Here is a 144,179-nt window from a genome sequence, read left to right on the forward strand (position 1 = left end):
AACTAAGGCAAAGAGCTGAGGATGGTGTGAAAAAAGGTTTAGTTTAAAAGCTAAGCTTGCATACTCTCTGATTGGTTGAAAATCAGTCATCAAAGGCTCAATTGTTATTTAACAAATGTTTAAAAATCTGAAGATAAACTGAAACCTAGGGTAGAAGCAATGATTGTAATGCTTCCAGAACATAGCCTCCTTAAATGCTGGGACATTTTTGCTTATTAAATCCTTTCTTGGCTAGCTTTCCTGCTGTGTACGACTCACTATGAAAAGCAGGCACTAGCAAAGCACAGCTGGAGACCAAGTATAACAGGATTTCAGAACCCAAAACATTCTAAAATTTCCTATCATCTCCCCACATGCTTACTTAAGAATGCTAAGGCTTCCATTGCTAACCTTTTTATATGTCTGTGGTTTCTGATTAATTACACTACTTAAAATGCTGCTTGAAAAACATAAGTCATAATAATGATAATATCTGGAAGGTATAAAATTTTTATCTGCAGAGTTTAAAGTGTGGTGGTTGGTTCTTGTTCTAAAGGTAAAACTGGAGTATATATATCTGTTACTGTTTGGAGGTGTATTAGTTCATTGTCACCAGAAGTAATTTAATGAATTAGAAGATATTACAGATCATACTCAACAGATTGACATTTTTATGAGTTCAAGTTACTTATTTACCTAAGAAGATGGTTGGATTAGATTGTTTTTGAGTCACTTTATTTATAATGTTTTTAATTGTAAAAAGAAATATTTAACATTCTCAATCATAAATAGCAAACATTCAAGTCTCATTGAAAACTTTTTTTCAGATCCTTCTGTCTTTCTTTCTCTGTCTCTTTTTCTTTTTCTCTGTGGTTGCAGAAAGTTGCTGGAGGCAAGTACAAAAGTTTTTGTAGGACATTAATATATATAAAATGTACTGTGAGTCTTTAGAGTAATACAAGTCCTTTGTACAATACTAATAATTGGAAGTTCATACATTAAAGTATAGGGATAGAATGCCTGGTTTCAGATCTAACAGATAAAGAGCTTGGAAGTCATCACTCTCATCCTTACAAGATAAATATGGGAAAATTGAATAACTTTTCTTGGAATCTATGGAAAACTAAAGTCCTAAAGCAAACAGCTGTCTGAATATCTGGAGGGAAAGGCACATGCAGAGAGACACAAAAACCAAAATTTGCTTATCTAGAGCAGAAGCTGTTGGAGATAAAAATTGGTAAGGACAACTAATGGTAAATTTGATGAACTGCTTGAAGCTGAGAGTGGATTAACAAGAGAGAAAATCCTGGAGGTCACAGTCTTAAGGGAGCTCCAACTTTTCCTTGGCTTTCTTATGGGTATCTCATCAAGTATTTATAGTGAGGATCCAAGAATCCAAGGAAACTTGGGACTCATGAGAAAGATGAGGAAAAATGATAAGTCCACTATTTTACTTGTGTACTTCACCACCCCTTTGTCAGTAATGGATAGAGCAAGTAGGCAGAAAAGTCAGTGAAGATACATTAGACCTGAATAGCACTATTGCTCAACCTAATTTAAGTGGTATTTATAGACTGAATCCAACAACAGAAAAATTCACATTCTTGCCAAGCCCACAGTGAACATTTTCCAAGAGAGGCAATGTTCTGTACCACGAAATACAGCTTAACAAAAGTAAAAGACCAAAAATCACATGAACTATATTCTCAGACCAAAATGGAATTAAACTGAAAATTAATAATAGAAAGCTGAAAAATCCCCAAATAGGCCTTAGATGACATATTTCTGAATGAGCATGGTTCAAAAAAGTCTGAAGGGAAAATTTAAATATCATGACTTAATATGAAAATAGAACTTACCCAGGTTTTTCTGAAAGGGGTATTTAAAGCACTAAATTAATGTTATAAAATAAAGAAGGTCTAAAATTTTTAACCTAAGCATGCACCTTAAGAAAATATAAAAAGAAAAAAAAAAGAAAAAAAGAAAATATAAAAAGAAGAGAAATATAAACTTAATGCAAGAATGAAAGAAAATTATAAAATCAAAGTATATATCAACAAAGTTGAAAAGAAGAAAACAGCAGAGAAAGAAACTTGAACCCAAAATTGGTACTCTGAAAAGTTCAGAGAAATTGATAAACTTCTATTCAGGCTAATCAAGTAAGAAGAAGACATAGATCACCAATGATGGTAATAAAAAAGGGGTCCTCTAGGATACCCGAGAGGTTCAGATGGTTAAGTGTCTGCCTTCAGCTCAAGTCATGATCCCAGGGTGCTGGGATCGAGTCCCACATCAGGCTCCTTGCTCCACAGGGAGCCTGCTACTCCCTCTGCCTGTCACTCCCCCTGCTTGTGCTGGCTGTCTCTCTTTGACAAATAAATAAATAAAATCTTAAAAAAAAAAAAAAAGAAAAAAAGAGAAGGGGACTATCATTACTGATTCCATAGACATTATAAAGATAATAAGGGAACAATGCAAATAACTCTAACCCTACGCATTTGATAGTTTTTTTTCACTTGATAATTTAGATGAAATGGACCAATTCTTTGAAAGATATAAACCACCCAAACTGATACAAAGAGAAAAGGTAACCTGAATAGTCTTAGATGTATTGAAGACATTGAATCAATAATTAATAATCTTTTTAAATAGATTTTATTTATTTATTTATGACAGACACAGAGAGAGAGGCAGAGGGAGAAGCAGCCTCCCAGCAAGGAGCCTGATGTGGGACTCGATCCCAACCCCAGGATCACGCCCTGAGCCAAAGGCAGACACTCAACTGCTGAGCCATCCAGATGCCCCAGTAATTATTAATCTTTTAAACAACAAAACGTCAAGCTCAGATTGTTTATTAATGAATTCAAACAAAATTTTAAGGATGAAATGATAACAATTCTCTGAAATATTTCCAGATAATAGAAATATATGGAACCATCTGACTAATTTCATGAGGCCAAAATTACCCAAATATGAAAAACACATAAAGACTTTAGAAGAAAACTATGGACTAATATTTCCTATGACCCTAAGTATAAAAATACTTAGCAAATAAATGCAGCAATATATAAAAAGGAAAACACATGATGACCAATTGGGGTTCATACAAGGAGTGCAAGACTGTCTCGACATTCAAAATCAGCCAATGCCTTTCATCACATTAATAGAATAAACAAGAAAAACCATATCTTCATATCAATAGAAGTGGGGAAGGGAATTAGGAAGATTGAAAAACCTAATTGTCCTTTACTAGAGTGTGGAAAGGAAAGGAGAGCAATTTAAATGAAAAAGATCTATAAACAGTGCTTTGAATGGACTACTTCTTTGTGTGTATTTTTTGAGTAGCTGATTTTTTTTTAAGTTTTAACTTATTTGTTTGAGAGACAGAAGACATGAGCAGTGGGAGGAGCAGGGGGCGAAGCACAGGGAGATGAAGAAGCACTCCTAGCTGAGCAGGGAATCCCACTTAGGCTTAACCCCAGGGCTCTGGGATCATGACCCAAGCAAAAAGCAGACACTTAACCAACTGAGCCACCCAGGCACCCCAATAGTTGTTTTTAAAATGCCAATATAACTCTGATTTTTTAAATAAGGCATTTTTCTTCCCATTATTTTCATTATTCAGTAACCACTCTGTAAGAATTTGATCTAGGTAATATGATACAGTAATAAAAAATACACAGTATTTAGTCACTGCCACCCAGGAGTTTTAATCTGCTGTGAGAAAAAGAAACACCATTTAATGCATGCATATATGTTTTTATTTTAGCAAAACATTGCTTATGTGTCTAATAAGCATTGTGCTGAATGCTAGGAATTAAAAAAATGAAGTACGCATTTATTCATCTATTTACTAAACAAAAAAATTCCTCTGATGTATCTCATGTTGCTTTAGGTACTACTAAATCTACAGTCAACAAGATTGACACATTTACTGATTGTGAAGAGATTATGTTCTGAAGCATAAACAAGAACACAAACAAATTATAGGATTATGTTAAATCATTATAAGGGAAACTAGAAGAAAAATAAACAAGGAAAAGTTGACGAATAAGTTCAGGGAAATATTTGTCTTGTTTGAGAAAGATGGGAGTGGATCTGGGGCACGGATTCTCCATAGATTATATATAACTCAGGTTTTTACTTATTTTTTTTTATTTGGCAGGCATTTATTACATTCCTAAAATTGCTAAGTGAATTATTAAAAGGGGCATTCGTGGACCTTTGATGAGAATGATGTGCCATTGTAAACCAAGAATATTGGCTGATCCAATTTGGACTTTATCTGCAGTCCACAAAGAAAGGAGAATAAGAAAATGAGAGTGAGAGATCTTTTCTATGCTCTTTTCCTTCTTTTATCCTTCTTTTAGATTGGCCGATTCCTTCTTATCCATTTCGGTTGAGATGCTGGTAAATTTATTTAACCATAGACATTTTTTTTTAAATTTTTATTTATTTATGATAGTCACAGAGAGAGAGAGAGAGAGGCAGAGACATAGGCAGAGGGAGAAGCAGGCTCCATGCACCGGGAGCCCGATGTGGGATTCGATCCCGGGTCTCCAGGATCGCGCCCTGGGCCAAAGGCAGGCGCCAAACCGCTGCGCCACCCAGGGATCCCAAACCATAGACATTTTTTAAAACAAAGGTTTATTGATACTTTTATTCTCCTCCTTCCACAGAAAAGGGAAGGGAAGACAAATTCTTATTACCCAAACTCATAAACTATTATTCACATATATTTTGGTTCTCATTCATTTTTCTTTAATCCCCCCAAATATTTTACTATTATTTTATTGACTTGCTTGTTTAAATCCACCTATATATGTACCTCTTTTCTTTCTCTTCATTTCTTCTCCTATCCCAAACCTTCCATCTGAAATCCTTTTTCTTCTAAAAGAAAAACATTTAGGAAATTTCTCTATTGAAGTTTCTCTATTCCCTAAATGAAGAAAAACATTTAGGAAATTTCTCTGTTAATTTTAGACTTCTTCCCTTCTTATCCGTTTGCTTGCCTGTCTTTGCCAATCCCAAGGTTCACTTTAATACATACGAAATTATGATTATGTTGCATGCAGATTATAACTCAGTAGGTCTGGGTTGTCCAAATTTTACACACTTCAAAGAAAAGTTTGGTTCCTGCTCATCTCCTGAGAGCTAACCTCTAAGACCTTATCCTGTCTGTACAGAATGTATTTGTTTATCTGATTCTGTACGCCACACCACAGAATTTATACTAAACAAGTGATTTATGGTGAAAGCCTTGGTCGTGTGGAATCAGCCCACCCCTGGAGGGGATGAAAACGAAGGTTAGCCATGCAGTTGGTCAGCCATTCCTACACGACCAAAATAGATAAGATTAGCAAGTAACTTCATAAAGAGGGGACGCGTTTAGGTTGTAAAACATCTATACTCCAGATATACTCTAGATAATGCGATATTTTTTATATCTAGATATAAAAATCTAGATATTTATATATATATAAATTTTAATATATATGTTTTTATACTCTGGATAATGTGATATTTTCCAGGCATCTATGCCTCACAAACCACAGATTTTAAGTTCATTTACTCAAGTACATCCTCCTAAGACCATTCCAGAAATAAGGACCGTTTCTAGAAAATATCATTGATTTATTTAAGAGAAAGAAGAAAGTCTTAGTCACCTGTTTTCTTCTCCCCTTCCCCCTCACCTCGCCTAAATAAACATAGGACAACTACTTCATATCCTACCTCCCCAAAATAAGTTATGAGCGAACTACAATGACATTTAGCTCAGGACTGTAATTTAAATAATCTAAAAATGAGTCTAGATGTTTGCGGATTTTATAAAATGTGGATGATACTCTGCATTGGTTTTGGGAAAATCTCAATTATTATCTTTTATAACTGTGCCCCACCTCTTCTTCTGAAACTCTAATTAGATTTTCTCACTTTATCCTCCCTTTTACCTTTCATTGAAAAGACATGACTTTGCCTCTTCTAGATAATTTCTTTTCAGTCTGTCTTCTTTTTCTTAGTTCTCTCTATGGGAGTAAATAATATTTTGTTAAAAGGAATCCAGGAAGTTAAATCACCACAGTTGTATTTTTATTTCTAGTAGTTTTGCGTGGTTCTTCTTTCACATAGTTTTTCTTTTTTCATATTTAAGCCTCTTTTTATTTTTTGAAATATATTATTTTTTACACTGTATAGTTGATCGTTCTAGTGTTTGAATTCTTAGATTTTGCTTTTTTGATCCTCTGCTGGTTCTTGCTCATGGTGTTGCAATTTTTATATGTTTACTAATGTAGGTAAACAGTTTTTGCTGGCTGAAAATTACTAGTATTCAACAAAATGTCTTATTTTCTAATAAGAAGTACACAGATTTAAGTGTGACAACTGACAGTAGACTTAACATTATTCAAAAGTGAAAAATAATTGGTATTATTTGCTGCTTTTAGTATTTCAAGTGAGAAATTAGGGCTACCAGAATCAGTATTAACAGAAGATCTAACACAGGTGGTTAGAGACAAGAAGTTATAAAGGAAAGCACATGAGCTTTGAAATCAGGCAGATTGGGTAAATTCCCAGCTCTAATACTTACTGTGCATGATAATCTGAATTCATCTCAGTTTACTCAGATAAAATGAGATAAAATTAGGATGATGATAGTTATCTCATGGAGTTATTATGGACATTAAAGAGATAATGTATGGGATGTGCCTAGAACCTGTTTTTGCATAATATACAATGAAGAGCTGTGGTTATGTTATTATCAATATGAATTATTAAGCCCAAAATATCCATCATTATATATACCACATAAAGGTATTTTAGGATCTCACAAATTGTTTTTAGTGGATTTTCTTTCTAGAATTTTTAGAGCAACAACATATTATAAAGCACAGATATATTAATATCAGTCTCCATCTTACCAACATTGAATTTTTTATAAATTTAGTACCGGAGTTTAGTGCACAGATAGTGAGGCCTGACCATCTAGACAGAATCCCAGTTCTAATTCTCATGACTTGGGCAAGTTACTTATTTTCTCTGTGATCCATTTTTCATTTTTAAAATATTAATAAAAAATAAAATAAAATATTAATAATAGTGCTGATATCATAGAGTTGGTATGAGGATCTAGTATTATTAATATGCTTGAAGGATTGACAGGCTCATACAAAGTTCTGTGTGAACCCTTATTAAAGTTTTTAAAACAAATGTTATTACGTAGGCTTATTTAAAGTGGGTTTTAGGAAAATAATTCTAAATATAAGAGAAATCTCTAACCTGCAAAAACCATTTCTCTAACTGGGTTCTCATTGAAGCACCATTTTCATTCTAGTATCTTTCCTGTTTGAATTAAATCAACTAGGGGAGCACCTGCAACTAAGCTTAGCAGATCTGGAAGGTGCGAGAGAGAGAGAGAGAGAGAGAGAGAGAGTGTTTAGGTGCTGGTGAGAGTAGGAGCCAGTGAAAAGAAGGCGTGCAAATTCCTGTTCTACATGCTGGAAATGACTTAGCTGATTACTCTTTCACTTACCTCTCTTTGATTTTTTTTTTTTTTAATTTTCCTAAACAGCATGGTGCATCCAAAGGGAAAGATGACTACCTAACCCTTCTCTTCCTTGAGGCAATAGAATCAGAGACATCCTGATGGAATAATCTCACTCTGCTAATCTGTTCTTTAAAAAAAAAGATTTTATTTATTTACTCATGAGAGACACAGAGAGAGAGAGGCAGAGACACAGGCAGAGGGAGAAGCAGGACCCATGCAGGGAGCCCGATACGGGAATCAATCCCAGGACCCCAGGATCACGCCCAGACGCTCAACCCCTAAACCCCCCAGGGGCCCCTGATAATCTGTTCTTATAAGAATTAATGGAAAGAATGTGATATGAATGAAATCATACAGTGTATAACCATTTGGCACTAATTTACTTCACCTACCAGAGATTTTGCCAAATTGTTGCAAAAATCTATAGTTCATTACTTTTTATTGCTAAGCAATAAGCTCATTGTAGTTTTGATTTTTATTTCCCTGATGATGAGTGATGTTGAGCATCTTTTCATGTGTCTGTTGGCCATATGGATGTCTTCTTTGGAGAATTGTCTGTTCATGTCTTCTGCTCATTTCTTAACTGGATTATTTGGGTTTGGGGTGTTGAGTTGGATAAGTTCTTTATAGATTTTGAATATTAACCCTTTATAATATATCATTTACAAATCTCTTCTCCCGTTCTATAGGCTGCCTTTTAGTTTTGCTGGCTGTTTCCTTTGCTGTGCAGAAGCTTTTTATCTTGGTGAAGTCCTAATAGTTCATTCTTGGTTTTGTTTCCTTTACTTCAAGAGACATATCTAGTAAGAAGTTGCTGTGGCTAATGTCAAAGACGTTGCTGCCTATGTTCTCCTCTAGGATTTTGATGGTTTCCTGTCTGACATTTAGGTCTTTCATCCATTTTGAATTTATTTTTGTGTACAGTGGAAGAAAGGGGTCCAGTTTCATTCTTTTGCATGTGGGTGTCCAGTTTTCCCAACACCATTTGTTGAAGAGACATTTTTCCATTGGATATTCTTTCCTGATTTGTCGATGATTAGTTGACCATACTTGTATGTTCATTTCTTGGTTTTCTCTTCTGTTCCACTGATTATGTGTCTATTTTCATGCCAGTATCGTAACATCTTGATCACTGCAGTTCTTTTTGTGAAGTCTTTGTCTGGTTTTGGAATCACAGTACTGCTGGCCTCATAAAATGAGTTTGGAAGTTTTCCTTTGATTTCTATTTTTTGAAAGAGTTTGAGAAGAATAGGCATTAACTCTTCTTTAAATGTTTGGCAGATTTCCCCTGGGAAGCTCTCTGGCCTTGGACTTTTGTTTATTGCAAGATATGTGATTACTGATTCAATTTCCTCGCTGGTTATGAGTCTGTTTCATTGTTTTACTTTTTCCTATTTCAGTTTTGGTAGTTTATATATTTTTAGGAATTTATCCATTTCTTCTGGATTGCCCTATTTGTTGACATACAATTTTTCCTAATATTCTCTATAATTGTATCTCCATGGTGTTGGCTGTTATTTCTCCTCTCATTTCTGATTTCATTTATTTGGATCCTTTGTCTTTCCTTTTTGAGAAGTTTGGCTAGGGGTTTATCAAATTTATTCATTTTTTTTCAAAGAACCAGTTCCTGGTTTCATTGATCTGTTCTACTGTTTTCTTTTGCTGCTGCTATTGTTGTTTATAACATTTATTACTACTCTAATCATTATCATTCTCAATTTAGGGCTTCACTTGTTCTTTTTCTAGCTCCTTTAGGTGTAAGCTTATATTGTGTATTTGAGTTTTCTTCTTCTTGAGATATGCCTGTATTGTGATATATTTCCCTCTAATGATTGTTTTTGCTGTGTCCCAAAAGTTTTGGACCATTGTGTTCATTTTCATTTGTTTCCATGTATTTTTTATTTCTTCTTTAATTTCCTGATTGACTCATTCACTCTTTAGTAGGATATTCTTTAACCTCCATGTTTTGGCAGTCTTTTCAAATTTTTTTCTTATGGTTGACTTCAAGTTTCAAAGCATTGTGGTCAGAAAAGCTCATGGTGTGATCTCAGTCTTTTTGTACTTGCTGAAGTCTGATTTGTGACCCAGTGTGTGATCTATTCTGGAGAATGTCCTGTGTGCACTTGAAAGGATGTGTATTCTCCTGCATTAAGATGAAATGTTCTGAATCTATCTGTGAAGTCCATCTGGTCATCCAAAGCCCTTGTTTTCTTGTTGATTTTCTGCTTAATGATCTGTCTGTTGCTGTGAGCGGGGTGTTAAAATCTCCGATTATTGTTGTATTATTATCAATTAGTTCCTTTATGTTTGTGATTAATTGTTCTATATATGTGGGTGATCCCATGTTGGCAGCATAAATATTTATAATTATTAGATCTTCTTGTTGGACAAAACCCTTTATTATGATATAATGCCCTTCTTCATTTCTTGTTACAGTCTTTGACTTAAAATCTAGTTTGTCTGGTGTATGTATGGCTACTCTAGTTTTTTTTTGACATCCTTTTGAATGATAAATGGTTCTCTGTCCCCTCAGTTTCAATCTGCAGGTGGCTTTAGCTCTAAAATGAGTCTCTTGTAGGCAGCTCTTTTTTGTTTGTTTGTTTGTTTGTTTGTTTGTTTGTTTTTTATAGATGGGTCTCGTTTTTTTATCCAGTCTGAACCCTATATCTTTTGATTGAAGCACTTAGTCCATTTACAGTCAGAGTGATTATTGATAGCTATGAATTCAGTACCATCTTACTATTTGCTTTGTCCTTGTTTCTGGAGATTTTCTGTTCCTTCCTAGTCTTTGTCCCTTTGGTCTTTCCCACCTAGAGTCCCTGTTAGTATTTCTTGCAGGGCTGGCTAAGTGGTCATGAACTCCTTCAGTTTTTTTTCTGGATTGCTCTTTATCTCTCCTTCTATCCTGAATGACAGCCTTGCGTGATAGAATATTTTTGGCTGCATAGTTTTCCCATTCAGTATGGAATACATCATGCCAGTCTCTCTTGCTTGCCAAGGTTCTTTGGAGAGATCTGCAGCTAGCCTAGTGGGTCTTCCTTTGTAAGATAGAGACTTCTTTTGTCCTGCTGCTTTTAGGATTTTTTTTTTCTTTATCTCTATATTTTACAAATTTAATTAATGTCTTGATGTTGACCTGTTTTTGTTGATTTTCATGGGAGTCCTCTGTGCTTCCTGGATTTAAAAGTCTCTTTCCTTCCCCAAATTAGGGATGTGTTCAGGTCTAATTTTCTTATATGAACCTGCCCACCTTTCCCTCTCTTTTTCTGACTCCTTTGATATGAATGTTACTACGTTTGATGGAGTCTTTTTCTCTAAGTCTACTTTTATGATCTAAGATTCCTCCGTTTTGTTCAGCTTCATTATTTCCCATAAGTCGATTTTTTATATCACTTATTCATTCCTTTACTTTTTCCATCCTTGTGGTCATTACATTCAGTCAGTTTCAAATATCAGTTATTATATATTTCATTTAGGCCTGATTTGTTTGTAGCTCTTTATTCTCTGTGGCAAGGGCCTCCCTGATGTTGTCTATGATTTTTCTCAAGCTCAGCTAGTATCCTTATGATTATTGTTTTAAAATCTGGATCAGGAACTCCAGGCTGGCTCAGTGGTTGAGCATCTGCCTTCAGCCCAGGGTGTGATCCCAGAGTCCCTGGATGAAGTCCCACATCGGGCTCCCTGCATAAAGCCTACTTCTCCCTCTGCCTGTGTCTCTGGGTCTCTCATATATACATAAAATCTTAAAAAAAAATCTGGATCAGGCATTTTATTTATATTTGTTTTGACTGGATCCCTGGTCATGACCTTTTCTTGTTCTTTCTTTTGAGATGAATTCCTGTGCCTTGGCATTTTGTCTAGGTCTCTGTCTTCTTCTATGTGTTAGGAAAGCATATTATGTTTCCCGCTCCTGAGACTAATGGCTTTATGAAGAAGAGGTCATATAACGTCCAGGGTCTGGCACTTTAGAAGTGTCCCTGGTGTGTGCTGTGTGCTGCTGCTACGTTATGGTTGCTCTATTCCTCAGGTTAGTTCTCTGCAGAGTTTTTCCTTGCCAGCAGTGGGAGGTTTTGGACCTTGGCCAGAATGTGGCAAGTTTTAATTAGTTGTACTCTGGCCAGCTTGCTTAAGGAAACCTGATGCTATTACCATTAGAATTGAAGCTTTGTAGAACTGTATGGTCAGTAGATGTGGTACATGTGGGGGTGTGTTCCGGTCTGGGGGGAGAGCTCACCAGGCTAATTGTTAGGCACACTTGCCCTAGAAAACAGAACCAGCGGAGTGCAGAGGAGATGGGACTTGGTGTAAGCAATTTAGGCAGCCAGTTTTGGTGCAGTTCCATTTACTGAAGTTGGTTTATGCTGCTGGGTGGGGAAAGCAAAGGGCATCAGCCTGTTTTTCTGTCCCTAGAAAGAAGAGTCCATGCTTGCTGCTCTCAGGGAAGTGCTTTCAGAGGAGTGAATAATTTCCCCTGCTGTATCACAGGTGTTTTTCAGATCATTGATTTCACACTGTCTCTGGGTCACTTGCCTGCCTGGAGCACCACAGCACAGCTTGGGCTCTACTTCAGCCAGGCCTGCTAACTTTTAAAATTCCAAATGTCAGGGACCTGGTGCAGTGGGGACCTGCACTAGTTCTTGGGAAAGGGTCTCACTGCACTAGGACTGATGCAGGTGTGACCCAGAAGAAAGTGGCACCAGCACAGGGGTGTGGAATTAGGAGCATGCAAGCTAACCAGGAGTGACCCAGTAAACTGCACTCAGCAGGCGTCTCTGTGCCTCTGCGAGAAGCAGAGGAGAGAAATAGTGCCCGCTGGTCCCTATGTTCCTGGAGAGGCAATGCCAGGTCTCACAGATGGATTCCAAAAAGTATGAACACCCTCACCCAATCCCCTTAGGAGATCCTCAGATTGCTTGTATGCCTCCACTCCAGAAGTCAGACATTAATGCCCTAGGTCTATCTTGCAGCCAAGTATGGGGACCTCTGAAACCCCAGTCTTTAAGCTCCATTGGTTGCAAAAACTCATGAAATTCAGCCCCTCTCCTTTTTCCAGGCAGTGGCTTTGGGGAAGTCTTTCTTCTCTTTGTGCTTATCCCTGTGCACTCTACTCTCTCACCTTTCTCTGTGACCAGGACTTGCTTCCCTTCATAGCACCTGTGGCCCATTTCTCCCCCAAACCATATTTCTGTACTTTCAAACTTCCTTGAAGTGACCTCTTCTCTCCTACTTATACTTTATTCTATCAGTCCTCAGACTGATTTCTTGGTATTCAGAACGATTTGGTAGTTATCTAGCTGTGTCTGATGGACTAGGCAAGCCTAGGGGCCTCCTACTATCTTAGCTCCCTCAAGTCTAAGATCTTTTTGCTAAACCCTAGATCTTAAAGGTTTTCTCCTAGGTGTTATTTCTAAAAGATTTCTCATTTTACCTTTTACATAGAAATTTGTGATCCATTCTGATTAAATTTTATATCTGCATGAGACTTCAGTCAGGGTTCTATTCCAGCCCACTGTTGAAAGACTCTCTTCCATTGCATCGCTTTGGCAACTTTGCTAGATGTCAGCCAAGCATTATTTGTTTGGGTCTGTTTCTGGGTTTTCTATTTGGTCTATTGATCCATATGTTTACCTCTCTGCCACTATCACATAGATTTGATTGATGGTACTATATTGTAAGTATTGGAATTGGGTAGAATGATTCTTCTCACATTCTTCTTTTTAAAACAGTGTTTTAGTTATTCTATTCCCAATGCCTTTCCATAAAAATTTTGGAATAAGATTTTCTACACATGCAAATACTTAGCTGGGATGGCAGTTTTGCTGGGATTAAATTTGTATGTTAGTTTAGGGATAATGGATTTCTGTACTATGTTGAGATTTCCAGCTGATTGTCATGGTATGACTCCATTTTAATTTTTTTAATTTATTTTTTTGAATCTCCATCTTAAAAAATCTTTGATTTTTTTCATTAGTGTTGCATAATTTGCGGCATGCAAACTAACCACTCTCACCTTTTAAAAAAATTAGAATTAAACCTAGTATTTCATTTGTATTCAGTTTATAAAGGGCATTACGTTTTAAATTTCATTCCTCTCTTATTCATTAGTAGTATACAGAAATATAATTGATTTTTGTGTGTTAACTCTGTACCCTGCAATCTTGCTGAACTCATTTATTAGTTCTTGGATGTTTGTTGATACCTTGGATTTTCTATATAAACCACTAGAATAAAGACCCAATAGGTGGTGAAGCACAGAATTTGAATCTGTGCTTTCAGATGACAAAGCCCATTTGCTTTCTACTTCATCTGAGTAAATTACATAAAGTATTACTGATTTATATTGGGAAATGAATGTTGGATATTACACCAAAATGAAAATTAAATATTTATGTAAATTATACATGATAAAACTGAAGAGAAATAATGAATTAATGCTTTATATACAAAATGATTTAATAAGGACATATATTGACTATATTGACAAAAAGAAACTCACTTGTTATAATACTTTATCCAATGTAGGATATTACTTTCAAAGCACTTAACCAGGGAAAGCAATACTGGCCTTTTTCCCATGACAATTCATAAATAATGTATCACCAGTGACTCAAGCTTCTGGAGAAATACTTTATACATTGACATGTTTGCTTTATCATTGAGACAGTTTTTCTTAAATTATAAATTGTTCTTCTGATATAAATTGGATATTTTTTTATTATGAGAGCAATTCTTTCATAGTATTAAGTGTACCTTTTAACTCTTTGCATTTATTTTTGTAAGAGTGCTTATGGACCAAGGAAACAATTCATCAATGGTGTTGACATTTTCCAAACAATAGTGCCATCTTTGGATTCTAAGGAGGGTATAACACAGAGCTTAGCATCCTACCATTACTATTTCCCTTATCACACAAAAATCACAGCATAAGATTTCAATTTTGAGAAAAATACATTTCCCTTTTATTTTAAAATGTAATAAAGCATTACTCATGAAATTATCAAATATCAGCTTTGCAAATTGTGAAACATAAGAATCTAAGTTTCTTAAGTAACAGGATATATATTGTTTTTCTTTCTTTTCTTTCTTTCTTTCTTCTTTCTTTCTTCTTTCTTTCTTCTTTCTTTCTTTCTTTCTTTCTTTCTTTCTTTCTTTCTTTCTTTCTTTCTTCTTTCTCCTTCCTTCCTTCCTTCCTTCCTTCCTTCCTTCCTTCCTTCCTTCCTTCCTTCTTTCTCCTTCTTTATTTTTATTTCTTGTCAAAAAAGAAATGAAAATCCATGTGGTAAACTCAAACCCTACCGAGATGATTTTTGGCCTCCAGTTGCAATTACTCTGATTGTGGGGCAAAGGGGAGAAGATTATAAGGTAGTACAGAAGGGCCTGATACAATGTGTTACCTGCACCCCAAAACACATAAACCATATAATGAATATATTTAGTCATACTCCATTTATTTCACTAAAGACACAAAAAAATTTGAAATGATTAGCCTAAAATATGATGTTGGAAAGCATAAATATGTATTTTCATATGCATAATGTTTATTTATTGGCTAAAATACTGATATAGGGCTTTAACTGATTTAAATTCAGCTCTTTCTTATCTAACCTATTAACAGGGCATCTATGTTTTCAGTTTCATTTTCTTTAAATTAGAAGATGGACTTAAGCATATTTTAAAAGGATTTGATAAATTTAAATACCATCAGTTTTTCCCCAATCTTTTGTGGTCATGTCACATTTAGTTTAATTCTTATTTTTGTGCCATGTTGGAAGCATTTAATTTAAGAAACAAGTAATTACAACAATAACAAAATTTCTATAAACAAGTTTTTGGGGAAAAAAAACACTACTATTGTGGAAACATTCATCTCTACTCTTAAGCAAAGAATTGTGTGCGCATCCCGGAGAATCAGTGACCCATGATATCAAGTCCACAGAGCACTGGTTCAACCTACAAGACAGTTAAGTGGAGGGAAATAGGCTAAAACTGTTTAATGACTCTGTTTTACATTCATTTTGTTTGGCCTATGAATGCAGTCCAGAAATTATCTGTGAATCCTCACAAAGGGCCTAGGACATCTCTACTTCCTATTGCCACATTTGCCACCTCAAGCAAATACTAACACCATGAACAACATTCTGGCTTCACGTGAAGCCAGCTCTGACTGATGGCAACAGGCTGATGTATTTTCTGCACCTATTGTTTTTCCAGATGATTGCATCTAAAATGTGACAGGTATTGTGAGCTTTATTATTTCTCTGCAGGAATAAATCTGAGTGCACTTAATTTTCTTTTAAACAGTTGTATGCCATCCTATCCAGCCAGCTTACCTTCCTTATCCTGTCTGACTTATATCACAGTTGTACTCCTAAATACTAAGTATAAGAATACGTACTAACCTATTCCCCACCTTGCATCAGGCAGGCAGTACATTTAAAGGAGCAGGAAACAAGTTTTAGGAACTTGATCTCTTTATGTTTCTACATGACTAAGAATGACTGTGATGTTACACAACTATTGATAAGTAACTTAAAGGACTTCCAGCAACTGCTCTTACTTCTACTACTGTTGGTTCCAAATGCATTCCTCACATACCATGTTTTTATTTTAAGTTTTTAAAAATAGCTAATTATTTATTTGAGAGAGAGACAGAGAGCAAATGGGGGGAGGGACAGAGGGAGAAGGAGGAAGTAGACTGCCTGCTGAGCACAGAGCCCTACAGGGGGCTTGATACCATGACCCTGAGAAAATGACTTGAGCCAAAATCAAGAGTTGGATGCTTAACTGACTGAGCCATCCAGGCACCTCATACATACCATGTTTTTATTTTAAATAGCCAGATTTTTATTTACATGTGAAGAGGATCAGAATACCCAGATCTGAAGACAACTGAGAGAAAAATAAGACACAGGGGAGCTTTCCCCTAACTCCTTAAAGTTGGGAACGAATTTCCCTTGTGATAGTGTCATCTTTTCTTGTACCAGAAAGGAAAGAACGATCTTTATTCACCAGAGATAGAGGCAGTGCCAAGATGAGTCTGCATAAACAAAATTTTACGAAATATCCCTTATTTTTCCACTAGCCATTATCTTTTCATCTATCTATCTTCCCTAATTCACCGCCCCTAAAATCTCACATGCCTTTTCCTTGTCTTGTCATTTCTCCACAATTTGTCACGCTTTATTAAAATGGTATATAACTGGGACACCTGGGTGGCTGAGCGGTTAAGCGTCTGCCTTTGGCTCAGGGTGTGATCATGGAGCCCTGGGATCAAGTCCCGCATTGGGCTCCCTGCATGGAGCCTGCTTCTCCCTCTGCCTGTGTCTCTGCCTCTCTCTGTCTCTCATGATTAAATAAATATAATCAAGAAAAAATTTGTGTATAACTCCTCCTCTCTCTGCCCTTCCCCTACTCCCACCCTGAATTTAATTGCTTCTTTGGATTTTGACTTCTTTTTTAAAAGATTTTATTTATTTATTCACGAGGGACACAGAGAGAGGCAGAGACACAGGCAGAGGGAGAAGCAGGCTCCCTGCAGGGAGCCTGATGCAGGACTCAATCCCAGGATCCCGGGATCATGTCCTGAGCCAAAGGCAAATGCTCAACCACTGAGCTACCCAGGTGCCCTGATTTCTTTATGAAGACCTCCATGCACTTAAAAAATTAAAATAGTAACATGAAATAAAGTTTGTATGCCCCTTTTTCCTGTTAATCTGGTTTTTTTGTGTGTGCATTTAATTCACAAGTCCCAGTGATATCAGATTGTAGAGGAAAAGTATTTCCTCCCTTATATATATCAGAAATATATTTTATATTTTAATCCCCAATAACATTTTGCTTCTCTTTACAACTCTGCTTAGTACTCAGTGGCAGAAAGAAATAGTGTTGTGATAGATATTACGTTAGGAGTATCATGTAGTATTTAAGAGAGTTCTCTTGTCAGACTTCCAACTTTTAAATCTGCTCTATCACTTATCGTGTAACCTTCAGAAATTAATTAAAATACCTTGCTTTAGAGGGTGTTTTTTTTTTTTTTTCTTGTTTTTTTGTTTTTTTTTTTTTTGGTATGAAAACAAATTTGTCTCCTTAGAGAATTATGGTGAAAATTAAAGGACTCTATAAATATAAATCACATAGAACAATACCTGATTCATAATGCTCAACCAGTGTTAGCTTTAAAAAGTAGTATAAATACACCAAACACACTATGTCATAGACACAGTTTGCACTGTAGTAAAACAGCAGTACTCACATTATGTTAAAGCTGTTAACTTGAATTTAATTCATTTTGATGCTTTAAAAACATTAATTTGTAATTCAGCTTTGATTTTATTTCTTTAAAACAGCTCTCAGTGAGTTCACATATAAAACACTCTGTCCTAAATCTCCTACCATTACCCCAAGCTGTGACAACTCAATTCACCCTATAAATGCAAACATGTAATTAGCATGTCAGCTAATATAAAGATTAATAAAGTGTGGCATCTGGCTAGAAGAAATATAATTGTTTTCTTTTTGGTAGAGTTCTAGAAATCTGCTATCTCTTCTGGTAAATCAGGGAATTTTGAATTCAAATGGACTGCCAATTTACTCTTGAAGTTGAATAACTCAAGTAAAGCTTTTGGTTTATAAGACAATGAAAGATAAAATTATGTGTTTACATACAACGCATACTGCATCTGCATTGTACTTAAAGGTTAAATTTCCCATCTCTCTAACATATTCATATCATCAGATAAAAATCTGACCTCATTTCTTATATCTGATTACTCACATCATTAATAATTTAACATATACTTTTGTCTAATATAAAGCTAACCAAGACTCACTTTTTGTGGGAATTTCTTTCTAAAGCAATTTCTCCTAAATATCTGGTTTCTAACCTTTTTTCTGTATTTTACCATAGACATGAAAATCAGAATGATCCAACGACTATAAAATAACATATTCAGTGTTTTTCTAATTGTACGATGCTCCCCTACCCCTGTATGATGACAATTGTGATTAATTTACTTAGTATTATACTAGCATTTTGTACTCCACTTGAAATGGTTAACCTCTATCAGCAAAAGGTTTTCCCAACAGGGGAGCCTATCGTGTGTTTTTAACACTAAATATCATATTACTTGCACTTAAACGAAAACCTTCTAAAAATGATTCTGTATCACCTAAATGATATTTTAAAAATCATCTTAGAATATATATCCAATTCAGAAAAAAACTGTAGAAAGACCAGGTTTTCACTTGTAAATGAAATCACATTAAAATAAGTAGGACCTAGATCTATCTTTGGCATAGGCAGCTTCCCATGATGAATCTCGTAAGTCGCTGAAGGAAGGTGACCTTTTCAGAAAATATCTCTGCTCTGAATAGTCTTCATTTAATCATGTTGCCTTGACACTGAGCAATATGGGTTAGCAAGCTCCTTTTAAACAAATTCTAGCTGTCTCAGGATGTATATTAATTTGGTTTGTTAGTTATTCATACCTACCCTAGAATACTATGAAGAATTTAAATTTGAGAACTTCATAGAAATTTAAGAATTCATCTAGTACACTCTCATCTTTAACAGCTCAAGATCCAGGGTCATTTCAGCATAACGGTCAAAACCATTGTTTCAGAGGCTGGCCTGCCTGGAGAGTTGTGAGACCTTAGGGAAACGACTTCAATTCTCTTTACCTCGTCTTTCTTGATTGTGAAATGGGGATGATGCCTCATAGTTTAGTAACAAATGCACAGGTTATTGTGAGGATGAAATGCCATAGTAGATATAAAATGATTAAAGAACACCTGGTATATGGCATATGTTCTTTTGCTATTACCATGAATTTATTATGGGGATCACAATCGACTTACCTTAAGTGAATACCAGGGTTATTATTTATAGACACTGAGAAGAACATTTCTTTTAGAAATTCACTAAATGTCAATGGGCATAGAAAGAGGAAAGGGAACCAATGGCATTCACGCACCTGGGTCACGGAGCTGAACCAAGAGGTAAGCCTCAGAGAATCTTCTTTAAGCGGCATGTGTGCCGGAGAGAAGAGACATACAGGAAGAGACCAAGATTCCTGCTTTAATTTTTAGGATGGGGATAAACAGGAGCACAGAACAAAATTAATGAGGGTCTGATTTCCTGGCCTTGTATCTGGTTTCCTCGCACCTCAAACAATCAGTTAAATGGTGTTCTGGTTAAAACAAGAAATAATGATAAAAAATAAAAAAGATGTCACTCTGATACATGGAAGAAATCATTGCATTTATCTGTTCTGAGTAAATGAGCCAAGCACAGTTAAAAGTAAATTCACCAAGTTGGTGACTTCTCTTGTCCTAAAATACAGTTTCCTGAGATCAGTCATTTGGGTAGAAATAACAACAGGAATCCAGTTCTAACCTAAAAACCTAATAATACTCTTTTCAGCAGAATATATAAGAAACCAAAGGTAATTGTCAGTCTTATGAGAACACTGAAGATTGCCATAAAAGTATCATATTGGTGAAAACAGCAAAGAACTTGAAGATGCCTTTGCAATCTAGACAGAATGGTTGAGTTTAGGGAATACCGCAAGGGCTCTAATCACATTCTCAACATTAACGTCCGATTGTTTTCTCTTCAAAAACCCAATTTCCCTTATCATCTCTTTCCATGACATATGAGGATACGTAAGGAATTAGATGCCATGATGTTTCCAGTCTACTCAGAATGCTGGTTGGCCGGTCTCTCTTCTACATAGAACATTTCAGTCAGTAGCATTTTGTCTGCTGAAATGCCCCTTATTATTTAATATAAAAACTAGCATTCCTCTATGGTTTTATGTATCCTTTGCCTTTACTTGTAAGGCTACTCCTCGACAAATGGCAGTCACTTCTTAATAAAATCTGAAAAGTTCAACATAGGAAAGTAAAAGCCTTTTTTCTTGAAGTGTGACTTATTGGGAGAGAGAGGCAGAGATGCTAGGACTAGAAAGGTCCCAGGTCTTATATGGCAACAATTTTCTCCCTCTTCATACCTCCATGAATACCTGGGTAATGGAAAGGGATGAGCTTGAGTGAGGATGAAGTTGAGGGTGTTTCTTTTTTTCTTAAAGATTTTGTTTGTTTGTTAGAGAGAGAGAGACAGAGAAAGAGAGAGAATTGGAAGCAGACTCCACACTGAATGCAGAGCCCAAAGCAGGGCTGGATCCCACAGCTGCAAGATCATGACCTGAGCCACCCAGGCACCCCAGTTGAGAGTTTTGCTAAAAGGCAATTGGAAGGAATTATGCTGGTACCCTCCTGCTAGTGTTTCCCTAACACTGAAACACTGGCAGGGACTGTATGAGGCTATGACTACCACCAGCCCCAAAATACCCAGACAAAGCTCTCCTGTTCTCTATCTGCATAGAGCTCTACATCCAGGCCAGTTTAAGGTATAAACTGAACCCGAAGATAGAAGAAAATCTACCAAACAGATAAGGTTTATAAGGTTTATTCGGATCTACTAGGGATAGAACACAGGACAGGCAGGACAGGGAAGAAAGTGAAAGCTTAAGGCAACAATATCTAATCAGGGAAGTTACCAGATCCAGGATGAGATGTTGGAAGATAAAATAGTGGGAACATACAAAAAGCCATTGTAAAATCAACATTAAAATGTATACTTTCATGTTTTAAAAGCATTTTACTTGTTTTATTTTCTGACTGTTCTTTTTCTGATTCAACATTTGTTTAGATTTCTTTTAGATTTCACAGCCAAACAGCACCATTTCTGTGGAAGCAGCATGCAATATAGCATCAGGGTCAGAATTTTAGTCACTGCCCTGGCACTCACTATCTTTGTGGTCACGTACAAGATGCTGTAACGTTTTTTCTTATTGGTAAAATAGGCTTTTTCACAATATATCGCTTACATGGTTGTTAAAAGATTACAGAACATAGATGGTAAACACTTCGTGAGATATCGAGTAAAATAACAATTAGTATTATGTAACAGCTAGTGATGGGCAGATGTATGTGGTCCGCAAATTAGGGTGAAATGTGAGAATCATGTGGCAGCTTCACCTATTCTAGTTTTTTTTTTGTGTTTTTTTGGTTTTTTTTTTTTTTGTTTGTTTGTTTTTTAATAACCCTTGCTGTTTAGGATCTCTGGGTTTGGTTCTGCTTGAGCTCTTTCATGCTCCTGTTAAGGGTGGCGAGTCAGCGTCAGAGACCTGAAAATGTGCACACTAGTCAGTATCTGGGCCTGGGCAGGGAGCCAGCAAAAAGGGATGAGTCCTAAGATCCGAGATGGTGTCTGGGAGTGGCTTTCTGGATCCAAAGGCCAATGCATTGGAAGGTTCTTTGGGTTCTTGGACAGCTTTCTGGAACTGTCGTATTACCAGAAGTTGTTCTGGCATCTTCTGGGAGGTTTTGATGCCTTCATGGGGGCAAACAGCCAGGCTTTCTTTTTCAATCTTACACTACCTAGCCATCCCAGTTTAATTCAAAACACTCATGATTACTTAACATCCTGTGGCCATGGCCCAAACCACCTCCTCCCTCATTTCTGCTCTCTTTATCCAAGCTCTTTGCAGGAGTTTTGTTTACAGGGATTTAAAACATTACTTCCTCTCTGTAAGTGACATATTTTTGCTGTGTTCTCAATTAGCCATAATTAACAGCTATAATTGGGAATGTCATCAAGGCGAAAGACAGAAGTAATTCCAAAACCTGGCTCCAGTGCCTGGGCAGTTGTCTGCTGCTGAGAAAGTACACATGACTTTGGTATGTGCCACCTCCACGGAGATGCTGTTGTAGATTCCACTAATATATGTCACATTAGAATCTACCTTTTTGTTATCAGAGCGTGTCAAAACCTGTTTGCTATGTAGCCAAAGGTGGATACATGCTTCCACATCCAGTTAGTCTAGATTAAAGACAACAATAAAACAGAAGGCAAAAACAAAGGCCCTGAGCACATTTTCTCCCTTTCAATTGATGGACCAATTTTTGCTTTTCAGCATCTTATTGCTATCAAAGTCGCGCAGTCTTTCTCTAAACATGGATGATTTTTTTTTTCATTATCGGCACTGGGATTAATTTTTTGCTCTGCCTTTACGGTAAATTATTAATCTTTTCTCAAAGTGAGAGCTTGCCTATTACTGGTGTTCATAATCCTCTGTTTTGTCATTTTAGTCTCTGATAAAAGGTTACTTGATCTTTCAACAAGCAACTCTGTTTTATATACATCTACATTATCTCTAGGATATATGTTTATTTACTTTGCTGTATTTATGCAAAAAGAGTGAATAAAGAGGCACGGTCTTCTGAGTCACTGAGCATTATTTTTATTTATTTTTTAATAAATAGAGGTGTAATTGACAAAATGTATTGTTCTTCTTAAAACTCCCAAAATAAATTGTCAGCTGTGTTGCCATGTCCACTCTCTCATTTTATCTTCGAATGCTCTTTTCACCTGGTCTCAGCAGACATGCTCAGAGGAGGTTGAGGGAAGATCAAAGGGTAGACAGAAGCTAGCTATTGCTCTATGTCTTTTGAATTTTTGGTGGATTTAATCCTTATGGAATAATTCATAAAGTAAAACTCTTTAAAAAAATAAAATACAACTCTTTTTCTTACCAGCACCAGAAATGATGTATAAGAGATTGGTGCCATATTCCAGTATTATTGATTTTTCCATTACTTTAAAACGCATCTTTGCCTCTAGTACTAATTTATTTATAGGTCTCAGGTCTTGTTCTCATCTGATGGATTCTATTTTCCAAAGGTGCTTGTTATTAAATTGGAGGATACAGTGACAGAAGTTATTTTAAAAGTTTTTTAATTCCTCCTTAGAAATCTGTGGTCATCATTTTATCAAAGTCTGCTCCCTTGTTATTATGCAACTAATATTTTTCTAGGGGAACTAACAGGTTTCACGGAATTGTCAACATGATTAAATCCTAATACGATTTACTCAAACATTTCCCAAAGAGCAAAATGTATTCTTAAGAACTTCCAAAGAGGAAAGGAGGTAGAAATAGGGCAAAAGTGAAGGCATAGTTTACTTGTAAATTCTTATTGGCTCTTTCAGCATACTTGTTCATTAGCAGGTCCTCAAATTACAGAAGCAACAGTACTGATACAATGCGAACTAGACATTTGGCAGTTACCCAGTTCATTTGTTCTTGTAGGTTTGGCCAGACTAAATGATGCCTGGCTTCCTGAATGTATTTGGCTTGTAGTTTTTCTAGACAGGTAGTCCAAAACAATTAAACTAGCCAATAAAGGGCCCAGAGATAAAATTTTGATTATTTAAGGCTAAAAAAAAAAATCGTCACAAAGGAGATCTAGATGATATATATCTAGAGCTCCAAAATTTCCAAGTCCAGGTTTATTTTGCTATCATTTGAATCAGTTTCCTAAAAAATGGTTCATAAAGTGACAGGACTCATTATATATCTTATGGAGGCTCATTTGATGTAGAAGATTTTATTGCTATAATAAACAATAATATTATCTTTTTCCAAATGCCTATTTGGTAAATTATGGAAACCATAACACAAGCATTATCTCCTGTAATCTTTTTTAAAACAAGACAAGCACAGCTGAGGCAAACAACTCACCAGCTGTGGGACTCCTGGGTAAATCACTTCACCTCTCTATGATTTTATATTCTTGTCCATAAAATTGAAATGATGATAGCATAGTATATAACTCATAGGGCTCCTATAAGAATAAAATATCATAATTAATATGAAATACTTAAGAGGCCTAACACCTAGTAAGACCTTTATAAATGCCCCTACTGAAATGATACGATTGCTCTTATTACAACATTTTGTGGATTAATACACTAAGCCCTAGTTTAAAGAAGGTTTTCGTGAGCACATATGTAAGGGATTGGGGAGCTGGGATCTTAACATGAGTGCATCCTTTTTTTTTAAAAAAAGATTTTAAAATTTTTATTTATTTATGAGAGACACACACACACACACAGAGGCAGAGACACAGGCAGAGGGAGAAGTAGGTTCCCTCCAAGGAGCCTGATGTAGGGCTTGATTCCAGGACCCCGGGATCACGACCTGATACTCAACCACTGAGCCACACAGGTGCTCGGGGTGCCTCTGATTTTAAAGCCACAGTTATTTATTGCTCTAGTCACCCCTACTGCTACTGAACTGTTTGCCATTGAAAGTCCGAATACAGATTTTCAGAAAGCATCTCCCTTAGAATTACCATTTGTTCGAAGGTAAAATTAAAAAAAAAAAAAAAACGCTTCTGAAAATATTGTTCTAGTCAATTGATATTTCTCATTTTTTCACTCAAAATCAGACTTATGCTAATTTGGGTCACATACTGTTTTAATACTTCACTTGTTTATGTAATAAATAATTGAAGAGTACATATTTTTAAATCACTGAAAAAAGCTCATGTGTTACAATTCATAAATGTCTGAAAATCAGGAGTTTTTAACTACTCTTTATTCATAGTTTAGGTGAGTGTAATTTTCAGTATTATATGTCTATTTTTTTTCTTCTGCAGATGTACAGAAATCAGTAAAAAATTTATTTTAAAAATAAAGGTTCAGCTCCCTGGAACCACTGAGTTTTGCCTTATCTCATTCTATTACTTAAATCCTGCATATGTACTTTACTTCTCTGCGTGTTAATGGTGACCTTGAAAGCTGAGAAATTCTTTGAAATACTCTCTGAATATCCAGTCTCTCCCCAACACAGCTCCCACCTTACCAACTGTCTAATACAGATACTCTGGGACTACTGCTTTTATCAAACTGTCACCTCTACTGTTTCTAATCTTTGTCTCAAAAACATAGTTTTTCAGTGGCTGCCTATTTTTATGTTATTTAAATTTAGACACTATAAATTTTTATAAAGTCCCACAAAAATAAGCATTAACTTCCTTAGATATCTTTCAACTTCCCATAGGAATGAAATAAAAAGCAAATAGAATTTTGTAAGCGTAGTATTTTTAACAAAAAGAAAAAAAAAAATTAGGGCAAACTGATGTGTTCAGAGCCACTGTCAGAAATTCAAATGCCATTTTAAAGTTAGAAGTTAAAAGAGCCTGAAGTTAAAAAAAAAAAAAAAATCATGTGGAAGAATGTTAGAAAATAGGTACTTTAATGAACTTTCTAGTCTAAAAAAGAGTTTTAAGTAGGATTGTATATGATAAAAAAGAAAGTTTTGAAGTATAATACCAGACTTGAAAAATAAAATGAGCTACTTGGCTCTCTCTCACCCTCTAGTTCTTTCTCTTTTTCTCTGAAAGTCACTCTGTCTCTCTCTCTTGGTCCAGCAAGCCAAGCAATTCCTATAGCAAACAGCCCCAAGTGGTGTGGCTTGATTAATAATTAACACCTTCCCTAATTTTTGTCTTTCCTTCCAGCTCAGGACAAACAGAGAAAGCCAGATATGCAGCCCTCTCCCATCACATAGTGGCCCAGTTTCCAATTTTCCTACCTACAGCTTCCCCAAGACAGCAGTCTCCAAAGAGGGCACCTGCAGGCTTCTCTTTCTTCTCCTCAAACCTTCACACTCTTCCACTTTCCTTTGAGTCTGCCAAATGCAAGTGGCCGTGGCTGACTCTAGCAAGCTTTTTTTTTTTTTTTTTTTTAATTTGGACTCTGCACTTATTTCATTCACTTTGCCACCTCCTTCTCCCTGAGGGGGTACAGGCAAGGTGGGATATGTAATTATATATATTTCACTACAATCAAGATAATGTAAATAGTCATCATCCCTGAAACGTTCATAATAACCTTTTATAAACTCTCCACCTGAATAGTCCTGCCTACCCTCTATCTCTCAACAACCACATACCTTCCTTCTGTCTTTATATGTGTGTGTGCATTTTCTATAAATTTATACAAATCAAATCATAAGCTATATACTATTTTATGTCTGCCTTTTTTCATTCAGCATAATTATTTTGAGATGCATCCATGTTATTCCATGTATTCATATGTAATCCCTTCTAACTGCTTAGTAGTATCCCATTGTATAGCTATGGTATGATTCACTCATTCATTCATCTATTATCAACATCTGGGTTATTTTCAGTTTTTTACTATTATAAAAACACTACAGATTTTCATATACAACTTTTGGTACAAACATAATTTTATTTCTCTTGGGAAAATATGGAGTAAAATGACTAGGGTGTATGTTTAACTTTTTAAGAAGTTGCCACACCTTTTTTTTTTTTTTTTAAGATTTTATTTATTTATTCATGAGAGACACAGAGAGAGAGGCAGAGACACTGGCAGAGGGAGGAGCAGGCTCCATGCAGGGAGCCCAAAGTGGGACTTGATCCTGGGACTCCAGGATCCGGCCCTGAGCCAAAGACAGATGCTCAACCACTGAGCCACCCTGGCGTCCCATCTACACAATTTTCCAAAGTGATTTTATTATCTTACGTTTCCACCAGTAGTGTAGAGGTATCCAATTGTTTCAAATCCTTACCAACACTTTGTATGATCAGATTTTTAAATTTCAGATATTCTAACACGTGTTTAATGTCTAATAATATTAACCCAGTTTTCATGTGTTTATTTCCAATCAGCATATCTTTTTTGTTTAAGTGATTCCACTTAATTTCATTTGAAGGCTAATTAACTAGAACTCATTAAAAGATAATCACCTCTTTAAGCAAGAATGATACAACAACGTATTTTGGGACTTCTAGGATATGGAAATAAAAAGGATGACAATAGGGTACTTGGGTGGCTCAGTGTTTGAGCATCTGCTTTGGCTCAGGTCATGATCCCTGGGTCCTGGGATTGAGTTCCACATTGGGGTCCCCACAGGGAGCCTGCTTCTCCCTCTGCTTGTGTCTCTGTGTCTCTGCCCCTGCCCCATGAATAAATACGAATCTTTAAAACTAAATAAAAATTTAAAAAAGATGACAATAGCACAAGGACTAGGAGGGAAAAAATGTGGTGAGGAGATAAAAACAAATACAAGCAGAACTAAAAGTTCCTATTCTTCACTCTCATACCCAAAGGGCAAGATACTGTTGTTGAAATATTGCTTTCATGCAGGGTGAGTTACCTAGTGATAGACATGGTCAAAGGGAAAGTCAAAACAAATTTAGATCAAATCTGGGTCATCTTTGTAGTGATCCCTGTATCAGCCACTCCCTATCTTGAAGAGGGTCCAGGTCTTTTACCCCATACCTTAAAATAGCATTACCTAAGCTGGCTGATTTATCTGAGGAAAAATTGCTCCCAGGAAAATCTATGAAATTTTGAGTAAAACACTGGTCTAAATAATATATAACAAACTGAAAAACTATACTAGGTTAAGCAATATTAATAGGTAAGCCAAAGTAAGATTTACACCATTTTCAAAGATATGAGATAAATTTCAATAATATGGAAGAGGGACAAACAAAAATAACTGTTTTTAACAGAAGGACTAATTGGAAGCATTAAACATAAAAATAATTTACATAAAGAACTCCATAAATGAGATTTATAGCAGAACTGATACAGGTAAACTACAAATTAATGAGTTGAAATACTTGGTTGCAGAATTACCTCTAAAGGCATCAGGAAAAAATTTTAAAAAATGTAATAATTCAAGTGACTTAGAGAATATAAACAGAAGTATAAATATCTGTATATTTTGAGGGCCATAAAGGGAAAACAAAAAAAGATAGGGAGTGTTAAAAGAAAAAAGTCCTTCGAACAGAAGGAAATTCACATCAGATGGTAACATGAATCCACCTGATGGAAGTAAGAGAAATGGAAATGGATACAACATAGGTAAATAGAGTATTTTATTTCCTGCTATGAATTCTTGAAAAATGTTGACTGGAAAGTACTCAGTTTATTGCAAGTCAAAAAATCTTAGATTGAACTCAGTTTGCCAAAAGAAAAAATAAATATACTGCTTTCCATCCTGGCTGGTGATGATGGTTAAGCCAAATGTCATTCTGCGGGGAGTAACTTAACTACTTCAACTGTATTTCTGCAGAATGCCCCTGAAAGCTCCCTCTGTGTCTTTCTTCTTCCCATGAATGCAGATATTATGGTTGAGGCTCCAGATCATCTTCCTACAGTGAGGGCTGGCTGTGGCATAGCTCAGCCTCAGCACCGGAACAAGACTTGACCTCAAGACTATGTGGAATAATTATAAAACTGGTCCTCAGTATCCAGGATACAAGTTTTGTTTTGTTACTGTAAATTCATTATTTTTATATCAAAACACTTTTTATTTTGTCAATGTACTGCTATTTCAGACACTGGTCAACAACTTTATGCAAATTTCTGTTTTTTTTTTCCTCTAATTTTTTCTTCCCCTCCTCTTCTTTAACCTCCTCCCTTCCCACTTGTCTCTGCTATCTCACCATAGACCTCCATAATTTTCTTCATCTCTGACCTCCTTCACCTCTTCTGCCTCCTTCCATTTCTACTCCCCTGTGAAGGGTCATCATGGACTCAGGGGAAACCCATAAAGAGGGACAAGCTCTGCACTAGGGAAGGGGATAATACACTGGGGAATGATACTGCAATTCAGTCCCATTGCAAAGATTAGAAGAGCCACTGGAGATGGTTGCTTTGCAAGTGCTTCCTCAAAAGGGTTAAAAATAAAAAGAAAATACTGAAATCTCAACAAACTACATCAGAGATGACAGGCATGAGAATTTCCTTGACAGCAGAAGAACTAATATAGCAGCTAATAATTTATATTAGAATCTTAATAAATGTTTAACAATTTTATGCTTAAAAATTTATATTTTTCTTGATGGATTATATATTTTATTTAAAACACAAAAATTTAGTCCTACCCCTCTAAAATTAATTTTGAAGATTTTAAACAAACTATTAGAATGAATGCCAAAACTGTGCAGCACCTAGATTTTAAAAAATACCAGCATTCTAGTTATTTTCTCCCATTTTCCCACAATTCTGTTGTATGAGAAAAATAAAGCCTTAAATGTTTGTCACTGTTAGTCTTCCTCTTATTTACAACTGAATGAACACATTTCTAATAAAAACAAACTATATTTGCCTGTAAGTATATACATTTGCATATAAATCAAACAGATAGAAAGGGGTCTATTATGATATATCTAAAATAACAATGTGTGTCTATCAAGGAGTATTTCAATTTTTCTCTTCTGCTTGAGAAATCATATTAGTTGTATAAATGAAATAAAAATTAAAAAGCACATGGAAAAAAGCAAAGATAACCAGGACCAGTTTGCAACTAGGATCCACTGAAGAACAATTTTTAGATAATTTCCAAATGATGGGCTTTTTCTCCTTCTTTCAATAAGACTATTTCCATTGTCCTAATATTTCCAACCCATTCCACCACCATCTCATATCTCCTTCTCCTTACTCTTCTTGTTTTTACTTCCAAAGAAAATAGAAACCAGTAACTCAATGCCGGTCAAGAGAAGTTATCAGATATATTCAATGATTCCCACCTCTGAACACATCCTCCTTCAATTTTTTTTTTGTTTTTACTTTAGAGAGAGAGAGAGAGAGAGAGAGAGAGAGAGAATGAGAGCTGAGCAGATGGAGAGAAACAGACTCTCTACTGCATGTGAGACCCTACTCAGGGTTCGATCTCACAACCCTGAGATAATCAAGAGTCAGCCACTTAACTGACTGAGCCACCCAAGTGCCCTAAACATCTGACTCTTAATCTCAGCTCAGGTCTTGATCTCAGGATCATGAGTTCAAGCCTCCCAAGGCCCACATTCAAGCCCAACATGAAGCGTATTTAAAAACAAACAAAAACAAAAAACGTCATCTCATAGACAGCATGGCTGAAACATAAATCTCTCCCTCTTCAATTTCTCCACTTGCCAATTTTTATTTTGTTTTTATAATTTTTACTATCTGTTTCAATTCCAGACAGATGCTAAGCCTTCTTAATATAATATTTCCTCCATCACTCACTAACACTTAACTAATCAGTAAGTCCTTTACATTTTTTACCTCCTGAGTAGTCAGGAGCCAAACCAATTTCTTGAGAAAATTCTGTATTTACTATTATCTGAAGCAACATCCCTTAAACTACAACTTAGACATATAAATGATATTTTTCTATGCACTTTTTCCATTCTCATTTGCAGGGTTCGTGATTAACACCAGAATCATAAAAAAAAAAAAAACAACACCAGAATCATGATTATAACTTTTTAATCTTCAACTATGAGTATACTTCTATAAATTAAAACACTCAAAAAAGTCACTCGTGAATTTCATTTTAAGATTATAAACCAAAACACTGAATGTGACATGCAATGCCTCACTAATCCTGCCCTTGCTTACATCTCCTCTTTCCTTTGATATCATACCTCTACTTACTCAAATTTCTTTTTTTTTTTTTTTTTTCTGTAATGGACCACCTTCCCTGTTGAAATTAGATCTTTACATATGACCTTCTCCCTAGCTAGAACAATCACTTCTTTCTTTCAACTTACTTAAAATCTTATTTTTCAGAGAGCTGCAATTCTTTCACATTCTTTTTGATGCCTTCTCTAGTGTTGTCTGTGGGGTAAGCTAGCTCTCACCCTAAGATTTCATAACTCTCACACTGTTTTCTCTTCAGTTGCTTTTACATTTTAAAGTAGATGTTTAGTTAATTTATCTCTTCCCAATCTATGATGACAAAGATTATGTATATTTTTGAATTCCCAATGTCCAGAAATGTATTAAGTACATAGATGGTCAATAGATATTTAGTGAACTAAATAAAATGATATGAGCGAATGAATAACTCATTCATCCAACACTACATTGGACAGATGATACTTGTGACTTAGCATGGAAATTATTGTTTCCAATATAATAAAAATAAGGCATACATATAAAATATTTTTAAGCACTGAATAGATTCCCACTGGAAATAGAAGAATGAAGGCAGGTAATCTCCAGAAGAGAAAAGTTCAGTCTCCGAACAGGCATTTATTTGCAATCTTCTGTATTTCAGTCATTCTGGTATATGCTGAAGATATAAATTCCAAAGTACACAATCCTTTCTCTCAATAGATTAAGGAAAAACCATGAAACACAAATGTGAATTTAGTAATAGGGAAGTGAAGAGTAGCAGATTCAAAAGAAGTTACAATGAGAAAAATGCATTTATTTTTATGCTAAGGTAATAGTATCTTTGTAAGATAGATATTCATTTTGAAATATTTCTTTACTTCTAATAGTCCTATAATTGCCACCTTTGTGTGCTATCTAGCCATAAATTTACCTAATGTTAAAATACAAATGAGGATATCTGCTCACCATTTTCTCTCACAAGGTTACAGTGAGGTAATAGTGTGAAAAGATTCTGGAAACAAATATAAATTACTATATTAACATAAATATTATGATTTTCTTGATTCAGCTAAAATGGATATAAAATATTTGGCAAACAAATTTTCTTGCAGTATTAGACATTATCATTACTACTTTGTTTAGTCTCTAGGGCTGTGTCACAGGATGGATATTGAAGACATTTAATTATAGTTCTAGTACACTCTTATTTCAATTAAAGGTTAATTTTCAAGCCAAAATTTCTAAAGATAATGAAAAATGTATGTTGGTTCTACCTGTATAAAGACAAGAGAGCTGAACTATTTGTATATTAAGATACTCTTCATAATATTTTTCTCATCAACTTCTATTCAACCAGAATACAATAATGTCAAACATCTGTGTCCTGCATCATGACACTGAATTAGCATTTACATATCACATAATACAGGCAATTTACATGGAATATGAGTGACATCTTCAATAAAGCTGCTATAAAATATTAGCATTTATGGTTAATAGTGAAATAATGTAATTAATTCTGAGGTGCTACATTTGGATAAAAATCATTGGGCGGCCTGGTGGCTCAGCAGTTTAGCGTCGCCTACAGCCTAGGGCATGATCCTGGAGGCCCAGGGTCGAGTCCTGCGTTGGGCTCCCTGCGTGGGGCCTGCTTCTCCCTCTGCCTGTGTCTCTGCCTGTCTCTCTGTCTCTCATGAATAAATAAATAAAATCTTAAAAAAATCATTTTTCATGGTATGAATAAGATAATAGGGAAGTTTCTTCAAGCTTAGAGAAAAATGTATGATAAAAGTAAAATAATATTTAATGAAATCAAAACTGAATGTATGATATGGGAGTTTTTAACTATTAAAATATATTTGTTTTCTTTAATTTATGTGTTATCTTGGGCAAAATGACTGCAAAAGTGGATGAGAACATACCCAGCAAAAGAAGTTCTAGATCATCTATTTTGATTAAATATGGCAACAGAAGAAAACAAAATGGATGACCATGTGTCAAGGTTTTTGATATCAGAATAATGGATTGATCGTTTACTATGAAATACAAGGGCTAAAGGAGTGGAACTTCTATAGAGAACCATTCTGAGGTTAACAGTTATCTTTGTCCTACTGTTATCTAAGTTATAGGTAAGCCAATAGAACTGCTAAAATAAATTATTGTTAATAAATATATAATTAAAAGTATATTTCTCCATTCAAGGCAAACAGTCGAGTAAGTGCAATGGAAATAAAAATAGTGCTTATACAAACACCAGTACTTGGCTAATGCTTTTGATTATTATTCCAGATACATGTATAACCAGTTTAGCCTACATCTGGTAACTATTAATTTCTAGACTAAAATCTAGTACTTCTATACATAGATATCTTTGTATGAAGATTAAGCTAAAGTTTAGTCCACAATAAAATTTCTATCATAAAATCCAGTGAATGCACTTGAAAAAATACGTTGTTAATTTATTGTTGTGACTTCAGTCAGAATATATCCTTCTCCTGGCTATAAAGATGATATAATCAGACTTAAAAAAAGAGATTATTTATTTGAGAGAGAGAGAGGACACTCACACATGAGTGGGGGAGGGACAGAAGGAGAGAATCTCAAGCAGACCTGCCCAGTGAGCACACAGCCCCATTCGGGACTTAATCTCGTGACATTGGGATCATGATCTGAGCTGAAACCAGGAGTTGGGTGCTTAACAAAATGAGCCACCCAGGCATCTCATAATCAGATTTCTAAAATAATGGAGATTATCAGGATAAATGTATCCATATTGTTAGCTAAATATGTGATTGAACTGGTGAAATTTCTGAGTAACTGACAATGGTCTGAAACACTCAAACACTAACATTGGCTGTTCTTCAGTGATTGTCAGCTGTAAACTATCTGGTGGTGTCTGTTGCTAAGTAGTGTAACTTGTCTAAGAATATAATTTTCCAGTAAAAATAGCAAATGACAAGTTATTTCTAATTCAGTGCAAATTGTACATTCAATATTTACTGAAAAAAATGAATAATAAGGAGAATTTCACTTAAAAAAGGATGGATACTAGATGCAAACTAGTTTGTAGGAATATATTTAGATACAGTACAATGAGATACATATATCCCAAATTTTGTTATATATATATATGTGTATGACATGTATATTTATTATGTTTTACATATATATTAAATATATACATCAAAATAAGGAATAAAATTCACCCTTACTTTATCTATATGCAAAATATACTAGTATTTTAAATTAATGGCCTAGTGTTGGAATATAGATGATTAGTAACCAGGATGTAAGTAACATTATTTAAAAGTTATTAGGTAGATAGAACCCATATATATCTATGGTTAACTCCTGGTCCACAATTTAAGTAATGAAATTATCTTTCTATTAATTAAGACACTCTTTCATCTATCCATAAACTTTCTAGGAAGTTTATCACCAGAATTTAAAATGATAGAGAATCCTAATGGTACATTCTAGAAATTTAAGAAAAAGTTTTTATGGCAGGGAAAATATATCAGTCTGAATAACAATGATAAAAACGTTATCTCAAGCATAAACTGTGTACCTATGAGTGTTGGGAAGTTGAGCAGGAATGAATTGGATTATACTTTGGTGGTGGATGGAAGATTTACCCTTGATAGAAGGGGTTGGAGAGGTATTGAGTATCTGTGCTGAGCCAGAAAGAGTCCAGTTGCTAGGCTGAGACTTGGATTCTGCTGTGTATTTGTTTGGTCTTGAACAAATTACAATCTTTGAACTTTCATTTCCTCATTAAAAAATGACAAAAATTATACTACCTTCCTCAAAAGATGGTCATAAGAATTCCCTGAGTTATGAAATGTAAAGTGTCAGTGGTGGAATATTGCTTAGCCAAAAAGAAGGAATGAAATAATGATACATATTGCAACACTCTACATACTACAACATGAGTGAATTTTGAAAACTATATTAAGTGAAGAAATCACTAACAGAAGATTACATATTATATGATACAATTTATTGTATATTGAAATTTTATAATACAAGTTATTGTATATTGAAATAATCAGTCAGGGAAATCTGTAGAGAACAAAAGTAGAATAATGTTGCCCAGGGCTGGAGACGGGTAGATGGGATCGAGGTACCTGCTAATGGGTATAGGATTCCTTATTGGAGTGATAAAAATGTTCAAAAATGTATTGTGATGGTTTCAAAACTCTGAATATGCTAAATCCATTGAATTATATACTTTAAATGGTTAAATGTACAGTATATGAATTATATCTCAATAAAGCTGTCAAAAGCACAAATGATAAAGCAAAAAAATAAGTACCAGAGAACTTTTTGTGGTGATAGAAGTATTTTGTATTTTGTATGTCATGATAGTTACATGACTATCCATTTGAATAAACTCATCTATCTGTACACTTGAAATGAGGAAATATTATCAGTATAAAGGTTCAAAGATAATTTGTGTAAATATATTAGCAAGCCAGTGGATCACAACAAATCAATTAGAGTATATAAAGACATAAAAATATATACAGACATTATATAAAGGATTATTAGATTAGAAGTAGCAAATGTTCAAGACTATAAACTCGGGGATATATTGTAGGCAGGGTACAGGAATTAAAACCAAAGTTTAAGAGGAAAATATGAATATGATGGTAGATTTAGTAATTGGCTTTTTGATGAAGAGAACAGAACAGACAAATGGAAAGTATTCCAGATAAAAGGAACTACTCCCAAAAGAAAGACTTAATCTTCAGGTGAAAGAGACATACTGTGACTCAGGAGAAAGGGCTATGGTACAATCAACAATATCCCGTGTGATTCTATCTTCTCTCCCAAACCCTTCTAATTTGTAACTGATAGTCCATCACCTTTACACCCTGGACCTTACTCTTCATCCTTCCACCTTATCATGTAAGTTGAAGCCTGGTTGCTCCCAAGGAAGCTTCTTTCTTGCAGCCTTCTTAAGAGTCCCAGTTACTCCCTCATTCTACTAACACCAGAGACTCTGATTCTCATTACCACTTAGAGGCTGCTCTCCTCCCTTCATCCTAAACCCAATAACCCATGCCATTAAGGATTAATACCACTTACTCTCCATCCTTGTTTCAATCAATGCTAGAAGTCTCAGTCACTATCCCCCATTCCTCGAGGATTTGGGGAATTTGTTAATTTATATGTTTTTCAATAATATTCTAAACTAAGTTCGTATGTTAGCTTTCCCTAATATTACTGGATTTCTCTCAGTTTTCCTTATATGCCTACTAGTTGCATCTATCTATCCATTCATCCATAGAGAGATGGAGATGTAAGTATAGATATAGATAAAATTTGCAGGGTGACAAAAATATTCATGCTAGTTATAAATTTATTATTTGTTATAGTATTGCTCTTTTATTTAATGGATTTGTCTTAAATGTTTTTGCTTATTACTTATATTACAAAGAAATTTATTAGCATGAATTTGATACCATATTATTGCCCACACTTCTCTACTGCTATAAAATTTGAAACTTCAAACAACATGTACATGATTTAATTTGATTTGGCCACCTTTATATTAATTTGCTATTAACATCACAGTTTATATTTTGGGGGTCTGTATTGATTACTAAGAATTAAAGAATATTCTTTTATTATGATCATTCTGAAGATAGGTTTTCTTGACCAGTGTGCATATGCACATATTACGAATTACACATTTAATTATTTGTAGAGATAAACTTATTGAGGGCAATCAAATATTATTATAATTATTTGGTCATGTTTAAAAATCTAAATAAATATGTGATAATAATTAGTGAATTTCTGGGCAAACTTGCTTCAATCAGTAGCATTGCCTTTTTCTTGTGGAAGACACTGCATAAGTTATAAATGAGGAATAAAAGACTCTATCTATCAAAGATGACATTATAATTACATCAAATATATTATTAGAAAGTCAGAATTAATTCCTCTGCATAGGGTCTATTTTCTTCTTAGTGTCATTTGTCAGCTTGGCAACTATCAAAGACTTTTATAATTTTCTAGCATTACCTTCTAATATAAAAGAGGAGAAAGTGAACATTTAACTTTTTCCAATAATAAACTTAGAAAATGCATCCCAACCAACAATTGGAAAACACAGAAAATCTCAGGAAAATGATGTGCATTGAAGTTCATTTTAATAGTTTGGCTTACGAGAAAGTTTTCAGCCAGCCTCAGCTGATAATAAAAAGGATGTGGTATCAAATCTGTTTGCACTCAAAGTTTGCTGTTCACAGTTTCAGGTGAAAAATATAACTTGCCAGAAAAAACATATTGAAATATCTCACCTACTTTTTTTTCTAGATTCCTGCGTTTTTCAGAAGCAGTCCTCTGACATGGTAATTGCACTCCCCTGGCATGTGTAAATGTTTAATTGGGCCAAACATTCTTAAGTATAACACTTGGTTAGGTAACAGTGAGGTGAATCATACATCCTAAATATATGTAGCTCTATTTCTCCTGGAGAAGTTTTCTAAATGTGTCCAAGTCTTAGTAAAGCCCAATAAATTATGTAACATTGATTGAAATGATATTCATACTTAGCTACTTAAATACCAGAATTATTTTTTTCACTTTAAAGACTATGATCATCAACTAATTAAGAAAGTATTAGTTGCTTATTGTCCAGACAGAACAAAAGGTCATTAGAACTGAAAAGAGTCATAAAATAGAACTATAAATATATAGAAAGTTATTTTTTTCAAAGATGCAAGGCAATTCAGTGGAGAAATGAACAAACATTTCTCCTTTAAACAAATGAGTTGAATCAATGACGTATCCACATATTAAAAAAAAACCTAATTTTTGTCTGTATTTTGCACCATGTATAAAACAAACTAAGATGTGTCCTAGATATAAGTAGAACTATAAAACTTCTAGAAGAAAAAATCAAAAAAGAAGTTTGTGACGTCACTTAGGCAAAGATGTCTCAGGTATGCTCCTGAAAGCACAAGCTATTAAAAAAAGATAATGCAAACTTCATAAAAATTGAAAAGTTAGCTCTTTGAAAGGCTAAGCTAAGATAATGAAAAATTTATTATAGACTGGGATAAAATATATGAAAATCATAGACCTGGTAAAGGATTTATATCCAAAATATGTTTAAAATATTTAGAACTTAAGCAGGTAAATACCCTAATAAGTTAATGAATAATGGACCAAACTTTTAAAATTTTTAAAATAATGGGTCAAAATTTTTAAATTATTTTCAAAGAAAATATATGAATGGCAAATGAGTGAAACAAATCATGGAAAAAGTAATGCATATTATACTATTTAAATCTCCATGTAGTGCAAATTAATCTATGGTATCAGAAAGTAGAGCAATTATTTTTAAGCTAAAAAGGAAGTCATGGGGGAAAAGAGGGGGAAATTAGGAAGAGTATGAGTCGACTTCTCAGAGGAGTGAATTTATTCAACATCTTATGTTGAAGGTTTCATTATGGGGTTAGAAAACATTCAAAACTAGAATTATTGTCAATTCATAAATTAATATAAAAATTTGTGGTATGTTTGACCATTCATCCATTAAAAGGCATCTGTGCTTTTTCCAGTTTGTGTTTATTACGGATAAAGTAACAATGAATATTAGTGTACGTGTTGTGTGAGCATAATTTTTTTATTTCTCAGAGTAAAATGCCCTAGTGTACAATTGCTGTGCCATATGGTAATTCCATGATTAGGCTTATAGGAAATTTCTAAAGGATTTCCCAGACTATAACATTTTACATTCCTGCCAGCACTGTGTTTCCTCACCAGTCTCGGTGTTATCACTATTTTTCTGAAGTCATTCTGGTTGGTGTGTAGTTATGTCTCATGGTAGTTTTAATTACTGTTTAATGGTTAATGATGTTAATCTTCATTACTCTTTTTGTCATCTGTACATTCTTTATGGTGAAATATCTTTCATATCTTTTGCTCAATTTCTAATTAGATTGTTTTTTTCTGTTGAGTTTTAACAGGTGATCTGAAATGAGGAAGTTAGGGATATTTATAAAGGAGTGGCATGAGTAATACTTGTGGTGATTTTGAATCATGATTATGGTGATAATCTCATAAACCTAGATGTGATAAGATTATGTAGAAATAAATACACACACACACATAAACAAATGAATGCAAGCAGTACTGATCTCTAAATAAGATCATGGGTAGTATTAATGTCAATACTCTGTTTGTGACATTGTACTCCAGTTTTAAAAGATTTTCTCCTAGAAATAAATGGAATAAATTGTACACAGGATATTACTATATTATTTCTTATAAATGCATTTGAATTTACAATTATCTTTAAAATAATTTCAAGCAAAAAAAAAATGAATGTCCATAGCTATATTCTCATAGGGAGTCTACCCCTCCCCTTGCTCTTTCTCTGTCAAATAATTAAATAAACTCTTAAGAAAAAATTCTTAAATATGTATTACCAATGTAGTTGATCTGAAAAGGCCATAAATTGAAAAAAATTTTAAAAAATTTTAAAAAGGCCATAAATTGTATAATTGCAACTCTACGACTTTCCGAAAAAGGTAAAACTATGGAGACAATAAAAAGATCAGTGGTAGTCTGGAGTTGTGGGGAGGAGGGATGTGTAGATGGCACATGGAGGACTTTGGGACAGTGAAAATATTTTGTAAAATACTATAGTGATGGTCACATGTCATTAAATATTTATCCACACTCATAGAATATACATCAAGAGTGAATCCTAATGTGAACTATGGACTTTGGGTGATTCTGATGTGTTTATGTAAGTTCATCAACTGTAACAAATGCACCACTCTGGTAGGAGATGTTGATAATGGGAGAAGGCATGCATATGTGAAGATGGCAGATATATGAAAAATCTCTGTACTCAATTTTTCTGTGAACTTAAAATTGCTCAAGAAAATAAGGTCTTTTTTAAAAAAAAATAATTCTTTGATATAGAGAGCATGATCAGGGTGAGGGGGCCAGAGAGGGACAGAGGAAGAGAGAAACAGGCTTCCCATTATGCAGGGAGCCTTAGGGGGATTGGATTCCAGAACCCTGAGATTATAAGGTGAGCCAAAGACATATGCTTAATCACCTGAGCCTCCCAGGTGCCCCAAAATCAGATCTTAAAAAAAATATTTGGTGGGTTTCAGATTATCTGCCATATTGTTATGATGTGAGTTATTTGCATTTTTCATTTGTGTAATAAAATAAACTTTAAGATAAATACTCCCATTTTAAATGCATAAGAATTATAAATACCATGAGATAGTTTACATACCATCAATTGGGGATATCAAATCATTATGTTGATTTTTTCCTATATGTTAGTAATTGAAGACTGTTATTCCTAGAGAATACAAGTCATGAATCCACCACTCCCTTTTTTTTTTTCAGGATTTTTAATTTATTTATTAATGAGAGATACAGAGAAAGGCAGTGAGTTAAGCAGAGGGAGAAGTAGGCTCTCCAAGGGACTCAATCCCCAGACCCCAGGATCACACCCTGAACCAAAGGTAGACGCTCAACCACTGAGCCACCCAGGCATCCCAATTATCTATCTTTTAAAAATAATAACCATCATATTGGGTAATGAAGTTTACTTATTTTTCTTAAATCTGTCTGGTTTAAACTGTAATTTGTTGAAAACATTTTCCTTCCTCCAATGAATTGCCATGGCATTTTTGACAAAAATCAATGAACTATGCTCCTGGACTCTCTACTGGCTTTTGTTGTTGTTGTTGTTGTTGATGATTTTGTTTTTTCCTGTTTTTTATTGACTTATGTATTTCTTTTTCTGAATACCAAGCTATCTTGATTAATAGCTTTAGTATAAACCTTAAAATAAGTTTAAGATAGCTTTTGCAAAATTATTTTTCTTTTTAAATATTGCTTTGGATATTATAGGTGTCCAAATTATCTTTTAAATTTCAGAATTATCTTTGAATTCTTTTATAAATTTTAGAATTCTCTTGTAAACTTCTAGAGATAAAACCTGCTTGCAGTTTCATGAGGAATATACTGAATCTAGAAATCCATATGGGGAGAGTTGCTCTTACAGTACTATGGATACTCTAATCCATGAGCTTGACCTATTTCCCATTTAATTTCTCTCAGTAATTTAATTTTTACTTCTTAATGTAGAACACTTGTGCATAACACTTTGGATACAGTCTTATGTAATTTTTGCTACCATAAATGAAATTCGATTTTTTTAATTTCAACTTTATAATTTTTTTGCTGCTACATGCTCAAATACAATTAATTTTTATACTAAACTTGCATCTGCTAACTTGACATTCAATAATTTGTCTTCTTAGTTACAACTATTCCTCGTTCTCTTAGGGCCCTGCTTTCAGTCAACACTGAAAGCTCAGGAGATGCAGGGCCCTAAGAGAACGAGGAATAGTTGTAACTAAGAAGACAGACTCTCTTTGGTCTGGTTCTTGGCATGCTTCCTTTTTCAATATAAGTTCTATAGTTTTGTGCACCTCTGCTGATCATGTGAATGAAAGAGGAATAGTTGGGAGAGCTGCACTTGCTTTACAGACTGTCTCCCTACAAAAAAAAAAAAAAAAAAAAAATTGGATGGTCATGACCTGACTGACCTAACTAACAACCCCATACAGTAGAAACTCATTTGGGGAGATGCCAGATTTAGCTGTTAAAAATCACTGTTTTACTCTGTTAATTCAACAAGGAAAGGAATGACTGTGCCAATAAAACGTATTCTCCCTTAAAAAAAAAAAAACAACAAAACACATTCAGGCTTAAAGGCCTTCAACTTACTCTCTGTGCACTTGGCTTGGCACTTCTTTATCTTCTCAGTTTTCTTCACCGAGACATGCTTCTCTTCAAGGGGACATTGGACAAGGAGTCAGGGGAGAGTGGGGTCTGCTGGTCTTCCCGCTTTACCGATTTTTCAATTTGCTTCTCCTCCTGCTTTTCTGCCTCTTTTAGCTTGCATAATTTCCTGAGATTTTCTGCATAAACAATCATAACATCTGCAAGTAGGAAATTTTTACTTCTTCCTTTTTAATCTTGCACATTTATTTTCCTTACCTTATTAGAATGGCTAGCTTCTCTAGTACAGTGTCAAATTCAACTGATAAAAACAGGTATCCTAGTATTGTTCTGATTTAAGGAGAAAATATTCAGTGTTTCCCTATTAGTATGATTCTGGCTATTGGTTTTTTGTTTTTGTTTTTGTTTTTTTGGTAGTTATCCTTTATCAGCTTCAGTTTCATAATATTTTAACTTTGCTGATCATTCTTATCTTGAATGCAAGTTGGGTGCTATCAAACAAAACAGTAATTTACTCCTCTTCATTTTATTGAAAATTGAGTAACTCTGGCAATTTTTTCTTTTGAAAAGTCTAATAAAATTTACTAGCAACACCATCTGTGATGACTATTTTTTTTCCAGAGAAGGTTAATATAAACATACATATTTGGAAATATTTGGTGCTAATCAGATAGTTTATTTCTTCAAAAGAGTTTGCTTGAAAACCTATACAGGATATGCTTCATTTCAGATATATTTTTCTCTCTCAAAGTTTCGCTTGTAACTTTTTCTATTTTGTGTTTTGCTTATCCTGTTATGCTTCCCTTTACATCCACAAGAATATGGAGAATATTGATTGTAACAGTTTTAATATCATTTTCTTTTTCCTTTGCAGATCTCTTTTTAATGAATTTTGGCCAATGACAGCGATAACAATTCAATAAAATAATACCAAGAAATCAGCCCACTAATATTTCACCTGTATCCCAAGCTTAGCCTACTGAACTGTAGTTTTTTGAGTTAAAAACTGAGCGTCTTGCTTTTTTAAAAGAACAGTCAAGTCGTTTCTTACTAAAGTTAGTGTGCCACTGGCATAGAAGTTAATGGTTGAGTTTTAGATCAAATGGTGGTTTCCTTGCAATCTCCAAATGTTTCATTTACTATTGTGGTAAGTATATTGTTTTTATGTTCAAAAACAAAATTGTTTTTCCAGAGTCATCATAATACTTCTCTACCACATTGATCTGGAACCAGCCAAGTGACTTGATTGTGACAATGCTAGTGCTAGATTTGAGGGTTTAAAGGATGTTGAAGCAGTCAGCAGAGTCCTAGCCTATCTGAACCGTCATCCTCAAAGATTCATGATGTCAATAATTAAAAATCATTGTCATCAGCCAACCATAATGGATAAATCGCCTGAAAGAGGCTGCATGTTTGTGTTCCTCAACCATCAAAATTAATTTTTGTTTGGTCATTCTCAGCTGTGATCATATATTAGTAAGAAATTAATTGTTGCATCCATTACAACTGACATTTAACTGATATTTAATGGTGTTATCAGGTTCTAAACACTGCTGTAGAATCAATATTAGACTGTGTTCCAAAATCTATACATTATTTTGAGAGAAATACAAAGTTGTCTAAAGAGATATTATTACACTGAAAATCCCTAAACCAGAATTGGCAATTGAGATGGGAAATTATCACAGCACAAGTTTCTGGAACTGAAAAATAACTTACTTAAGTAAATTTACCAGAAACAAATTTATTTAAATTTTTAGAAGAAATTATTTTATGGTGAATGAACTTGGTTAGTGCACTGAAGGATACATTTCTTTAAATGTACTTGAAGATGTACTGCATTGTTTCCTTGGCCATTAAATGAACTATATAATGTTTGGTCCCAAATAATTTCAATCAAGGAGGTCTACATTTCTCAAACTGTTATTCTTTTTCATTAATTTTTTTTCTCAGTCTAATTTCACTGAGACATGCATGACAGCTGGTGCTCATATTCTAATATACTTAATTTTAGGACTATCCTTGCCAAATAATGAAGTTGACCTGTTGATCCAAGACAGTTTTAATCCATTTTGATGCATCTAATATACGCCACTTCTCCAATCCTCCCTGTTCGTCTGTAGCATGTTAAAATTTTATCAGCTAAGAAATTACTATATTTTATATCCAGTTTCTTTTACATTTAAAAAGTATCAGAGAGACCGTACATCTGCCCATTTTCTGTACTTCCAATGAACATATTTGCAAATGTGTTTTCAATGTGTAAAAAGGTAAAGGGCTTCTTTTAAACATTTGGTAATGTCCTAAAGTATATTCTTTTTATTTCAGCAGTGACTAACAAATTAACTAAGACCTCACTTATATTTCAACAAACTATTATGTCTAATGAAAATACACCAGATGCTCACATTGCTGTCTATATGGTTGATTTTTTTCTCTTCCTTCCTTTCTTTCTCCCCTTCCCTTTCTTCCTTTGTTGTTCTTTTTCCTTCCTTTTTTCCTTCCATTACCATAAAAAATGTGCACTTCAGGTTTTTAAAAAATATTTTATTTAAGAGACAGAGAGACAGAGAGAATAAGCACAAGCAGAGTAAGGGGCAGAGGGAGAGGGAGAAGCAGACCTCCCACTGAGCAGGAAGTCAGACTTTGTATTCAACCCCAGGACCCTGAGATCATGACCTGAGCCCAAGGCAGACGCTTAACCAACTGAGTCACCCATGAGGTCCTGCACTTCAGTTTTGATATATAATTTTGTTCCTAAAAGTTGCTTTACATTAATAAGATCGTTAGCCTTTTTCAAAGTGAAATGTGAAAAAAGGTTTTGGTTTAAGTATGATAATAAATTTGAGGTAAATTAAAATTCTAAACTTAAAATTTTATATAAACAATATGGACTTTTTTCTTGAATCACCTGAATACCTGAAATTTAAAATGCTCTTCAAGAGAACTTTTAAACCCATTAGTTTTAGGAATGTAATCTTCAGAACTGTTTTGAATATTTGACTTATTGCGATTCTAACGCACAGTATATAAGAAGAATTATCCATTGCTGACACCCGAAGTCAGAAAGAGGCTCTTTCTAAAATCCAATGTGATTATTTTCTTTCTTTGCATTTATCCAAAATTCTTATCAGTTAGCATTTCATTGAAGGCCCTGGGAAATTCAGTTTTAGTCTACCATCACCTTTCACTATTCCTTCATATCTATATATTGAAGTAATTAAACAGTTTCCTGAGACATTTTATATATTACCTGAAAACTTGGCAATATGCATGTAAAATATTTTTTAAAGAAGTCATAAACAGCATTTATTACCTTTGTCTATCATATTGGTCTTATACTGTTCCTTCACAGCTAAATGGTTTTCCACCCTCCTTCCGTCCTCCCAGGGTCTGGTACTACACACTTTCTCAGCCAATTTGGTCAGTCTCTGTGGCAATCGATGAGAACACTCAATACTTTGGGTGGCTCAGTTCAGGCTGTCAGTATTTTGCAGAAGCAATGCCCTTTGAGACTGCAGCCCATTCATATGCTCATTCTCTACAGCATATGTACTGAATTTCACGTCTCCTCATCCTCCATGTGGGCCTGTCAAAGGTGTGCTTCTTACTTCCTGATGGAGATTTGACAAGGTCCTTGTGGTAGGTTTGAAGCTTAGACATCATAAGCTTAGGGAAAGATAGAGGTGCATAATGTAGTTTCTCTTCTATCTCTTCTATCTCCTGTCTCTTTGTGACAGGAAGGTTGCTTGTCATCAAAATCTCTGATCAGCTTCTTCTCTTCTGTCCCTACCATTCCCAGTAGCTACTCTGGTACCCCTCAAAGGGGGGTCCTTTTGACCCCCTTCTGAGTCATAATCCTCAAAGGAGATCATCAAGGCCATGAAGATCTCATTACGTTGTTAAAAATGCTCCAAGGAGGTGTCAGAAGTGGCTATGGTGTAGGCCATGCTCCAGCGGTGGCCACTGAGATTTGGAACAAGGGGTCCACTCCAATCCTCAGGGTCAGCCACCCAGCCACACGTAGTGGGGTGACCGCCACCACTACCATCCGGGACAACCTGTTTCCTGTAGCTAAAATATTTTTAATACATGAGGGAATTCATTGGTTAAAGAAGAAAATCCTCTCCCTGAGAATGTTTAATCTTAAATTAAAAGACTGCTTTTTTGGATAACTTGCTTTATCAAGAGAATTGTGGAAAAGATTATTATTTTTCTTTGGAACATAGATTAAATGCTATTATGCAAAGAGAATATGACTTGACATATAGAATGAGATAGTAGCATCCTTTTGGACAACTTCTAGGTCAAAATCACCTGCCTGCTGTAACAGGTTTTTACAATAATCATGTTTGTAAAGTATTTTATATTTTAATTAGTTCTGTTTGTCTCATTATAATTGTTTAGCTCTATTTGGCTGGTTAGTGTCCTCTATAGTCTATATTGTCCATAGCCTCCATTGTTCAAGATGATTAAATTTATCAATATTTAGAGTTATCTTTACTGATGATTGATTATCACATCTTCATTGCTCCTTTGGCATTTTGTGGTATTTTTATTAATGATCATTTACATAATGAACACATGTAAATCAAATCACTGTTTTCACAATCAGGAAAAAAAAGCTGATTCTTCCATCACTTCTTTCAATAATAATTAGAATAACACTTACCACTTGAGATTATTAACCACAAATTTTTGTTACAAGAAGGAAATGATTTAACCATTATTTATTTTTCTAAAAGGCAAAGAAAAAAGTGACAAAAATAGATTTGTCAGTATCTAAGATCACTCTAGGGTAATACAAAATATAGCATCATGATATCAAAAAAATACTCAGGCTGGAGAGAGAAGATTAATAAATTGTTCTGTGTGATTTCTGTGGGGCCTTGTTGACATAACATTGTAGCATTTACATATTTTGGTCAATTGAACTGCTTATGAAACAATCACAAAAACTTTATAGTCAAATTGAATGTATAGAATAACAAAGGGGGTGGTGTGGTGAATAAATTAGGGTCCACTGGGTATCTATCTATCAATCCATCCATCAATTGTTCAAGCATGATATATACTTGTAGTTTCATTGAAAGATTGAAAATATTAACCTGTGAGAGTCTCTAAGCTATTTAGGTCTACTATCCATTTTTCTTATACCTAAACTTAATCCTTAGACAAAGAAGTTTTAGGTCAACATTTAAAATTGAGTGTTACAGTTTTCATTATGTTTCTGGAAGGGAGGTTAGATAATGCATTTCTACAGTTTCATCAATTTCCCTCTTTTATAACCCTTCTGGAAACTAAATACAGAGAGAAGAAGAAGAAAGAGGAGGTGGAGGGGAAGGAGGAGGAGTAAGAGGAAGAGGAGATGGAGGAAGAGGAGGAGGAGGAGGAGGAGGAGGAGGAGGAGGAGGAGGAGGAGGAGGAAAAGGAAAAGAAGAAAAGAGACATTCCTATCAACCCAAAAGATGATAGTAGCTACAGGGAAGCTGTGATATAGTCTTTCAGTCAGACTTCCTAGGGATTTAGATAATAGCTTGTCAATATCAAAATTATTAGATTTCACATATCTTATTCTAAAAGATAGAGGCTTGTGTTTATGGAATAACTGGAACTGGACTGCTTTTCTTCTGTGAACAGCTAAAAACAAAACAAAACAAAACAACAACAACAAACTGGACAAAGCCTAGGAGGCATCTGATTTCACAAAATCAGTGCAAAGCTGCAAGTCATGTCAGAACTTCAGAAATGACTTGAGCTCAGTGATGTGAACTCAACAATCACACTCATCTGACCGGGCACAGTTTTGCATGATTCAACAGAGCCCAGTAGTCCCACTGTGCTGAGGAGGCAGAGATCAGAGTTCTGGTCAGCTGAAGTGGATGGGCTCTGCAGGCCAGGGTGTTGAAGAGGAAGATGCCAGGTGGAGACTGGAATTCAGAAATCAGCATAGGGATTCCATATGAGTCCATGGCTGGCTTTTACACTCACACTTTATGAGAAAGTGGCTGCTCAAAGACTTGAGGAGGAATAGATACCAGAAGATGACGGACACTGATGGAAGAGTTCCTTAGGATATAGAAATTCTGTCAGAATTGTTCAACCTACTTGGTACCTCCCTAACATCCCTGGAATTCCTCTGAGAAACCAAAAAGGCCAAACCTGGAAAATAAGGACCACACCCTATATTAGGACTTCTATATGTTTCCTGGAATGGCCGTAATAAGGTACGGTGATGTGAGTGACTTAACCAAAAGAAATTTGTTCTGGAAACTAAAAGTCTTAGTTCAGGGATCCCTGGGTGGCACAGCGGTTTGGCGCCTGCCTTTGGCCCAGGGCGCGATCCTGGAGACCCAGGATCGAATCCCACAGACCCAGGATCGAATCCCACATCGGGCTCCCGGTGCATGGAGCCTGCTTCTCCCTCTGCCTGTGTCTCTGCCTCTCTCTCTCTCTGTGACTATCATAAATAAATAAATAAATAAATAAATAAATAAATAAATAAATCTTTAAAAAAAAATAAATAAAAGTCTTAGTTCAAAGTTTTGGCAGACTCAGTTCCTTCTGCTACCACGAGGGAGAATCTGTTCTATGCTTTTCTCCTAGCTTCTGGTGCTTGGCCAGCAATCTCTGCCATCCTTTGTCTTCTAGGCCCTGTACCATATCTCGGTCTTCATATTCACATGAGTCTTCTTTGTATGTGTGTCTCTGTTCATATTTCACCCTTTTATACAATCACCAGTTATACTGGGTTGAAGCCTACCCTATCCCAGTATGACCTCAATTCAACTAATTACTTCTAGAATAACCTGATTTCCAAATAAGTTCACATTCTGAGGTACTTGGGGGTTAAAACTACAATATTGGAATTGGTAGGGAGTCCCTGTACACCCCATAATACTTACTCTAGAATCATCCTAAAAGAAAGACTTAAAGCAGGATCTGAAAAGATTCTCTATGAGACACAGGGTCTGGATGATGAGCTCGAGTTAAAGTAACTATAGAATATCTTGGGCCTTCCATAGTTCACACTAACAAAGTTTAAACACAAAGCTCCGAATTCAAATATACATAAAAGCCTCATGCAGATTGTGGCCTCTAAATTACATCATATTGCAATTGCTTTAATTACTCATTATTCTCAATCTTTTCTTAGAAGAGGCCCATATATTCTTTTTTCTTTTTCCTTTTTTTAATTGGAGTTCAATTTGCCAACATATAGCATAACTCCCAGTGCTCATCCATCAAGTGCCCCCCTCAGTGCCCGTCACCCAGTCACCACCCCCCCCACCTCCCTTCACCACCCCTGGTTCTTTTCCCACAGTTAGGAGTCTCTCATGTTCTCTCACTCTGATATTTCCCACTCATTTTCTCTCCTTTCCCCTTTATTCCCTTTCACTATTTTTTTATATTCCCCAAATGAATGAGACCATATCATGTTTGTCCTTCTCTGATTGACTTATTTCACTCAGCATAATACCCTCCAGGTCCATCCACGTCGAAGCAATTGGTGGGTATTTGTCATTTCTAATGGCTGAGTAATATTCCATTGTATACATAAACCACATCTTCTTTATCTATTCATCTCTCTATGGACACCAGGGCTCCTTCCACAGTTTGGCTATCGTGGCCATTGCTGCTATAAACATTGGGGTGCAGGTGTCCCGGCGTTTCATTGCATCTCTATCTTTGGGGTAAATCCCCAGAAGTGCAATTGCTGGGTCATAGGGCAGATCTATTTTTAACTCTTTGAGGAACCTCCACACAGTTTTCCAGAGTGGCTGCACCAGCTCACATTCCCACCAACAGTGCAGGAGGGTTCCCCTTTCTCCACATCCTTTCCAATATTTGTGGTTTCCTGTCTTGTTAATGTTTCCCATTCTCACTGGTGTGAGGTGGGATCTCATTGTGGTTTTGATTTGTATTTTCCTGTGGCCAGAGTGCTTGTTGGCCATGTGTATGTCTTTCTCGGTGAGATTTCTGTTCATGTCTTCTGCCCATTTCATGATTGGATTGTTTGTTTCTTTGCTGTTGAGTTTAATAAGTCCTTTATAGATCTTGGATGCTGGCCCTTTATCTGATACGTCATTTGCAAATATCTTCTCCCATTCTGTAGGTTGTCTTGTAGTTTTGTTGACTGCTTCTTTTGCTGTGCAAAGGCTTCTTATCTTGATGAAGTCCCAATAATTCATTTTTGCTTTTGTTTCTCTTACCTTCATGGATGTATCTTGCACGAAGTTACTATGAGAGGCCCATATATTCTTAACCAAACTCCTTTTAATAGTTCTAGCGAACATTGAAATAAAAATGCTTTTTTATCAAACTGCCTGCTAAGATAGGAATGAACATTCAGCAGAACTTGGTTTATGTGAAAAACTTAATGGAGTTCCAAAAAATCAGATACCAAGATAAATATTTCAATGCAACTCCCAGAAGCAAAAATAATGTGAAAAATCCATGATAGGTACACTAGCAAGATTTTAAATATAGATTGTATGAGCATCATTTACATATATTATACATATACACATATCTATGTATATAGCCTCAGGCTTCAATATCCAATATAACAATGTAAACTACACATTATGAAATAGACTAAATATACTAATGAAGGATAATTTAATATGCTGCATTATACCATGACTACATATACTGTATTTTAAGTGTTTATTCTCACTCCAATAATTTATTTTTTGTTTTAAATTTAATCATGCATTCACAGCTTTGTAGAAACGAGCAGCAGTTGTATTTTTATTTCATTACACATTTCTAAAAACTATCTTTATTTCAATGTTCCCTAGCACTATTAAAAGGAGTTAGTGTAGAATATATGCGCCTTTTCTGCAGAAAGGATTGAGGATAATGATATATTAAAGTACTTGGAACATGATATAATTCAGAGGCCACAATTTGAATGAGGCTTTCACACATATTGCTTATATCTGATGGAAATGTAAAAAGTCATTTTAAGTACCTAATAAACTGAACTGTACTACAAGCCCACATCTATAAAGATCAGACAAAAACAAATAGACAACTAAACACTAAAATTGGATTCAGTTATTTTTGGACTAAAAATTAGACTATTACCAATGACATTACAAAAGAGATGAGACTCTATGTTGGCAATGGAGTTGATAATACAAAATAAGCCAATCGATACTGACATTCACATTGCAAGCACTTTGCTAAGCAAATTTATGCAGTAACTAAGATATCTATTTTATGAACTTTATTTTATGATTTCCTCAGCGGATAAATTCCATACTTTGACTCTCTTCTCATAGAGTGCTACATTGTTGTTTTAATAGCTAAATGTAAGATAAAATACTTAATCCTTTTGGAAAATAATACACGTAGAATTGTAGTAACAGATTATATAACTCTAAGAAAGTTAAATCAAATTAGGCAAAATTCTCTTAAATAAATGTTGACACACATACAGAAAATAACAAAGGTGCCCAATAGAATTGCAGGATCGTATTATGGTAATTCTGTTTTTAATTTTTGGGGAACCTCCATCCTGTTTTTCCTGACTGTACCAATGTACATTGCCACCGACAGTGCACAATGGTTCTCTTTCCATTCCCTGGCCAGAGTTTATTAGTTTTTGTCTTTTTTGATAATAGCCATTCTAACAGGTGTGAGGTGATACATCTTTGTGGTTTTGATTAGCATTTCCCTGATGATTAGTGTTGTTGAGCATCTTTCATTTACCTGTTAACCATTTGTCTGTCTTCTTTGGAAAATAGGTCTCCATCTACTCAAGTCTTCTGCCCACTTTTTTCTTTGGAAAATAGGTCTCCATCTACTCAAGTCTTTCTGCCCACTGCTACTGAGATGTTTAAGTTCTTTATACAATTTGGATATAGTGTCTTCTCATATGGAATATTTGCAAATATTTTCTCCCATTCCACAGACTCACTTTTTATTTTGCTGATTGTTTCTTTTGCTTCACAAAAACTTTTCTCTCATGTAATCACATTTTTTTTTCATGCAATCTTATTTGTTTAGTTTTGTTTTAGTTGCTTGTACTTTTGGTGTCATATCCAAACAATTATTGCCAAGACCAATCTGAAGGAGCTTACTTCCTTTCTTTTTTTTCTAGGACTTTTCTGGTTTCAGGTCTTATATTTAAAGCTTTAATCCAACTACATTGAATTTTTTTGAATGGTGTAAGATAGAGCTCCAGTTTTATTTTTCTTCATATGAATGCCCAATTTTCACTATGTCATTTATTGAAGAGACTATCTTTTGTTCTTCATTGAATATTCTTGGCTTCTTTATCAAACATTAGTTGACCATATATGTGTGAATTTATTTCTGAGCTCTCAATTTTGTTTCATTGCTCTATGTCTGTTTTTAGGCCTGTATCATAGGGTTTGTTTACTAAAGCTTTGTAATTAAGTTGGAATGAAGAAGTGTGAAGCCTCCAACTTTATTCTATTTTTTTCAGGATTGCACTAGCTATTTGGGATCTTCTGTGCATCCATTCAGTTTTTAGTTTTTTTTCTATTTTATTAAAAACACCATTCAAATTTTGATAGAGATTGAATAGAATTTATAAATGGCTTTAGGTATTAGAGACATTTTAACAATATTAATTATTCTTATCCATGAATATGTGATATCTTTCTATTTATTTTTGCCTTCTTCAATTCCTTTCATCAATGTCTTTTATTTTCAGTGTACAAACTTTCATCACCTTGGTTAAATTTATTCTGATATATTCTCTTGTTTTTTTTTCTTATTTTTATTTTAAAATTTTATTTATTCTTTTATTTTATTATTTTTGATGCTGTCAATGGGATTGTTTTTCTTTCTCAGCTCACTGTTAGTGCTTAGAAAAGCAACAGGTTTTGTATATTAGTTTATATATTGCAACATTACTGAATTCGTTGATTAGTTCTAATAGTTTTTTGGTGTAATCTTTAGGATTTTCTCCATATAAATCTTGTACACCGAGACTGTATTTGACATCATCACTGCTTAAACTAATTTTATTAATATTTATTTTTCATCCCAATATTCTGACCTTAAGCAGTCCACTTACCAGAAAAATTCAGAGAAAAGTTATCTCAAAAACACTGTAATACTCCTTGAGATTGTCCATTAGTTCTTTCATTCATTGTTTTAATCCAACCTCTTTTTCAGGATTCATATCATTAGTTAGCATTATCTCCAAATGAAATAATTTTTTAACGTAGTATTTTTACTTCTCCCAAATGTAATTTCCTAAAGCTTCAACATAGTAGGTATTAAAAATTAAACTTTAAAAATAGGTATTATGATAGCTTTAAAAAATTCCACCTTAAAAAAGCAGACTACCCACATCCAAATCAAGAATCTGAAAAACATTCTGAGGCCTTATTAAAACCAAAAGACTGTGTGGAAATAACCAGCTTCTAGAAGTAAGAACTATCATTTAACTATTAATCAAGGTCTTCACAAGTTCACACTGAAGAGGATTAAATTAACATATTAACTTCCAATATTATAACAATTAGATCTTGAAAAGTGACAGTGGAAAGCATTCTATGAACCATCTTTAGTTTCTTAAACTTAAATCCACAGGTGCCTGGGTGGCTCAGTTGGTTAAGTCTGCCTTCAGCTCAGGATGTGGTCCTGGGGTCCTGGGATCAAGCCTTTCATTGGGCTTCCCGATCAATGGGGAGCCTGCTTCCCCCTCTCCCTTGCCTCTCCCCCTACTTGTACTCTCTCTCAAGCTGTCTCTCAAATAAATAAAGAAAATCTTAAAAATATTAAAATAAATCCAAATACTATGAGTCAGTTAAGGCCTTTTACTCCAGCTGAATTGTGCTCTCTACTTCTCAAATAAAAGATCAGAATTTTAGCTTATTAGAAATGTATTGCATTTCCTTTTAAATATTGTTGGTGTTTTATTCAAAAGGGTGACTGCATCATCTTAAAGCTGGCTTCTCTTCTCTGGAAACCATCTGTTATTTTATAGTCATAGTTAAAATAAAAATACTATTTTTGGCAATACATTTCTTGCCATATTTCCCTTCTTCCTCATAGTATGTTTATTCTATTTATTAAAGCTTTCTTGGAACTACACATTCTTCTCCAAATAAAAGACCTAACATCGTGTCTTATCTAGCTACCATCTGCATATTTTCACTTTACTCAAAGTACACATTCTTATCAATATTGGTGATAAGGTTGGAAATGAAGATGTCTTGCATTGATACAAAATTGGCTATTAATCAATTTCCACTATTCGCAGTGGCTTTATAGGATCGAAATCAAATTTTAAACATCTCCTCTTGTAAAAGAATGTTAATGCTGACACAATCAGAAGCTGATGAAAACAATCCTCAAAACTGATGCAAAAAAATTGCAACTTGTTTCCTGAGAAAAAGACCAAATATTTAAGAAACTTATCTATTATTTTGAAAGTAACTTGCCAACATGAGAAGCATTTTAAAACAAATATATAAGACAAGTCATTCAACTCATTAAATAACAAAAAAAGTTTCATTTACATACAAGAGATTGAATAGCTTGCTTTTGAGAAAGCTTGATTATCTATTTGCAAAATATGCAATTTCAAACTATTATGTAGATTCAACATGCTATTATCACTTTATGTGTTTGTGAGTTTTATCAATATGCAGACTAATCTGGTCATATAGAAGTAATGGACTTTATCCAAATATATCATAATCCTTTATTAGCAAAATTAAAATAATAGTCTTCTTTATCTAACTTAATTTAGGATTTTCATTCATGATTTTAACTTGGCTGGATCTTTACACATCACACCGTCATAAGTTTTTGTCTAAGTCTAGATGTATTGATCTGCCCAAAGTGATCTTAAACACACACACACACACACCCCTGCTGCATGTGTATGCTTTAGTAACCACTTTTCACCATTACTAACAACCATCAAAACTATTTCATCTATTTATTTCCCCTCATACTGCTAGTGATCCTCATCAGCACACACAAAGGAAGTTCAGACAAACTATGAGCAACTCTTGACTCTGGGAAACAGACTGAGAGTTGCTAAAGGGGAGGGGGGACAGGGAATGGGCTGCTTGAGAGACTGGCATTAAGGAGGGCACGTGATGTGATGAGCACTGGGTGTTACACACAACCGATGAATTGTTGAAAACTACATCCAAAACTAATGATATACGTTGGCAAATTGAACTTAGATTTTTTTTTAAGTCAATTACTAGAATAAAGAAATGCAGTAGACATACAATACATAATCCTCATTTTCAAAAATTATTCATATTATCATACCTGTTAGATAAATACTACTGTGTGGGTCTTCACTGGTTTCTTAATCTCATCTAAGATGATATTTTCAGTATTTCAAGAATGTACTTGCCAATAGTCAATGGCAAACAAGTTTAGGAATTTTTCTGGCGTCATTTCATTTCATTTGCTTCTAAATTCCTTGCCCTTCTGCAGAGCCACATTTTCTCACAAGTTTTTCAGAGCGTGTATCCTTTTATTCCAGTTCATTACAATTAAAGAACACACTTTGGACCATTCACTATGATCAGGTGGTACTTTGGGTTATTTGCACCCAGTTACATGTTAGGGTTCTAGACAGGGGCTGCCTCAGCTCCATACCTTTTCCAGGCCTCCAGGAATCCTGTCTAACATGTCACTTTCCCACTTTCCTTTAACATTAGGTCTTAGTCTCATCGTTACATTTAGATCCAAACTATGTTTTGCCACTCATCACACAAATTATGAAATAAACAACAGCAAATAATTGAATTATTTTCAGTATTCCAAATAGTCCATAGAGAATTTTTAAAATGCTACTGTTTTATCTTAGATACATAATCCTTTAAATATCTGAGTAGTATAAATGGGAAGTGTGGTACTACTATACTTTTTTTTATAGAAAATAAGTAGCATGATATAATACCATTGATTTAAAAAAGGCTTTGATGGGGATCCCTGGGTGGCGCAGCGGTTTGGCACCTGCCTTTGGCCCAGGGCGCGATCCTGGAGACCAGGGATCGAATCCCACGTCGGGCTCCCGGAGCATGGAGCCTGCTTCTCCCTCTGCCTGTGTCTCTGCCTCTCTCTCTCTCTCTGTGACTATCATAAATAAATAAAAATTAAAAAAAAAAATCCTGAAAAAGTTCGCTTTTAAAAAAAATAAATAAATAAAAAAATAAAAAAGGCTTTGATGACAGAAAGAAGATAAATTGTGAGCTAAACAAAATGAAAAATGTGTTGAATACAGCTTAAAGCAGAGCAGGGTAAGAACTCTATTAACTTTAAATTAGAAAAAATAAATATGGCCTTAAAATATGTTTTTAAAAAAATCCCTTCTAGGACACAAATGAGTTTTTGAAACTTCTGGTGTAACCTTACTTGACACCCATGCTTAGAAAAAGCCCTTTCTTAGTGGAATTTAGCACCCAAATTTGGATGTCTAATATTGCCCTGAGAGTCAGCTAAATCAATGTTGGGGGAGGAAAAGTCAAGATAACCCAGGGATAACTTGTTACTTTCAGAACACAAAGATAATTTCAAAGATGTCTACAATAATAGACATAGTTATTAGGAATAGAGAAGCCAGGGGATCAGAGTTCCCACCTGCTGAATAGTGACAATTTGAGATTCCTAACAAGAAAATAGTAATTACTATCAGTTTCATATAGTTGATTCTATAAAAGGTCTAAGTCCAAGGTGACACTCAAAAAGATAAATACTTAAAATGTGCTAAAGGTAAATCATATAGAACTTTCCCAAGTATGTTTACAAAAAAATTTCTATATTCTGAACCACATTTCGGCAGAATGCATCTTAAGTAATTATGTTCTCATTTATTGCACAAATCATATAAGTAGTATATATAAACTTTGGTAATTGCCTAGGTGAAAACCATATGGGCTATACAGTGTTTAAGAAGATAAAAATAACTTTCAAAAGTATTTATATCACTTGTAAACGTCAATTAAAAATGTTAAATACACTAAGCCATGTAAAAAGTAATAATATGTGCTATGGGAGTAGTATTATAAATGTCATCAAATAAAATAAAATATATAAGAGAAGATGGGAGGCTTTAACATCCCCATTATATTAGGTATAGAAAGGGCTAGAGAACTCAACAATAAGTTGGTAACTACTTTCTAAGATAGGGATAAGCAAGATCAATAAAATAGCTTGTCGGAATTTTCAAGGATCTTACAACTGGTCAGGGTTTCATGTCCTTGATTTTTTTCCTCTTATTAAAAATAGAGATATTTATACAGCATACTTTAACATGGTGGACTTTGGGAACAAATTCCACAGTACCTGACCTATGCTGCATAGTAAAATATCAGGCAGAAAAAAAAAGCTTCTGAGATAAATTAAAGAGGAAAATTTTAAGTAAACTATATATATAGAGGGAGAGTTTATATATATAAAGTTTATAGTTTATAAGCACATATACACAGTTATATGTATAAAGTATATAGTTTTATAAATACATAAATATATACATGTACGGTTTGTTTCTTTCAAAGCTCATTGAAATATTAATAGTTTAACACACATTCAATCTCCAAAGAAGGTTATGGTACATGATCTTGAAACATAATGGACCCCAAATGTTTTCTTTTCTGGGCATCTTAAGGAAGTACATTTCTGCAGAATGCACTTTAGGAAATTATGTTTTCATTTACTGCACTAAAACACACAGTATCCTAAGAATCACTTTGAAATTCATATTTCTCACATTTCTAAGATTAAAACAAAGTTTTATTGTTGTCTATGGAGTGCTCATGATACTCCTAGGAGTACACTGATATCGCATTAACTATGACAATATACCTAAAAAGGCCTATTTTATAAAGGAAAACCTTAATAAGCAGAAAAACTGCATCTGATGCTGTTTTACTGCCTTTTTTTTCTAATATAGTACTCAGTATTCAAATTCACACCATAGTCCAATTTGCCTTTTCTAGAGCTTCACATACACAGACTAAAAAAGAATAAGTAATTCTGATTCCTGATTTGAGAACCATAACAGTAAAACAACTTGCTCTAAAAGCATATTTTTTAATATGTCATTCTAAGATTTCTAGAAATGCATTGTAATAGCACCGGGAACGATCTAGGAGGAATATAATAGGAAGTCACATTAAAGTAACATTCTCTCTTTAAAGTAAAAATAGTACTCATTATTGCGTGTTTGCAATTCCATATTGCTTTTCATCTGAATACTTCAAATGCTCAGAATGTGATTATAATGGTGGCAGGTTCACCTTAACAAGCTTGGGAGAAGAAGGATGCTGTGCAAGGGAAAATGCTGTATGTTGTTAAGAAAATTTGTTTCCACAGCACTTGTGTAAGAGCTGGGAGTCTGGATTTTGTTTCTCCGGTCATTGCAAAGGCAGTTTTCTTCTTCTTTTTTTGCCTAATAACTTCCAGGAAATTAAGGGGTTAGCAAAATGTCAGGTATTTGGATGTATATTCACCATAACCACAAATGCTTATTTATTTAAAGTAAAATACTAAATTCAAAGATAATAGGCCAAAAGACACAGGGGAAAGTAGTAGAAACTTTATTTTGACTTCTTTAACCTCCTGAAGACAGCTGGTTTCATGGGCCTCTCCCAGTGTGAGTATAACACTATGTCAGAAGAACTCTGAGTCTCCTTGCCCTCAGGACTTCTATCCGCTAGCTGGATCACATGGCTTGCCTTCCACCACAATAAAACTACTCTGGAGCTGTAGGTTCCAGAGACCCCACTTTTGTTTTCCTGGTACTAGATTTATGACAGGTTTTCAACCTGACCAGTCCTACACATTACATAGGAATCACCACACTATACTTCCAGGCCTGGAGCTTTGCAAGTGACAGTAGCCATGTCCTGTCACCCTGACTAAAACCTCACATTGTATCTGATATTCTAAAGGGGCTTTTGTGAAGTTCTTCTGTATTTTGAATGTAATGGTTGTCCTTAGAAAAATCACCCTCAATTAGCCCATGTGCAGTACTGGTATATATGTCAACAAGAAGATTCTTCTGAATAGACAAGTCTTATTTCTGAGGGGATGAAAAGAACACAAAAGTAGCAGTGGCAAGAGTATGAGTGGGACAAAGTACAGCTCCAGCTCTGCTCTATTTCTATCTAACGTTAGTAGAATCTAGGTTTTTCCTTGTTTAAATTAAAATAATTTGTGTGGATTTAGTGACCCCAAATGAGTTCAAGGAAGAAAAGTTATAAAGAGGGAGGGGGGTTCCAGAAGATGTGGCTATTGCACTCACCTGCCAGCATTGGCAGCTTCCCTCTTAGTGTGGGGTTGGCCTTGCTCTATTAATACACACACAAGAAAGCTAATTAAAACCTAAATAGGGAGCATCAAGTCCTTTCCCAGAGATATTGGCTTGTGTACTGTTTCCCTAGTCATCTGTTCTAATCTTGAGACATATTTTTTACATTTTTCTTAAGGTAAAACATCAACTATATGTCAGGTATGTAAAAGACACTCACACATCACTATGATCTTTTAACCCTCACTATACTCCAGATTATTATTATTATTATTATTATTATTTTACAAATGAAGAAAATTAGGCTCAGACTAAATAATTTTAGTCAAATCATTGACATTAATGGGGAATATTAAAACTGAGAGAAGGACTACCTTGCACCCACAGGAAGAGGACAGCTAGAAGCTCCATCCTTAGAACTCTCCTGAATCCTCTTCCATATTCCTCTTCCTTGGCTTATTTTAATCCAGATCATTTTATTTTAATAAACTTTAAGTAAAATAGCTTTTTACAAATATCGTGAGTCCATTTGACAAATTATTAAAACTACGCTCTAACAAACCCCTGAACTTGCAGTAGATGTCCTACACTTTGTAGATGGTTAACAAATTAAAGATGATACTTATATCTCAAAAAATGTAGTATACCTTATCTACATCATTTACTACATCTGGTTCTCATCTTTCTAGTTTTTCTTGACAGCTGGAGATGGTGTGTACAATTATACATACTTGATCATTAAAACCAAGTTAGACTGTTTCAACTTTAAGTAGTCTTTTTTAAGTGAATCTATTTGCCCAGAAGGTTTTGGATAAACATTTCGGTATGAAATTTCTAGGGTTATGTAACAAAATACCACAACCTGGGGAGCCAAAAACAACAGAGATTATGATTTCAGTGCAGGAAATAGAAGTCGAAAAATCAAGGTATCAGCAGGCCATGCTTCCACTGAATCCTGTAAAGGAACCTCCTTTCTACATTTCCTAACTTCTGGTGATTTGCTAGAGATCCTTGATCGCTCGTCTTCAAAGAGCAATACTCAGGCTCTGCCTGTGTTATCACATGGCATTCTCCCCTCTGTTTCTGTCTCAAAATTTCCTTCATATTATGAGGACTGTAGGCACATTAGATTAAGGGCCCACCCTGCTGCAGTATGATGTTATCTTAGCTAATTACAACTGCAGTGATCCTATTTTCAAATAAGGAATATTCTGAAATGCTGGAGATATGGCTTCAACATATGTTTTATGGGGACAGTTCATACTATTCTCTTATTTTTTTTTTACTTTTTTTCTCTTTATAAGATATTGTGGTATATGGAGAATTGCATGTATTTTCATGGTGACATCTAGATCAGTTCTATGAGAACTAAGGCTTTGGCAACTCAGTGGAGTGCTCGTGCTTGCCTAAATATGAAGACTGGCAAACGGACTGGCAAATTCTCGCAGGCTCAGCTCTGTGAGCTACTGGGATTTCTTACAGTCTAAGTTTCCATAACAATTTGTATCCTTTTTGAGTAATGGAGAAGAAAAATCAGGATACTTGGGTGTGAACCCTCTAGTTCTTCCTCTTCAGGCTTATTCCACTTTCAATGTATTGGACATTTAAGAATAGCAGTAGGTGTAGAGGAAAGGTGTGGTGAGAGGAGAAGGAATAATATTCATTTCTAGAATTGGGGAAGTAAAAAAAAATCAGTTCTGCAGTTGGTTATTAAAACACAGTTACTCTTTGGAATGATTTTCCCTTATTTTTAAACCTTCTAAAATATTAATATACTATACTGGATCAGATGTATAGGATCAAAATAAGTACAGCATACTTTTATCCCTGAATTTCTATTTACTTAAGATTAAAATGTAACTCTCTTCTAAGGCCTACATGATATTCTTCTACTTAAAATTAGAAAATGTGTTTCTCTTGTGCTGTGGATTTAATCAAGTGTAATCGGATAGCCTGGCAATGATTTTGCTGGCCAAGTGGCATTAACTCTTTTGCAAAGTACTTAAACTCTTTATACAATTCACAAGATTCCTCATGGCTTTATGCTTTAAGGTTAATTAAATTTTAATTAATAAATTGTTAAAAAAATTCTTTGCATAAAAAGAGCATTTGGACTAGAATTTACAGAGTTATAGCTTCCTGGTTTTCACGGAAGAATGCCCACATAAGTCTGTGGATCATTGATATTGATATTGTTGAGATCCCAGTCCATGTTCTCATATCAACTATTGATATATTCTCCAATTTTTATAACAATCTATTCCACATATGGTAGCCAGGCAAGATTTTGAATTTATACACTAAAGTTCCAACTCATTGGGAGGTCTTTAGCTCTTTCCACAAATCATCATAACACAGTCACAGTAATTTTGTATTTGTTGCTTCATATGCTTAGTATGCTCTTTCATGCTTGTTGCATGGCTGACTCATATGCATCTTTCTTGTTTAAAATGTCATTTTTTGACATCTCTGTTAAAATGCCATCTTTTCATAGAAGCCTTATATAATAATCCAAACAAAATTAGCCCCACTAATAATTCTCTGTGCTATATTCCTTTAGCTGTAGTTCCTCCTATCTGAAATGGTCTCATTTTAAATCTGACTCATTTATCTACATCTTCTACAATATAAATCCATGAAGATAAGGACGGTGTATGGCATCTAGGATTAAGTATCCAATAAATCAAGAAGAAGCAAAATAACAGTATCATATCCTTTCAGCTAAATTAAGAAGTACAATCTATAAAGCTCTGTGATCTCTAATAAGTTTCCATCACCTCGGATTTGGTATAAGAGCTTTGAAGAGTGGACTAGAAGGAGTGATGTACTAGTAGGAAACTGAAAGTCAGAAACTTGGAAATTTTGAGAAGAATAAAAGGTAGGTATTGAGAGAATGAGAGATTGAGATAAATATATGTTCTTAAAGCATTTATGTTCAAAATTATCTCACTGATTCAATACAAAACATATTCCCAAATATGTTTTCAAATGGGCTCCTCTATAGGTTGATTTTCCTATGATTACTAGAGTTTGGCTTGTCTGGAAGACAGGGCAAGGATTCCTGAGGAAAAAGTAGATACAGAGGACCAATTTTATATGAGAAGTTAGACCAGAAATGGGTCAAGAGAGAAACTCTTTCATGGAAGTCAAGGATTTTTTTTTTTTTTTTTTAGTGTCTGTATTTCCATAAGTTATTTTCATCATATCTCTTCTCATTTATCCATGAAATTTTATTGGCCTCACATTCCCAGAATTCCTCAGGCATTGTGGATAAACCAGTGAATTAGACAAGCCAATTTTAGCCTAATGGGAAAATACAAACATTAAATAAAAACTTACTGGTTAAATACAAAGGAATGAAGGCACTCACGTACAATTTTTCCTGGAACATCATATAAGCAACAACAGCAGTAAAATGGTTAGAGACTGTTAGAAGCAAAATTCTACAAGAACAGAGCAGAGTGCATTTCTGAAGCTAAAAAGGAGATTATCTAGTGGTATATTTAGATTATCAGAGTCTCATCCCTGTCTATTGTATGGAAATCCAATAAGCTGTTTTCTTAACCTATCAGAATTCCCACAAAGATTCCAAAATTAATACTGCCAGATGCCTTTCAATTGTGGGATATGGACAAAGCTGAAATTATTAAGACTGGTGAAGTTACTTTAAGAAGCTACAAATACCTCACCCTTTGTCCCACTCGATGCAGGCTGTGATATTATACCCCACCATGGTATAAGATGGGTGTTGTAGTCTCTGAAGACAATTAAACAGAAGACTATTGGAAACCAGGCATGGTTGAAGGTGAGGAAACCATTTGGAAAATGTAGAGAATAAAGAGTCAGTACTGCAATGAAAGATGAAAATAAACTCACACCATGTAGAATTACTATGTATTCACTAAACTATATCTCTTTTGAACTAAATTGGCTGTGAAGCTATTGTGAAGCTCTCTTCCCGCATCTGCTGGCTGGATAGAAATGATCCAGCAGAGGACTTCAAGTTCCTAGTAATTTTCAGAATGCTTAGTTGGGAGGAACCTGACATACCACATGCAAAACCATATTTCAAGTACCTTCCAAATTGACTATAAGATGAATTACACAGTAACCTCTGTAGTGGTAAGCTACAGAGATTAGGGGCTGTTTGCTATGTGATTAATAGAAAATGTAAACACTATCTCTAATTTAAACCATGATATAACCATATTAAGGATGTGGGAAGAGGAACTATAGAAAATGTGTTAGTGTGTTGCCTGGGTGACTCAGGTAAGCGTCTTACTCTTGGTTTCCACTCAGGTCATGATCTCCAGGTGCTGAGATCAAGCCTCACAATGGTCTCTGTGCTCAGCACGGAGTCTCCTGTCCCTTTCTCTCTCCTCCTGCCCCTGTGTTCTCTCTCTCTCTTAAATAAAATCTTTTTTAAAAGTGAGAAAAATGTGTTTGCATAGGGAAGGGACAAAAAAGAGAGAGATTCTTCCTTCTTTTCAATAGTGAAAAGTAAATAGATAATGCCACAAAATAAAAAAAAAAAATCTAGAATTAGCAAGTTAGTCTATTATTTAGAGATATGTAGGTAAATGTTAAAATGACTGGCTAAATTAATCAAAAGATGCTGTGCTTGTAGAAAAGCAATTGTAGCATGCAGACTTTCTTCTCCTTAAGGACATTTATAAAACTATTTCACTTTTTAAATTGTATGTATATGTAACTCCGTTAAAACTCAGAACAAAAGAAAAGCATTTCATGTGTGAAAATTTTACAAATGGGTGACAAGGGAATGCAAAATTGAGGAACCTAACTTGGAAGGTGAATCATGGAAGATGACAGAGAGGCAATAATAACATCTGTCGCTATTCAAAATTGTGTGATCCATTCATTTATTAGAAATCAAAAAAAATCCATTTGATTATGGAAATAATATGAGAAAAGTTTATCACTGAAACATTTTGAAAATGTTAAACAAAATAGTCTTAGAGAATTATACTAAATTAAAGTCCCAAGTCATAAAAAGTTAGGGTGATTTGATTTATCTAAGAAAAAGGCATTCAAAATGAATATTTTATTCTTTTTAAGATTTTATTTATTTATTCATGAGAGACATTGAGAGAGTCAGAGACATCTATATAGGGAGAAGCAGGCTCCCAGTAGGGAGCCTGATGTGGGGACTCAATCCCAGGACCCTGGGATCATGACCTGAGCCAAAGGCAGACACTCAACCACTGAGCCACTGAGGTGCCCCTGTAGTTTTTTTCTAATTAAAAAAAAAATACATAGAATACAAGACATTTTTTCCAATGTAATCATAATCAACTATAGTAAAAGACCATGTCTGCCATTGACTAATGGCAAAGTGTGGGGAAAAGTGTGTACCTCACCCTTCTCAAAACTCAGAAATAATAAAAATTTAGTACTAGAATCACATGGCTTTTAACAAAATACACTAAGTAATATGTCACATTTTAAAGCTTCATCTAATTTGTGTTTTATGTTTAGTTCTCTCAGAACCACTAACCCTGAGTACAATGGATCATTTCCCTAATAACCTGTAAAGCAACACATACTTTTCACAATGGAAAATTCAAGGCAATTCTTTTCTTCTTGAACAGTCTCCTCAGCATCCTGACATCACAGGCCTGTGTTACCCTCAAAGACAGAAGGCCTTTCCAACTCTACTACACTTCTTCTTCTTTTTTTACAATGTTTTCTGAAACTAATGCTGACAAAAATAACTTGGGGGTGTAGGAAGAAAACTTAATTAGTTGAAAGGAAAACAACATATCAAAGTCTACACCCGTGAGCGAAAATGCAAAACAATGTTATTGTTCTTACCAGAAATCTTTTCTTGGCTTTCAATATGTGAAAGTGTGAAGGAGATTAATGTTCTTTAGTTAAAAGACTCCAGCAGAAAGTATCTGTAAATCATTTGTTGGTTTCTAGGAAAATACCCCAAGAAACTTTCATTACATGTTCTATTTCAGTAATAGTATTCCTCTTTTTCTTCAAGAAGAAAAAGAGTTTCTTTTCAGAGTTCCTAGCCTGCTAATCAATGGAGACATGCTAATTATGTTTCTCTGCAATGCGGCCTCTCAAGCACAAGCTCTCTGTTTACCAAATCACTTCAAATGGGATTGCCTGACCAATTTACTAACTCCTAAAAACAATTTTATACACCTAAATAATTGTATATTTACTTATTTCACCTTGGTTGTGAATATAAAAGTGTGTAAGAATGATTAAAGTGTTTTTTACCTATATAGCACTTCCCTCATCATTCTTCTTCGTTTAAATTAGGAAACAACTGTCTTCTAAATTTGAAAAAAAAAAATCATTAGGCAATGTATCTTCCACTTTAAACTCACTGTGTTTCCCCCTCTATATATCTGTTTTTGCCTCTTTGCGTTAACTGATTTTTTTGAGAGTACAGGGATTGTTAAGTTTGTTTGGTGACATTTTTGGCAATTTCAAACATATCTCAAATATTATTGGCACTCAATGATTAATTATTACATAAAGGCTATATTATGGGACAAAATCAGAAAATAGTAAGCATATAGAAAAATCATATGTAATGAATGCCAACACCATGGATGAAAACCTCACCATGTTTCCACATAGGGAATGGAAACAGGGTTGTTTTTGAATTAAAAAAAAAAAAAAGGAAAAAGAACAAGAATACCCATTAAAAATTAAGAATGTGAATAAGAAATAGGTAAGAGAATTGCAAAAAGGACATGCAAGTTAACTTCTTTTTTTTTTCAATTAATAACTTCTAGTTAGAGAAAACTTTCATTGAGAAGATAGTCTGTGTTCCAGTAACACTAATCGTATATATTTGTTTACCAAAGAAAATGTGTATTCTGAAATTCAAAAGTAACAGTTATGTGTTCCGCAATTATTCACATTACTGTATCATGTATTTCAGTTACTCAAAAAAATAAAAATAAAAAAGACACAGGCCATGATGATTGAGTAAAATGTTATATGTCAAAATTACTCTCCTTTTCCCTCGAGACTAAACCATGAAACACAAGTTAATAGAAATATGTTTCTCTAAACTTTAACAAAAATAAAAAAAATATTTTTAATATTTTAAGTGTATTTGATGTAAAAATCCAACCTATTTTGTTTTACAACGTTTTTCAGCAATCACAGATTTTGAATTTAGTAATGCATCACCCAGATTAGTCTTTCAATAAAAGGGATGCAAAGTATTTAATTAAAAAAAAACACTATTTTTATATTTTCTTTGAGGACTATTTTTTTTCCTATACACAAATGATAACTTTGAAATATGTTGTATTTTTACTAATACTACTGTTTGATATATGTGAATTGCTTAGCACCTGGCACAAAGTAACATTTTATATGCTAACTTGTGAACTTATCAATCACTCTTTAATTATTATACGTACAAAATATTTTGCTTATGTAGATTTAAATTCCTTGAGAGCAGGGGCCTCTGAGTCCTTCTCATTGGTGTAGTCTCACTGTCTAGTAAAATGCTGTGTATACAGAAGACTCTCATTATATGAAGAATAAATGGTAAGAAAATAATAAGCAAAAGATATATTGCTAAATAAATTCTCCACAAAGACAGATAAATGATTTATTGCTTAATTCTGATTCAGCATGTTATAAACACTCCGGACAAAAATATCCTCATTATATAATTAGAATAATACCTAAATCCTTCTTTGGCAGAAAGTAGGATCAGGATATTGCACAAAGAGATTTGTACAATATCTCTGTAGTAAATTCACTTTTTAAATTCTATGATTTCATGGTTATTATAGTATCTAAGTAATTTCATATATTTAGCAAAGCATTTTGTAAAGTACTTTAGTTAAAATACAGCAGCAAAAGGAGATTTTGCTGATAATAAATTCAATTTTCACATCTTTTAATTAATCTAATTTTTCTATATGAGATGCTTGCTGGCAGAAGCTGGGACATGGTCAGGATGGTTGGGAGTGTAGAGTTTTCTGAGAAAGTAAACAGGGGGAATAAAGATAAATAGGCTGCAGTTGGGACCTGCAAGGTGTACTCTGTGGGGATAATAAGTGCAGGTCCTGATGATGGCAGAATGAGCTGGGATGCATCAAACACCAGATGGCTCAGAGAATGGTGGAGTCAGACCTGAGGCACCGCTGTCATGAGCACGCTTCCCAAAGGAAGCCCCATCTCCCAGGATCTTGGGAATCCTACAGGATGGTAAGGATGTCCCACAATGAGAAACACCTGAGTGCCCAGGTGCCAGACCCCTTGTGCTAGATACATTTGTAAGAAGTCTGGCTCCTGCTACCTATCAAGTGAGCCCCAATCTTCATCCCACCTACCCCCCACCCTATGCCCAGAGTTACAGTGTAAGGAAACCTCCCTCTAGGTGCCCTTTCTGCAGGCAGAAAGAGTTACTATGGTTTTATATGCGCCATGTGAGCTCTCCATGAAACACAACCACTTCCTTTTTCATCTTAAAATGTTCAACATAATCTAAGGAATGGCTGAAATACCATCTATTCCTGTGCAACAAATACATAATGAATTCAACAAGTTCTTGATTATACTTCATGAACATTTTCATTATTTGTCACTAGCATGGCTGCTTCCTGAGGATGAATGGGGGCTAGAAAGTACTTGAAATTGCTTTGCTTGAGAATTTGAGAGACCAGAAGCCTTTTCTATCCACATTATGTTGTTTATCATCATAAAACCTCCTGAGTATTTAAAGCAAATGTCTACCTGTTGGTCATGCTTGCTTCATGATATATATTCTTCGGTTTTATTGCCCTAATTTGGCAGTTGCCTTGCTCTACAATGTAATGCAGCTGAATCAGAACCCTGTTTCTTGTCTCTTCTAAGGTCTGGTCTAACACAAAATGGAGCATTAAGTCAAAAGAAAAATTTAGTACAGGTCTAGATTTATGGCAGCTAAACCTTCCTAGGGTGTGGATTACTGAGAAAAAAGTGCAGGCACTTCAAGCGTGCTGAAATGTCCAAAGCTATTTCTTGGCCAGAGCAGAAATATATAGATTTTTTTTTTTAGAAAAGTTTTTATGAAGATGCACTTTTATCTTCAATGTGAATTTCTTAAGAAATCATTTTTTCTTGGGCAATTTCAGGGCTTGATAAGACACCCACTGTACCATCTGCAGCAAAACTGTTGCTGCCTCTCTCCCTGAGAAGGGATTCACTTATTGACCAGGGTGAGGTAATTAAGTTCAAAAGACTAAATTAAAAAAGTAACTAATTTATTGTCACCACTTCCCAAAAGGAAAGTGTGACATCAATGGTAAAGCCCCAAATTTTGAAAGCCGATTATGAGAAAAGAATTCCGAATTCAGAGATGAATAAGGCATAGTTCTTTCCTTCCAGAATGTACATCTTGGTGGAGAAGACAGACACTTCCATAACTATTTGGGACCAAATGTGGCAAACGCTATCGACATGATACGAGCAATGGACTAGGGAAGTAGGGAGAAGACAGAGATGAATTTTGACTGGAGGAATGGGAAACTTAATGGGTGGATTTAAAAGGACCTTCTTTCCTATGCATATAGAGAGGGAATACAAGGCACAGGAAATGGGTAACACTGATAAAAATAGGAAAGGTCTTCCTTATTTTAAAATTTTAAAGGCACAGAATTTTGTAGCTGGAAAGGACACTGGCGTCCATTTATTCTATGAGTCTCCAATCACCTTATTCTAAATACAAAAGTGTTTCTATGAGGTGAAAATAGAGGAAAATATTTTACTGCAAAAAAATTAAATTTCAGTACCAGTAGTCGTTTCTAATTGCTCAATTTTAACTAAAAAGAAACAGCTTCTTGGAAGAGGTATGTGATATCCATTTGCTAGAAATCATTTTGCCTAGAACACAAGATTCAGGAGTCCTGACTTGTATTCCCATAAACTTTACTTTAGCTTACTACCACCACACATCTTTTCATCTATAAGGATTGAGTCAATTTTGAAAATTAAAAATATAGCACGGAAGTTGTATCAGACTTTCATTTTTTTTACCCAATAAATTATTTTAACACATAATTAATGAGCCTCTACAGTATGGTAGGCACTGTTTCTATGCATGAGAAGTACAAGAGGAAACAGAGCAGAGTCCTATTTGCATGAAGTGCAGATTCTATCAGAAAAATTAACAACTCGCTAATGTTTACACTATCATCATCAACATAAAGAGCACAAATGGATAATGTTGGTAATTAAGAGAAAATACAGGAAAGTAATTTAAATTGTATGTTCTAGTACGAAACTGTCAGTGTTTAAACCTGTATCTACTCCTTATTGACTGACTGATCACGTGCAAATTGCTTAATCTCTCTGTGCCTCAATTTCCTCATTTGTAAAACTGGGTAACTAGGCTACTGAATTCATAATGTTGTTTTGAAGGATTAAATGAGATAACACATGTAACAGTGAAATGCAGCTAGGATTCATTATTTTCTTGTCATGGTCTTTTTCTAAAGTTCATTTTGGTTATTATGCTGTCATAACTTTTCTAGTCTTTATTTTTAATTTCTTTAAAGAGGCAAAATAGACAAAAAAACTGCAGATATTTAAAGTGTAAAAATTTGATAAATTTTGCACTCTATACACGGGCAGAAAATTTCACCACAATAAAATAGCGAACCCCCTCAATCTATCACTCCCAGAAGTCTCCTCAGTTACTTTGTAATTTCTTATTTTTCTTCTGATCCCCTACCTGTTCCTAGGCAACCAGTAGAGAGTACATTTGCATTTTCTAGAGTTTTATGTAAATGGGTACCATACAGATGTTCTCCTTTTGTTTGACTTCTTTCACTCAGGATAATTATGTCGAGGTTCATTTATGTTGTTGTATGTAGCTGTCTGTTTCTTTATATTGCTAGAAGTATTTTATTATACCAATTATAATTTGCTTATCCATTCACCTGTTGATACATAATTCTGTTGTTTCCAGTTTTTGACTAATGCAAATAGAGTTACAATGAACTTTCATATAGGAGTCTAACTCCATGACAATATTGTACAACTTTTCATGCATTTTATTTGCCATCCTTAGTCTTTTTTTTTTTTTTTATGAAGCATTTGATCTAAACTTCTGCTCACTTTGTATTGAGTTTTTTCTTATTATTCAGATTTAGGAGCTTTTTTATATATTCTGGATACAAGTTATTTATGCTTTGCAAATAGTTCTCCCAGTATGTGGCTTCTCTTCATTCTCTTGGGAGGACCTTTAGAAGGGCAGGCATTTTAAATTTTGATGCAGTCCAATTTACTAATATTTTTTTTTATTTATGAAACATGATTTTTATGTCAAATCAAAGAAATCCAGAGACAAATAATTTCTCTATACTTTTCCTGATCTAATGAGTTTTAGGTTATACATTTAAGTCTACAGTCCATGTTGAATTAATGTTTCCTTAGATATAGATACAATTCCATTTTTCTCTGCATGCAGATATTCTCTTTGTCAGTCACCATTCGTTCAAAAGGCTATTCTTATACCACTGAATTCCTTTGCACAGTCATAAAAAATCAGTTGTCCTTGGGGCACCTGCGTGACTCAGTTGGCTTGTTTAGCATCTGACTCAATCTTGGATCAGGCCATGATCTCAGAGTCGTAAGATTGAGCCCCGCCATCCAGCTCTGTACAGGTGTGGAGCCAGCTTGATTCTCTTTCTTTCCCTTCCTCTGCCCTTCTCCCCACTGAAACTCTGTCTCTCTTTCAAAAAAAAAAAAAAATTAGTTATCTTTTTCTGTTTGGGTGTTTCAAAAGTAGAGCTTTATAAAATCTTTAGTCTTCTATCTTTGTATTTTTTCAAAGTTTTTTTTTTTTTTTGAGTATACTAGGCTCTTTGCATTTCTATATGGAATTTAGAATCAGTTTGACAATTTTTACAAAAAAACAAAAACAAACCAAAAACCCTTCCAGAATTTTTATTTGATCAGATTAGAATCAGCAGATCAATATGGAGAAAACTTACAGCTTACTATGAAGTGATCTGACACATGACCACAGTATAACACACCATTAATTTAGATGTTTTTTTTCTCAAAAATGATTTTAGTGTTCAGTCTTCCACGTGTTTCACCAAATTTATTCTTAAGGATTTCATACTTTGTGATGCTACAGTATATGGTTTATCTTTATTTTAATTTCTGATTATGTTGCTAGTGCCTAGAAATACAATGGATATTTCTGTCTACTGATCTGATACTAGGCAGACTTACTAAACTGACTTATTAATTCAGGTAGGTTTTTTTTAAGTTTTTCACAAAAAAAAAATTTCTACATAGATGATCATGTCTTCCGGGAACAGAGTTTTGTTACTTTTTTCTCTAATCTGGATAACTTTTATTGCCTTTTTTTGGCTTATTTCACTGCCTAAAATCTCAAGATAATGTTTCATAGAAATGAGGAATTTAAGAGGAAAGCATTCAATGTTTCACCACCATCCATCATGCTATTAATACTAGGTTTTTCATAGATGTACATAAAATTGAGGAAGTTCCCTACTATTTCATCATTCATTTGGTCAATCTTTTTTGCACATCTACTGCTATATTTATGTTTTCTATTTTCCATTTTAGTGTTAATATGGTTGGTAATATTAGTTGATTTTTAAATTTTATACTGGCTTTGAATTCATGAGGTAAACTCTGGTTATAAGCTGTTGGGTCCAATTTAATATATATATTAAAATATATATATATTTTAAATATATATAAATATATACATTAATATATATAGTTATATATATACATATATATACATACATATATATATATATATTTTTTTTCATATATATTTTTTTTAGTAGACTCCATGCCCAACATAGAACCCAGTGTGGAGTCCAACACAGGGCATGAGCTCATGAGATCAAGACCTGACCTGAGATCAAGAGTCAGGTCCTCGGGATCCCTGGGTGGCACGGTGGTTTAGCGCTTGCCTTTGGCCCAGGGCACGATCCTGGAGACCCGGGATCGAATCCCACGTCGGGCTCCCGGTACATGGAGCCTGCTTCTCCTATGTCTCTGCCTCTCTCTCTCTCTCTGTGTGACTATCATAAATAAATAAAAATTTAAAAAAAGAGTCAGGTCCTTAATGGACTGAGCCACACAGGCACCCCTCAATTTAATAAAATGTTCAAGATTTTTGTATGTATGTTTTGTAGCTTTCTTTTCTTGTAATGTCTTTGTCTGACTGGGATGTATTCTCTCCTCATTAATTATCCAGAAGAGTAGTGTAATATTATATTAGTTTTTCATTTTTTCTTAATTATTTCCTAGAATTCATTAGTGTAGTCATTGAGCCCTGGGATTTTGTTCTCTTTTATCTTTTTTAATCTTCCATGTAAACTGTGTTAAGGAGTGTGTTCCTTTCACCTACGCTGTCAAGTTACTGCAGTGAATGTGTTAATAATATTCTCTGTTTATCTTCTACAGTCTATGGAATCTCTAGTGATGTCATCTCTCTCATTTTTGGCATTGGTAATTTCTGTCTTTTCTTAGTTTTCCCCCTTGATTTGATAATCTATAGGTTTATCAATTTTATGATCTCAAAAACGATTTTTGGTTACATTGATCTTTTTATTGATCTTACATTATTTTTCTCTTTAATATTTGATATGCCTTTTTATCTGCCTACGTTGGATTTAATTTACTCTTTGCTAATTTCTGAGGGCAGAAGCTGAGATGATTTGAAAACCTTTTTTTTTCTAATAAAAGCACTATTGCTATCCATTTCTTTAGTACTGCCTCTGTGGCCTCTTGCAAATTAGGGTTTTCATTCTCTTGAAATATTTTATAATTTCTTTTTGTTTCTCTTTTGAACTTTGGAATACTTAGAAATGTGTTTCATTTTCAAATATTTGTGAATTTTACACATATCTTTTTACTTGTTTTTTAAAAGATTTTATTTATTTATTCATCAGAGATACACAGAGAGAGAAGCAGAGACATAGGCAAAGGGAAAAGCAGGCTCCATGCAGGGAGACTGATGTGGGACTTGATACTGGGACTCTGGGATCACACCCTGAGCCAAAGGCAGATGCTAAACCACTGAGCCACCTAGTCATCCCTATTTTACTTATTTCTAATTTAATTCAATTGTGGTCATAGAATATGTTTCTATGATTTAAATCATTTTAAATTAGTTGACACTTGTTTTATGGTCTATCTTGGTAATATGCCACATATACTTGAAAAGTCAATTTGTTAAAGATGGCTATTTAGGTTGTTTGGATATTTTACATCCTACTGATTTTCACTTCATGTGTTCCACAATTATTGAAAGAGAAATCTTTAAATTTCGAAATAAAATTCTACATTGGACCTTTTCTCCTTGTAATCATACTCATCCTCCCTACCTTCCCTTAAAACACTGAAAAAGTAACAACTTAAATTCTCATTACTCAGAATTAGTGCTTCTGATTTTTTTTTTTAGTGCTTCTGATTTCATAAGCAAAACATTTCCAGTTGTTTTTGTCTAAGGAGCAAATCATGTTCTGTTTTAAATATGATCATCTCAGTCAAACAGCTGGGCAAAACTGTTGTAAGATAAAAAATCACATTTTTGTTGGAGTGGACAACTAACTCCTGCTGAAATGTTTGATCCAGAGTTATATGACCCCAAATCCTTGTTTTAAACTCTCCTGAACTGCTTTTATATATAAATACTAAAAATATATAACATTTTATTCATATTATATATGTAGAAATCTATGTATAAGCAATCAATATATCTATAAGATTATATATATTATATATGACTATATAATACATAATACATATAGAGATACATTCTGGGTATAGATATATAGTTAGAAATATATGAATACTTATGAACTTAATTATTTTCACAACATAACAATCTTCCAGGGTGTCATCTTAAGACATGAAGTGTTCTTTAATTGGTCACTCTCACTGGGAAAGTTTTTATTTTTTTCATTATTGTCTTCTTAGAGATGGATAATGTAGCTATTTCAAGAGAAATATTCTATCATATTTTTGAGAGTTGTATTTCCTCAGCATGACGGGCAATTTTAATTTGGTCTGTGGATCAAAACTTGTTCAATACTGCTGGAATTCTAGTGTTTTGAACCGTGTCGGTCATACAGCAGATTTATGCATTTTGTAAAATTACCACCCTGGAGAATTAGCCTTCCCTGGTATTACACAGAGAGGGACTTGATCTTGTACAAACAACTGACTTTTCTATTTTCTTCCTTGAGACACCTGGAAAAATATTTCTTCCTTTCCCTGGATCTCTAGAATACTTAGAATTTTATTTAACTTCAGAATAATGGGTAACCCTCTGCCATCCTATCTCATTGGTGTACATGAAAGATTTAGTTTCTCAGTGGACACCGAAATTTCTTGTTCAGTCCACGCTGCAGCAGATGTGATGGAGACTGCTGGCTCCTTTCCAATATATGTTCTCTTTTTATTTCCTAATGAGTACCCTAACTTTGTTCTAACCCTATTTTGCCCAGCATAAAAAGAAAATCTACCATTTTTCACACTCTCTTCATCTTTTGAACATTTCCTCTTCTTCCTGCACAAAATTCAAACAAGATGTCTGATGAAAAGCATCTACCTTACATCTGTAAGGAAATGACAAAGTGTATTGCTGAGACTTTAGATCTGATTCTTTGAGCCTCTGAAACAATCCCATTAGCTGCCTCATTTTCATTTCTACTTGAAAATCGTTAACACATTCTGTTATTTTTATATCATTATTTAGCTCTTCTTTACATACAACTGAACTTATTACTTCACGACTATGGCAGATATTATAAAGTTTCCTATTACAGTTGCTCTGAAGCACTTTGTGTGAATTTTATCTTCAGACTGATATCTGAAGACTACCATTATTCTAGGCCATGCGTATTCATACTCAATTTCCAAAAGAAAGGAGAAAAATCACTTCCAAAGCTTTTCTCAAAAGAGACAAGGAAAGGCCCTTTGTATATCTTCTGTAGAAATAATTTATATAACCAGGGAATTTCCAAGCATTGACTGATTTAAGTGTGTCTCTAAGTGAATCTGTAGCAACATGATAGGGCCACTTAATATTGGCTGGCTCAGATAAGTGGGTTTTAACTTATTTGACGGCCAATCTCATCAAGCAAACACAAGTATTTACATTGTGGGTCATCAGGGACATATGTACACACAACAAAACCATTTTTCAGATAGCAAAACTCCCATATTTTATTAAATGCTAACCATGTAAGTGGATTTGATAGCCCTCAAGATGGTCACAACTTCTGTTTATAAAACGAAGGCTTAGGCCAATTAGTGTATAACCATGTCGTCAGTATTACTGACTGCACCGCGAGATACAGTGCAATAGAGTGGGCAAAATATTAAAGATAAACCACATTGGTCCTCAACACCATCAAAATACCACAATATCACAAACACATATATTTTTGTTTACTGATCCTAGGGACTCATAAAAATCCCTGAGTTCGTGGGGTACCTGAGTTCATAGGTTAAGTGTCTGACTCTTGATTTTGGCTTAAGTCATGATCTCAGGTCAGGAGATCGAGCCCAGAGTCATGCCCCTCACTCAGCATGCAGTCTGCTTGAGATTCTTTCTCTCCCTCTACCGCTATTCCTACTCTCACTCTCTCACTTTTTCTCAGTCAAATAAATAAAACCTTTTAAAAAAAATCCCTTTGAGTTCACAAAGCATGGGACCCTATGTTCTATCATAGAAAAGAAAAATGGTTTTGATAGGAAAGGAGTCTGATGGGTTATTTTTATTTTAGGCTCGCATTTTTGGAAATTTCCGTGATAAATTGTCTAATTGCAAATCTAAAAAAAAAGTTAGAATTTGCTATTTACCTTAAAATTTAGATTTATTTCTTTGGAAGCTTATTGATTATGGATGATAACAGAAATATTATCAAATAGTATAGAAACAATGATGGAAAATTATGTTTGCCCTTTTAAGTTTGAAATGGTTGTATCATGGAAGTTACTGAATACAGGTCAGTAAGTTGCAGGCAATGGCTGAGGCAACTTGGAATAAAAATTCATGATAAGAGAACTTTTCTCCTTAATTTTCAGGGGTTTGTGGTTTTTTTTTTTTTTTTTTTTTTGGTTTTGTTTTAGCTAAAATAATTCATTTAGTATGTTTATTCTGGTAGCATTTTCCTAAAATCCAGTCAGCAGCAGAAAGCTAGAGGAGTTGAGCTCATTATTTAAATAAACATTGACAATTTTATTTAAATACTTTTTCTTCTTTTTTGCATTTTTTACATACAAAACAGTATGTTCTTTGTTTTATGTAGCCAAAGGGAAAGCTTAGTTACACTGTGGAAACAAACAACTCTATTATCTCAACAAATACTTATTATTTTTCCTACGACATCATTACTACCTCTCTTTTAGTAGTCAACTCCCATCTTTCTTACTCTAGGATTAGGCTATCTGACATATTGCAATTTGCTATTGTAAAAGGAAAAAATGTGTTGAGTCATGCAGCACTGACTCTTAAGGCTTTATCAGAAGTAGTAACTGTCTTCCATTCATATTGAATCCACTGAGTCACATGACCCAAATCTAAGGATTAGTGAAGAGCTACCCTACCACAGACTCTGGACTCATAGGGAAAATTTGAAACACTTGGTAAGGTGTACTAATGTCTACTGCTTGTCTTTAAGGGAAACAAAAAAAAAAAAAAAAAAAAAGAGGGTACCTGGGTTGCTCAGTCAGTTAAACGTCTGCCTTTAGCTCAGGCCATGATCCTAGAGTCCTGCAATCAGCCCCTAGAGGCCTGCAATCAAGCCCCACATGCAGAGCAGGGAGCCTGCTTCTCCCTCTGCTGCCCCCACTCCTTGTGCTCTCTCTTACTCTATCAAATAAATAAAATCTTTAAAAAAAAAGAAAAAAATTTAAAAAATTTTCAGTCAAAATGGATATGCACACTGGGACATTAGACACGTGATCCTTTTAGTAATAGACTCATGGAGCAATTGGAAAAATAGATAAATTATTCTAAGTAAGAGTATTTCAGAAGTCTCCACAGATACAGCATGTAAACTAGACATACAGGGACAGGAAGTAGCTTCAGAGGGACATGAGCAATCTGTGCTAAGGAAAGCTCATAATCATTGCAGTGTGAAGGACAGACCAGATTAGGGTGGGAATGTAAGAAATGGACGGTGAGAAGCCAAATGTCATAGTTAAAACGAAATGTAATGAAATAGCGAGGAAGTATAACATGGACGATCAACTGAATCTGGTCTATAGTAGAGGGGGAAATGTGTAAGAGACAAAAATTTCATTGATAAATGCTGGTTATAGTTTAGGGAAGTGCTTCGGAAATGAAATTATATGGAACTCTAGTCCAGTTATATAGTAATTGTTATACTATGAAAAAAATACCCATAGTCAAATGACATTAAAAAAATATTTCACCTCCTCTCTTCCCTCATTCAATTTTAACAAAGATGTGCCTATTAAGGTTACAGAAATTCTCACAATAAAAAAAACATGTTTAACTCAACATTCTCAACCTGATAAGAACTTTTTGTTTTATAAATAATATCTCCTAACAGGCCATATACACAATGAAAACAGTTTAGAGGTTCTGATTTAGTAGTGAGTGTGAATTGTGCTTCCAGCCATGTAACTAAGAGTGTTGTGCTTAGTGACACAAATGAAGGACCAGTTTTCAAGGGGGAAAGATGAACACTAAAGATGTGCTGGGTATACACCATAGTCTTCATGAATTCATAAGTCATTCTATGACACTGCAAAGTTTCAGAGTTCGCATCATATGCTAGTATTTTAAAAGTAGAAAGGAAATAATTTTTTAATTTTTCTTAATTTCATTATATATCCTGTAAATAACACATTAAAATAGGCTTATAAAAACAGGCTACTTCTTTGTCATCTGTGTTGACTTGACAGAAAGTGAAGTGAAAACTTAGCCATATGGATTTTGACTCTCTCTCTTTCTCTCTCTCTCTTTAAAGTAATCTCTACACCCGATGTGGGGATCAAACTCACAGCCTCAAGATCAAGAGTCACATGCTCCACTGACTAAGACAGCCAAGAGCTTCTGATTTTAACATTACTTTTTAATGTCAATATATGTAATATAAAATCTAACTATATAGAGACTCTATAATCAGAAAACATGAATAACCTGGAATCTTTCTAATCCAATAGTATTTCTTCTCCCCTCCCCATGTCGATATTGTTATTGTTGTTTTTGAGAGTGCTATATTGAATTTTGTTTCTTTCAAGGTTTCAGTTGTCTGAAAAAATAACTTTTTTAATTATCAAAAGTAACAAAAATCCCTGACACTTTTTCTGATCCAGTCTTGGATATATTAGATAAATAACGTAATATAGACTGAATGATTAATTAATTTCCTCACAAATGACTACGCAGGTATTTAAGTATAAAGGAGAATCATTTTATTTTCAGATCCATGCTACACTATACCATGAAAGGTAAATCTATGTTATTGAAAATATAATCGATTTTTGCTGTCATATATGATTATGCACACATATGCATCGAATACATTGGCTCAAAAGGGATTATACGTAACACACAAATTCAGGATTAATTTATGAATACGTTTATCATAAATTTATTAGAAAAACAATAAATTAGCAAATCCAACTACACCTACATTAATTCTTCTCATCACTCAAATCTTTTTTTTTTAATCAAATCTTCTTTTCTACAGATTTCATTAGCCCTTCATCAGTTACTACTTTGTATTATGAGATGATATTGATGTTGATTCAACCTCTGTCCAAGTAGATGTATAATTCTTTGTGGTCATGAACTGAGTCTCTACATTTCAGTATCCCATTAGATTTATTCTCTCAGCACTAATAATTATCACATTAACAATGTGGTCAAAAGGAGGATTAGTAAAACTTGATAGATTGAAATATCCTTCAGCTCATTGTCTCCCCTTCTACTCCTTGTACTGGCAGATGCATTCTGCTTCGTTCTTTTCTTTCATCTCATAATTTTAATTACCTAGTGATTTTTTTGTAATACACTAAAGAATACTGTGACTGAGTGCAAAGGACTCTTGGGGGAAAACATCAAACATAATTGTTATGTAAATGAAGTGATAAAGGGTATTTCTATGCATCTGAAAAATTGTTTTGGGTACCAGATGACAGTGTTTTTCTCTTTCGTATCTTTTATCATTTAGTACTCCTCTGAAGCCCAGTATTACTTTATTTGCTTGATTCTGACAATAAAATATAGTCCAAATGAAAGAACTGATAAATTATTTGGAAACAGTATGGGTGCATACACACACATACACACACACACACATATAAGGGAGAGATATATATATATATATCTCCACACACACACACACACACACATACACACCACATAAGACTGTAAATTAAAGCATGCTCTCTTGAAATTAAAATGGTGAGATCTAAAACATAATACTTTGTACCACAAAGATGCCAGTTTTGAGCATCTAATTAGCCTTCTAATTTGGAACATACTGTAATTGGGTCTCCTCTATTATGAGAGTTGAAATTGAAAACAAGTGTATATTTCTTACATTTATATTCCTAAATTGTCAAACATAACTGTTTTTTTTTATTTCTGCAGGTAATTGACTTGTAATTTTTATGTTATTGCTATATATTTCTGCCTAGGAATCTCTTTATAATCCATATCCCCTGCAAATTCTTCATTTCAAGGACTACAGAATGTTTTACAACAAGAACTCACTTATATAGCTTCAAGGAAATAGTATTGTCTAAAAAGGAGTCACTTTGTAAATCAACTAATAAAACATTCTATCACTCTTTCTTATGGTCCACAACCCTTTTGTATTATAAACTAACTATAAAATTATAGAGTATCTGAAATAAAAACAGAATATGTAATCATTTTTAATTCTTGAGATGTTTAGATACGTTTACACTAATATGTGTATAATTTAAATTGTTTTACATTTTCAAGTGTAACACTTGAAAAGAACAAGTCTGAGAGGACGTTTGTTCCTTGAAGACCAAAAATGAGAAAAGTTTCCTGAAGTTTGTGGATTTACTTAAGTTTACCTAATATTCATTTAAGTATCAGATTGTATATAATTTATAATTGTATTTTTAGTAATATGTAACAGTTGAGATTTGGTTGGTCATGCTACCAAATAGCAGATAGAGAAGATAATTTGATACTGGAATATGTGACTAATAATGAGTGAATGGGAGCTTGAAACAGGAAGTATCTAGAATGGAAATATTGGTTATGGTAGGAAAGGGTATGATACAGAAAAAAAAAACTTATTAGATTAATTCTACAAAATCATTCGTTATTTCTGACTCACCCAAATATCCAATGCTTGTTTGGCTGGTTCAGCTCCACAAAATCATGAAGGACCCAGGATAATGAAATTTGCATTTCCTTTTATGTTAATCCGTTATCTAGAAGGATGAGGTCTTTCTGGTTATTCTGTCAGGGAAAAAGAGAGTGTCATAAATGATTTAGCCTAGAAGTTAAAGTATATCACTCTGCTTATACCACTATGACAAGAACAAGTGAGTTATAATGCTCTCCATCTCATTGAAAAAGTGTTAACATTTTTACTTTTCTCCATGAGTCCAAAAGGAGAGCCCGATGAAGATGAGCTCAGATTATATCTACTATAGACAAACAGTAATAGAGTTAACCATTGAACAATACAAGTATGAAATGCACGGGTTCACTTATATTAGAATTTTTTTAACAATACAGTACTGTAAATTATTTTATCTTCCTTATGCTTTTCTTTACTTTATTGTAAGAATACAGTATATAATACATATAGCATACAAAATATATGTTAATCAGTTTATGTTATTAGTAAGGCTTCCAGTCAACAAATAGGCTACTGGTAGTTAGCTTTTTGGGGAGTCAAAAGTCATAGTGGATTTTTGACTGTGTAAGGAGTTGGTGCCACTAACCCCATGTTGTTTAAACCTCTATTCCCACAATTCCAGCCAATTAAATAGGAGTGAAAATGACTCCACTAATTAGATTTATCTTTCCTCAGTGTGCTGACTAGTATCCCACCAAAATTCATGTCCCCTTGAGCCTAAGAATGTGATTTATTTGGAAGGGTTTTTGCAGGTGTTATTAGTTAAGGTGATGTCATACTGAATTGCAAATCCAATGACTGATATCCTTATAAGAAGAGGAGATTCCAGAGCTACAAAGAGAAAAAGGACATGTGAACAGTTAGGCAGAGAGTGAGGTGATGGAGCTTTAAGCTAAGGATTACCCATAACCACATGGAACCTAAGAGGTAAAGAAGGATTCTTTCCTAGAGCCTTCGGAGGGAACATGACCCTGCTGACTTTTTTTTTTTTTTTTTTTTTCGACTTTTAGCTTCCAAAACTATAAGAAAAACTTTCAAAAAAAAAAAAAAAGAAAAATTTTCTATTGTTTTAAACCACCAACTTCGTGGTAATATATTACAGCAACTCTCAGACTAATATAGTATTTTTCATCAAATTTTCAAAACCTCAATTTTATCTTTTCCTGAAAGCAGTATTAATTTATTGTGAAGCCTCTCTTGCTGAAAATATATACTTAAAATTATACGAAGGACTTTCATTTGTATTTGACCCTCCTATCTTGACTTTGGATTGTACATCAAAAATTGTTGTACCTTCTTTTGGAAGGGAAAATTCTTCTTGCAAGCTTATTTTACTTAAAATAACTAACCTAATAGGATACAAAGAACTAAAAGTATAAAAATCTAGAATCCCAATTCTGTGGGTTTTTTTTAAATCTATGTATTAAACATATATGGACCATATCTGATGTGGATTAAATTTTAAAATAAATTTAAGCAAAGGTAATTATGTAATATGAGAGAGGTGGTAAATATTGCTGCAATGACAATCATATTACAGTTTATAAATGTGTCAAGTCAACACATTGTAATCTTTAAATTCACACAATGTTATATGTCAAATAGGTTAAAAAAATAAAAATTTGTTTGCTGTGTTTCACATTGATAGGTGTTCAATAAAGAGCAAACCATGTCTAATTGTGACGCAATTAGTACAATTATATATATATATAAAATATATATATTTATATAGTTGACAATAATCACATAAAGTACTACTAGATTTAAAAAAGTAGAGTTTTATTAGTATTTATCCCAAATTACATATGTGATATATAGAGCTAAGTATAAACACAAACACACAAAGTACAGCTAGAACTGGCACTATCTCAAATAAGAACTGGTAGGTTGTATAAATATCAATTTCCTGGTTATGGTATTGCACTATAATTTTTCAAGACGTTACCACTGAAGGAAAATGTATATATAAACGGTACACAAGGACTCTGCATTATTTCTTAAGCAGCATTTGAGTCTACAGTAATTTCAAAATAAAAGTTTAATTATAAAATATGGTAATAATGCTACATTAAAATATATAATGTTGAAAACAAAAAAAAATTCCACAGATAACTACCTTTGGGACATAAGGAAATGTGTGTGTGTGTGTGTGTGTGTGTGTGTGTGTGTGTTGATAGATACAGTAGTACTAATGTAATAAAAACATTAAGAAATGTTTATGACATCTATTAAACTACTAATAAGAGGTTTGAAAGATATTAAATTTACAATAATTTTATTCATTCCATCAAAATTGCCAGTTCTTGTTATGACTTGTGGACCACAGAACAGGATCAAGAAGATTCTATTGAATTTTTTTCACTATTGATAAAATGTGATTTTCCTAAGTATGTTTAGTATTCATTTTTACATTAATTAGTAAAACTAGCTGAATTTTTAAAAAAGAAAAATAAGGTGGTGAAAAAATATTTTCACTAATGAATGACATTTTATCAGTGGCTAATATAATTTGGCTGTTATTTTAGCATCTACATCCTGAAGCCTCAATTATTTTTAAGATTTTATTTATTTATTCATGAAGGACACAGCGAGAGAGGCAGAGACATAGGCAGAGGGAGAAAGCAGGGAGCCCGATGTGGGACTTGATCCCAGAACCCTGGGATCACGACCTGAGCCAAAGGCAGAGCCACCCCGGTGCTCCTCAATTATTTTTCTCAATGGCAATTTTTAAATTAAATATTAATGCCAACATTGGAATCAGGTTATTGTCAAATTAAATGAATTACTCTAAAAAGCAAGTGTGGGTCGATTTAGGTTGAGTCAATTCCTACGGAAGGATGTATAAAAAGTAATAACTTCCTTCTTGCCCTGAGTTTGCTGCCTACTCTCATCTAAATCCCAGAAATAGTAATTTTTGTTTTATATTTCAAATTTTTCATTTTAAGCTTCTATAACTAATAACTAAATTCAAAATGTTACTTCTTTATTAACTTTAGTGAACAAAACGAGAGGCTATGCCCACATAAATTCTTCCATCACAACTTTTCATGTCCCAACTTAAAATTTGGTCTATTTGTGCTATATATTTTCTATATACACACTACACATGTAAATCTCTAATTCTTACTTTATTTAGCCTAAGAATATCTCTTGGCTTCTCATTATGTAATTTGACCAACCATCTTAACAGCTTTGCCATTACTGCCATCTACCTTCCCTACCATAATTATTCCTCTTTCAATATTTATCCTATCTAGTACTATACTTTTGAGATACAATACTCTAAAAATTCTAAAAGTGATAATTATAATGGTAATTTTTAAGAAATTATTCTGTGAGACGAGAAAACACAAACTATCATGTAAAAAAAGGATGCTAAATATACCCAAAATATACTAACTTCCCAGATTTTATAAATAAGTCAGGATCTCTTTTTATACTTTTTTATACTTTTATATTATTATAATCATTTATTAAATATAATGCAGTTAATATTAAATTGAGTAATCAGTACTTTACAGTCTACTTCCCCTCTAAAAGCATGGATTATCTCAATTTTGCTTACCATAATGTCTTCATATAACAATAGGACATTTTCAGTCCTGATCATTTTTTAGAGAATCAAAGGATAAATTATGAGGTAAGTAAGGGGTTGTGTGATGTTTAAGAATACAATTAAATATTACATTTGCCAGAAAGTTCTGGTCACCAAGTAATCTTTTTTCTCCTACAAAATTAGGAAATCATCTAATAACATATTTCAATAAAATTTTCATTTCTTTAAATAGCCAACTTAATATGTATTTCTCTACTTTATGTTAATTTTCAACACCATTACATCTCTCATGTTTCCGTAACTAGTATCTAATATCTCAATGCCTTTTTTCTCTACATAAGTGGATATCATACCCAGAGTATAAACTTAATGGCACACTTTCACAAAATAAATAATAGGGCATCTAAGCGAATGGCAACAAACCTATATATATGATCACCAAGCTCTAAGATACTTACATGAAGAAAGATTATAATCCAATTAAATTATTTAGTAATTCACTCAATATAATATGTTCTAATTATAGTTTGAACTGGGTTTGTAGCATGAATTTAAAAGAGAAAATATTCTAACCCTTAAAAAAAAATTACCCTTTCTAGAAGAGGAGACAAATAAACTAAGCAGATGCATTATTAAGAAAAGAGATTATGAGAATTTCTGTGAATCAAATAATAAGGACATATGCTGTAATAAATTTTGTCAGGTTAAGATGGTCAGAAAAAGCCTTTTCAAAGAATGAACAAAAAGAATTTTGTATGAATCACTGACATTCTTTTTGAGGATTTTTTAATTCTTTTTTGAAATTCTTGTACATCAACTAAACTTTGTTAAATTCAATAGTGAAGTTATTACATAATGTTTAAAAACATATGTTTTTATTTTTTTAAAAAAGAATATAAGAAATAGGTCTATTCTATATATAGAATTCTTTGCCAAAAGCCAACACTCTAATGGGTCTTTTTATAGAACTTAAAGCACTATACAGCGGTAGGACAATTAAATATTTTCAAAGTGATTAAAAGGTTGTGATTTGAGAGTGTTTAATAGGGTGAACACATGGGAGAAATTATGCAGGGCAAATATTACAATAATCATGGGAGGAATTAATATTAGATGCTAAGGACTCTACTAACTAGTGTCATAGTCAAAGGAATAGTTACACATGAATTAACTCATACATCTGGCAAAGTTATTACTTATGGGATCTGTCATTCCTGGCAAATAAATATTACTGCTCTAATAAATATCACTTCTTTCTCCAGTTTATATTTTTGTCCCTTATATAGAATTCTGTAGAGTAAATCATTGAAGTTATCCAATTTGAGGAGGAATTTAGATTTCATTCCATATGCCATTCCAACAGCTTAGCCAACAGGTTAAAAAAGAAAAACTAAAAGTTACCTCCAAGGCAACGCTTGAATGTAATGATAACCTAGAAAAGAGTTGACCTTTAGGAAAATGATTCAGTCAGTTTGGGATGAGCAATAACTTCAGAGAGGTTCACAGAATTTCTGTCCTAAATCCTACAGTCCAATTCAGCTTTTCATTTGTTGATACCTCCATTAAACAGGAATTAATTTGGTGATATTGACCTTGGGGCAGCTCCAGTTAATGCAAAAGTCACAGAGAGTATAGGATTGTGGATCTATCACAACAATCTGTACATATGGAAGGATCTTTATCGTTTGATGCTGTGTCAAATTTGCAAACAAAAACCGCTCCAACACTGAGGCACCAGCTTAACTCTCAAAGAGAAGAAGTTGGACAGGGCTCAGAGTTATTCATTTATTTTGACAGAAATTCAACTTAGGGAAATATATATATGAAGTTGTCCATCAATTGCTTCAGCACTTGCTGTATCAATGCACAGCATGGCAGGTGGTTTGCTGGTAAACCCTGATTCTGTGGTAGCAACACAACATCTGGGTCCAGACAGACAATGAATAAATGTATAGTCGCTTATGTACACATCTTTTTATAGTTCTTGAGAATTCATGAGTTCTCTTTTGTTTAAGTTAGAGGCAAGGCACTTCTGTCAGATGTTGTTATTCTGAAAAAAAATTAAAATTCTTTAAATTTAAATTATAATTAACTGAATAAAATGAATTTATTCTGATATGTTAAATTGGATAAGTGTATCTTCTCATAAATTTGCTTTTCCCCTAGCCACCACAGACCAAACTTATTATAAATTGTTGTGAAGCATTAGTAGAAATCTGGGAGTCTTAAAAAAAAACTGATATATTCTTAGCACACGCAGTCTTCATAACATTTTTTTTTCTGCCTGAGTATGCTTTATGCAGTAAATTCAAACAGCATTTTCATAGGTAGTGGAGTCAAGGAGGAAATTATGTCTTAAAAATGGCAAACTTGGTGACTCTAAAAGGCTTATTGAAGATTAGAATAAGATTTACAGAGAATGTAGTGATGGCAAATGAAATGATTCATTCCCCCTCCTCTAAACATATAAAAATAAAATAAAATAACCGGTTCTTGGGGAAAGCTACCAGATAGAAACCAGTTAACCTGGGGCACCTGGTGGCTTTGTTAGTTGAACATCCGACTTTTGATTTTGGCTTAGATCATAATCTTAGGGTCATGAGATGGAGCCCTCAGCAAGGAGTTTGCTTGAGATTCTCTATCCCTCTCCCTCTGCTCCCCCCCCCCACTATCTCTCTCTCTCTCTCCCTACCAAATGAATAAATAAAAAAATAATAATGAATAAATAATGAATAAAAAAAATAAGTTAACCAGTGGAGTCTATTCTCAGGCATCACAACAGCAAATTGTTTTATAGGTTAAGACAATAAAAATATTTGACATAATAGCCCTTGACAAAGACATAGTTAAAATAATAATTAGAAAGGTTAACATTTTAAAAGTGCAAGCTTCAATAATTTGATATCACTATTTTAGCCAGGATTAAAAAAAAAAATTATCAGCTACTAAGTAACTACCTGATAATGAATCACTGTTTGCTTTTGAAACCAATTTATTTCCTTTCCAAAGCAATTTCAGACAAATTCATAGCTATTAAAATAATTAAATACAAGTGACATGCTGGGAAAAATGTGGAGGAGAGAAAACATTCTGAAATAGTCATTATTTCTTAAAAATGAAATCCCGCAGATTGGCCTACTGAGTTACTGGTTTCCAAATCAGCCAAATAATCAGAAAAGGGAGGTTTTTCTTTCTGCATTTTTAAATTTAACTTAATTCTTTAATTGAGGTATGCTTGGCATGCAAAAGCTGTACATATTTAAAGTGTACACTACGATGCTTTGACATATGTATATACCAATGGAGCCATCATCATAATCAAGACACTAAGCATATCCATCACCTTCAAAAGTTTCCTTATGCTAATTTTTTTTTCTTTTTAAAGATTTTATTTATTTATTCATGAGACACACAGGCAGAGAGAGAAGCAGGCTACATACAGGGAGCCTGACGTAGGACTCGATCCAGGGTCTTTAGGACCACACCCCGGGCTGAAGGTGGTGCTAAACCACTGAGCCACCCAGGCTGCCCTCACCACCCCCCCTTTTTTTTTAATCAGTCCTGGAACCTTCTGTCCTAGGCACCACTGATCTGTGTTCTGTCATCATGGTGTAGTTTTACAGAACTTTACATAATTAAAATAATACAGTGTAGACTTTTCTTGGTCTGGCCTTTTCCACTCAGTATAACCAGTTTGAGTCTCATCAATGTTGCACTATCAATAGGGCATCTTTGTGGAGTAGTATGACCCTGTGTTGCCATAGGATGGTTCACTTATCCAAGAACCTGTAGATAAATAATTTTGGTTACTACAAATAAGGCAAGGCACATTGTGTAGACATCTCTGTGTGGACTCACGCTTTCTTTTCCCTTGGGTAAATGCTCAGGAGTGCAATAACAGGATTGTGCCTGTTTACATTTTCAGAAACTGGGGATTCCAAAGTAGTAATAACATTTTACATTCCCATGGCCAGATTTGAGAATTTGAGTTCCTCCAAAACTTCACATTTTGACTGTTATTATTTTTTTTAATGTTTTACTTATTTTATTTATTCATGAGAGACACAGAGAGAGAGAGAGAGGCAGAGACACAGGCAGAGGGAGAAGCAGGCTCCATGCAGGGAGCCCGATGCAGGACTCGATCCCAGGTCTCCAGGATCAGGCCCTGGGCTGAAGGCAGCATTAAACTGCTGAGCCACCCAGGCTGCCCTTGACTAAAGTTATTCCAATTGGTGAGTAGGGTGTGTATTTTTATCTTAATTTGGTTTAATTTGCTAATTAATTCACTTTGCTAATAACTAGTGATATTAGGTATCTTTTCCAATGCTTATTTGCCATTTATGTATCTTCTTTGTTAAAGTGCCTATTCAAATCTTTGTGCTTTTAAAAATATTTCGGTATTTTGTTTTCTCATAATTGAGTTTTGAAGAATTTTTTTACAACATGTATAAACTGAATAAAATTTATTTTTTAAAAAGACTTTTTATTTATTCATTTGAGAGAAAATTAGAGCACAAGCAGAGGGGAGGGTCAGAAGGAAAGGGAGAAGCAGACTCCCCCCTGGGCAGGGAGCCTGATGTGGACTCGATCCCAGGACCCTGGGACCATGACCTGAGCCAAAGGCAGATGCTTAAGGAACTGAGGCATCCAGGCGCCCCCTGATAAAAAATCTTAATCAGACCAGTAATTTGTAAATATTTCTCCAACTCTCAAACTCATGTTTTTATTTTCCATATAGTGTCTTCCAAAGAGCAGAAGTACGCCTGGAAAGAGGGGAAGTTAAGTTGGTGGAGTAGTAGAGGGACCCCATACTTGCCACATCCCTGCTAGATAAATATCAAAACATACTGAACACACAAGAAATCAATCTGAGGACTGAGAGAACAAAATGCACAACTAGAGAGGGAGGACACATTGTGGAAGGTAGGAGGTGCAGAGATATGATTTAGGGGAGAAAAGGATTGTGGGTGTGGCAGAGGGGAGCCCTGGTCACAGGAGAGGAGAGAAAATGAGAGAGAGCGCGAGAGAACAGTGCATAGGGTATTGTGCAAGGAAAACACTTCCCCAAAGCCATTCACTAAGAAAATGAGAGGGGTTGATTGTTTACAACCAGTAGAGCTCAAAGACTGGAGTTTTAGAGTCCATGGTGTGGGTGGTGTTGAGCCCCTTGGGCAGTGAGGAGCTCCCGTGGAGAGGGAGAGCAGAGGCCCAGAGCAGAGGGCCCAGTCTGAGGATGCCCTGGGATGCACTGAGAGACATGGCTCCCCCTTTCTTGGAGAGCATCTGGGAAAGGTGGCATTGCCTTTCCTGGACAAAAGAGCCAGGTGGTGCCATTGTGCTGCCACGTTCCTTAGTTTAGGGGCAGAGACACCTGCTGAGGGCCGCTAACCTGGACTCTAGCTTTTTGCTGAGATTTACTCTGAACTCAATGCTCCTACACATCAACACCACTGCCCTTCTGGAACAAACCTGCACCAGACTGAGAGTGGCGAGACCCTCTCCCAGAGGACCAGCACAAGTCTGTGTCATGCCAGGTCCCTAAACTTTGGAGTTCTGAAACTCAAGCAGCCTGCCTTGGATAAAACATAGGTGTACTGCACTGCTGGGAGGGCAGACAACCCAGACACAGACAGGGTGAAGGCCGGAATCTGAGGGACAAGTCAGACATAGGAGGGGAAATTGTTTGCTCTTCTGTGAGGGCATCCAGACAGGGGTGGGTGCAAAATTCCATCTCTGGGGATGAGGGAGAGGGTGAGCACCTTTTTCATCAGCACGGACTGACTTCAGTAGGCAGCACAACACCAACAGTGGAGGTATGAAACACTTACCCCAGCCCCCAACCCCCGTTTTCTGCAGGTACTTCTTTACTAGGTCAAGTGTGCCTGAGAACAAAATGGAAATGGACCCATCACTATATGGTCAACTGATATGCAACAAAGTAGAAAAGACTATTCAAAGGAGAAAAAAAAAGCAGCCTTTCAATAAATATCATTGGGAAAACTGGACAACAACATGCAGTAGAATGAAACTGGACCACTTTCTTACAACATACACAAAAATAAATTCAAAATGAATGAAAGACCCATATATCAGACAGGAAACCATCGAAATCCTAGAGGAGAACATAGGCAGCAACGTCTTTGACATTGACTGTGGCAACTTCTTACTAGATATGTCTCCTGAGGCAAGGGAAACAAAACCAAAAATGAACTATTAGGACCTCACCAAGATAAAAAGCTTCTGCACAGTTAAGGAAACAATCAATAAAACTAAAAGAACAGGAGAAGATATTTGAAAATGGTATCTGTTAAAGCATTAGTATTAAAAATCTATAAAGAACTTATCAAACTCAACACCCCAAATCCAAATAATCCAGTTAAGAAAGGGGCAGAATAGGATGCCTGGGTGGCTCAGTAGTTTAGTGCCTGCCTTTGGCTCAGGAAGTGATCCTGGAGTCCCGGGGGTGAGTACCACATCAGGCTTCCTGGTGGAACCTGCTTATCCCTCTGCCTATGTCTCTGCCCACCCCCCGTACCTCATTTCTCATGAATAAATAAGTAAAATATTAAAAAGAAAAAAATAAACGGGCAGAAGATATGAAAAGACATTTTTCCAAAGAAGACATCCAGATGGCCAAGAGACACATGAAAAGATGCCCAACATCACTCATCATTGAGAAAACACAAATCAAAACTATAATGAGGTATCACCTCATATTTTTCAGAATGGCTAAAATTAAAAACACAGGAAACAACAGATGTTGGCAAAGATGTGGAAAAAGGGGAACCCTCTTACATCATTGGTGGGTATACAGACGGGCGCAATCACTCTGGAAATAGTATGGTGGTTCCTGAAAAATTCAAAAACTTTTGCCTGGGTGGCTCAGTGGTTAAGAGTGTGGCTTCAGCCCAAGGTCTCAGGATTGAGTTCCACGTCAGGTGGGGAGCCTACTTCTCCCTCTGCCTGTTTCTCTGCCTCACTCTGTGTATCTCTCGTGAATAAATAAATCCAATCTTTAAAAAAATTACCAATAGGACTACCCTATTATCTAGCCATTGCACTACTAGATATTTATCCAAGGGATACAAAAATACTAATTTGAAGGGACACATGAACCTGGATGTTAATAGCAGCATTATCAACAGTAGCCAAACTATGGAAAGAGCCCAAATGTCCATCAACTGATGAGTGGAGAAAGAAGATGTGGTATATTAATCATTAAGAGGAATGAAATCTTGCCATCAGCAATGACATGGGTGGAGCTAGAGTGTTATGCTAACGGAAATAAGTCAGTCAGAGAAAGACAAATATCACTGATCTCACTCAATGCGGAATTTAAGAAATGAAACAGAAGAACATGGGGTGGGGGGAAGAGAGAGGCAAACCATAAAAGAGACTCCTAACCATAGAGAACAAACTGAGGGTTACTGGAGGGGAGGTAAGGTGAGGAAATGGGTTAAATCGGTGATGGGTATTAAGGAGGGCAGAGTTTTTGATGAGTTTTTGATGAGGTGTCATATGTAAGTGAAGAATCACTAAATTCTACTTGCAAAATTATTATTACACTATATGTTAATTAATGGGAATTAAAATAAAAATTTGAAAAAGAAAAAAAAAATTATTAAGGATCTTCTACATGTCAAGAATTCCAGTGGGGGAAAAAAAAAGAATTCCAGTGGACACTGGAGACACATGAGTGAGTAAAACCAGGAATTATTCTCACTAAAAGAGAGTTTATAGTCTAGTAGATCATAGTTGAGCTATGAATGAGAGTGTCAATCTACTTGCTGATTCTTAAAGATTTAGAAACCTAAAGTGGTGTAAATTTCCTTGAAAAAACATTCTATTAACATGTGAAAAAAATAAGTATATATAGAAGACTGTATACTCATATGTTTTAAAATAGCAGTGGGAGTCCATGGGAAGGGCTTTAAATATATTGATTCCTGAGCTTCATTTTCAGAGTTTGTGGGTCTGAGGAAGAGGTTGGGGATACATATTAGTTTGGATGAAATGTATATTACTGACAAAAAAATTTGCTACAATATTGATTCATTTCCTAGTTAATCAATTTAGGATATAATTTATATTAAAAGTTCACTGATTTTAAGCTCAGAGTTCAATGTGTTTTGATAAATCTATATTGTTCATTAGCTAACAACAAAATCAAGATATAAGATTCCATCTCCCAAGATTTCCCTCTTGCCCCTGGGTAATCAATCCTTTCCTACCCATGACCTGACGTCATGCAACCAGTGGTTTACTTCCTTCAAGTATAGATTTGACTTTTGAGAAAATTTTACATATATAATCAGATAGGGGTATTTTTTGTGTTTCTTTTTTTTAATTATCCTAGTGCTTTTGAGATCCATTCATGTTGGTGATGGTATTAGTATTCCTTTTTTTGTTGCTGAGTAGCACAGTAGTGATACAAGATAGTTTTTGTATTCATCCTTGATTAATAGGCATTTGATTTTCCTTCAGGTTTTGGTTACTATGAATAACGTAGAACGTAGAATATTTGCTGAACCCATTTTTGTGTTGGCATATGTTTTTATTTCTCTTATAAAATAATAATAAACCATTGATAAATGACAAGTCTAATTGATCTACATATTTTCAAAACTTGGTGTTATCTCTAATTTCAGATTTTCTAATGAGAATGTAGCTGTATCTCACTGCGGGTTTTTTTTTTTTTTTTTTTTTTTGCATTTGCCCAATGGCTAATGATTTTTAGCATCTTTTCATGTGTACCTCTGTATAACTGTTCTAATATAGAGCCTATAAAATATTAAGCCCACTAAAACTCATTCTTTTGGCTTCTCATCGAGTTTTAAGAATTCTTGATACTTTTGGATACAAGTCCTGTATTAGATAAATGTTTTGTAAATAATACCTTCCATTCTGTTACTTGGGTTTTCATTTTTCTAACTTTTTTTTTCAAAGAGAAGTTTTAATCTTGATTATGTCCAAGTATCTATGTGATTATTACATGGTTCATGCTTATTTAATATCCTGTCTACGATAACATTACCTACACCAAGAATATCCATATTTTGTCTGATTTTCCTCTGGTGATTTTATGGTTTTCACTATTACATTTAGATCTCCACTCTTATTTTGGTTAATTTTTAAAAAATGATTACAGACACAGATCAAATTCACATTTTTGTCCTCTGGCTATGTAACTGTTTCAATGTCATTTGCTGAAACACGTATCTTTTTCCCATTGAGGTATTTGGGCATACTTGTTAAAAATGAATTGATGATTATGTAGATTTTTGGACTTCCCACACTGTTCCAGTGATTTCTATTTCTATCCCTAATGTCAATATCACTCTGTTCCATTAGTATAGTTTGGGAGTAATGCTAATTAAGTCCTTCAAAGCTGTTCTATTATTTTAAAAATTTATATTTTTGTTGCTTTTATTTATTTATTTTGGCATTTCCATATAGGTTTTAGAATCAACATGTAAATTTCTATGAATAAATAAAACTTGCTGAATTTCTATTAGGATTTGGGTAGTGTTGACAACTACAATAAATTTTTTAGTGTATGAAATCTTACAAATTTATACGCCCATTTTTGTCCTTGGTCTTTTATATTATACTTATTACAATATTAAATGCATTAAGAAATTCTAAGACTATTCCCTAAATTTTACTTTAAAATATATGATTATAGCAAGTTAAGAGGAAGATGGCCAAAAATAATCTTTTGCAATTTACCCAGTTATTTCCCATTTCTGATGTTCTTCTTTTTTATTGGTTTCCCTAAGGCTTAGAGTTTCTAACTGGTATCTTGTCCCATTAACTTCAACAGGTGTCCTTTAGCAATTCTGCTGACACAGAATAATTTTATATTTTTATCTGGAAAATGAATTTATTTCACTTTTTATCTTGAATGATATTTTGAATACAAAATTCTGAGCTGACAGTTTCCTAATGGTGGTGGTCTTATGAATATATGTGATAAATAAGGATTGTTATACGAATGTCCACTTCATAAATGATCTTGTAATTTGTTTGAGGCATATATGAGGAGGGGGTTCCGCTCTATTTTCCCTAACTCTTCAACCCTTATTTAGTTGCTAAATGCAATTGACAAATTCTCCCGGTTAAAAGGGTGAGCGATAAAGCTTCATAAACTGTGCCTCCCTCTATTATTCAACATCCAAAGATTACCTTTCTATTTTATACGTGTTAGTTATTCCCAAAAAGCTTTGCTTGTTCTATGACTATAAAGAAAAATGTGTATCATATTTGTATATAGAATTTTATTCGCTAGAAACTGGGGAGTTTATTATTACAACTGTTATTTATGATTTGTAGATAATGCAAATCTCTAAAAAAATTAAAGTTGTTAGTTTATAAAAAAAGGCTTTATTAAATAGATTTAAGCCAAGCTACAATTTTTTCTAAAAAACAATAAAAAAAAAAAAAAACCTCCTCTGGTTTCACATAGGGTGGTGAAAGTCTCCTAGGTTATGGCTAACAAATTCTGTTTTACTTTCCTAATTAACATCCCATTTTCTCAAGTGAGAGTAAGCTAACCTTTAAAGTGATAAACCCCTAAGAAAGATGAGAAGAGGAAGGGTATCATTTTTAAAAGCAATGATAGCTAATCAAATTCTGGCAAGGTTATGGTTATATACGTACACATATAGATTGTAAATTTCAATGTATATTGGTCGAACCTATCTGGAAATATAGTAAACTGGCTTCAAAACCTAAAAATGCCCAATATTTATAGCCAATCCTCTCTTAAGGAACAATTCTAATTAAATAAAAATATGAGGCAAATTGTATGAATAAAGGAATTCATAGCTTGATGAAATCTATAATAGTAAACATTTGGAAATAATCCAAATAAATATGAAAATGTAAAATAAACTATCATAGAGTCACACAGTGAAACATTACAAAATATTAAAATGTTGTTTTAAACATGCAGGGAGGGATCCCTGGGTGGCGCAGCGGTTTAGCGCCTGCCTTTGGCCCCAGGCGCGGCCCTGGAGACCTGGGATCAAATCCCACATCGGGCTCCCGGTGCATGGAGCCTGCTTCACCCTCTGCCTGTGTCTCTGCCTCTCTCTCTCTCTCTGTGACTATCATAAAAAAATAAAATAATAAAATTAAAAAAAAAATAAACATGCAGGGTCCTGATAAACTACTCTTATCATAAAATTTAGGTCAACAACCAGAAACACAATATTACATAAGCAAATATTTTAAAACACACACGTATATAGAATAATGCTGACATCGAATATGTAAAAAGTTTAGAATGGTTATATTAGGTGGTGGCACTGTAGGTGATTTTTACATTCTTTTGTGGCAAATGCCTTTTGGTGTGAATCAGCTATCATGGGTCATGCCTGTTGCATTGATAGACAGACCAAGAGATGTGCATGGAAGGGAATATGTAACAAGCTTTGTCATCATTTGAGAATTCAGCAGTGGTCCTTTCCATCACCTCGTCCAGCCCCTACAGAAAATAAATGTGAATTCTTGGGAGATCTAAGAGATGCCGCTACAAACTCACAAACCGCTTCACGAAAACTCTTGATGAGATTATGGGGCCTGAGCTGTGCTTTTGAGATTCTCCTAAGTGTACAGAATGAATCAGAGGAGAAAGAAAAGCTCACCAATTTGGCCAGAGAGACAAGATTTACCATCTTTGTGTGATTTCATTTGTATCCACAAGCTTAAAGGAAGGGCTTGCATAAATTTAGCCTTTGCTGTTTTGTATCTTTTATTTTGAAGGTTCTCTGCTTTGTGCACGTATTGGTTTTATATTCAGAAAAGAAATCATTTCATTTTACAAAGTATATGTTAGGCCATTTTTGGACTGATTAAAAAATAACAAGGCAGAAATCAAAGAATAGAACAGAAATTGCCTTATAATCTAGATGTTGTATTCTTGATTAAATTCAACATATTTGGAGCTGCAGGGCTTTCTGTTAAGAAGCACAATCATTAAACTGTGCTAGACTCCAATTTTATGTATCTGCCCAGTTCATGCTCTAGTAAACTGATGTTTCAAATCAGAGTGATTTTCTTAAAATTAAAAGATAAGCATAATGCAGATGAGTATCTTATAAATAAGACAGTCTCACTTTTTTTTTTAATTCAGAAGAATTTTTGAGAGTATTTCCTTATATGTGAGTGTATATGGATTGTCATCCTTCAGGTTTAAAGTAAAACTAATCCATTTCATTTCTTGTCAAGATGAATAACATTTTTTTTCCTAAAATGTAATATCTATCCACAAAATGGAATTTTTATGGTGCAAATAAAATAAGCTTGAATCTGTCAAAATTTCAATTTAGGTTCTCATATATGATAGCTCTTATCTGCTGTAAACTCCTCTGTCCTGGCACTGATTTGCTTTCATCTGCTGCTCTCAGTAGACGTTCACTATTAGAGCTTCACCACACCACCAAGACAGAAATTCTCATAAAAATACTCAGTATTTATATAGAGTATCTTTGTTACCCCAGAGCTCTAAGACGAATAACATTGGCTGTTCCAAAGTAAGATAAGATCAAAATATAAATTTAAATATGTTGTCAACAAATGGCTCACCTGTTGTAATAAACATAATTTGTCTTGGAGAGTGAAAAATGAACTAGAGGAAACAGAAGCACACAAAAAGTACTCTGTTAAGATAAATACAGGGGAACATTCCTTTCCAATGTACTATTAACTTACTGTTCTTAAAACTAATTTTTCCTTTTATTCTTTGAAGCACTTCATGTATTGTTTTTATTCCCTTTTATAATTAGAAGATCATTTAACAGCTTGGATTGACTCTTACTTTTATTTAGAAAACAGGAAAACCAAACCATAATAGGTTAAATATCATGAAATTCCATCATTTCCTGGTGTGTGTAGGGGTGTGCGGACGTGCGTATGCGCATGTGTGTGTGTATGGCCCCATTTACAAATCTAGAAACACGATACCCGTGTTTGGGGACTGGTGGTAATCATTACAATGATCATTTAGAAAGCTCCAAACTAGAGGTGCCTGGGTGGCAGAGTCGGTTAAGCATCTGACTTGATTTCGGTTCAGATTGTGATCTGAGAGCTTCAGATCAACCCCTGCATCAGGCTCTGTGCTCAGCTTGGAGTCTGAAAGAGATTCTCTCTCTCCTCCTCCCTCTGACCCTCCCACTTATGTGTGCACTCTCTCTTCAATATAAATAAATAAATATTTTTAAAAAATAATAAAAATTAAAATAATAAAAAAACTAAAGCACTGCCTCTTTTTTTTAATAAATTAATTTTTTATTGGTGTTCAATTTACCAACATACAGAATAACACCCAGTGCTCATCCTGTCAAGTGCCCCCCTCAGTGCCCGTCACCCACTCACCCCCACCCCCCGCCCTCCTCCCCTTCCACCACCCCTAGTTCGTTTCCCAGAGTTAGGAGTCTTTATGTTCTGTCTCCCTTTCTGATATTTCCCACACATTTCCTCTCCCTTCCCTTATGTTCCCTTTCACTATTATTTATATTCCCCAAATGAATGAGAACATATAATGTTTGTCCTTCTCCGATTGACTTACTTCACTCAGCATAATACCCTCCAGTTCCATCCACGTTGAAGCAAATGGTGGGTATTTGTCGTTTCTAATGGCTGAGTAATATTCCATTGTATACATAAACCACATCTTCTTTATCCATTCATCTTTCGATGGACACCGAGGCTCCTTCCACAGTTTGGCTATTGTGGCCATTGCTGCTATAAACATTGGGGTGCAGGTGTCCCTGCGTTTCATTGCATCTGTATCTTTGGGGTAAATCTCCAACAGTGCAATTGCTGGGTCGTAGGGCAGGTCTATTTTTAACTCTTTGAGGAACCTCCACACAGTTTTCCAGAGTGGCTGCACCAGTTCACATTCCCACCAACAGTGTAAGAGGGTTCCCTTTTCTCCACATCCTCTCCAACATTTGTGGTTTCCTGCCTTGTTAATTTTCCCCATTCTCACTGGTGTGAGGTGGTACCTCATTGTGGTTTTGATTTGTATTTCCCTGATGGCAAGTGATGTGGAGCATTTTCTCATATGCATGTTGGCCATGTCTATGTCTTCCTCTGTGAGATTTCTCTTCATGTCTTTTGCCCATTTCATGATTGGATTGTTTGTTTCTTTGGTGTTGAGTTTAAGAAGTTCTTTATAGATCTTGGAAACTAGCCCTTTATCTGATATGTCATTTGCAAATATCTTCTCCCATTCTGTAGGTTGTCTTTGAGTTTTGTTGACTGTATCCTTTGCTGTGCAAAAGCTTCTTATCTTGATGAAGTCCCAATAGTTCATTTTTGCTTTTGTTTCTTTTGCCTTCGTGGATGTATCTTGCAAGAAGTTACTATGGCCGAGTTCAAAAAGGGTGTTGCCTGTGTTCTCCTCTAGGATTTTGATGGAATCTTGTCTCACATTTAGATCTTTCATTCATTTTGAGTTTATCTTTGTGTATGGTGAAAGAGAGTGGTCTAGTTTCATTCTTCTGCATGTGGATGTCCAATTTTCCCAGCACCATTTATTGAAGAGACTGTCTTTCTTCCAATGGATAGTCTTTCCTCCTTTATCAAATATGAGTTGACCATAAAGTTCAGGGTCCACTTCTGGGTTCTCTATTCTGTTCCACTGATCTATGTGTCTGTTTTTGTGCCAGTACCACACTGTCTTGATGACCACAGCTTTGTAGTACAACCTGAAATCTGGCATTGTGATGCCCCCAGATATAGTTTTCTTTTTTAAAATTCCCCTGGCTATTCGGGGTCTTTTCTGATTCCACACAAATCTTAAAATAATTTGTTCTAACTCTCTGAAGAAAGTCCATGGTATTTTGATAGGGATTGCATTAAACGTGTATATTGCCCTGGGTAACATTGACATTTTCACAATATTAATTCTGCCAATCCATGAGCATGGAATATTTTTCCATCTCTTTGTGTCTTCCTCAATTTCTTTCAGAAGTGTTCTAGAGTTTTGAGGGTATAGATCCTCTACCTCTTTGGTTAGGTTTATTCCTAGGTATCTTATAAAGCACTGGCTCTTAAAAGACATTAGTTAGAGATACAAATTAAGACACCCTTCTCTTACTCTTTCACCTGGTCCCTGTTCCTTTTATTATTTTCTAAGCCCTAAAGCTTAATTCACAATTCATACATTGTAAACAAATAATATTAATAAAAATGACAAACACACGTATGAAACATTTCCTATTTTCTCCAGCATCAAACATTACGCCACCCGTAATATACAAAATTGTTTTAATATTGAAATTGACATCTGATGTTATTATTTAATAACTCCTAAAGAAGACTTATCATTTCCAACATTTATATATATTCCGGCTAGGTTGGGAATCTGAGATTCACTGGCAATTGCTACAAACCATTCAGGTCTAATTCTAAACATGAATATTTGATTAAAAGAATCACCATCATACACTAAAATACAAAGCCTCTCATCTGGCAACAGAATGTGGTCACTGAAGGATAGAAGAATTAAATCAACTTGAATTGGTTTAAAGAAGATCGCTTTAAAAATTGCAATATAAAAAAAATTCACTGTATCAATTATAATAGGCATTTATATAAATAACATTTTTTATACATCTGATATAATCAGTGGGTCTAGAAAGAAAATTTAGAGAAGAGATATTATTATTCCTTATGGGCTAGAAACTGAACCTTGAGAGTTTAGGTGATTTTCCTAGTCACATGGCTTAAAACTCTGCATGTTAAAAAGTCTGTTAATCAAGACTCACCTATGTCCTATTTTACTAAGTACCTTGTCCCAACAACCAGAAATGTAGGAGAAAGAGTATAGGGGGAAAAACGAAATTCCTTTTATATGAACACCTCTTTTCAGATCATGGCAGTCTTAGAATCTATTATCAAAGAAAAGATACTTGACTGATTGCACTATAGTTCTATTGTTTTTTAATTTTTTTAATTAAGTAATATAAACTGTTACATTACCTACTCACATCACCATGATTCTTTTGTTATAGGATAAAGTGGATATGTCAGTCCAAAGTATGTCTGAGTCACAAAGTAAAAACTGTTTCAATCCAAATTCAAATTAATAATAGGCAAAATTTGAAGCACTGGGAACTTTCTAAATATTTTCTTTTGCTCCTATAGTAGGCTAAAATAGTGAAAAAATTAGATGTTTTGAATGAACATCAATTCAGGAGACTCAAATTTAAGGCTTTAAACTCGATCCCTTATATCCGAGGCTTAAAATAAAAGGCAGGGAATCCATCCTCCATGATTTAGCCGTTCTGTGAAAAGCCACGATGCCTTGCAAAAGTCAAATCTCACTACAGAACATGATCACTTGTACTAGAAAGTCAAAAGGAAGCAAGTTAATAAAATGGGAGAGTGATAGTACCTGACTATGTTTTAATTTAATTCATCATTAGTAATATAAAATATATATGAAAGAAAAGGTCTGAAAGGTATGCCTGTAAATACGGCAGAGAACGCTGATGCTGGAAAATGGAATCCCCTTCATCCCAAAATTGCTTTTATTTTATCAATTGGAAGATGATTGGAATACAAGACCAAGATAACATATTGCTTTGGGGGCTGGTTTAACTTTGAAGCTTCTTGCCTCGATCTGAGCAAACATATGAGATTAGGTATCTTGAAGAGAGAAAAAAAACACAAAAAACAAAACAAAACAAAACAAAAAAACAGTCTCTTCATTTGAGGCTAGTACTTTGTCTTTCATTCCTTCCTGCTCTGCAAAAAATGTGACATTTATTGCTTCTATGTAAAACTCTATATTCCTAAGATCTATATACTCCCTGCTTCACATCAAATAGCTACCATAAGCAACTTTCTTCATCTTTAATACCAAATTTCATTTCAACCTGCTTCTTGATTGGTTTAATGGAAACTAAAAGATAGGTATCTGTTACAGAGATGAAAAGTTAAAAAATGGTCATAAAATTAATAAAATCTCTTTTTTCAGAGCCTAGCTCCAAACACCTTCAGAGAATGTGTCTGTCACTATCCCAATTTACATGTTACATAAATCTCTAACCAATAGCTTTTTAACCACAAAGTCTTTAGAACAATTCCACATAACAGTAGGGAAGGTGACCAGTAATGATTAACAGCTTTCTTGTTCAATTTTCTTGCTAGACAGAGAAAATTGTTCAAATTCATCTTGGCTTCTTACCTTGATGTTTATTACAGCAGATGAGATTTCCCCTCCAGGCAACCACTGTGTTATTGCTCTTTTCGCACTAAACTCATTTCCTGTTACAGCTGTGTTAATTTTTCCTTCCTTTCCTTTCTTTCTCTTGTCACCCCTTCCTTTCCTCCCCCTCTTTCTTCTAGCTTTTTAAAATTTCATATTTTATATATCCAAAATCCCAATCAGATAAATCTGATTGATAGTTTGTTTTTTGACAATTCAAATTTATTATCAATGCATCTATACATCTTTTTGTATTTAAAAGTATGCTCTGAAACTGGTGAAAGGTGTTATTACAATTAATTGTGTGTATGACCAAGTTTCATGGAGTTCAAGCCAAATGTTTATCATATTGATAGTGCCTCAATAAATACTTTATTGCATAAGCTTCATTATCAATGTTGGATCTAAAATTTTAGAAGTGTCCTAAAGTGTAATTTTCTCATTTCAACTATCTTAACAGATAATGTGAGTATACCACAATTGATTTGAACTAGGATGCAATGGTCTCTTCAGCCCTTGCTTGGTTTGTACTTTTTCTATTTATTGAGTTAATACTTCAAAACTTTAAAAGCATCATTGTTATTTCTACAATTATAATACTCAAATCCCGGAAATGATGTTTCTGATTTTTTTCCTTACACTTTTCATGAAATAAAAGAGGAGTGTGGAAAAAAGCCACATCAACCTAAAGGCAATAACCCCACCTCAGCAATGTTTTTAGAAGCGGTATTCGTGCTTCTAATTGGAATGCTTCTAATAGGGTAAAAGGCTTATATTCAATATAAATTGTTAACTTTATTAAGTCCCTTTTGATTATTACTCGTAACGTAGTACTAAAAAAGAATGCCAAGGCATATACTGAAAAACATTGCTCTACTGTTTTCACAGTTGATCTTCTAGTGGAGATATTTCTACACATATGAGTCATTCACAGTTTAAAAGTTTACTTTTTTTTTAAGATTTTTTAAATTTTTATTTATTTATGATAGTCACACAGAGAGAGAGAGAGAGGCAGAGACACAGGCAGAGGGAGAAGCAGGCTCCATGCACCGGGAGCCCGACGTGGGATTCGATCCCGGGTCCCCAGGATCGCGCCCTGGTTTAAAGGCAGGCGCTAAACCGCTGCACCACCCAGGGATCCCCAGTTTACATTTATTTTTAAATAAATATGAGTCTTATAAAAATAATAAGCAGCCTGAAAAAATGAAAAGGGAATTACAATACACCTTGAAATGTCTTTCCTCACATAAAATCGTACTAAAGCTTTTGTGAGCAGCACATTTCTCCCTACCTATAAAGAGTTACATAATAGGTATCATGAAATAAATTGTAATTGGATTATACTTGCTTAACAAGATGAAAAAATATTTAAACATATTACATATCTTTGTGAGACAAAAAAGAATTTGGAGAAGGTGTTGAAATTCAGGTAAGTGCTTTCTTAAGAAGAAATATGTATATATTTAAAAACGTCCAAAATTTAAGAAGATTATAACAATAGGGCATTTGATTTCTCTAATTGCTCTCTGTTCCAAATTTCGCTGTGTCTATAAATTTTATAAGTCAAAAGAAAGAGTATTGAGTTGACATCTCACATTCTCTTAGACTGCCCACTTCCTATAATAAATGACAGCATCACTTTTACATTGACAAAGTGTGTAACATTCATTTCTATATCCACAGTCATCACACTTAACACTAAATGAGTTCAATATGCAACATCTGTCTGTTGCACTTGTTGCTAGAGCCATGGTCTCCCTGTGTGAATTTGCACAGGATTTGTGCTGTTTACAAAGACCGCTAGGGTTCATTGTCTAGCAACTCTACTACAATATGCCACGTCGCTGATTATTTTTGTTATTCACCTGAGGAATGCAGTGCCATTTCAGGAGCATTTTTATTAGACCTGCAAATACTTTTCTGTTTATGATGCTATTTTTGTCAAGAGAAAACTACAAATATGTTGGAAAAGTTTGCTTTGCCCTCTAACAAAGTAACTTAAGGAAAAAAATTCTTCTGTCATTCAATTTTGTCTGGTATTGGATCATCTTCTTAGGTTGGTCACTTTAATTCTTTTTTTTTTTTTAATATTATTGCTTTTGCACTGGGCTTCATTCCTATAAAGTTTCTATTTTTCTATTTTTTTTCTATTTTTCTATTATTTCATGTTCCTTTCCCCTCAAATATATGCTTAGACTGTGTTGCTTTCTAAATATTGTTAATAGTGTATTGGTGGTAAATATTTATTTAAAAACAGGTTATGGGATGGTTGGGTATTAAAAAAAACTTTTGAATTTAATTTCTTTTCTCAGACTTATTCTCAACCACTTGGTTACTTTTTATTTTATTTTATTTTTTTAGCCCTCTGAGCAAAACTGTCCTTAGTTTTGGTGCTTAATGAGTCCATGATTTCATCTAGTCTGTACACCACAGCCTCTGGAAATGAAAGTTATTTCTGTGTCTCTTCTCTGATTCCACTTTGCCTCAACCCTCTTGTTGCCCTCATGTGGGGAATCTAAAACCACAGAAATGCAAGAGGAGGAGAAAGACTTGGTGTTTGACTCAATCCCCACCTGCTGATCTATGATATTGATCTAAATCTCTACAGACCTAGCCTTTCTTTCCCCATATTTTCTCTTCCCATAAAGCAAATGTCATGTTGATGACATCCATTTTTCTTATCCTATTATTTATCTTTTCCTTACCACCCTCCTTCCTTCTGTCTTTCCTTCCCTTTCCTGTTTTCTTTTCCTTTTTTTAAGTTTGTTCTATTTATGTTCTTTGCCACTGAAAAACAATACACAGACACTTCAAAAGTATTATAAGAAAATAAGGTGAGAAGTTCTACTTTATCTTCACTGAATTGTTCAAAATATCAACATTTTATCACCTATTTAAAGAATACCACATTATGGATTGTCTTAGAAATGCTACAGTTTGTTAGATAAAAGTAAATTTGTGGGTGGCTCAGCGGTTGAGCATCTGCCCTTGGCTCAGGGTATGATCCTGGAGTCCCAGGATCGAGTCCCACATCGGGCTCCCTGCATGGAACCTGCTTCTCCCTCTAGGCCTGTGTCTCTACTTCTGTGTGTCTCGCAAGAATAAACAAACAAAATCTTAAAAAAAAAATTGTAACTATCTCCTTTCTTTTGTAAAGACACAATTTTCCCCTTCTTAATCTCTTTTTCTCCACTGGGTTTTGGAGAAATGGAAGAAAAATACCTTTACAATGCCATCTTTAAATGGGATTTTAGCACTTTATTTTTTATCTTGTATGCAGACAGGTACTCAAGCATTTCTAGTAAAAGATTATAATCTGTTAAATTGTTTATTGTTCACTTCTGACAGGACATGAGACCCCTAGACAATTTTTTATTTCAATTTCTTTCCTCTTCTCTCTCTTCCATTAGTTTTATATATTCCTCCTCCTCTTTCAAAGGAAATTAAATGTGGAGAATATAATTTTTAATGAATAATATGCATATTCTTTAAATGATTTGACTACATGTAAACTTACATATGAATGGAAGCACTTTGAAAATGTTTTCTCGGGATCCCTGGGTGGCGCAGCGGTTTGGCGCCTGCCTTTGGCCCAGGGCGCGATCCTGGAGACCCGGGATCGAATCCCACATCGGGCTCCCGGTGCATGGAGCCTGCTTCTCCCTCTGACTGTGTCTCTGCCTCTCTCTCTCTCTGTGACTATCATAAATAAATAAAAATTTAAAAAAAATAAAGATAAAAAAAAAAAAAAAAGAAAATGTTTTCTCACATGAAAGGGAAGAATTAAATTCTACACAGATTTAAGATTTACTATAAATAATACTTTGAATTAAATATAGAAATAATCTATTTTCATCTATTAGAGGTATAGAACAACAATATTATCTGTATGGTAGGTACACCTATGAGACTATTTTCGCCATGGTTTTAGTCACATAGTGATTTGTTGTTATTAAAGTAAGTGGTGATGGCAGAAATGATTAGTTGATTCCACTAACTGCCCTGATAAATATTTAGATGAGATTATTATTTCATTATCATTGTAAGCACATTTCATTATGGAAATTTTAAAGGGGGATTTTGACAATTTAGGGCAAAAATCTATAAACTATTGCCTACAAGCCAAAATCTGGGTCAGCCTGCTTTTGCAAATAAAGTTTTATTGGAAATAGTCACACTCCTTCCTGTATTAGCAAAGGCAGTGTTTGCACTTACACAAAGTTGAGTAGGTGTAATGGTGCTATATGGCTACCAAAGCTGAAAACACACGGCCTGTTACAGAAGTTTGCCATCTCCTGAATTAGGATACTACGTGCATTACACCAAGGATAATTCTTTGCTTTAAATCATATGTTCATTAATCTTTATACTCACTTATATAATGTTGAAAATTTTAACTACGCTTGCATATCATAATCTTGTACCAAGATATTAACAGGAGAAATGATGAAGACTCATTTTAATACATGGATGTTTTTATCTGAGTTAATAACTCATTCTTTAAAATAGGAACCAAAGAGTCAGCAAAAATGCTGATACATTTCTCACCCTTGGCCAAATTAATGTGTTTCACTATTACATTAAACCATGAAAACCAACTTCTTTCACATTTATTTCATAATCCAGATAACTATCATTTTAAAATTTATTAGTTCATAGGCAACAAGTGATTATAATCTCATATAAAAATATTAATGTATCTATTAGGGTTTTTTTGGTTAGAAGCAACCAAGGGGGAAAAGGGGGTGTGGGAATTATTCACAGAATACTGATTAGCTTATGTCATGAATTATCGTATCTGGATATTTTAGCTAGAAAAACCTTGACAACTAGAGTTGATGTGCTTGGGTGTCTCAATCAGTTAAGCGTCCAATCTTGATTTTGGCTCTGATCATGACCTCAGGGTCATGAGATCAAGCCCTGTTGGGCTTCCTGTTCAGAAACTCAGTAGGAGTCTGCTTCAGATTCTTCCTCCCTCCTCCTCTGCCCCTCCCCCTACTTGTACATGTACATAATAAACAGATGCAATCTTTAAAACAAACAAACAACAAAAGATAAAGATGATCATAACCAAGACAGAACCCCGGCAATTGCAAACATTTAGAGTCAAAGAAACACTTAACCATATTTTGCTGGTATCATCACTAAAACACATATTTGAATCTCAATCTTTCTTTTAACTTTTTTTTTTTTTTTAAGATTTTATTTATTCATGAGAGAGAGAGAGGCAGAGACACAGGCAGAGGGAGAAGCAGGCCCCACGCAGGGAGCCCAATGCAGGACTCGATCCCAGATCTCCAGGATCAGGCCCTGGGCTGAAGGTGGCGCCAAACTGCTGAGCCACCCAGGCTGCCCCTTTTCTTTTAACTTTGAACGATTTCTCTCATGATTCAAAAATGCCTGGGACCAACTACCTCCACTTTCTAGAACATATTCTCTACTAATATTACTGAAACCAGTTTCTACTTCATACAGATGTTTTTTGCAACAGCAATTAAAGTTTATCTTCCACAAGTCCTCTTAAGAAGATGATTGCAGTTATCCATTTTGTGTATTACTATTTTAACATTATTGCTTCCTGTTCTTGTACTTCCTTTATTTGATTTTGTTCCTCACCATGGTATCTTGCCTCCCAACCCCCCCTCAATAAAGCAATACACTGTTAAAAAAAAAAAAAAATGCCTGGGAGAGAGAAATCAATTGGCAGAATTACCACACCCACCCTTTGACTATGCCATGGCAAAATGAGAAAGGATTCAACAGTAAGAACATCTGGTAGGTTTTTGAGTTTCAGGGTGATACAACAGGACACTTTGATTTATTGTCCTAGAAGCATGACAGAAAATGAAGTAGATGCTGTACCTCACATTGAACAAACAAAAAGCAATGTTAGAAGGAGAAATTGGGGGGATCCCTGGGTGGCTCATGGTTTAGCGCCTGCCTTTGGCCCAGGGCCTGATTCTGGAGACCCGGGATTGAGTCTCACATCAGGTTCCCTGCATGGAGCCTGCTTCTCCCTCTGTCTGTATCTCTGTCTCTCTCTGTGTGTCTCTCATGAATAAATAAATAAAATCTTAAAAAAAAAAAAAAGGAGAAATAGATGCTGGTGATCAAAATAAAAATATTCCTTCCTTCACCTTACATTTACCAAAGAAAATTAACATAGGAATGCTGCATGCTTTATGTCTTTCCTGGAAACATCAGGAGATGATGATTTTCTAGCATTTATTCCCTATCTTACATCAAAGTAGCAACGGAAGTGATAGGTAGAAACATTGAACAATCCTCAGTCTAGATACAAAGAGGTCTTCCAAGAAAAACCATCTCCTTTCTCTCTCCTCCAAGGAGCTGGAAGCAAATAGCTAAAAGATGACAGAGATAGACTAAGGAAGAAACCTATGTCGTGACACACCTTACAGAGCAAAATACTTAAGAAAGCAGTCTGACCCATATCACACTGTAATGCACTTAGAAACGCCAACTTTAAGCTCTTGACTTCCTTCCATTGTTTATTTTAACATGTACATGAAATTAATGATAATTGGAATTTGATTTTAAGTAATGAATGTAGACTATCACTCATTGAAACTCTCTTATTCTCTTTTTCTCTCTCTCTCCAATGAACCAATGAGACCTGATAATGTATGTAAAGGAAAATTTTAAAACTCGCCCACTCGTATTCTTTCTGAATTTTCATTGTGTAATGCAAGGTGTGCTTTTTAATATATACTATAAGTATATTTAAGGAACTACAAGCTATAATTTATTGTGCTTATTGCTCTTGAGCAATATATCTTTATCACTTTAAATGTATTTCTTTGAAATTATTCTCTGGATTGTATCATAATGCCCTTAGAGGTCCTGATGCTATGCTGACAATTTAATATTTTCTAAGGCAACAGTATTACCTTCAACCCAAATCAGAACATATTATCATTATATTTTTTTCTTTGAAATTGCATCAGTGCTTCATGTGCAGCTCTAATCAGGCATTTTCTCCTTTGAATTTCAATAGAAAATTTTTCCACCCTGCTCTTGACACTTATCTTAAACTCCCCTGATTTGTCATTTTTGTTTGTTCAAGTCTTATCTGTTCACCCAGATTGTAAGTACTTTAAGAAAGAGACCATGTTTAAAGAATCTGTGTACCCTATGGTACTTAACAGATATATCTAGTAAATTTTTGCAAAACAATAGTTGTTACAGATCCAAAGTGACTTGTATGGTCCTGCAGCCTTGGTTTGATCTTTTCCTACAAGTTTATTTTAAATGAACCTGTTTTCTGATATGTCATCCTGCTACAAAAATGAAATAAGCTTGTTACTACTTTTTCTCCCTTCTCACAGCTACTATAGAGAACTTATTCAGGTTTTTAACATTAACTTTTAAATATATTGTTCTGCATCTCATATGTGGTATGGCAAAAATTTTACCTTCTTTGTGAACCCTTGCCTTTCCTCTATACCCATAATCCCCACAAAATAATGCAATGAGTTATGACACCAACTGTCATTTAAAAAGTTCTTTAAAATATAAATTAAGAAAATTTATACTATCATTACTAATTCTATTGCTTAGTTACTTGCTCTATCCTTAAATATAAAGGATAATTATTAAATATTTATTATTAGGTATGACTATAAAGGCATATTGTTAGAAGTATTGGCACATTGTGCCATTATATTCTTGTGTTTTCACTGGTAATAAAATGCATAGAGTTGTTGTTTGAAGTAATATTTTAGTGCTTTTTTCTTTTAAAGCCAGGATATAAACAGAAGACCGAACTTTGTTTTAATTAACATCTGATAAAAACCTGTCTGATGTCTGTGTTTATGTCTTCATATATTCACCAGATATCTAATATTACTATTTATGTTCCTGATAATTTTGCTGAATTCAGAATGGATCATTAATTCTGAGCTGACATTTTACAAATACAAAGCAGGCATAGTTATCAGGTGATGACAAAATAGATTTCTCTACTTTCTGAGTGAATCTCTAAAATTACACATCACCACACACACACACACACACACACACACACACCCATCATTCTTGGGTATATCAGCTAAGAGATGGATTCATTTAAGAATATAATTATACAAAGTTACATTATTAATTTTAGAGAAAGAACAAGAATCACATGCTTGAGGTTAACAGCCTCATTAGAAGCCTAAAAAGATTCCTTTCTTCTAAGGAGTATGGTTCAATTTGACATACAGAGAATATGTTAGCACGTTTAAGATCTAGTTATAGTAAAAACCATCAGTGTTATTTTATAATTATGTAGAATCATGTTTCCATTTTCTTCCGATTACCACCACCAGGATTTAGATCAATTAGGGGGGAAAAAGATTTAACTGTTATTGCGGAAAGAGATTAGTGAGAGAGATTAGTGGACTAGCTTTAAAATTATGGCAGCATTATTATTATATCATCATCACCACACATGAGAAAGATGGAAAAAATTACATCATTACTGGTGCTGTAAGTAGGTATAAACTAGTCAATCTAGCCAAGTTGCCAAATTTAGGAATGAATAGTAATGGGGGTGATTACTACCCAGTATCCAATCATGTCATTCTGACCACATTAGATTTTCTAAATATAGCTTAATTTTGTTTCATAATCTCATTTCTAAATTATTAAGTTTAAAGAACTAACATCATAGAAAAGATTTTCCCTATCTTTTCAGTTCACCTATGGGACATGAGAAATACAAGAAGAATATTAAACAAATGCATGTGAACAGATGTTACTATGCTACTGTTGCCACCCCTGAAAGTTGAGGAATTTCAGAGTTCATTCCAATAAGAAAACCTCAGGCAACATGGATAACACTTAATCTCATCATAGCTCTTGCCATTTGTCTGCAGTGTGTTTTGAGCTTTACTAAAAATGTTTATAGTGACATGTGCAACACATTAGGAAAGAGATCTAGATACACACACTCATAAATTCCAAGAAACAGGTTTTAGAATGATTCAGATATGTAAAATAATTCAATGTTCCCAATCCATAATATCTTGAAATATATTTCAAATGATTCAGATATTTGCTTAAAACTGACAAATTGAAATAACATGTTATAAACTTAAATAAGCTACCATGTCCTGAACGACCAATTTGTAAAATTATTACCTAAAATTATGGGGAAATTTCAGTACTGGTAAATGTCCTAGGCTATGGCACAAATATAAGTCCAGCTATGATGTTTTATTTGGAAGATTTTTAATTACATGCACACAGGTATGCACACACACACACACACACACACACAGAAGAAAGAAGAAAGGCGGGGATCCCTGGGTGGCTCAGCGGTTTAGCGCCTGCCTTCAGCCCAGGGCATGATGCTGGACTCCTGGGATCGAGTCCCACATCGGGCTCTCTGCATGGAGCCTGCTTCTCTCTCTCTCTCTCTCTCTCTCTCTCTCATGAATAAATAAATACAATCTTAAAAAAAAAAAAAGAAAGAAGAAAGGCTTTGGGGTTTGCTCAACTTGAGATTGATCTAAATAGTTGTCTTGTTCCTCTTACTGGAGAAGCCTTGATAGAAATGACACTGTGAGCAAGTTCAGTCTTTTTTCCCTTGAATATCACAGGATAAACGGCAATGCCATTGAAGTATCCAGAGAGTATTTGACATTTCTCAGTGCCTGAAGTGGAATTTTGTTGCTAGCTCCCTTCAGAACTTTTGATTCATACTATATCAACAATGTGATGCAGAAAAACATTTAACATATATAACCATGCTATTATAACATAGAAATTTAAAAATATATGCCAAATATCTGCCTTAATGTATATAATTTTGGTCTTTATATAAACTGGTAGACATCAGTGATCAAAGATAAGTCAGAGACTCTGGAATAATCTTTAAATAACTGAAATGCAATTATAAATTATATTTTCATAGGTTTTTTTCTGCTTCAAATTCTATTATTAGCTTATGGAACTTTTTTTTTGTTTTCTTTTTCTTGAGACACACATAAAGCCCTTCCTTCATAATAACTTGGTCTTACTACTGTATGGGAATAGAATGCTCCAAGTATAAAGGTTAAAGATAAAAACGAAGGCTTCTGAGGTGCTATAGTGATAAGACTAGACTCTTGGAAACTATAAATCACCTTCCTGGGATCCCTGGGTGGCGCAGCGGTTTGGCGCCTGCCTTTGGCCCAGGGCACGATCCTGGAGACACAGGATCGAATCCCACGTCGGGCTCCCGGTGCGTGGAGCCTGCTCCTCCTTCTGCCTATGTCTCTGCTTCTCTCTCTCTCTGGGACTATCATAAATAAATTTTAAAAAATTAAAAAAAAAATAAATCACCTTCCTAACTACTAGAACTTGTATTATTCTCTCAAAACAAATCACAACTTTGTACTAATTATAAAATTATAACTGTATTCCTTCTGTGTTAAATAGTCTTTACAGTCCAGAAGGTATAAAATATTATTTTATATCTTTAAATGCACAAATGTCAACATACAATATTGAATAATAATAGAAAAAGTGTTTGAATTTTTAACAGATACATTTCTAAGATACAGTGATATGAGATTCAGAACTGAATACCCCAGCTTGTGTCATCTACTAGGAAACTACAACAATGCTTTTCAGTCTGCCTACATTTTTGTCCAAGTTAAATGGAAAAAGTGTTTATATCAGACACTGAAGAAAAAGGGATACCTAGGCATACATGGGATCCATGTTGTGGGGAAGGCAGTGAAATGTGCAGAGTTGTCAAGCTTTCAGAAGCAATAATGACCTAGCTCTGGTGACAAAATCTTTTATACAGCATTTATGTTATTTTGCAGCATCTTAATGTTGATGCAGATTTAGGGGCTAAATAACTAATAATACAAGAATAGAAAAACTAGGACTTAAGAATGACTTTGTCATAAAAGGAAAACAACTTATTTTCATTTGGGGAAAGTACTGTTCATGCTAAGTTGTCACATGGTATTATAATAAGAATGCTTAATTATGACATTTGACAGATTAATTTTGAATTAAAATTGTTTACAATGTAAAAAGTTACACATAAAAATTATTTTTCTGTTTATCTAAATTTCAGTTGCCTGATCATAAATATTAAATAATTAAAAAATCATTGGTAGAGACAAATGGACAATATGAATAGGAGATTACACACCTATGAGCTTTCTGCATGTTAATATCCTGTTAATAACATATTATAAACAAAATTTATCAGTTTCTTACGACTCACTGCAGTAAGAGCACCCTGTTGACAGTCGTAGCACTATCTCAAAAGGGAGAAATGATAGGAGAATTTCATAGGGCTGGGGCCTGAGATTAAGTGGTTTAAGTTGAATCTTTCAAAGCATGAAATTGACTGGGATTGGGTAAAATTTGTAAATAATAGGTGAGTATTGGTAGTCATAGCAAGTACAATTCTTATAGTGAAACTTAATAGGTAAACAGCTGTTCGATAAGCAAAGCTGTTTGCTCCAGTTGGCCATTGCCTCAAATAAACTGATCTGAAGGGATTTCCAGAAGTAGAGAATAAAGTTATATAAATGTTTATAGTTTTATCTACCTAAAGGTTTTTTCTAAAGGCTTTTTAAAGCCAACTATCATAGTTTTTAGGTGACCCAGTTCCCAACAAATGGATACTTTCAAAGATAATTATGATTATATAACCATAAAAAGAGAGCAATCCATAGATTTATTTAAAATACATTTTTAAAATAGAGAAAAATTTCATTATTTTTCTAAAGCACTGTTTTATTAAAAATGTCTGAGAATGTAAAGTTAGTAATAATCCAAATAAATACTGTAACTTGTATTTATGTCTGAGAAAGTAAAGTTAGCAATAATGATGTGTGTTCCTAATAATGTCTTCAAATGTGCTCCTGATAAAAAATGATGGCAAACATTTTAGTTTCAGGAAACTTGTTTTATGACTCTTAACTGTTAAATCTAGGCAAATATCTGTTCTTTTAATTGTTGGGAAATATTCTCCATGATTTCTTGCACCTATACCTATGATAATCACCTTTGTTTCAAGGAAAAAAGAAGATACTATATTTAAATATTACAAGTTGCTTCAGGCACAGAAATATACACACAGATCAATGAAACAGAATAGAGCCCCCAGAAATAAACCTACAATCGTATGATCATTTAATCTAGGACAAAGGAGACAAGAATATACAATAGGTAAAATACAGTTTTTTCAATAAATGATGCTTCAAAACCTGGAAAGCTACATGTAAATAAATGAAACTGGACCACTTTCTAATATCATACACAAAAATGAAGTCAAAATTGATTTCAGGCCCCATAAATGTGGGCCTGAAACCATAAAATCCTAGAAGAGAACACAGACAGTAATTTCTCTGCTGTTGGCATATAAAGTTTTGTAAATGTCTTCTAAGGTGAGGGAAACAAAAGCCAAAATAAACTATTGAGATGACATAAAAATAAATAGCTATTGCACAAAAAAATCAAACAGTAAAACATGAACAAAATAAAAACCTACTAAATGGGTGGAGGTATTTGCAAAAGATATATCTGATAAGGGGTTAATATCCAAAATATATATTTAAAAAAACCTTATAGAATTCAACACCAAAAAAAAAATAATAATAAATCAAACAATTCTGTTAAAAAATGGACAGAGGACCTGAATAGAAATTTTTCTAAGTAAGACATACACATGGCCAGCTGACACACAGAGATGCTCAACATCACTCATCATCAGGGAAATGTAAGTCAAAACCACAATAAGATATCAAGTCATACCTGTCAGAATGGCTAAAATGAAAATGACAAGAAATATTAAGATGTGGAGAAAAAGGAACCTTCATACACTGTAGGAAGGAATGTAAGTTGGTACAGCCGTTGTGGAAAATAGTATGGAGGTTCTTCATAAAATTAAAAATAGAATTATCATATGATCCAAAAATTCTACTACTGGGTATTTATCCAAAAAATGAAAACACTCATTTGAAAAGATGTATGCACTCCTATGTTTACTTCAGCATTATTTACAAGTACCAGATAATGGAAACAACCCAAGTGTCCATCAATAGACAAATAAAGAAATGTAGCATATAGATACATATAGTGGAATACTATACAACTATAAAAGAAAAGACATCGTGCCATTTAAGAAAACTTGGATGGACATAGCAGGCATTATTCTAAGCGAAATAAGTCAGATTGAAAACGACAAATACCATATGATTACACTCATAAGTGTAAATCTAAAAAAAAAGACAAAACAAAACAACAACAATAACAACTGAACAAACAAACATAAAGCAGAACTAGAGCTGTAAATACAGAGAACAAACTGATGGTTTCCAGAGAGGATGGTAGGGAGGTGGGCAAAATGGGCAAAGGGGAGTGGAAGATACAGGCTTCCAGTCATGGAATGAGTATCTCCAAGAATAAAAGGCACAGCATAAGGAATATAGTCAGCGACACCGTAATAGCAACGTGAAGGGACAGGTGGTAGCTATGCTTGTCAAATTACGAAGTTATACACCTGAAACTAATGTAATATTGTGTGCAACTGTACTCAAAAGTATTTAATTTTTTTTTTAGTATTTAAAAATTTAAAAGCTGCTTTGAATGGGATTTCCAGTAAACATTCACTAATTTTACTGTCAAAAGTGATTTGTCCTTCTATATAATTGAGTATTTTGCTAAAATGTTTTAAGTGGGTTAATTTTGATTAGGAGTTGGAAAATTAGGGGATAGTAATGAATAAAGGAGGTTAATGTCTAAGCTTTCTAGCTTCTAGGTTTGCTGAAGTTTGTATAAATGTGTAGCCCATGCAATTTATTCTATTTGACAATGTTTTGGCATATTATATGTAGACATTTGATTATTTTTATCACTGTTGAGATAGTAAAGTCCTATAAAACAAGAGTTTTCTTTTTACCACTAGATTACTATTAATATCAGTTAAAGATAAGGGAATTAGAGCTTAGTAGCCATGGAAAATAGGAATGTAAATATTTTAGTGTGAATTATGCTTGTATATTCCCTAAAAGATTTTTGAAAAATCTATTCTCTCTTATCAACTATCTTTAAACAATAGGTATAAATTCTTAAGAATTAGACATTAATCTTTATTCCTTTTTATATATGATTTTCTAGGAATATATTTTCTTTAAATATTTCATTTTTTTATTCATGGGAGACACAGAGAGGCAGAGACATAGGCAGAGGGAGAAGCAGGCTCTCTGCAGAGAGCCGGAAGGGGAACTCAATCCCAGAACCCCAGGATCACAACTGAGCCAAAGGCAGATGCTCAACCACTGAACCACCTAGGTGCCTCTCTAGGAATATATTTAATAGGAATTCTAATACTTATGTAAAAATGTTATTCTAACATTGGAATTATACAATTAAAAGCCTAAGATTTGGAACCCTGTCATCATTCTCTATAAAATATGCATAGAGATTGAAATTAAATGTATTCTTTAATATTTATTAAGGTCCTAGACTGTTAAACAGCTTATTCTGGATGGAATCAATACAACTAAAATCAACACATAATTAATCCAAATGACATACAACATTTTAATAAGTAATTTTAAACATAAAACTAAAATGAAAAATTTTATTGAGGATGCATCACTTTAGAGACAAGAGAGACTATTTTTTCAATTACCTAGATATTTATAGGTTAATATTAGTTATTGCTAGACTTATACAGTGTTTCACAACAGCCTTGAATGTAATTGCTGAAGAAATTAGTTCACATTAAAAACTGGATTCAGATAAAACTAGATTTGATTTTAATGTCACTTCACATTTTACTTGTGTTACAAAACCAAAAGGAGTGTCTGAGTCATCATCAAATTATTTTTAATTATCAGTCCACAACTCATTTAGATCTGCTGACAGTTTTGTTGAAAGAAAACAGAAACCCTTATTTGCAAAAGGATTTGTACCCATTGATTAGACTCATTTACTTTCATTACAGCAACATCAATTGCCCTTAGGACTCTGGACAGTTTATCCCTAAGAAAATGACGGTAACAGGATAAGGTGAGAAATACCTTATTATTCTGCAAAGAAGAATAAAAATAACTGTGAATGGTTTATTAAGAGCTTCAGTTTTACTCCATATTGCATATTGAATTTCAGAGCGTGGAATTGGATTCCCCAAAATCCTTTTATGTGCCATCATTTATTTCTTAATGACTTATTGTGTACTCTGGGATAATTCCACTCCAACTTCATGACCATGGTTCTAGAACACAGTCAGTGTGATTTGGGTAAGAGCCCTATTGAAATTGCACATGAGTAGACAACTCATGGAAGAGATTCTTAAGAGAGATGATCATGGCATTTGATATGGTAGGGAACTAAGAGACATACATTTAATGTCAGGGATGTTCGGTTCTATTCTATTCCATTCTCTTCTATCCTATCCTGTATGCTAGAAACTAGTCAAGAGCTGAAATTTTATTCTTTCCTAATAAATTTTGGTTGAAAGAAAGGTATGGAATAAGCTGTTTTGCTCATGTTGCCTCTAAATTTTAGGTATATACTATGATTTTTGGGTTGCCAAAGATGTGATGAAATCCCCAAAGTTGATATTGACAAGACCGCAGAGACTAACTTCCTGCCTTTGGCAGCTTGGTGGGGGCGCTGCTTCCTCATGTTACTGGGCTGCACACAACATTTTCATCCACTCGTACTATGTCTACTGAATACATTGAGGCAGTTCTCTGCAACTAAAGCAGTCCCTGAAATTTAGGTTTGCTGAATAGCACTCCTATCAGCTGGGAGACTAGCTGATAAAAGCTAAATGTTTTGACCTCTTGCTAAGCCTCAGATACTACTCATCTATTTTAAATTTACTAATTTACTTAATTAGCAAAACTACTTTGGAGGCCCGATTTTTAAAATGAAGGAACTAAGGTACAGAGAAGTTCTACTCTTTGCATTAAACCTAAATGACCTCACAGAACTCAGTTATAAACATACCACTTTGTCTCCAAAAGCTTGGCTGCTAACTACTATAATATTTGGTCTCTCATCCTCACAAGAATGTTACATATTCCCTAGTTCACAATATGTAAAGGTCCTATTATCTCTAGAAATTTTATGATGTAACTATCATTGACTGCTGAGAATTTGGAGGGCGTGTCATAAAATTTTCTGATCACATACACCAACAGGAGGGGGCATCATATTTAATGCCTCTGAGCACACTTTGTGAAAGAAGTTCTACTATCATCATCATCATCTTTAAGACACACATAAGAAAAATGAGACCCAGGAAAAATAAAAATAAAGTCAAGGAGACAAGACCTTTAATCAGGTCTTCTACTTCAAATTTCTTTGCTATGTTAATATGCTCCTTCTTGTCCTTTCTTTTAACAAATTCGTCAGCAGAGAACCTAATCACCCCAGCCCAGTATTAGATGAGGCCCTAGCACCATTTCCCAAAACTTCGTGCAAAGAAAGAATGTCAAAGCCATTTCAGAAAACAAAAGACTGACATGTCTGTGCCCAAATAGGTGGGCGGAATATATGACTGTGGTGTAATAGAAAAGATGAATAGGAGGTGCGCAAATTGTAATATGTAATTGATTTTCTGCATCTGAATTTGGGTACACCTGGTTTAGATGGCTTTAGGCTATTTTTTTTTCTTACCAATGGTGAACAGATGTAGGACACATAGAACAAAAATATTTCTTACTCCGGATGCATTAAAGAGGTTGACACCTGAAAATGTGAATTATAGTTTAACTGTTTAAAATAATAAATTCTGTAGAGTGATGGCATCTCCTTTTCATCACATTTCTCTTTCAGCTCTCCAAGCAGAAGTACAAGATGGAGAAATGAAAAAACAAAAACTAAAAAGCGATCAAATCCCTATGTTCACAATAAGGTGGAGTCTCCCAGTATCAAATTCCTGCTCAGAAGAGACAGAATGGGAGGCTGAAGTGAGGGCAAAGTAATTATTATTTGTACCCAGATAACTTTAAGGCAGGTGCTTTATACAACAGGCACTTTATATATTTGTCTTATCCTCTTTATTATTACCTGATAAAATTGTCAGGTATTATCCTATTTATTATCTGATAACTTACTTATGAAAAAACGAAACATTACAACAGTAAATAGCAAACTAAACCTCAAAATAGTAACCATCTAACTTCACATAGCTCTGCACCGGTAGAGCCAGCATTGACATATGAGCTTTTGTAACACAAATACCTGTTCTATGTAAGTCACAGCTTCCCAAAGGATCGTCCCTTGTTATAAGCCAAATCTGCATTTTTATTGTTCAAAAAAGGAGTAATTTAGGGCATGTTTAAATTAAGCATATTATAGATAAAATAAACCAACACATACTGCCATGAATCATCAGACTGTATGAGGAAGAGAAACAATGGGAGAAGAATTTCGGTCCCCCCAATCATTTAAGAGGGGAGAATAAAGGCCGAGCCTCTGTGTTGCCTATACAAGGTCTGTCTTCTTACCTCCCAAGTGACAAAGAGAAGCTAATTTTATCATGTGGGATCTTTTCCCGCAGTCCTTAGTTTCCTGACCCATATTTTAGGCTTCAAGGTAGAAATCAGTCTCAGATAGAAAACCGAGAAAGTCACCTGAGATCAAAGTTAGTCAGAATCCCAGAGGTTTAGTGTTTTTAGTTGAGCCTTTAAAAGCTGAGCTACACCCTAGGGGAGGCTTGCAACATCATAGTTCCTACTAGGACAGATTGTCTAGCCATCCTGTAGCCTAGCCTCTTCTGAAAAGCAGCTGGTATCATTAATGATTAGCAAAAGACAAAATCAGAGCTTCAACTAAATAAACCAAAGCTCCTTTTCTATTTGATTTTTTTTAAGACGTTGACTATATTACATTGGAAAGCGAGAATCCGTGAACTAAATCAGGCAAAAAAGGAAAGTATGTCGACTTCTAGGTTGTTCTATATATCTTTTTTTTTTTTTTTTTTTTCCAGCCTTGGATTTCTGAGTTGATTAGTTGCTACATCTGCCTAGGGTAGTAGGTGGCAGCAATGTAGCTTTCCATCGGTTTCAAATGGCTTTAGAAAACAGGGACTGAGAAATCATATTCACTGGAGGCCACAAATTAAACTGAGGTAGGTCACTGATTGGCCACAGTGGTGAGGTCTGCAGCAAGAGGGCAAGGCCATTTGAACCACATTTCCCTACTTATACAGCCTGTTCACACTGGTTGGATTCAAGGTTAGATTTAGCTGCCACTTGTACATACATTTTGTATGTCAAACTATGACTTTACTAAAGTGTTGTTACTGATGGTAATAAAATATAGAAGTGATTTGCTTTTTTTAAAATAATAAGGCACATTCACTTAACAAAGAAAACAAGAAACCCACATGAGCTTACTGCTTCTACCAAGTATTATTTTCCCAGTGATTGAGCTTAAGTTGAGAAAGAATTTGGTACAGACATTTTTAAAACGTTCAAATAAAAGTATCTGGCTAAGATGTTTTGCTCTGTTTAGGTGATATTTATAAATACTTATTTTCTTTCATCTTCTGATTGTGTTGTATCACCAATTATAAATTCCTGCCATTTTTTTTCTCTATTAATTCATCTTTGGTTGAAATATAATTTACATTTATTGAAATGCTCAGCGCCTGAGTGTAACTTTCAATCAAGTTTTGACAAATGCAAATCAAGACAGAGACTGTTTCCATCACACCAGAAAATTCTCTCATGCCCTTTCTCCCAACTAGAAGTGACAACTGATCTGATTTCTATTAACATAGATTAGTTTTGCATAATCTTGGATTCGATTAATGAAATCGTACAGTGTTGTATGATTTTTTGCTATACGATTTTGTTGGCTGACTGGCTCCACTCATTCAGCAAAATATTTTTGAGATTTCTCCTGTCGGTAATTTGTTCCTTTTTTAAAATTATTATTACTAGGGACAATATAACACAGTGTGTTAATCCATTCTCCTGTTGATGAATATTGGGATTATTTTCAGGGTTTTCTTGGTTTTGCTATTATGCATAAAGCTGCTATGAATATTTTTTAAAAGATTTATTTATTCATGAGACACAGAGAGAGAGAGAGAGAGAGACAGAGAGACAGAGACAGAGAGACAGAGACAGAGACAAAAAGAGAGAGGCAAAGACAGGCAGAGGGAGAAGCAGGCTCCTCGCAGGGGGCTCAACGCGGGACTCGATCCCCGAATCCGGAATCATGCCCTGAGCTGAAGGCAGATGCTCAACTGCTGAGCCACCTAGGCATTCCTGTTATGAATATTCTTTTCAAGGTTCTTGAGGACATACATTTTTATTTACCTTAAATTAAAATAAACAAACAAAAAACAAAAACAAAAAAAAAACCCTCAGAACAGAACTGCTGGGTCATGGAGTATTATGCTTATTTAAAAAAAAAAATGTGTTTTCCAAGGGGTTATACCACTTTTACATTTCTCCCAACAACACCTGAGACTTTTGCTAGTTCCATATCCTCTCCAACCTTTAATATTCTCACTTTCTTCTTTCATTTGTCTGTCATGGTGGATTTAATTTTCATTTTATAGGCAATTGAGATGAAGCATTTTTTCATGTGGTTATTAGACCCTTATATATTTTCCTTCTCGAGTGTTGGTTCAAATAGTTTGCCCATTCTTCTTTTGGGTTTTTTCAAAATATGGATTTGTAATACCTTTTTATATGGATACAAGTCTTTTGCCACATACATGTGTTAGATTTTTTTCTCCCAGTCTGTCTTACCTATTTATGTTTCCAAGCACATCTCCTGATGAGCTGAAAATGTCATTATATTGATTTACATTTTCTTTTGTTTTATGGCTCTTCCTTTCTATGTTCTAAGAAATATTGGCCTATCCTACACTTGCAAAAGATACTCTAAGCTTTCTTCTGGAATCTTAATTTTACATTAAAAATTATCAAATTGATTTTTGTGCATGTCTTTTTGCTATGTGCATGTCTTTCAACATACCCTTTGTTTTCCAATTTCGTTTGTTTTATTTATTCTGTGCCCTCCTCTTATAGTAAAGTACCTATTCCATATCGGTTTAAAGTTTATTTCACAGTCCCCTCCACCCCATATATACTCTTTATTTTCCCAATTTAGATTTAAAAATAATTCCTTCTTTAAAATTTCTAAATATTTGGTATTTTGGAGTCAATCACAAATATTTTTATTTTATTCTTAAAGTTTTAATTGCCAATATATAGATATACAATTGAATATGCTCTTGGTATTCTGTGGCAATGCGGAGTTCACTTATTAGTTCTAATATTTTGATAAATACTTCAAGAATGTCTATGATAAAAAATATATTCTTGGGATCCCTGGGTGGCGCAGCGGTTTGGCGCCTGCCTTTGACCCAGGGCGCGATCCTGGAGACCCGGGATCGAATCCCACATCGGGCTCCTGGTGTATGGAGCCTGCTTCTCTCTCTGCCTGTGTCTCTGCCCCTCTCTCTCTCTCTGTGTGTGACTATCATAAGTAAATAAAAAATATATATATATATATATATATTCTTTGTAAATAGTCAGTATTTCTTCTTCCTTCCTAATCCAAATGCCTGTTTTTCCTTTCTAATGTCTGATTGCAATGGCTACCACAACCAATACAATGATAAGTAGAAATGATAAGAGAAGACATTGTTTTATTCCTCGTATTAGAGTTGACCCTTGAACACAGGCTTGAACTCCACAGATCCACTTTTACGCATTTATTTTTTATACATACAGTATAGTACTGTAAATGAGTTTTTTTCTCCCTTATAGTTTTAATATTTTTTTCTCTAGTTTACATTATTGTATAAATATAGTATATGCTACATATACAAAATATGTGTTAGTTGTTAATGCTGTCAGTAAGGTTTCTGGTCAATGGTAGATTTCTAGTAGTTAAGTTTTGGGGTAGTCAAAAGTTATACATGGATTTTTGATCATGCAGGGCAGTCAGTAAATCTCACCACCATATTTTCCAAGGTAAACTGTGCAAATGCTCGATTTTTCACTAGTAGATATACTAGCTGTAGTTTTTTTCATTGATTACCTTTATTAAATCGAGGAACTTCTACTGTCAGCTTGCTGAGGGTTTGACTTTTTAATCATAGTTGTTTTGTCAAAGTTTTTGTTTTTATTGGAATTATATATATATTTTTTTCTCCTTGAGCTCCCTAATGTGGTGAGTTGCAATTAAAGTTAATTTTCCTAGGTAAAACTTTCTTTTCATTCCTAAAATAAACTCCACTTGCTTATGGTATTATATTTATGTTTCTTGACTTTATTGAATGATAATTATGAGCATATTTATTAAACTGTAATTTTTTAAATATTTATTTATTTTTGAGAAAGAACACAAGCAGGGGAAAAGGCAGAGAGAGAATCTCAAACAGACTCCCCACTGAACATGGAGCCCAGCTGCAGAGCTTGATCTCAGGACCCTAGGATCATGACCTGAGCCAAAATCAAGAGTTGGATACTTAACCAACTGAGCCACTCCCAGTTTAATATGGATTAAACTGTGACATTTTTAATCAAGGAAATTCAGGAAGAAACTGTTTATGAGGCAAACCATATGTAAGCATTTTTGGTCAAAAGACCAAGTGTGAATATTACATTATATTCATAAGATAGACATATAAAATATCACAATATTCTTTATAGGGCAGCCTATAAAGCCCGGGTGGCTCAGCAGTTTAGTGCCACCTTCAGCCCAGGGCATGATCCCCGAGACCCAGGATCGAGTCCCATGTCAGGCTCCCTGCAGGGAGCCTGCTTTTCCCTCTACCTATGTCTCTGCCCCGCCCCCCCCTTCTCTGTGTGTCTCTCATGAATAAATACAATCTTTAAAAAAAAATAATATTCTTTATAATAGAGGTAGGACTTGTAGGTTTTTAACTCTAATAGGACATTATTTCAGTTCTAGGTTTTTGATGTTAAATATGTTAAATGAGCCTGCATTCTACATTTTAATAATAGATGTTATATTTATATAAAGATCTTTTTTTTTTTTAAGATTTTATTTGTTTACTCATGAGAAACACAGAGAGATAGAGACAGAGACACAGGCAGAGGGAGAAGTGTTCTCCTCACGGAGAACGCAATGTGGGTCTTGATCCGGGGTCTCCAGGATCACGCCCTGGGCTGAAGGCAGACGCTCAACCACTGAGCCACCCGGGCTGCCCAAGAGTCCCTCATTTCTGATTAATGTCCAACTGAGCAATGGGTAGTGGTTTACATTGTGACACATCCATAAAATAGATATTACATAGTTATTCTAAAAAATATAATATTTTTATTACCAAATATTGGGTAATAAATACAAAAATATATTTCAGAAATATTACTACTATAGTATAAAAAATAAATTGCAGAATACCTATAATATCTCTTGTATAAATAGAGAAAAAAAGGTGATGGGTAGATACATAGATTTACCAGTTTTTGCAAAAAAAAAAAAAAAAAAGTTAAACACTGGATATCTTTGGGGTTAGAAACTGGAGAGACATAACAGGAAAAGGAAACATTTGCTTTTCACATGGACCTTCCTGGCTTAAGAAAATAATCTATATTTTAATACATTATTTTAAGAAATTACTAAATAGTGTTATTATGGGACTTGAAATTAATAGCCATTGCTCTATGTGTGTATGTTTGTGTGAGGTGGAGGGAGGAAGAAATGACAAGACTATACAAAGGCAGTCCCAGCAATATCAAGTTGTAGCTACGCAAAACAAAATAAACAAGCAAATGATAATTACTATCTTCTTCTACTTTGAACCAATCAGAGCAGATGGCATATATTTGTTCTTTGCCATTCAACCAATCAATATAGAATATTGAATTATTTAGATTGCAAATATTTGTGTAAGAATGGTCTCTTCACACTGATAAACTCAGGGGAGAACGAAAGGACACAAAAGATGGGCTGATAGGTATGGAACACATTCTTCTTTTTAGGAGCCATTACCAAACTATTGTACAGCTTATAACAGCATTGAAAAATATTTCTAATAAAATAGTTTTATGTGACCCATAAAGATGGCATTGATGCTGGCCATACTAATATTACTACCTCTAGTTCCCAATCGTATTTGCTAGTTTACACTGCTCCTCTTATTAATAGGTCTGTATAAATGTTAATGATCTTTTCTAATTTCTCCATAAACTCCTAATAAAAGCAAATTGAAGTAAAAAGTAGAGTAATTTTTAGTATTAGAGCGCCCTAAATTGTTTCAGTACTTTTGCTAGTGAGGAGTTTCTTATTCCCATGAACTCAGAATACATTTTAGTTTGTCCCTTATTCCCTCATCTCAGAATACCAACATAAATATCAATACGGTAGAGAAGTAAGCATTCCATTCACAACAAATAGTGTTTGTTTCTCCTGTTATGTCTGCCTTTTGAAACTGTTTTGCTTCAGGGAAAGTCATTTGGAAAACTGTATGTGGTACATATACTTGGAATCACTCATTTGTGCCTCATGATACACTCTGCACACTTCTCCAAACCATCTTCTGCCTGGGAAGCTGAGATATATAAACCCATCAATAGGGCCCTTGTCTTCTGGCTGGGCTCAGTAATTATTGCACCTCATCAGGAACTGGAAGAAGAGATAATGAAGAATGAGGTCAGGGTGTTTATTCCTTTGACTCTTCCAGCATGTTCGCCTTGAGCTGGCTATTACCTTCCAACAAAGTTTACTGATCTTTCACTATGGATGACCCTATATAACTCTCCTTTCCCTAGTTCTAGTAACTGTCGTTCCCTTTGACTCTTGCTCCTATTTAGCATTTTGAATTATCTCCAAACTCAGTGGGGAAAAATAACCATTTACTATATTTACAGAGTGAAGCAGGGTCAGGTTGTCTCTGTTTCATGATGTTTGGGGCCTCTGATAAAAATTAAAAGACTTAGAAATAGTAAATAAGCAGGAATTGGAATTGTCTGCAGACTTGTTAATTCTCATGACTGGTATTTAAAGCTGGCTATCAACTGGAACTTTAGTTGTGCACTGAACAGCATCATGGAACTCTCTTAGTAGCCTGGACTTCCTTATATTCTGGTGACTGGACTCAAAATTTGAGCATCCTGCTTGCGAGAGAGAGACACACACATGCAGAAACAGTGACAGAGAAAGAGAGAGACAGAAACTAGATAGAAACCCTATTGCCTTTTAGATTGAGGCTAAAAAGCTAGGCTAGATTGCACCTCAGAAGTCTTGCAGCAGGGATCCCTGAGTGGCGCAGTGGTTTGGCGCCTGCCTTTGGCCCAGGGTGCGATCCTGGAGACCCGGGATCGAATCCCATATCGGGCTCCTGGTGCATGGAGCCTGCTTCTCCCTCTGCCTATGTCTCTGCACCTCTCTCTCTCTCTCTCTATCATAAATAAATAAAAATTAAAAAAAAAAAGTCTTGCAGCATCACTGCCACCTCATTCTTCCTACTGAGGGGTCATAAAGTCCTGCCTAGTTTTGAATAAAGGGCAAAGAGGTCCTAAGTCTTAATTGGAGCAGAATCTGAAAGTATTCACAGGACCCCAGATACTACTATGGACATACTGGGAAAACCTAATCCACCACAGGCCTGGGGTAGTATTTGCCTGCCAAACCTCCTACCCCTTGTGGTCTCTAAACTTTCATAATAAGCTCTCTTGGCTCATTCAGAGTGTTTTCTGTTTCTTTTTGGAACCTTAAGTAATAAAGTACACTATTCGAGTATCATGTGAAAGAAAAAAACTATTTTTTAGCATATTAGGGTAGTCATAATGTACATAGCAATCTGTAATCCTTTTAGTTATGAAGTTGAATTGCTTTCTGTTACCTGGAAATGAGATAGAAGGCAAGTACAACCAAAAGAATACATATTTCTCATTTAATCCACAGAATTTCTAAGGAAACTTAAAGAAACCTACTATTGCCTTTGTTTTTCATTATGTTTTGCAACTTCCAGCTGATATGAGGGGGGGTAATAAAGAAAAATATTATGAAATATTGGACAAAATTATATACATTTCTAGGTGATACAAATATCCTGACAGTCTAATATACAATTCAAAAAATTTACAAAAATTAAGTATAGAAGATGTGCCTGTTTTTATAATAACCATTTAAAAATATAAGTACCAAATATTACTTCTGTGGTAGATTGATTCCTGCAATGACCTCAATCAATGATCTCCCTGTTATGTACATGATTTGTACTGGGACTTTGCCAGTTCTCCCAAGAAGAGAATCAGGCATAGTCTCCACTATGACATGGTCTCCACATAGTCTCCACTATGACTCTTCCACATTGACTCCATGGAACTGCTCTGCCTGTGTGACTTACTTTTAACCTAGTGAGTATGGAGAGAAACCAACATTAGCCAACTTAATTCTAGGCATTGAGAAGTCTTATGCTTTCATTATTTTTGTCTAGCTTCCTTCATGAGAAAAGGCTAACCTCTAAGGGAGTGAGAAACTGTACCCCTGGCTCACTGCTACTAAACACTCAGAAACAAGAGGACAAACCAACCAGCGGCTGTTGGTAGACCATCAGAAGAGACACTGACACCAAAAGAACCAGCTGAACCTAATCTAAATTATTGGCTTTATGACTCATGAGTTGCTCTTTTTGTAATCAGTTGAATTTTCAGGTCTTTTGTTAATCACCATCCATGGTTAACTGCTGCACTATTCATAACTGTTTCAAATATACATAATATTTAGCAGGAAATATCTGGACTATCTATACATCTAAAAATGTATGAAACACCAAATATCTGTTATGATTCTTGCTTTATATATCACTATAAAAATTTTATTATATATAGGATATTTAGCAGGAAATATTATATACATATACTTTATATATAATTTTTATGTCTCTATAGTATATTACACAAAAAATTATGTTTGGTGTGTGTATACATACATATAAAATAAGCCTTAAAATAATGAAATGCTCTGCGTCTTAGATAGGAAGATCATAAATATTTAAGTCGTTGAAAATATCCTATAATTTATATGCAGTTGCAGTCAGAATTCTAAAAGGAAATTTTGGAATTTTCTGTTGTTCCTCTTCTTTTCCCCTTTTGAAATAGCCATATTCTTTTTGAACTCATCCCCAAGAATATCCATAAAATATTTTTAAATAAACACAATAAAAATGACAACTAGTGGGTGGGATAAGCCTACACTAAACAGTAATGCTTACTATCTAATCACTATAATTTAAAAGTTCAAATGTCATGGGAAAACAAAAATAAATCTATAAAATATATTTAAGTATTCATAAATAGATAAAGCAAATATCATGGAAAATTTCTATGTAACAGAAGTAGGCTATTTGTCGGAGTAATGAGAAAAGCACAGTTTAATAACTAGGAGACCATATCTGTCTGTTTCTCTGAAAAAGAGAAAAGTAAAAGGAAAAAAAAAAAAAAACTTTTACCTAACTCATGCTATGTTCCAAAGTAAATCCAGAGATATTAAATAATTAAAATCTTAAAATAAAAGGATAAAGACACCATAACAAAAGTATAAGAAATATTCACATGAAAATACATTTCACCTTCAATTTTTAATACTGTTGCTGGACCTAGACGAGTTTACTTCTATACCTAAGGTCTCTACTGAATGCCCATGTTTTTTCAACAAGAAATCTTCCACTTTGTGTGGTCAAATCTGGAAAACCTTTAATCCCTGCAAAAACTGTGGGGATTGGTTAGCTCCTAATTTCCTGAGTAGTACTTTTCTCATTGGTTGTTTTCTTGTAGGCCAGCCTGTTGGCCTGGCCTAAACTAACCGAATCTAACCCTACTCATATACAGTTGAGAATTGTGCCATTTAAGAGGTCCTCTATGCAAATTTCTGCTTATCTTTCTATGATTAACTTCCTTCTGTCTGGCTGCCTGCCCTACAAGTTCCAGTCACCTCGATTTCCCCAAACACCAACTTCTGTCTCCCCAGTTGATCAGAAAACCAAGATCTCTTTAAGTCAACCATCCCCTCCCACAACCCCCAGTAGAAAGCCCATGTGTTGTCAGGGCTCTGTATTCCCTATGAGGGATCATGACTTCACTGTGTCTAATTTCTAAATCACTTATTTGCCATATATTTTTTTGTTTTCTTATTTATTTTAGAAAGATGATTTTGGAAAACTGGTCAGTGCCCAAATAATATTTTTGTGTCTCTACAGACACCATATATCATGAAGTCAATAGATCAATAGACTGCAAAAACTTTGCTATATATATTTTTTGTATATAAGAAAAAATATATATAGAATATATATAGAAAACAGCTACTATCCTTTATATATAAAGAAAAAATATATATATAAAATCCTCAAACCAAGTTAAAAAAAAGGACTGAAAAATCTAACAGAAAAACAAATGCATATTAGAAAATTCATAAAAGGGAAAATACACATTGTTATAAAGATATGGAAAATACTATATTTCACTTGTGGTGAGGAAAATAAAAGTAAAGATTGAAAAAAAACTTTTAAAATCAGATCAGAAAAAAATGTAAGTGTGAATAAGAGTGAAAATATATCTCAGGCTTTTGAGGACATAGAAAACAGACAATTACCTATATGGCTAGTGGGAAGGTATGTTCCTGTCACTCTTCTTATTAAGAATAATCTGATAGTATATATTAAAATTAAATATATTTAAGGATATTATATATCCTTTCAGTTTGCAGTGATGTCTGTGGGAATCTCTTTTTTTAAAAGATTTTATTTGAGAGAGACGTGGGGAAGAGAAAGAGGGGGGAGAGGGAGGGAAGAGCATGAACATGGGGAGGGTGGGGTGCAAAGGGAGAGAGAGAAGCAGACTCCCAGCTGAGCAGGAAGCTCCACGTAGGGTTTGGTCCCAAGATCCTGAGATCATGACCTGAGCCAAAGGCAGATGCTTAACCGACTGAGCCATTCAGAGGCCCCTGGGAATCTCTATTTTAGAGAAAATACTACTAACATGCAAAGGCTTGTATACAGCAGTATTTATTCTAAGAGTTACTACACTGTCAATGATCTTGAAAAAAAATTTTTGAATTTACACTAGACAGGCTGTAGTTGAAGAGAATGCAATACATGCATGACATAATTATCTGAAGCTGTTTATATGCAGAAATATCCATTCATGCTAATTGAGAAAATCAGGCTCAAAGGAATGTGCAAACTATGACAAAGTCACCTTTGATGCGAATAATTTGTGATCTGTTGAAAGATTTCAAGTTTCACAAAGTTGTTGACCTTATTACATCAGGAGATTATTAATGGAAGTATGGGTGATGGGGTATTAATTTTTAAAAATATGCCTTTGCTTCATTTCACTAGTTACAATAAACTATTTCTGTAAAATTAAAATCAATAGTATGTAAAATTAATAACCAGGATGTTAGATTCATATGGAAAGAATGAAAAATAAAACATATGGTATAACTATGAAAAACCCCACAAAACCAAATAGCAATTGAAAATATCTTACTATTATAAAGACAAGTTCCTCAAAGACATCCCCTCATCTCAGTCTGGCATGCTAATTCTGAAAACAGGAAGTTTCCTCTAAAATCATCAGATAAGAAGACTGTATGATCACGTGGTACAAAGAGTGATGCTAGACCCAGTCTCTCATTCTAATATTGACTTATTGACTCTAGTGCTTGCTAATTAGTTCAATTTCAGAATGTAACTTATTTGAATGTAGCATTCTTATTCTTCAGAAAAAACACAAAAATTATAAAAGAACAAAGACAATGAGAAGAATCTAGTTCTAAATTTTTTTTAACATTTTGAATATATCTGAAGCTGAATGAAGAACATCTTGTAAATTTTTAACATTTTAGAAATTCAGTTTAAAAGTATATTTACATATTACAAAAGTCTAACTTTGGTATAATTAGTATTTTTTTATATTTTACTTTGGTAAATAAAACCTGTTCAGTATAAGGCCTCGAAGTTCATCATAGCCTCTTTAGTTGGTGTATATATAGGAAAGCGAGGCTGGAGATGCTGAAAAGTTATTAATCTGAAATTAGCAAGTGTATGCAACATGTGCAAAATGCAAACAATTTTAGGAATATAAGGCTAGCGACTTCCCTTTCAACAGTTCTACCATACGCTACTTAACAAGTAATAGTGAAGAGTTAATATTTTGCTGCCTTGCTTAACAGTAAAGAGATAAAAAATTGAAATTTGATAAATGTAATTCCTCTGCTCCTTCTACTGAGACTCTGTGCTGAGTGTTGAGGACATCCAAGGACAGTTATGATTGCTTCAGTGGAGCAGAGCTCTCTACCCTAGCCCCCTTCTGAGAAATCTTTTATTAAAGAATAGCCCACTTATTATAAATCATTATTCCCATTCACGCACTGTTAGGAAGGAAGAATGACAGTCCCTTAAAAGTGATACAAAGCTCAGTGATTTCCTAAATCACAATGAGACAACATAGGGTTCTTGCAGTGAATTCTGGCCAATTTTCTTACACTCATCTCTACCATATATATAATAAGGTGGGACCAGACCAGTCATTAGTATCTAGAAACATTTTTAAGTTGAGGTAAAATTACGTGAGTTAAACGTCCTTGTATTTTCCAAGTTTTCGTGAAGACTTCTCATAAGCCTAAGAGAATACGTTATCCTTTTCCAATATACTTTAAAAACAATCTTAACATAAGCTGCTAACTATCATTTTATACTCATCAATATTTTGTCAACAAAAACTTTATCTTTTTAATACCCTAAGAATTGTTAGGCTATGTTTTATATGGTTATTAAAATAATGAATTCATAGAAATGTAAGTTAGTCACTAATTATCTCAGAACATGTCATCTAGTATCTGATTGAGTGCGCTCTCTCTCTCTCTCTCTCTCTTTCGCAAAATTACCCAGGATGGTTTATGACCTTTGTTCATTTAATTCTATGAAGAGTAGCTAAACCTTTGCTTTTGTGATCTCTTACAAGACACAAACAATGCTCCTAACATAAAGTCACTTCAATAAGGTGTGCACTTTGTTATTAACGTGTGGAAGTATTTTAGTGTAATTGTACATATTGTATCATATCCCCAAAGTAAAAAATACAGATTTCTACCCTCCTTAGACTTGATCCGTAATGTAAATCTGGAGTTCCAGAGAGAGAAGTAGGCTATAAATATTAACTTGGACGTCAGCAGGCCATAGATGACATTTAAAGCCATGAGACTAGAGGAGGTGATCAAGGAAATAGGGTAAAATTTTTCAAGACTTAGAAAGGTTCACGGGACTAGGGGAAGGAAGAAAAGAAGGAGTTTTCAGAAAGTTTGATAAACAACAATGAATAGGAGGTACACTGAGGATTTGTGATTCTAAAAGGAAAGAGGTCAAGTATCAAGAGGTAATCAGTGAATGAAATTTATGCAACTGATATATTAGAGGGGTTGCAGATATTGGTAATGACAGGGTCTAGTTTCTGGCCATCCCATTTAAGAGCTCAAATAATTGGAAATCAGTATCACTGAGAAAAAAGAGCTCAAAAGATTGAGAGGCCAGGCTCTTGGAAAGATTCTTTAAATTTGTATTTTCGATTATCAAGGAGTAAGGTAGGAAAAGTCCTGAAATTATAGGCAATGAGTTAGGAGGTATATGTATTAGGAAATGAGGGAGATGGCTGGGTTCTTCCAAATGACAACACCATGAGGGAAAGTAGTGATGCAGTGCACTAATAAGTTTTAAAACTTGGATTTTGGGTCAGAGGGAAGTAAAGGGTTGAGAAGTGTAAAGAAGAATCCAGAAGCACAAATCCTCTACTTAAGCTCAGGACCCTCATGGTGTGAGAGTGCTGCAGGGAAAGCAGTCCTCAGTGGAGAAACAATGTCCCTTTAGAGTGAAAAGGGTGAAGGAAACAAGTAAAGGTGGATAGCACAGATTTTAGCCATTTGTGGGGTATGACTTCCAGAAGGCACAAAGGAAGCATATGGGGGGCTGGGTAGCCTTGAAAAAGTCTCAGAGAATATGCTTAGGGTTATGGGGATCCCAGTACATAGATGACTGGGGGCGATGCGGTAATCTGCAGCAGTTGAGATGACTGACACTCTGAAACAGAACAGCATTGGTCTTCGAGAACTCAAGGTACAGAGTGATGGCAAGGCTCTGATTGTTCGGGATAGGCAGGGCAGTCGGAAATGAGAGGTAGTGGTTCACTGGTTCTTAACTGCTAACCACGCAGGGCAGGAGGCATGGAGGGTGTCTTAGGTCAACCCCTTTGCAAAGAGTAGTCCTGATTCCTGTCCACGATGGTGCATTTATTTTGGCAAATAAAAACATGTGTTGTTTTTTGTTGTTGTTGTTGTTTGTTTGTTTTTGTTTTCACACTGACCCTTTTGATGGAATTCAGGACTTCTGGGGAAGAAAATCTTACAATAAGCACAGGTCTCACATGTCCCCTGGTGATGGAGGGTAGACATCTCAAGGAGTACCAGAAACGACTTTCCTTCTCTCAAATGACAAGGCCCACCTATTAGGGCTCATTCCAGGGTTCCAAACACCAGAAGAGAACAAATGTAATTTTTCTTTGCTTTGCATTTTGTCACCAACTATCATCCTGTGTGCCTGCTATCTTCCCCATTAGGTCACGAGCTCTGCTTTCAAGGACCATGGATAATCAAATTTCTATGTGTGCTGTAATTGGAAGAGTAAGTTCTGCTTCCAGGGCTTCGCAGGATCATTCCCATGTGGCCATGGAAATGACACTCAAAAGAATATGAAACTAAAGGACCTATTATATTCATAGGCCTTAGGCAAGAAAGGCACAACACACAAGGACCCTAGGGGAGGAGCGCCAACAAAGTGGGCTCAACCAAGCAGGTGAGAGCTAAAACAGAGGGAGGACACCAGGGTAAGGGCCTTTATTGAGGGTCAGGGTGGAATAGAGAAGAAAAAGGCATGAGGGGATTTCTTTGGTGCATTTGGAAGTTATTAGGTCACCATCAGAGGAGGGCAAGGTGGGGAACATGTGGCGGGGACAGGTCAGAACACACTGGCATGCTGGTTACTTGGAGGGTTGCCCCTATGCCTATTTTGAAGGGATGTAAGGCATCAGGAACATATGAAGACTTAAAGATTTATAGTACACCGTTATTTACCTCAGGGTATGGAATATAATTGGTGCTCAGGAAACACGAATAGCTTGTGAGTGGCAGTATAATATTCTACAAACTTGTTTCTTAAATCTATTTAGTGGGGGTGCCTGGGTAGCTCAGTGGTTGAGCGTCTGCCTTCGGCTCAGGTTGTGATCCTGGGGTCCTGAGATCGAGCCCCCATCAGAATCCCCAGGGGGAGCCTGCTTCTCCCTCTGCCTATGTCTATGCCTCAGTGTGTCTCTCATGAATAAATAAAATCTTTTTAAAAAATTTTTTAATCTATTTAGTGGATTTGAGTGGAGCCTAAAACTCCACCACTTCTTAAAAGCTACCAGGTGATGCTAATGCCACTTGCTCATGGGCAGACATAGAGTGGCCAGCTCTAATGTGGTAGACAGATGTAAATTAAAGACTACGATCAACTACTATCAGGCTATAAAAAGTCTAAAGTTTTATTTCCTTGTTATCAATAGATTTTTTTCCCCATACAGAGCCATTCTTTTTTATTAGAAATTTTTGGCATACTATTTTTTAAAAAGATTTACTTATTTGAAAGAGAGAATGAGTGCACACGAGCAGAGGAGGAACAGAGGGAGAAAGAGGGAGAAAATCTCCAGCAGACTTCCCGCTGAGCACAAAGCCCGTGGAAGGGCCACATCTTGCATCTCACAACTCAGATTTTGACCTGAGCTGAAGCCAGGAATCAGACGCTGAAATGGCTGAGCCACCCAGACATCACATTTGTCATACAATTTTTTGTAAAACTTTGGTTTTCATGCTGTGCTTCAAGAGATATATTCGTCCATAGGAAACTGAATTAAGAAAGCAAGTCACAGCACCATATAAAGAAGAACAGAGTGTAAGTAATTAGAAATCATCTAGAATAATGTCCTCTTATGATACAGGTGCCGAAAGTCATTGTGATCAAGGGGAAGAGATTTCCAGATCTCATCTGAGATGAGTACATTTTTATCCCTAGCTCACAGAAGGCAGGACATCAGACAGGATAGATACGACAGGAGGGGTGACAGGAGGACTTTAGCTCAGAACAATTATTTCAAGAATCTAAAATCCTGGATATTAAGTTCACTAAATTCACAAGATTGATGTTCATAAGGCCATTGACAAAAATCCATTCATTGACTGATACAATTGGCATTCTGTTGTTACAACGCTAGGCACCTTTGTATTTGGAGGAAAGTCTCTGGTATTACCCTGGGGATCATATTTTAGGATCCTACAGAGGATATGGCTTGCTGAGGGCAAGTAATTAAATAATTAACTTCTTGGATTTAAGAGTCCCATGATATTTTTGGCACGAATTAGAGAGAAGAGATGCCATGGCTTCTTTAAAATGTAAAGTACATGGCTTTCGTTAACGTCCAGGATTCTTTCCGTGGATGCATATATACTTCAAAGTTTTGCTTAGGGTTAATTTGAATCCAATCCAGTAGACTATCAAAGAAGCAAAAGGCATTGACATTGAGCTTATCTTTATAAAACACTGGAAGTCATTTTAAAAAACACTTTATATAAATATCTAATTGTTGAGACACATGAAGCACCGAGAATTTCACCCAAATAGAATCATAATATTGAAATTATATCTTTTAACTATGTAATTATTTAAACATTATATATCTGTTAGAACCTTAGAGTTTTATGTCTTTTACAATTTAATTGCTTTCTTGTCTGAGTCTCTCTTTCATGCACACACTTACACCAACATACACACACGTTTATTTAATAAGAATCACAAGGTTTCTGACCCCAGTCATTCTCTTAACTTTAGTAAACCACTAGGATTCAGATGTTCTTTTCTAGAACTACAGAAAGAGCTTCTAGCTTAAAATGTGTATCACATAAGTACTGTCCCATGCATGACGGTCCAGACATAAAACTATTTTTTGTCATTGACTATTTCAAAACTTTAACTGATAAATTAAAAAGTACTTGTTAAACGTCCACTATGCTGATTTGCCAGTGATTTATCTAAATTTAACCTTAATTTCTAAGCAATGAATATAATAAACAAATGCCTGGAATGATAAGAATGAGAGGAAGATCAGTGGATTACATTTAGTTGTGAACAAATTAAATTTTCTATGTATCATTTTGGATAACCACTAAGTTTTAGTATTAAACCTAGTTTATGTTATCAGTGAGGTCAGCAAAGGTAACACATATCCCAGGACACATGAGAAAAGGTTTCAGTTTTTCTGTGCTGGTTGACTTTCTTCTCTTGCCCTTCACCCTTTTCTCCTTTTATATTCTACTTGACTTGGCTAGTGTATCATCCAGCCTCTATTTTCCCATTTACTCCCTACTGTTATTTTTGATTTATAGGGTTGACTGGGAATGTTCTCTTAACAAGGTTAAACTACGTACATCTCTTACCTAGAAAATGGAAAAATGTTTTAACCAACTGAGTAACAAACACAATTATTCTCCTACATGTAAAAAAAAAAAAGTTATTAGTCCTCTAACACCATTCTAGTTCTTCACTGTTGAATATCTAGAGGTAATGGAAACTTTCTCACAATTAAGGGACTCTGGGAAATTGGTTTTTATTGCTCCTAGAATCCTTGTGTCTTTCAAGGAAGTGACTTTTTAAGTTCTTGGTTAAAATAACTACACATTTGAAAGTAAATCTTTGGAATTTATAATCCATTACAAAGACAACAGCTCATGTTGTATATTATGTTACAACACTCTTTTAGGATTTTGCATTTATTCCATTTAATTTCCATTAAATTTGGAAGCTCCATTTGGGAGCTCCCATTACATGTCTACTCTTACTAGTGTAGAAACTGAAAATACTATCCTTCATCAAAAAAAAAAAAAAAAAAAAAAAAAAGTGGTATAGGATGTAATTTTATAATACTCAGAAAGTTTACCTTACATAAATTATAACCTGAAACTATCATTTAAAATGATAACCAGTATCAATAAGGACTGTTTTTAGATTGTTTCACAAAAATAGAAAATTAATCTCCAAAATTATCATTTTTTACACAGACTTTTAGTGGTAAAATTATTATCTGATAGACTAGCATTAACCATATGTCTGATACAATAAAAAATAAAAATCAGGGATTTTATTTGATAAGATAAAACCTAGTATTCTGATCCAGCTTGGTTAATGTAATTTAAATTTTCTCTTGGCATATAAGATGTGTCTTTATTTACTTTTTGCTATCATCTGTTTCTGATAAAAATTGTTCTATATCACATCCATTTGAAAGAGGGCTCACTGGAACTTCCTGATCATTTGATTATAAAGAGTTTACTATATTTTGGATTATGATAGGAACAACTTTTTATACTCAGTGGTCTTTAAGTGACTCTCTAATGGAATGATTTTTTTAAAATAAACCTTTATAAAAATCTTAAATTTACCACTGTTGGTATAACAGCATTTTTAACATTCAACAGCTGATTGTTCAGGACCTTAATAGAAGATCCTATTAATAACTTTTATCTTGTATATATTCTAGTACTAATTTCCTATGCTTCAGAATTTAATGATGTTTGATTGATACAAAATTATATATAATGAAAGACATTATTGCAAAATACTCAAACTGGCACATTGAATATTGTACGCCTAACTTTAAAAGTATTTTATCTAGCTATAGTTTATAGATTATATATTTTTTTGATTTTGTGTACTTATTCATGAGACACTCCTCCCCCCCCCCAGAGAGAGAAAGGCAGAGACACAAGCAGGGGGAGAAGCAGGATCCATGCAGGGAGCCTGATGTGGGACATGATCCTGGGGATCTAGGATCACTCCCTGAGCTGAAGGCAGGTGTTCAACCACTGAGCCACCCAGGATCCCTAGTTTACAGATTTTAAGATGTCTTAAAGGAGATACTATTCCATGATACTTTTTACCTTTCATTTATTAGGAATGGAAATGTCTCTAATTTGCTGTGTCAGATATTATATGTTATTGTTTCTTTGATGCTCTGGCCTATAAATGAATTTTGGCTTATGAAAGCCCTTACTTCTGTATTATGGGAGATCAACCCGGGTTGTTGGCCTGAAAATACACAAGGATGGGAAAATGAGAAATGATTATTAACAATATTTCATTTTTTATTCTTTTTTTCTGATTCTAATTATCTAGCTAAAGAATAGATTGCCATTTATTTTTTGTTGTAATCTGTTTACTACATTTCCTTTGTCATCAAATTTATCAGTGATTCTTTTCTTCTTCATTTTGGAAGAACTGTAGCTTAGCTGTTCGGTATCATTGATTCAATTTTCCACAGAGTATATACCTTATTTGATGGACTCTTATTTCTTCAATTTTAGCCTCTACTTTTCTATGACTTTTTGGCTATGTTTCATAGGGAAGATACTATTTTATATTATTCTAAGATACAAAGTATCTTTTTAAACATTTCTTATATCCATTTTCCCCACATGAAAAAAAAATAATCTGTGATATGTTTTTCATAAAATATGCATAATGACCTTCTCTTTCTTTTGTGATATTGTTTCCTCCCCTTCTGGTTACTTGTTCTAGATTGAGATAACCTTAGCTCATGATATGTGTTCATAAAGAGATGATGTACATACCATTCCCATACACAGCCCTGTGGGTGTTGACAAAGTCCTTGTATGAACCAAAGGGGCAGCCAGTTGTGCACAGCCACCATTCCAATGTCCTGTATTGGATATCAGTCAACTTATGTACACAGTCAACTAATGTAGATCAATAAACACACTAGAGTCAAATAGTTCTTTGTCCTGGTACTGAAATTTGAATCTTGGCTCAGTCCTCATCACCATACTGTACCACACTTCCTGACTTACACCTTCATTAGAATACATTGCTTATTACAAATACATTACTGTAATGGAAGGCACCTGGTCAGTTATCTTCCTAAAGCCTTATCTTCAGGACAACACACATAGAATTTCCTTATTGTTGGGCAGCCCCAGTGGCTCAGTGGTTTAGCGCCACCTTCAGGCGAGGGTGTGATCCTGGAGACCCAGGATCAAGTCCCACATGGACTCCCTGCCTGTGTCTCTGCCTCTCTCTCTTTCTCTCTCTCTCATGAATAAATAAATAAAATCTTAAAAAAAAATTTCCTTATTGCTGAAATATCACACAAAGATATATTTAATATTGATATGAATGTGCGAACCATTCTCTGGGCATTTCATAAATCATAACCAAAATGTCAGAATTGACATTTCTCTTAGGTTTAGATCTTGGGTCTATGCAAGAATTCAGTAAGCAAGGACAGACAAACACTACCCTTAACTCTATTTTTTTTTTTTAAGTTGGCTCCGCATGAAGCCTAACACAGGGCTTGAACTCAAGATCCTGAGATCAAGACCTGAGCTGAGATCAAGAGTCAGACGCTTAACTGAGTCAGTCAGGCGCTCTTACTCTAAATTCTTTCAGATTGAGCGGTTTGCTTTTTTTAAGTGACAGAGCAAAGCAAAGGATACAGTCAACAAAACTCAAAGACAACCTACAGAATGGGAGAAGATATTTGCAAATGACATATCAGATAAAGGGCTAGTTTCCAAGATCTATAAAGAACTTCTTTTTTTTTTTTTTTTTATAAAGAACTTCTTAAACTCAACACCAAAGAAACAAACAATCCAATCATGAAATGGGCAAAAGACATGAACAGAAATCTCACAGAGGAAGACATAGACATGGCCAACATGCACATGAGAAAATGCTCTGCATCACTTGCCATCAGGGAAATACAAATCAAAACCACCATGAGATACCACCTCACACCAGTGAGAATGGGGAAAATTAACAAGGCAGGAAACAACAAATGTTGGAGAGGATGCGGAGAAAAGGGAACCCTCATACACTGTTGGTGGGAATGTGAACTGGTGCAGCCACTCTGGAAAACTGTGTGGAGGTTCCTCAAAGAGTTAAAAATAGACCTGCCCTACGACCCAGCAATTGCACTGTTGGGGATTTACCCCAAAGATACAGATGCAGTGAAACGCCGGGACACCTGCACCCCGATGTTTATAGCAGCAATGGCCACGATAGCCAAACTGTGGAAGGAGCCTCGGTGTCCATCGAAAGATGAGTGGATAAAGAAGATGTGGTTTAGGTATACAATGGAAAATTCTTCAGCCATTAGAAATGACAAATACCCACCATTTGCTTCAACGTGGATGGAACTGGAGGGTATTATGCTGAGTGAAGTAAGTCAGTCGGAGAAGGACAAACATTATATGTTCTCATTCATTTGGGGAATATAAATAATAGTGAAAGGGAATATAAGGGAAGGGAGAAGAAATGTGTGGGAAATATCAGAAAGGGAGACAGAACGTAAAGACTGCTAACTCTGGGAAACGAACTAGGGGTGGTGGAAGGGGAGGAGGGCGGGGGGTGGGAGTGAATGGGTGACGGGCACTGGGGGTTATTCTGTATGTTAGTAAATTGAACACCAATAAAAAAAAAAAATAAGTGACAGAGCTTTCTTCTATTTTCTCTTTCTGTTCAATTTTTCTCAAATGTTAAAAAAAAAAGTCTATTGATAATTTTGAAGTCATGAAAATTAACCAGACATTGCTTTCAACAAAATTAGCTTTAGAAAAAAATTGTAATGATAAAGCCATGTTATCGGGATCCCTGGGTGGCGCAGCGGTTTGGCGCCTGCCTTTGGCCCAGGGCGCGATCCTGGAGGCCCGGGATCGAATCCCACGTCGGGATCCCGGTGCATGGAGCCTGATTCTCCCTCTGCCTGTGTCTCTGCCTCTCTCTCTCTCTCTCTCTGTGACTATTATAAATAAATAAAAATTAAAAAAAAATAAAGCCATGTTATAAAGTAAGGAATATTGAGATACACATCTAACAAGGAATCTTTGAAATACAAATAGATGTGTGAACAACAACAAAAAAATATTCATTGCCACTTGACTTCTTCCTCTTCAAAATATATAGCATGGTAGATGACAATATGAAAGAGGCATTGAATTTATGACATTATTTTGGGTTATGGAGACTAAAATTATAATTCAAAGCACCAAGTCAGTAAGGATTTCAGCAGAGGAACAATGAGAAGACTGTCACAAACCCAGTTTTCCCACATGTGTTCAGGAAGGCAGAAAGGACAAAAAGGCATTAAGGGCAAATTTTTCTCTTCTACTACTGTCTTCATCTGCAACAAACAGTAAATAAGATACTTTTCCAGAAATTTTCTAAGTAAGATTTGTTAGATGTTCACCCATAAATGAAAGGCGGCTTTGGATAATTGAACATGACAGCTAGGAATGGCTGCCATTTGAAAACCATAGCTCCATCAGCTTCCTATTTCAATGCTGAATGGTTATATCTAAAAGTTATTTCCTGATGAGCTCGTTCTGTTTCTGCCATTTTTTACATGAGTAAATAATTTTAGAATATTTTTCTTCTTGGACATTTGCTTTTTGGTATAGGAAAATCCTTTTCCAGTACAAAAAAATAACTGACATGATAGAAAAATTCAGATACTGGATATACATGAGAGAGAAATTGAAGGAGTGGAATAATTCAGGGGAATTCTTGATATACTTAAAAACAAATCTCACAAACAAATGCTTAATTTAACAGATCTAGAGTTTAAACTTTGGTAGATAACAGAATTTTTTCCATTTTCATAAATTGGGAATAGCTGGGCAGTGTAACATACAATGCTGGGTTCCAAAACGTTAACATTGTTCTAAATAGGATATTGGGTTTCTTTTTGAACTACTATCATCTCCTGGGTTTCATTTTTCATTTTTTATTTTATTTTTTTGAATTCCTGACTCACTAGGCATCATGTTTAGACTCTTATTCCTGAAGCTAACCATCTAACCACATACTGGTATCAATCAATTTAAAAAGCAAGCCTTGAGAATACTTACAAGAAGGTACTTGATTTGTGGAACATATGAGTCAGATGTTTCAAGAGCACTATCAAGTAAACATCCTGTAGATCCTTAAACAATATGTCAATTATATCTCAATAAAAAAATACTCTGATAACCCAAAGTCATAGAGACATCTTTCTCCAGTAATTTGTAAACATCTCCAAGAGATATTAGCCCATGTATTAGTTATTGCCAATTTCATTTGGCATTTATATGTAGGTGTATGCCATTTCAACTTGAATAGCATTCACTTGTAAAACATCTTATGGTAGAAAATGTATTAGTATTGGTCTATTGGAACTTTTATTTCATCAAAAACTATTTAGTCAATATATATCTGGTTGTGATTACTGCATATTCCATTACATGTCTATCACATAATGGGGATACGATAAATATTTTTATAGTTTTAGGAGAAGAATACACTCCCATAGCTGATATGCTCAAATAATTCAATTTTATCCTCATGCTAATAATATCAATAAAGAATAAAAAGATGCCAAAATAGGTGAGGTGTAGTCTAAAAGAAAGATTATCAGCACAATTACACAGTTTCACAAGTAATGTGGAATCTCACATTTTGTGAATAACTGTTTAACTTGTAAAATTGTTGTCTTGTAAAGTTGTGTTTTATTGGAGTTTCATGATCCGTGTCCTGTTCTGAACTCTCCCTTTATAGTTTTAACACTTTCAGAATAATAAGGTTGGCTGGTTGTCAAGAAAAAAAAGCTCAATAAAGAGTTTTGTAGTGAGGGCATGTGACTATAACTCACTGATTCTGTTAAAGCTCCAAATGTCCAAAGATTATTATCTATATAAGTCTATAGACCTATCTGCTTCTGATTACAAAAGAGATCCATATAACTTACAAAATTACTAAAAAGTCTTGTCAAATCTTATGTTTAGCATCATAAAATACCTCAGGGGACTTCCAGGTTGTCCAACATTTGAATATGAACCATATGTCTATTACTGCCAGTTGCCAAGAAAGTTGGACCATAACAAGAGAAACTTCTGAAACAAAACACTATTATTTTTAGATGGCTCAACCTCCTGGTCTCTATTGCTTCTAGTTATATCTCTACTTTGCATGTTTAGCTGAATACTGTGTGGAAACGATGGATATTTCATAAGGAAGAAAATAGGCTATTATCCTCATTTTTTCTGGGCCATAGTCTTCATCTACCATGGACCCCATAGGAAGAGCTTTGTTGTAACTGGCCATCCTCTGGCAAAGTCACCTAGGGACACTCATCAATCTAACTAATGTCAGTCTATCATAATTTTCCTAGGTCAAGGTGATTCCTTAATAAGTCTTTTTCAATTTTATATGCTGGCAGGTCATCTCATGGAAAGAAAATTCCAAGGAGGTATAGCTATTCAGTGAGAGTTTTTATTTTATTCACACACATACTGGTTATGGAAGTCACAGATGGAAGGTAGAGAAAAGTGGTTTCTAGCACTACCCACTCACTCTGCAAAACTGTGAGCCCCTTGCAATTTTAGGTCTCAGGGTTACTCTTTCATGTAACTCATCCTTTCATCTGGGAGGTATATTTAATTGAGGATCTATTTGTTCGAAGTTATCTAACTTCAACTATGGAAAGCCCAATTTATCAGAAATTTTTCAATAACTTGATTTTTTTGTATTTATAGTGATATTTCTCAATCTCGTTGATAAAGGGAAACTTTTAATTTTGCCATTTCAGAGTTATTCAGTTTCAATATCAAGTATTAGTTTGTTATATGTCATCTACTTATCTTTTTTAATTTAAATTCAATTAGCCAACTTATCTTTAATATAAACATATAAATACGTAGTCTTAAAGGCTTCTTTACCACTTAACTCTTTTTTTTAGAGAGCATGCATGCACAAGTCAGTGGGAGGGCAGAGGGAGAGAGAATCCCAGGCAGATTTCCAGCAGAGCATGGAGTCCAATGTGGGGCTCGGACTTATGACTCTGAGATCATGACCTGAGCCAAAATCAAGAGTTGGTCGCTTCATTGAGCCAAGCAGGCACCCCTATCTTTCTCTTCTTTCAAACTTAGATCCCACCTGAGGTCTGAAATGGTTTATATGCCATGAGCTGTGATCTAGCTTTTACCTTCCTTCCTCTATTCATTAGGGTTTCTTCATTGATCTACTGAAACTTTTCTGGTTTAATTGTCTCTTTGGGTGATTTTGCTTACATATTATGCTGAAGGTCTTAGGCCCTGTTATTATAATTTTTATATGGCCTACTCACCTCAACCTTGGTCTCTTTCACTGTACCAGTGCTCTTGAGCCTTCTTTATCCTACTCCAAAATGTGCAGGAAATCTCTCCATTTACACCACATCTAGGCCATGAGTTAGAAAGGGTTTACTTTATTGACTCTTCAGTCCATCCATCCAGACACCTTCTGCATCAGTAGCCTCAAAAATATACTTGAATATCCCCACATTATGTCTTGAAAACAAGAAATAATTACCCCAGCATTACAATGCCCTCCATGTTTATTTGACTGCCTTTCTTTCCCTTCTAGCTTTGTCTGACCAGGTTTAATATCATTCCAATAAAGAAGAGAAAGCAGCACCCCGGTGGCTCAGGGGTTTAGCGCCACCTTCAGCCCAGGGTATGATCCTGGAGACCCGGATCGAGTCCCATGTTAGGCTCCCCGCATGGGGCCTGCTTCTCCCTCCGCCTGTGTCTCTGCCTCTCTCTCTCTCTCTCTCTTTCTCTGTGTGTGTGTGTCTAATGAATAAGTAAAATCTTAAAAAAAAAAAAGTGGACTTATCTCTAGCATATCAATTCTTAGTCTTTCCTGTAGCCCTTGAAAAATAAAGTTTATTAAAAAAAAAAAGAAAAAAAAAGAATATGGTCAATGACTGGTTCTTCCTTTTCTCCTTTTTATTCTAAACTTCTTGACTGGATGTTGAATGTTTAGTTTGTGATACTGATCTATCTGATTTACTGTTACCTTTAAGACATAACTTCTTCATTGGCAGCAATATCTATAAAATTCATTTAAGATCAAAAGTTGTGTAAACCATTGATGTATTTACCATGTTTAAATGAAGTTTAAAAAAAAAAAACTGTCTTCTCTATAGCCCAAAGTATAAAATAAATGTCTAGGAATCCATACTTACATAAAAGATTGAATCAACAATAAGTCGAGGAGACGACAATTTGGAACAAATTATTTTAAGAT

Source organism: Canis lupus, chromosome 2 (assembly GCF_048164855.1).
Source record: "Canis lupus baileyi chromosome 2, mCanLup2.hap1, whole genome shotgun sequence".
In the NCBI taxonomy this organism is placed as follows: Eukaryota; Metazoa; Chordata; class Mammalia; order Carnivora; family Canidae; genus Canis; species Canis lupus.